The 144,179-nt window shown below is 31.0% G+C and overlaps 1 protein-coding gene across 1 annotated transcript; it reads right to left on the bottom strand.

The window, feature by feature from the left end:
• Positions 1-38,678: 38,678 nt before the first annotated feature.
• Phm (Peptidylglycine-alpha-hydroxylating monooxygenase) lies at positions 38,679-143,298 on the bottom strand. The gene is made up of 10 exons (XM_075359488.1): positions 143,076-143,298; positions 89,133-89,190; positions 76,104-76,191; positions 66,421-66,490; positions 64,849-64,981; positions 59,434-59,482; positions 56,801-56,946; positions 53,940-54,082; positions 45,814-45,863; positions 38,679-42,505 (listed from the first exon to the last, which is right to left on the bottom strand). Exons 1-10 carry the CDS (start codon positions 143,190-143,192, stop codon positions 42,340-42,342), a joined length of 1,020 nt encoding a protein of 339 aa, XP_075215603.1. The 5' UTR covers positions 143,193-143,298; the 3' UTR covers positions 38,679-42,339.
• Positions 143,299-144,179: the final 881 nt, after the last annotated feature.

Here is a 144,179-nt window from a genome sequence, read left to right as displayed (position 1 = left end):
GTAGCTTTATTAAAGAAACTGGAGTCTTAAATTCTTTGGCTTTTTCATTTTATTACTTTTTTTTTAAATTTAGGTAAATAACCTAGAATGTTATCTAATAAAATTGAAAAAAAAACAACATGTAGCAACATGTTTCACACGTGTTCTTTTTTTTATTATATACAGTAAGATGTAAACAGTGTTAAAAATACATAAACAATAAAATGCTGTTATCTCAAATTATATTGTGTGAAAAAGATCTGAATTTGTAAATCATCTGTAGAAGTTGTTTTTAGTTAAATATCTGAATAAAATCTTTAAATAGAACAATATTGTATTATGATCTAAAGAGTGAAATACACAAATTAATTTATATTTAAGAATTATAATTATTCATCGATAAAAAGAAAAAGTTTTCTTTAGCATACTTTTTAAAGAAAGAATAGTTATTAAAATAAAAACATAATAATAGTATTTATTATTATTTTTCTAAAGTTAATGTTTTTGGGTTTCGATCTTTATATTTATATATGTATATAAATTCATCACAACTTTTAGAACATGAATAAAGAAAGCGTGGTATTCTGATCCCAGCTTGGTGATAACCTTCCAGTCTATTTGCATTATTTTTGCACATTATCGTCTATAAGTTGTCATTATTTCTTGTCTGAACCTGAATTGCAATTGAAATTTTTTTCTCATCAGCTTAGAAATTGCTTTTAAATAATATTATTGTTGATACAATTCTTTTTCTTCTCATATAAAACAATATTAAAAAGAACTAATGTGAATTATCCACGATGGAACTGTTGTGATTTTATTGTGTATTGAAGCTTCATGCAAATTAATTCTTTAAAAAATAATTAGTACTTCCAATCTCCATTGTGGAGTGGTAGTGTCTCTTGCCTTTCATCTTGAGGTTCCAGATTCAAGTCCTAGTCAGGTGTGGTGATTTTATCGTGACATTATCATCCATTGGCAGCTGCTGTAGGGTGTCAGCTGTTGTTTTTGTTATAAAAATAAATCATTAAAAATTGTTGGATTTTTAAAAATTATTTTTAGTTAATGATGGATTGCAGATAATAGAAAATGAGATATCAGTACTCTGCTGTATTTATTATTTGTAAATTAATAACATTGCTGTAAGTTAGTTTGTTTTTCTTGTAAATAAATTTTTAATTTAATTTGGTATTAGTCTTTTGTCTTTTTATTGTGCGATTCATGTGTAAGACTATAAAAATATATTGTGTTTAAACACATCTAAGTGTTATAAGAATATTCTGTTCTGAAATCGATTGATTGATTTGATTTAATTTTTTATATAATACTTTTATTTTGTGATGACTTAAGTATTTGTGAAATTATTATAAAGAATTAAAATGAAAAAAAAAAAATTTTTCAGATTAACAAAAATATTATTAAAAATGCAGTATTTTTATATACTAAAATATGCCTAAATGTAGTATATTTATGTAGACTTAAATATGAATTACACAGTATTAACACTCAATTTAATCAGAAACTTACTGCAAAAAATTTTACAACTTTAGTTTGAATCAGAATTTATTCATCATGGATATGTGAACTTTATTTTCTCATTGTTATATTACTTCCTAGCATCACAAATTCTTGTCCATCAAAGCCCATTGAATTTTGAAAATATTTAAGCAGCTTTATCTTCATAACCAAAACACTCGAACAATAAAATCTATAATTCACATTAACATAATCAAAAACCATGTTCACTGTGAAAAGAAATTATATAATGAAAAAAAAATGGTAACTAGAGATGCTGCAGCCATCAAAGGAGTAACAGAATTTTGAAAATGATGATTGTTGAACTCTACACTTGGAGCCAGTTTGCATATTTTTGTACAAATAGTGTACTGAATCAGTATGACATTAAACAAGCAAGTAGTCATAAATGTTAAATGAGGATTACGTGCAGTCAAATTTTATTTCTACGTACTGTGTACTTAATGAAGAAACCATTTCAGTCGTTTTTAACATTTTTTAGCGTGTTTATTAACTATACTTAGATCCAATACTGTTAATAATTAATTAATTTTTGGTTGCATCAGATGACTTCAAAACTTTATCTACATTATTTTTATGTTATGGTTATATTGTATGTTGCTTTTTTAATGATGTATGTTCCTTTAGGGTAGTGGTAGTTGTTTAAATATGTTATTAGATTTTTACCTAGAATTATAGGTAGTAGCATGTTAACCAGAATTTTTATAAGTTAAATGTTTTCGCTTCTGAAGATAAACATCAGATTAGTTTCCACTTGTAGATTTTTAAATCGTATTTTTAAAAAATGACTGTATATTACAGTTGTTGAAGAATTTATTAAACCATCTATAAAATATTAAAACTCAACCTTCTTATTTAACATTTGAATTGTTGAGAATCATGTGCAAGATGGAAATGTCTTTAACTAAAATTATATCACAGATTAGAAAAGCTTATAATAGAAGATTCTGAAAAATTATTTTCAAGCCCGGACTGATAAATTTTTAATTCAGAGTAATGAAATTTGGCTGCTTTGCTTTGAAAATTTTTTTATTATCAGTGCAGATAACATTGGATAATTCTACTCTAATTCTGTACTTATTTTTTTAGGAAAATTAACAGAATGAATTCATTAATATGAAAATTGATTATTGAATTCTAATGAAAGTTTGTTTAGGATATATTTTTTATAAAAAGTAGCTTTTATGATACGTCACATTTTCAATGCTAATGAGCTGGATTCAAGCCATGAAGAACTACCTTACAGGTGGATGATTTATTTCCAGGTTGTGCTAAGGAATCTTGTAATGTATACGACTTGGATTTAGGTCACTGGTTAGTGTGTAGTTTAATGTTGTTAGTATGAGCTCAGCTTTGCCATGAGCAGATTCTCGTGTTGGTTGGTAGTTTTAGTATAAAACAACGTACGGTGTAGCATATAATGTTTCAAAAACGTTTTTGATAGCAGCCGTGTTTTTTTGTTAATTTTCTTTATATTATCATTAGTTTAGTGTTTTTATTATTTTAGGTTTTATTTTTAATATTTTTATATATGTATTCAAAGTAGCTGGCTTAAATAAAACTTTTGCTCATCAAAGTGACAATGAACTTAACAAAATTGATTTTTTTTATAATGTCAGTTCAGACAGTGGTAGTGATAGTGACTTAGCTCATAGTGAGGACGATGAATCTGATATGAAACTAAATCCACTACAGTGTAATGAGACTAGTGCTTTGAAAAATATCCCATCTACAAGGGAAAATAAAATTTTTCCATTTTTTACAGATACAGAACTGATTGACTACTTTAATACTTTATGTGATTATATATCTCTTGAAAATATTTTTTATAAAATTAAGAGGTACAGTTCACAGATAGCCCCCAAAGCCCCAAAATCATACGTTTAACACCGTATGGTTACTCAGTTACACCATATAATTACACGGTTAAAGAATCAATTGTAAATGAGCTTAAAACATTTATTGTATACTGGAATAATAAGGATGAACTATATTCAGGACTATTGGAAGTCCTATTGCTTATTTAATTGGCAATGTTTTCATTAGTACATGAGTCGTGATCGATTCCTTTCAATTATGAGATGTTTATATTTTGTAAAAAAACAGACTATGTCACACACCGCCTTCTTTAAAGTGAGGTGATTGATAGTTCACTTTAACTCTAAACTGCTCGAGATTTATTCTCCTATTGGAGAATTTGCTATTGATGAGGCAATGGTTTTATGGAGAGAGTGATTGGTGATATAACAATGTTTAAAAAACCAAAAAAATTAAGTACAAGGTTTAAATACATTCCATAGCAGAACTTCATTGCCTAAATTTAAGATACTATTTATTGTGAAAAAAATGATCCTTTGTTAGGAAAGGATCATATAAAAAAGACATGTATTTGATTTAAATGCTATTTTCTGTCCTTCCTAGCATTGTCACTCTTAACATGCTAGGAAGGGCAGAAAAATAACGCTCATCCGTTAAGATAATACTAGTGGAAATATAAAATATTGTGAAAATTTTTGTTTTGTATTTTTTATAAAATTACATCAATCATGGTCACTGTCTCTATACACAATTTCTATAACTATATAATTTCTATAGCTGCTGTCTTATGTCTACATTACTGTTAAAAGAAACTTATTGTACTGTTTCATTGAATGTTGATTGAAAAATAATCTGCCAGCTGTGACTTATACCACCTTAAGAACGCTCAAACTATGGCACAGTATTTTAATGTTCAATAGCCAATTACTTCAAAATATGGATGCAAATAAATGATAAAAATAAATGTGACCAAAAATGTCACCATGATTTTCAGCTGCTTGAAACACTTCTTCTGCTGATAGAAATAGAAAGTATCAACCCAACATACCATATCGCATTGTAGAGAACTGCACTACAAAAACCGAAGATTGTGATTCAAAAAATAATAAGAAAATAAAGTAATGTAGGGAATGTTAGACAACAAAAGGCAGTACACAATTTTTGTATATATCACTTGTAAAGAAAAAACGTGGTTGTGTCCTGGGAAATATTTCAACAGAGTCAAAAATATATTATTAAGGTATTGTAAGAGGTGGTTGGTAGGGTTGTACTAGATGAATTTGAATAAATTTTTTTTTTAATTCCTATTAGTTTTTTAATTTTTTTCTATTGAATTATTAATATAGTGCATAGATTACTAATACAAGATACAGTAACCGTTCAAACAACATGAATCGAATCATGGAATAATACATCAAAATGTCAGCTAAAACTTTCTGAAACATAATTTTTCATGTACAAATTAATGCATTTCATGCATAAAGGTTGAAAAAAAAATGTTTTCCATGCGTGCTTTTATTGTTATATCATTATTGCATGATAAAAAAAAATGTCTAAATAAATATTATACATTAATGATATGCCAAAATAGTCATGACTTGTAAAAAGGAAAAATGTAAATAGCTGGCTTGCAATATTCATGTTGGATATGAAGCCAACATTCTGATTTGTAATGACATCATAGACCCTGAAAGTTAATAATTATAAATAATGCAATTTTATTTTTGTGTGTAATTTAATAAAGAAGTGATATTTAGGATCAAGGGAAGAGAGTGAAAAAAATAGTGTTGTATATCTGCTGGTAAGATAATTATGCCCTTCTTGTTCTGTGGGTTTGGTTTTGTTAGTTATGTTCAACTGATAGAGCAGTTCTGTTACATTTATCAGCGTTTAAAAAATCCCAACAGTTCTATAAAGTAACATTTTTCTAAGAAAAAGTGTTACACTTTATTATAAAACTTTCTGATAAAGTAATCTCTTTTACCTGTAATAAAACAAAAGTGTTTCATGCCATGATTATAAAAAATATAGTACTTCTCTTATAAATAATTATCTACCAAAATGGACTGTTTATTTAGTAAGTAATTATTACACTACTCAAGAAAAGAGAAGGGACAGCTCAAGTTTACCACAGTGCAAAGATTTAATGAAATTTTTTTAAATTTTGATTATAAACACGAATTGAACTGAAAAAATGTACCAGTTACACATTTGTTTTTCCTATTAGCATTGAAAAAGCTGACAACTCGGTTGTAGGTCTTTCCTGTCATGCAGCCATATTCTGGGAAAGTCCTACAACTGTGGATTGTTTTTGATGCATGGCTTACATATGATACTTAATTAAAAATATTTATCATTTTATTTAAATATAATATTTTTTTGTTTACTCAATGATTCTAACTAAAGCACACATGCATATCCGTATTTAATTTGTGCAGGTGTGGCAATGGTCAGCACTAACTTGATTTCACAATTAACATAGAACAAATTTTGCTTGTACGATTAGCAGACTGGTGTAGCCGCAAAGCTTAGGCACCAGGTGATCGAGTTTGAGACTCGGCCAGGTCGAGTTACTTTTTTATACTTTAAATATATATTATTCATTTATTTAATTCTACTACTCACCTGTGATGTCATGTAGCACTACAACAGCATTTTTTTGGGGATAAGGGTCTGATTTTGAAAAAGATGTTTTTGCATATATTGTTTATTTTATTATTTTTGAATCGTTAACAAATATGCTTAAAAAAAATATGACCTTAATTAGGTAAAATCGCGAGATATTGAGAGTGTCCTTGTTCTACAGCCTTGACCTTTAAGTTGAAAATTTAATGGCATCAGTGTTCCATGTGTAGAAGTAATCTGACCAAGTTTGATTAAAATTGGTCCAGTAGTTCTGGAGATATAAGGTGATATAGAGGTTAACACTGAACACATGCATGTACATATGAACATTAACATCCGAAAAATTTTCATCCATTTTTTGGGTTCCTTAAGTGTCATAATATCAAAGATCCGGTGAAATCCACATATGCCTAAATTGGAACATTTACAATGCTTTCCCTTCTAGAGCTATAGCTCTGTCTAGATGGAAAAGTAGCAGTTCAGATAGTTATGTTAATAAAACAATAATCTTAATTACTGTTAATTGATTAATAATATTTGTGTCATTTTACGTTTTTTAAATTCAGCAAGTATTGTTTAATCTGTAAATAAATCTCTTATTCTGATCAATATGTAATACATCGTATCGATCACACTAATATAAGATTAATTTTAAATGTAAAATCATAAATTATAAGAGAAAAACAGATGTGTTTAGTCTATATTAATTATTTAAATGTGAACACGTGAAATAATTTTGAAGCCAGTAAATTAAATATAAAACAAAATATTACAAAATTAAGAAACTGTGATTAAAAATTATTTTAAGCACAGATTTATGTACATATTTAATGGCATGAGAAAGAGCTTTTATTTGAATTAGTATTACACAAAATTCCATTGACATAGTAATATTGTTTACATAAAAGAAAATCTTATTGTATTTTAATTAAATTTTTGGTAAGATTTTTCAAATAGTTCGGTAATTTATTAAAAAGACACCAGAAGTATAAATAATCATGTTTGTGGTATTTATAACTATGATATTATTCATACTGTTATGTAATTTTTTCCAGATTTAAAATCAAAATTTTGTAATAACCTAATAATTCTATGTTATTTTGCTTTATGAAACTTAAGGGTTAATTTTGATAGATTGCTAAGTTTTGTTGATCGCTCCTAAACAAAAAATCCTTAATTTGATTCAGAACAAGGAATTTTATGGGGGATCAAAGTTGCTTTTGATTACTAAGTTTTATTCTTTAAGGAAAGTTTTCAGGTTAAAAGTATAAAATTTCCTCTTAACATTCTTTTACTCAACATTTCTTATAATTTCAATTTGCTTATATAGTCCTACAATATCGTTCTAATAGTCAATAAATTTTTTGTTTGTGAATTCTTACCTGATACTTAATTTCAGAGGCATGGTTATTTTCGTTAAGTACCACAATATTCCAGGTTTTAATAAAAATAATTTATCTGAATTTTAGAACTTCAGTTTGTAGAATGGCAAAAAGGTAGAGTGCCTACAATGAAAATAAAGCTTGTGTTGGAGAAGGTCGGGACTGCATTACGTCTGAACCTGAAAACATTATACCGATCTAATAGGACAACAATAATAATCGTTCTTTTATTTATTTGTGTTTAGTTTATTAGTTTTCATGTTGTATCTGTTATAATTCATTATTACATAATTAGTATTAATAATGCAATAAATAGGTTGCAAAAAGAATAATTCTAATTTAGATGTATTTTTAAAATAAAAAAAATCTTTTTCTGCTTGAATGTATATTGTATCCATAATAACAATAAATTAGATGTACAGTTATTATTGTACAATACTTAGAATTTTTTATTATTTAGAATTTTCAAATTCTATTTTTTGTATAATTGTTAATTCATTGTTAATTGTACTATTATTATTATTTTCTTGAAATTTGCATTGTATGTACAGTTACCGTGCAAGTTCACTGTCTTCATTGGAACAGTCAGTTTTACTACCACTGTCTAGATGTATGATAAATTTATCTATCATTTTGTCAATTAGTGGTTCCGTCATCTTATACTCAATTTCAGCTTTTTTTTACATGTTTACAATATGGTTTCCAATCATGCTTATTCATTTCATTCATTTTTTCGTCAGCTAATTTTTTAATATCTGACATTAAAAGTGTTGTGTTTACTACCAACATATATTCAGAGCTGTCCATACCATCTCGATCTGATTTAAATCAGGGTTATAAGGTGGTAGTTCCAGAACCTGACACCCAAGTTTTTCTAATAGTTTTACACCACTTAAACCCTAACTTTTTCAGGATAGCTGATAGTGTAGTTCTAGAACTTTTAAATTGAATACTCTTTAAGTTCTTCAAGTAATTTATTTCATGTAGGCAGGTCATTATGTTTTGCGTGAAACTTGTTAATTATTCATCTTGCAACACCTTTATCAAAACTGTCTAATCCACTAACTGGTTTTGAATGTTGTTTATGCTTTTTTAATACGCTGAATAAGCATGACTGCAGTTTAAATTTAAGAAGATTCTGTTTATTTTTTTTTTGGAGTTTTTGAGCTTGTGATCTTGAAATTACACAAGCTGCAGCTACAGTAGTTTTTTCTTCACATTTTTGAATGTTTATTAAATGTTTGTCATCTAATTTTATAACTTTTTTCTTCATAAAATCATAATTATTTCTTGAGTTTGACTATGGAGTTTTTTATTCTCTTCATAAACGATGCATAATAAATATTATCTAAAATTTTTTCAGGGCTTCTACCCATACTTTGCTCACTAACCACCCACCCAAATCAAAAAAATTGTAAAACAAGTTACTTCAACATGTAATAACTATAGATAATAAAATACTGAAATATCATTTTCTGATGTTTATCTAATATCATATCATATTCCAATATCTACACGCGGTGAATGTCTATTCGCGATGGAAACTTATTTAAAGATGAAATCTCATGTTATTTATTAGTAAAAGTTCAGGGCGATATTTGAAAAGAAGCGCCAGTGAAAAGTTTATTCAGAAGTTAACTAAAGATTTTGTGAAACAGCCCAGTGTTAGACCAGAAACATGTCTGAAACATGTCAGTTTCCTGCATTTTAGATTTAAATTTTGCCATTGCAAAAAACATTCACTAACAAAAAACATATATTTAATATTGAACTAAATCGTTCATTGAAAATCAAAAGTAATGACAAAACTATTATTAATTTGTAGGGTGTAGGCTTATATACCATAAAATACCTAAATCTCATAAAATGATATTTAGGTTGATTTAAATTCTGCCATTGCAAAAAAATTCACTCACTAAAAACATGAATTCATTAATACACACAAAACATTAACTAACACGCCACACATTACAGAAGGAAACAACTATTCTGTTCGTACTGAGACACCATGAGCTGAACTAAATCAGTTTATTGAATGAAAAGTAAACATTGGTATTGAATATTAGTCAGCAATGCGATACAAAAATTATTTAGTTATTCTATGAGTTCGTATAAAATGACAAGCTATTATTAATAAATTATTATAATTTGTATTGTATAGGCCTATTATTTAATGATGACATTTATTAATATAAACATCATCAATACTAATTACAACATTATTGCATTACAAGAAGTGTATTTAAATATAATTTACAGAAGAATCAAATACTGACCCTCAACATTACTCAAGCAGAACTGAGGCGACCTAATTTGTGAGTTTTGAACCCAGGAATTTGCACGTTTCAACAAATACTATGTCAAAAAATGGGATTTATTCTCGGGTCACCAAAGTGGCTTTACAAAATGTTACACTTGCCAAAAAATGTTTTTACCACCTCTGCTCATAAAACTAGGCCTGATGAAGAATTTTGCTGAAACATCATGTGCTTTATGATTATTTAATATTACTTATTAATATTTTTTAAATATGAAATATTTAACAAGTTAACAGGTCACTTATTTAGCATCTCAATTTAGTAATTTTTCAGTACCATTTACTAGGTAGAACTTTCGAATAAACAAAATGTTGATTCAGCAGCCTTTTTTCTACAAGGTAGTGCTAATTGGTCTTTGAGTTTGATATATTTAACATGAAAGTTTTTTAAAAGATACATTTATTACTGATTTTTTATGAAAGTCTTAACATATAGATCAGAAAGAGCAATGTGACAAATTTCATCCAGTTTATCTGGAATAGTTTGAGAAAAAGATACCTTAAATTTACGGTAATGCAAATTTACAGTAATTTAAAAAAGCTATTACTGATTTGAGTGAAGCATGATATCATTTTTTTAATTTACAATTCAAATGAAGACCATCACCATACTCAGGTCTACTAACACTTCATTATCCGAGAATAAATCACTTCATTAAAAAGGCCTCTTTTTACATTTAATTTCCTTTTTATAGTTTCTTTCACTAGAGAGTAGTCTACTGCACACCGCATACACCGAAGTGCAATTCTCAGTTGATCTATTTTTTCAGTCCCAAGATTTTTTTTTGTTTTCAGTCATTTGACTGGTTTGATGCAGCTCTCCAAGATTCCCTATCTAGTGGTAGTCGTTTCATTTCAGTACACCCCTTACATCCTACATCCCTAACAATTTTTTTACATATTTTATTTTATTTTATTTGTTTTACATATTCCAAACGTGGCCTGCCTACACAATTTTTTCCTTCTACATGTCCTTCCAATATTAAAGCGACTATTCCAGGATGCCTTAGTATGTGGCATATAAGTCTATCTCTTCTTTTAACTATATTTTTCCAAATGCTTCTTTCTTCATCTATTTGCCGCAATACCTCTTCATTTGTCACTTTATCCACCCATCTGATTTTTAACATTCTCCTATAGCACCACATTTCAAAAGCTTCTAATCTTTTCTTCTCAGATGCTCTGATTGTCCAAGCTTCACTTCCATATAAATCGACATTCCAAACATATAATTTCAAAATTTTTTTCCTGACATTTAAATTAATTTTTGATGTAAACAACTTATATTTCTGACTGAAGGCTCGTTTCGCTTGTGCTATTCAGCATTTTATATCGCTCCTGCTTCGTCCATCTTTAGTAATTCTACTTCCCAAATAACAAAATTCTTCTACCTCCATAATCTTTTCTCCTCCTATTTTCACATTCAGTGGTCCATCTTTGTTATTTCTAATACATTTCATTACTTTTGCTTTGTTCTTGTTTATTTTCATGCGATAGTTCTTGCGTAGGACTTCATCTACGCCATTCATTGTTTCTTCTAAATCCTTTTTACTCTCGGCTAGAATTGCTATATCATCAGCAAATCATAGCATCTTTATTTTTTCACCTTGTACTGTTACTTCGAATCTAAATTGTTCTTTAACATCATTAACTGCTAGTTCCATGTAAAGATTAAAAAGTAACGTGGATAGGGAACATCCTTGTCTGACTCCCTTTCTTATTACGGCTTCTTTCTTATGTTCTTCAATTATTACTGTTGCTGTTTGGTTCCTGTACATGTTAGCAATTTTTTTAAAATGCTGAACATTTTATTCCATTCTACGTTATCGAATGCCTTTTCTAGGTCTATAAATGCCAAGTATGTTGGTTTGTTTTTCTTTAATCTTCCTTCTACTATTAATCTGAGGCCTAAAATTGCTTCCCTTGTCCCTATACTTTTCCTGAAACCAAATTGGTCTTCTACTAACACTTCTTCCACTTTCTTCTCACTTCTTCTGTATAGAATTCTAGTTAAAATTTTTGATGCATGATTAGTTAAACTAATTGTTTTGTATTCTTTACATTTATCTGCCCCTGCTTTCTTTGGTATCATGACTATAAAACTTTTTTTGAAGTCTGACGGAACTTCCCCTTTTTCATAAATATTACACACCAGTTTGTATAATTTATCAATCGCTTCCTCACCTGCACGGCGCAGTAATTCTACAGGTATTCCATCTATTCCAGGAGCCTTTCTGCCATTTAAATCTTTTAATGCTCTCTTAAATTCAGATCTCAATATTGTTTCTCCCATTTCATCCTCCTCAACTTCCTCTTCTTCCTCTATAACACCATTTTCTAATTCATTTCCTCCGTATAACTCTTCAATATATTCCACCCATCTATCGACTTTTCCTTTCGTATTATATATTGGTGTACCATCTTTGTTTAACACATTATTAGATTTTAATTTATGTATCCCAAAATTTTCCTTAACTTTCCTGTATGCTCCGTCTATTTTACCAATGTTCATTTCTCTTTCCACTTCTGAACACTTTTCTTTAATCCACTCTTCTTTCGCTAATTTGCACTTCCTGTTTATAGTATTTGTTAATTGTCGATAGTTCCTTTTACTTTCTTCATCACTAGCATTCTTATATTTTGTACGTTCATCCGTCAGCTGCAATATATCGTCTGAAATCCAAGGTTTTCTACCAGTTCTCTTTGTTCCGCCTAAGTTCGCTTCGGCTGATTTAAGAATTTCCTTTTTAAAATTCTCCCATTCTTCTTCTACATTTTCTACCTTATCTTTTTTACTCAGACCTCTTGCGATGTCCCTCAAATATCTTCTTTACCTCCTCTTCCTCAAGCTTCTCTAAATTCCACCGATTCATCTGACACCTTTTCTTCAGGTTTTTGAACCCTAATCTACATTTCATTATCACCAAATTATGGTCGCTATCAATGTCTGCTCCGGGGTAAGTTTTGCAGTCAACGAGTTGATTTCTAAATATTTGCTTAACCATGATATAATCTATCTGATACCTTGCAGTATCACCTGGCTTTTTCCAAGTGTATATTCTTCTATTATGATTTTTAAATTGGGTGTTGGCAATTACTAAATTATACTTCGTGCAAAACTCTATAAGTCTGTCCCCTCTTTCATTCCTTATGCCCAGCCCGTATTCACCCACTATATTTCCTTCCTTGCCATTTCCAATGCTTGCATTCCAATCTCCAACTATTATTAAATTTTCATCTCCTTTTATGTGTTTAATTGCTTCATCAATCTCTTCGTATACACACACTACCTCATCATCGTCATGGGCGCTTGTAGGCATATAGATGTTAACAATCGTTGTTGGTTTAGGTTTTGATTTTATCGTTATTACAATGATTCTATCGCTATGCGTTTTGAAATACTCTACTCTCTTCCCTGTCTTCTTGTTCATTATGAAACCTTCTCCTGCCTTCCCATTATTTGAAGCTCAGTTAATTATTCTAAAATCACCTGACCAAAAGTCGCCTTCCTCTTCCCACCGAACCTCACGAATTCCTACTACATCCACATTTATCCTATTCATTTCCCTTTTCAAATTTTCTAGCCTACCAACCTTTTTTAAACTTCTAACATTCCACGCTCCGACTCGTAGAATGTTATTTTTTAATTTTCTGGTGACCTCTTCCTTAGTAGTCCCAAGATATACAGGTTATATATAGACAGACTCCCAACACCATTTTCAATATATCACTACAAAAACTGAGTATGACCTCCCGTCTGCCATCAAATGTAGTAGAAATTTCATTGTATCCACTTTCTTCAATGGCTTCAGCAGCAGCCTGCTTCATTCAAATTTGAGCAACACTTTCTATGGCTGGACCCTTAATTTCAGGAGGTGCTAAACCAATCATACAACATTCTACTTGCAGAGCTACTACTCTGCTAATAATATGTAGGACATATGCTAATTGTAACACTAGTTTTATAATATTTTCGTCAATTCAATTAAAATATATAAAATGTGCCAAAGATTTCTATACAATTAGCTATTATATATGTGCTTGTAAGGAGACATTTATGAAACTCATAGAACCATATTTAAATTTTGGTCACACATTAGCAGCAGACAACCAGTATAATAGCATAGGTCAGGGCAGAAAAATTAAGGAATGTACACACTGTAGGAATCTGAGAAGTAATAGGGTAATGTTGTACAGATATTACTGAAGTATTTGCACTGTAAAAATGTACACATGTGGTTGCCTTGAAATAGAAGGCTGCAACAAAGGTCCTACAACAAATCTTCCAGTACCATCTACAAAGCATGGAGAAGAAATATTTGATGTAATTAAGTGTGGTGGTAGTATGAAAAAACCTGAATTTGTTGTATATTTGTTATTTTCAAATATTAATATCCTCAAAAGTTTGAGGTATAAGAAAATTATGGGTCCAGCGATAGAAGTTGTTGCTCAAATTTTAATGAAGCAAAAATTTTAATTCAGAATTTTGAAAATTTTCAAAACAGAAATTTCAAATTTCATTAATTTTCAAATGGCAGAATTTTCTCATTATCTGTGCTCCTCAGTTAAATTGTACAGAAAGGTAGCCTTCGATATGATAATTGGAATATGTGTTGTAAATATACTCATTGTTTGAGGTCACCCACAGAAAAAGCCAGAATCTGTCAATTTTGAACGTCTGATAAAATCATATTGTATAAAAATATTGTAAAAACAGCGAATATTTATTTTCATGTCAGTGTGGTTAAACTAAATTGTCTGTGGAAATAGACAGAAAAAAGTTTTCACTTGCAGACACACGCTTACCAGAATTTAAAAATATTTAGTGTAAATTTATCACATATGGTCTGTAAAAGAAAAAATATTCTTTTACCTCGTTATTTACTAATCATCAATGATTTCAGCAGCAGCCTGCTTCATTAAAATTTGAGCAACACTTTCTATGGCTGGACCCATAATTTCAGGAGATGCCAAATCAATCGTACAACATTCTACATACATCCATTCCTCAATTCCTCAACCAGTCCTGTGCAGGGCATATACTAATTCTAACAATACTTGAACCACATTCAAATAATACTAATCACATAATTTTATTTAACATTTTTCAAACGTTTTCTTTTTAGAGGTACAGTAGCCTGTAACAAAACAATTTTTAAATTTAAATTAATTTTAAAGTATTGGCTTGGCCCCTAACTTTCTTTTTTTTGTGGTAATTATAAACACAAGGGTCTCATGGATGTAAAATAATGTACAGGCTTTATGCTATACTGGTGAATGAAAGGGTTCTACTGAATTATTTTGTAGCAAACTAGTTCCAAAACCACCAGCTAGATTGTCAAGATACATTGATGTGATGCTAATGTTTTAATTATGTTTCATTGAACACAATGAAATCAACAGTTGAAGTAATTATTGGTAATGGTGGTATTCATGATATTTGTGTAGCAGTAGACGGCTCATGACAGAAGAGCAGTCCCACTCATTTCTATAACGGTGTCATTAATGTCAATAGCATAGAAACTGGTAAGGTAATTGATTAGGAGTGAGAATATTTTTAATCGATCTTGCATTTCTTACAATTTATTTTAAATACAATTTAAAAAAATTGTTTTGAAGAACCGATGTTGCTCTGTTGATGCATTTTAAATAATACAAATAAAAAACACCTTTAATTTTCTGCATCTTGCACATTGTGTACGTAAGTGTCCTCAATTACTTTTTATTAATGCCTTCTGAGTTGAAGCTCATGACTTGGCTGCACCATACATCAATCAATGGACATGTTTCAAAGCATTAGCTTACCGAGTGGTTCGTCAACTCCAGCAATTCATATACTGTATTTTAATTAAATTCCTTACCTTTCTTAATTCCAATTGAAAGAAACTATCACCTTCTGCTTAATTTTTCTTTATAACAAATAAGAGGCAAAAGAGATCACATTGGCGGCTGCTGCAACTGCACCAATTGTATAATTTTCATTGCAAAGACTACTGCATTTGAAAAAGGAACTTTGCATTGCCTCCAACATTGAATACATGGTGAGACAGAGTGTACAATGGCAAACATTGGAGTCAATGTCTGAAGCAAATTTGAGACAAATGTTGGACACATTGTTTGACCGTGCCTTGATCATGACATGGATTTCAATTCCCAGGACTATATACAATCACATTTTGTACAAGGGAGCATTATAAAAGTATACTAATGAATCTTCCCTTATAAATAAGGACCACATCCTTTTGTTGAAGCCTGGACACCTGTAAATTAATAATAATATGAATTTCAATATAAATCCAAAACCTCTTCCATTATTAACATGATTTAGAACAGTGTTAGTTGTACAACTATGATAAGGAGGATTCCTTTAATGAGTGAAAAAGAGAATTAATTACATTTTCCCCTTAATTATATCTTTTTCTTTCTTTTTTCTGTTTAGCATCAGGGAATTACCATTCAGATATTACTTATGAGGATGATATTGTATGAGTGTAAATGAAGTGTAGTCTTGTACTGTTCGACCATTCCTGAGATGTATGGTTAATTGAAACCCAACCACTAAAGAACACCAGTATCCACAATCTAGTATTTAAATTCGTATAAAAAAAACTGCCTTTACTAGGACTTTTTTTTTACTAGGATTGCTGGAACTCTCGACTACCAGAGTAGCTGATTTGGGAAGACACATTCACCATTAGACCAACCCGATGGGTTCCCTTATTCATATCTAGATCACTTTAAATGCACCAATTGAATATACCATCTGGATCATCTCGAAGCATAATAATTCAGTTAAAAATGTGTCATTCACAAATATTAAACAACATGAATTCTTGATAACCGATTTCAAATCATTTGCAAATAATAAAAACAATTGAGTGCTTACTAATTTACTGTGATATCTTGTTTTGAGTCAGGTAACTATGACACAAAAATTTATCTTCAATTAATCATACGGTAGCTGTACTTGATGGAATCCTTTTCTAAACTGACTTATTTTGTCTGTATCATATTAACAAAATTATGAGGTGGCGGTGTACATATAAGTCCAGATCCTAAAGTTTCTTGAATCAACCCCACCTTATGCTTCTTTTTATATTAAGTTTCCTACCTCAGCAAATCATCAGAAATATGCAAAATTGCAGTACTCAGTGCTGTCTGACCTGTATTTACTCAATACCTCTCTATCAACTTTCCTGGGTGAATGACTTGACATTTATATGTCTGTTTAGCAAGGTTTATTATTTTCTTTGGCAAGTTATCCTTCATGGTTTTCCAGATATTAGAATTTTCTTAAATTAAATATTTAACCAAGATTTTCCTTCCATCTTCACGTTTATTAAACCTGAGTTAAATCTCGCTTAAGGCAACTCTGTCTTTCTCACCTTCATCTAACTTTTATCCTTTATCCACTTCTGTTAACCTGTAGTGTCACTTTTCCATCGGTCAACAATCAATATTATCTTTTCTTTAAATTCATTATTATCTTAACCGCCATGGGTTTCTGCGGAAGCCTTTTGTCTGCAGTTTCCAGACACAAGTATGATCAGGCATGCCAGTTTTCACATTCTACAAAATTCATTAATATAAATATATCAAGGTTTGGTCTTTAGCCAATGAATAAATAAAGTATTAATAACTGTATTTATTAATACTAATAATAAAAGGAAATAAACTACATTGCTGTGCTGTGCTGTGTTTGGCACATCAGTGCTCTATGGCAGTTAGAACCAGTCTAGTGTCAAGACATCACTTGACTCTACACTCTAATACATACATTAACCAATAGATGTTACCAGTTGGCCTATTATAGGAATAGTAAAAGTTTCATGTACTAAATAAAATATATGATCTTCCCTATTGCCAGACTTAGAAGGTCATTGAATTTTTATGATTTTTTTTTTTTTTTTTTAGTAACTGTAAAGAAATATTTTTACATCTTCTTAAATTTTGAATTTTTCAATTACTCTATGTGAATGATCTAAATAATGCAAAATAGACAATAATGTAAACAATCTCTAAAAAAAATGTTGGTCGATTCTTATGCTATCGTCTGCAAATTTTCTCTGTTGGTTAAAACTTAAAAAATTCACTTAGCAGGCAAATGAACACTATCGAACAGAATGAAACCTACAGTTAATACAAAAAATCAAACAAAAACAAATCCATACTTAATACAAACTTATTTTCTCTTCTAACATGATCAAAATGTTTACCTGGTGAAAGGTATATTCCAGAGAAAGTTATATTTTCAACTAAAATCATCAGATTTTTTTTTAAACAACAGTTCATAGATTTCTGCGTTCCAGAAGTAATCTGTATTACTATTGGAAGTATTGGAATTAATATAGAAAATTTAAAGTATAACCATACAATTTCCACCCAATAATATTTTGCTATAGAGATGAATGTTTTCCCATTGATGATGCATCTTTTTTTATCAGTTTTTTTACATCATTTAAATAAGTTGCATTAATTAATATTACTTAATCTAATTATTATTTTATAAAAAGGTAAATATTTGATTTCTTTATTTATTTGTTAATTAAAAAGTCAGGATTATTAAGCTTTACCTGTAAGTTAATATATGTTTTGCAAATCATTTATTAATGAAGAATATTTGTAGAAATCACGTCAATATTTTGAAGTCAGTCTGAACCTTACAAGTAACATAATAACAAGTGTTATTATGCACTGATCATAAATTTGGGATGATAACCATGATTACAGTCACAAACTGATAAATGAAAATGACATCTGACGTATTCAAAATTTCAGGACTTTCACACAATAACATTTGAAATAGAATGAAAAATTCATGTCTTGAAGATAAATCATTTGGTGTAAGTATTGTACTATCTATATTTTTTATTGTTAATACTCTAGTGAACTTTGCAACCTAATGTAAAGTTGCACTTAGTTCCCTTATAAGTACAGTGAATTTGCATGATGCCTTGCTGAGCATTTTGGATTTCAAATAATTTACTCTATCATTTAATGATTTCTGGAGGCCTTGTAGTTTTTCTTATATATGTATATATATATATATATATATATATATATATATATATTTATTTATTTATACCTAAAACAATTCTAGTTGGCTTGAATTTGTTAAGGGAGTTTAAGATTATAGCATGAAGGAATTCATAATTCCAGTTTGTTGAACAGATTTCAAATTAAACATATGGGTATTAAACTTTCATCAAATGGAAATTATCATTTTTCTGCATTTTTGAGACAGCCCATAATACCAATCATTTGTTGGTTCAAGTTATATTTATTCATGGCTAATTGGGATTTAAATGATAACAGAACAAAATGGTTTTCTCCCCCTCAATTCTTTATGTATTAGCAGTGATTTCACATCAATCAAAACTTATTGCTGTACTTATAATTATATTTTCAGGTTCTTCAGTGAGAAATCTCTTCTAATTAAAAAATCTTCCTCCCAATTTATTTAAAATGTTATTAATAGATTTTTTTTACGTTAACAATCTTATTCTGTCAATGAATTTATTGAAACATTAAATAAAAATACTAATTAATTAAAATATAAAAAAAAGAAGATTTATCTGCATCCTGTACATTGTTTACATAGATGTGTATTGAAAATAATTTTCAGTAGCTATAATAATTTTTAGTATCTTTAAAGCTATAAATTTTTAGAGAGTGTTTTAAGATATAAAGTTTTTCCTTCATTTAATTCTCTTTGGAATGAAATACAGTCATCCGGTAACATGGAATGAAATAAAATATTTACTTTTAAAAAAAAATTGTTCTTTTTTTTAGGAAAAACTATTATTTATTTTATTAGGAAAACATTTAATCAAATAATCTTCATGGCGGAGTAGTAGTGTCTCGGCCTTTCATCTGGAGGTCCTGGGTTCAAATTCTGTTTAGAGATGACATTTTTTATACGAATGTTCATTTCATATTCCCAGTCACAAGCTTGGAGTTTATATGTTAAATCAAAATTCTTGAAACATATTTATAATCAGTGAATTGATAAAATTCAAATTAAGAGATTTTAAGGTGATTTCAAAAAATGTGATGTGGACACTGTGTGACTTCCTTGTACGCCTGTTAAATTACATATATTTTTTATATATTTTACATATATTTTTTATTAGATATTCTTTTTTTTCATATTTTTTTTTTGTTATTGAATTATTTATTGTAAATTTTTTTTACAATCAGAGGTTAATAATTATTAATAAATCAATGTATTTAAATTAAAAAAAAAAGAAAGTAAATGAAGTCATTGCTTCCGATGTTCCTTCCCCTTTACCTTTTCCCAAATATTTCATTAATTAAAATTTTATTGGGATATAACTCTGGAACTAATGAAAATAAGTACCACATCGTTGAAAATCCTTCAATCATGACTAATTACTGCAATTGAGAAAAAGTTCAAAATTCAACTTTTTTGGAATTTGTGCTTATTTTGGACACTTTTAGTCCAGTTGATTGCAATCAAAAGGGGGGGGAGGTGCACAACTAGATGTACAACAGTCCTAAATCCAAAATTTCAACATTCTCGTGTAACTAAAAAACGATTAGCGAGATACGTACATACAGGTGTCATGCCGAAACTAGTCAAAATGGATTCAGGGATGGTAAAATGGATACTTCTTTTGAAATCTGAAAACTGAAATTTTTTGCCAGTACAATACTTCCTTGTACTTCATACAAGGACGTAAAAACAAAATAAATAAGATAAGGCATTTATATTTCTGTAAGTAGTGAGTCACAATTCCTGTTTAAACCGATTTCTAACATCACTCAGGAATTACTGTATGTCTTATATTTTCTTTTATCTTAGAGTAAAATTATTACAGAATACTCTTTTGTTCTAAATAGAAGTTAAAAACTAAGAAGAAAATTTGACTCATAGTAATGTTAAAACAATGGTAGAAATATTAGCAAAATAAAAGGTTTTCATTGAATACCTCCTCATCTCTTTATTATAAAGATTGATTAAAAGGATCCTCAAATTGAAGAGTAAATATCAAATACAGATTTAAAATGGAGTGAAGAAAGTAAGCAGATCAGTAGAAAAAATTGTAACTGCAAGCTTATGCAAAAATGTATGAGACTAGAATAAAAATTCATTGCAATTAAGTAGGAATAATGGTTACAAAAAATGGCTCTTGCATCGCAAAAAATGGATGAATTGTAGTGAAAGTTCATGTGGACAAAATTATTTATGATGGTTTAAAAATAAACATGTTTATTATAATAATAAAGAATTTGATATTTCATGCAATCATATGCAAACTACTGTGTTTTCATTGCTACAATATAAGAAACTCTGTTATTTGTAAAGTAGAAAAGGGAGAAATAGGAAACTAAAGAATTATTGAAATTGGAGCACCATAAAAATTTGGGGTTTACTTAGGAAAATTAAAATAAACGTTGGGTTTAATGAATGATGGGATTATACCGTTTAGGTAGAAAATTTATGTTGATTTGCAGGTAGTGTACTGTTTAGTATAATACTAGGGCTGGAACAATCCCATGAACCAGTATGTGAATGAAGATACTTGATATGTAAGGTAACTGATATTTAATGACACTGTTCACTAAACTATAAGACATAATAAATAGAAATTTATTTTTATGATACGCTGGCGGAGTGGAGCCATGTTATTTACAACAAATACTAATCACGACAACTTGCGGAGCCGAGGATGTTGTCCTGACAAATGCTAAACACGACTGGATAAATGACTCTAGGATAAGTTTCATTTTTACAAGCAGACACTCAACCTTTTGTAAAGGAAACAATAGCCTTTAAGCATCTCAGTCAGCTTAAGAACAATTTAGGAAAGATGGAATGGTAAATTAAGTTCAGATACTTTATTACAAGTTAACTAGGGCTAAAACATAGACTTCTTGTGATTTTCAGCATATTTATGTTACAAATGTAAACTTAATGTTATTAAATAAATATTTTGCTGTACTTATAAATACATATACAGGAATGGGTAGACAACGTACTAACATATATATATAGTTTGGTCTGCAACAGCATCAGTTGAGAACCAAGTGACTGATTGCTTTCAAATTTATATGGTACATACGTGTTATCCTTGGGAAGGTTTTTAGCCATAGATCAAGGCCCTAGCTCATTTGGGAGTGAAATTTTGATTTGAAGATATTCATTAAAGAAACAAAAATTAATCCTTTTACTTAAAATAACTCATTCTTTTTTTTTAATGAATATCTGTAAAATATTTGTTTTTCTTGCATCCATTTGGATAGTGAACACATAGTGAGTGCAGGGGGGGAGCCTTCTGGCTAGAAGGTCAAATGAACACAGACATCTCTGACCAGCTGGAGTATATATAAATTTGTATATATTTAAATAATAAACATGTTTATAAAAATAGTAAATTAACATAGCTAAATGTTATAATAAATGAATATAAAACTGATAACTAAGTTATTTTACAGGTTTGTAGTAATAGAATGCATTAATTAAGATACCATCATAAAAAACAATAGGTAAGAGAATATCAAACAGATACATATATAATCCATACTAAATAATTTGATGGAAGTATCAATGGTTTTTTCCGTGATAAATTCAATAATAGAATTAAAACTGACAACGCAGGCTATCAGTTTGTAAATAATGAAAGGATATTCCAAGAAAATTATCCAAACTGTGATTGTAAATAGAAAAAAGATAATGAATTGGTGTGAATAAATAATGTAAGTATAATATTTTTATTTAATCTGTCATCTTTATTAGGTTTTGGTAAGTTCCAGAATAATATTGTTTTTAATACATTTTTAACACTAACTTGATTTGTTTCCCTCGTAGATTTTAAAAATTGCATAAAAATGGCGGCAGATTAAGATTGTTTTTTGTAAACAACGTGGAAACGCGTAAAATTCATTACGTAACATGGACGTGCACGGTTAGCGTCCTTTGTAACGTACTCTTAACGGTTAATATTTAATTTAACGATGTAGATTGATTTGTTAGTTGTAATAATCTTATTTGAATGCGTACTGTTTCTGCGAATAATGGAATACTATTTTGCTCGAAGGTTTTCTACTAAAAGTATGTAATGAACGACATATAGTTAATTTTCTTAATTGTACACAATATGATTGTGAGTTTTGAAACCCGTTTTACATTAATTATTTTCAGTTGTACTAAATACTAATTGTGTTATCTAAATAATATAAAACTGTATGTAACTTTTAAGACGTCATGTTTATAGTCAATTTAGATCCGTGTTAATAATTATTTTTAATATTAAGGCGTACTGGTTATTGTTGCTGAAATTATTTATCCTTCCCAGCTATCTATTTTAATGGTTTGTTTAAAGGGTTTAATATTTGTACTTTAAGAAATGCTTGAACATTTACTTCCTCTCACAAATGATTTAAATGTAACCCTCAAAAACTTTATTTATAAACTCAAATTTATAATAATGTTTTGTAAAATGCATAGTGCATTTATTCATCGAAGGGCATGACAAAAATAACATAAAACTAAAGTTATTAATAATTGAGTTTAAGATTAATGTAATTTTTCTTCCAAGTCATTTGTAACTAATTATTGGCTCCTTCCAATAATAAATAGGAATGAGACAGTAATAGCTGCTTAAGTCATTTTGAAATTTTTTACCTACCGCCCATATTGAGAATCATAAAGATTCTAGCGCTCTAAAAATATTTAAACTTAATCATCTGTTAAAAATAATAATTGCATTTGCAGTTTTTAAGATGCTCTCTTAAATACAGCAATTGCAATTATTGTTTTTAAACGTGGCATATCCTATTTCTTAATTGAAACTTACATTTTAAATGAGAGCAATTAAAACTCATTAAATCATATTTAAAGTATTTTTATTAAATTTTCTTATCTATATAGTTATATAACAACAATATTGCTACCATATTCTTTATAACAATACAATAATTAAAATAAAGCTTTCAATTGAACAATTTTTTGTCTAGTGTAGTAGGTATTTAATTTTAGTTTGAAATATCAGGAAAACATATTTTTGCCTTTTTTTTAATCAGCCATCACCTTCCTAGCCTGCCTGAACGTTCCCAATTTTCTGTGGGCGTTTCACTGTCACCCTGAATGTCTGCAGTGCTCACAAGGGGGCATTTTAGCCCATTTTGAGAACGAATATTTAAACAATTTTTTTTTTTTAGTTGGGTATAAAATCTACTATATTAATTTGTAACATTGTAATACAATTTCTAAAATTTCTGTTGTTAAAATTTTTGGATTTCTTATTTTGTTTTAATGTCAAAAAGTGTAATGTGTTGTATATACATATTTGTATATTTACAACTTTTATAAGGTTTTTCCAAAGAAATTTTGTAGTTCTTTGGAACAGTATAAGACTTAAGACAAAACTACTCTTTTTTAAAGTCAAATTCACTTTTTTGAGTGAATATAATATTTATTGAACACTTCCTTGATGTTTTTATAATAAACTTTCCTAGATTTATATAATCTAACAGAAGTAAATGAAACATAAATGGGTGTGTACATAGGTTGTTCTGTTACTTAAGTGGCTTAAATTAATGTTTAGCATTAAGTGTCTTCAAAATAATTGTTTTAAAATATAAGGCAATCAGTATTTCAAAAAAATACTTTTCTATGTTAATACACTGTAATGAAATGTTTTTAAATGAAATTCTTTTCATGAAGACACTTGGACATAAAACAGTAAGGTATAACTCTGAATAAGTTCTTAAATGTACTATATTGTTTGTTTTGAAGAAGCCACTATAGTTATAGTTTGAGTTAAGTTTTAAAAAAAAGTTACAGTTTTAAAAATATATAAATCTTAGGAATTCTTGAGAAAATTTGCGAACAGTCTTTGTAAGGATCTCCCATGCATAGTGTCCCGAGTTCTTTCTTTTCCAAATTACTTCATTTTCCCCTAAACTTTTCTTTTCTTTCTTTGATCCATTCACTGTGTTTCCTTTTCTGTTCCTCTGGAAATGTAGATTCATCCACTAGTTTTCTGAAAGATTTCATCAAAAATTATTTCTTTGGAGATATTTAATAATTAGAAATCAATTATATATCTATGGGATAAAAAATTATTGCGCTATTTTGTATAGATTAGGGGATCTCTAAAAAAGATTTGTTGTGATGAATTGGGTGTAGGAAAGCAGTTTCGCACTGGCAAAAAAGAAAAAAGATATTGAAAGATTTCTGTTCGAAAATGGTGGCTAAAGATAGTTTCGGCAACAGGATGAATATCAGAATGGCAAAAAAATAGTCAGCTAGATGAAGTTTATTTATGTGGTTTACAGATTGGGAGTATGGGCTTCCTATATCAGCTACCTTTTACAATCAAAGGCTTTAATTTTAAATGACAAATTAGGTGGTGATCTGTCATTCAAAGCAAGTTCATAATTGTTGATAAGCGGTTTATATATTTGTTATAAATTCAGTAACGTTTCATTACTAAATTTATTTTAAATTCTGCTGTTATAATAAATTATTATTTTGTATTGTGTTGGAGAGTATGAATGCACAAACTGGTATCTCATTTTTGGAAGAAGATCCATTGTCCTTGCCGATTAAATAAGAAAACGTGCCAGAGCAAAGAGAATATTTGTTTGTACATCATGCCAAGACAGCTGATGAATCGACAATATTTAAACAAGTAACCTATTTTCTATTTTATCATGGTTTAAGTTAAAAATTTAAAACCTAGTTATTATAAGGATTTTCAATTTTTCTATTCCTCATGATATTTGTATTTACTGTTTATGACCCACATACTATTCAGCATTCATGTTTGACATGATATTTTGATTTATAGTGTAAAAACCAGGTATTAATGGAATATAAGGAGGTAAATAGCTTTGATGAACAGATAGCGTCTAGCATTTTACAGTAGATAAACATTTCTTATAACAATATGTAACAAAGAGAATACAGTGAGCTGATGTCTCATGCTATAAACAAAGCTGCCCAAGCATTATTCATTTTATACCCAGATTCAACACTGTTTAAAAAGATAGTAATAAAACAGCACAAAGCTTTCCTTGCTTTTATGAAGCATGTTCAGTTTCAAGGAAGCTTTGTTATAGTTTTTGATAATCATCATTCTAGGTCACTACATTTTTGTTTTCAAACAGGATTGATGATTTTTTTATGTTTACACCAAATACCTTTATCTTTTGCCAAAGATTGTGCTTAGGTGCAAACATTTTTCTATTGATAGAATAATTAATGCTAATGCCTACAATATATTTGTGTTCTGGCACTATCAAGTCTGATAATATACTGAAAGATGCCAGTTCATACTATTATTGAAACATTCACACAGATGAGTTATTTCTCTGAAAATCAGTTATTTTATGACCGTAACAAAATAGATGTTTTGGAGATCTTGAATTCTGTGTAGAATTGCAATAAATGAATGGAGGCTCTCTTATACTTAAGAGGCTTTCACAACAGTACAGACTTTCTTCTCTTGAATACTTGTATAAAAGTTAATAGGTCTATTTGTACAAAAATATAAGAGTAGCAGAAAATTCAGCAGAAGGAAATTCTAATGTATGATTAAGTGTTAAGTGCAGACAGATCAGGTAGTGAACTCAATTCAGTGGTATTCGTTTTTTAATTGACTTCTACATTGTTGAACTTTTTTTGCTTGTAGTAAAGGATGTGTTATACCCAATATTTCTATAATTTATTTGAAGTTTCAAATTAATTGTTTTTAATTAACTTATCTTTATAAAAGAATACAGTTGCATTAGAATATTGTTCAAATAGAATGTATAGAAAATTACAAGCAAAATGTTGTCTTATAATTTTTAAAGTATCTCTACCCAGTATAATAAAATAATTAACACATTAGCTGCCACAAGGGACACATTGGTTCCTCACACAACTGTTCAGTGCAGGCCTCAAGGATCCATGGAGTTTGCCAACTCACATTGTAACATTGTTTTTACGTACATTATGGACTGCGATGTATGTTTACAAATACCCAATTACACAATAGAAATACTAATACACTTCCTTTCACGTGTTCTCATCTGTTGACACTCTCAGTAACCTACATGTAAAATCTATTGTCAGATTTTGTTTATTAGAGATTAAGATTTTGTATACGGTTTTTACAGAGTGTAAAAAAGTATGTTAGAAATGTAATGTAATTTCATTTTGTCATTTAGAACGTCATTTATTTATTTCACATCTGGTTCAACATGAAATGACATTCGTCTTAGGTATCAAATATAGGTCCAACAACTTATTTCTTTATTGTTCCGTGAATGATGAAAAAATTTAAGTGGTTGTAATTTAAAAACATTATACCCACCCCAAAACACAAAGTATTTAGTGCATATACATGATTCATTAAAAATTGTGGGTAGTAAAATAAGGCTTGGTTAAAACTCATCCAGACCTTTAGTATATTAATTTCTGTATTTATTATTTTATGCTTTCGCTCCATAAGCATGAAGCTTATATGTGGGATATGAAAATGGTATGTAACAGCAAATAATATAAAGATAATAAAAATTGACATGCCTAACTGGAATTCAAACCTTGGACCTACAACGGCAGAAATACCAACCACAAAGAATAAACTGCTAGTCAAAAAGAATATCTGAGAAATAATATCAAGAACAAAATGAAAAACCAACAATCAAATATAGAATCAATAAGGTCAGACCTTTCACAGAAACTATTATGGCCTATATACGAAAAGAAGTCCTCAATAAAGAAAAATTACACTACAACATAGTACCATGACCAGAAGTCGTATGACAGACTCCTACCTACATTAAGACAAGGGGGAGGAGGTATGGTCACTGGAATTGTAACAAGATGGGCGTCTTCCCCTACAGGGGTTGGGATGTAAATCTGTTTCATGATTTCTAGTTATTATCTCACTGCCAGAGTTAATTTTCTAATCATTCAGGAAACAATTTCACCAACTGTCTCCAAATAATGCAGTGCTGCAGGTAACCTTATTCCTATTCTCCTCTTATCCAGAAAAAAAATTAAACGCTACAAATGAAGAAAAGAAATGATCAACCCACAAAGGTATTTCCTTACAAGGTCTGGATATTTTATCGTCTTATCCAGGACTGTTTGTTATCTTCCCTTACAGGAATCCTAACAGTAAAAATGTTTTAACTTATTCCCACTATTCCTTCGTTGCACAACTTAAACAGAATCAAAATGGATTAAGTTAAATTTACTCTTTTCCACATATCGTTTTCAAGATCAATCACATTTCTTCAGTCGATCAAAACCATTTTAGTATAGTTTAGAAAAAGTTAACCTATATTTCACTATTTCTACATGGGGTGTCTGATGTAGAGTTGACACTGCTAACAGAACGTTCGAGGGGATAGAGTACTGTGACTGGACGCCATAGGTAGCAAGAAGTTTGAAACCATCCATCTAGATGGTTTGTCTTTGAGGAGCATACTCACAATGAACCATGCCTTGATAATAAAAAAGGATTGTCAGCATGTTCACATTGCTTTGTGATGGCCTGGCTTTCTTTAATCAAATTTGCTAGATTTTTAAAAAATTTTTGCTGATAGGTCTGTCAGAGTTTCATCACTTTTGACAGATGTTTGGCCATCTTGGGAACAGCAATGCCACTCTTTTAATTTGTGTAACACCAAAAGTTGTTTGATTCTTCCTTATTGTCTCTACTTGCGTATCACCAAATTTCTGACAAAATTTAATGCAGATTCTCTGCTCAACCATGAAAACATGACAAGCACTACTCACATGTTTTACTCTCACAGCTACTAAACAACACCTGGCATTAAAACAGTGGAAGCATATGCAATCTGTCCAAGTCAAGGTCACATTCCACAATGATACTCCATCTGCCCTACAACTGATTACTACAATAGGTTGAATACTTTCTGATCACACTTTTCTTTTATATTATGATTCTATTGTAAGAGATTTATGGCATTTAATAACATTTTACATGGGCAATTGACAGTGAAGGATATGTTGGTATAATTTATGACATTGTGTCAGGCATTTGATACTGTTAAACATTTACTCTTGGTGAATAAGCTCTGTAAATTTGATTTTATCAGTAGGGTGGTAATTTTTTCTAATGTATTATTTGGCATTTGAAATTTTATTCATATGGCCATGGAGATAGCTCTCCATGCCATTTCCAAATGCTGTTATTCTGTAAATTAGTAACTCGCCTCCAAACATTCTGAATTCAAATTTATTAATATTATATTATCATACAAAATATGAATTTGCATGATTTTTTTTTCTTCAGGGCATCAATGAGTTGTTTGCGTGATTTTTTAGTAACAATATAATTGTAAATAGATTTTGTTCTATGATTCATTCACTCGCTAATTTAATTTTTATCTACTTACAATTTTAATGAGACTAATCATTAAAAATTGATCAGCCATGATCAAGGTTGACTGTCCTGAATCATGGAATTGTTTTTTGGTAACTTTGTTCACATCCATCTGATCATGTTTTTTGTTTAGGCCTTCCAACAGCTTGGGTTCTTGGTAAAAACTTGCTCTTTAATGCTAAAGCTATGCTTTTTTGTTCTCTTTTTCTTACTATTTTGGAATATGGATCTTAAGCTATTTTAATCCATATTTAATAATGAAATATATTTTTTTATAGTGATATATTTGTTCAGAAGGTTCTGAAGAACCTTCTTTTAATTTACTGGAAAAATAATTGAGAACTTTTTAGATGAGAAGAACTCTTTATTAGTCTGCATAAAAAAGTGATTCTGGCTGTACTGAGTTTACCTATTATCAAGGTAATATAACTATTCTTATTATAAAGGACTTTGTAAACTTTATACTTAGTAACTGGATATGTTTCATTTGTCTATCAATAAAATTAAAATGAGGAACTGCTTATCAATTATTAATTATTTGTTGAATGCTTAAGTGTGCATGCATATGAGCTTAGTTAGCTATTGTACTTCAAATGCGTTTGTTGCAGTAATTTATACTATTCTATCATATTTACTCTTAATTTTGTAATTTTTATAAAGCAAGCTGATCTCTTTTGTTAATGTTCAGGCATTCTGATAACTGAGAGTCATCATGCAAAAATTACAGATATATGTTCAAGAAAAACCATCAAATAATGTCAAGCACTTAAAGAAAATGAGCTAAAGGGATTTTTTCCTCTTTTCACTTAACTGAATGTATTATTACTTATCAATAAATCAAACTTACCTGTGGCTGACAACATAATTAATGGCATCTTCACTACAGCATTAGAACATTTATTAGTTTCGATATGATAGGACTCCGTTTTGTGCCTTTTATTACCTCATATATTTTAACTATTAAGAAATTTGAATAGATAATATAAGGTCATTTGTATCTATTCTGGCATGGAACAGTGCGTTGTATTCATGGCCTTTACCATAAATTCATATTATCCATTCTGTCATAGAATAGTGAATTGTTGTATTCATGGCCTCTACTCAGGTGTGGCCAAAAAATAGATGGTTGGGTTATTTGTCCAGAAAAAGTTGTGACATAATTATTTCTAATCAAGGCAACATTTTCTAATTATCATTTGACAAACTGTCTTTGTGGGCGATAAATAATAATTGATGGGTGGTAGTTTACACAAATTCATTTTGATATTGCATACTTTTTTGCAGCTGATGATTGCCTTTTTATTTATCATATATATTTCAGATGAGTAAAGAAGGCACCTAGACTACTGTCTAGACCTAGCATATCAATCTTCTGCAATTGAGACACTAGTTTATAGTATTTTGGTATAGTCAAAACCAGCACTTTTCTGCTTACTTACCATTATATTAAAATTTATTAAATAATGTAATTATTTTTGTTTTACCAAACTATAAATCTTGTTATTCCCACCACACAATTAACCTCTTGTCTTTTCTAAATTATATAAAAACTATAAATTTTCATTTCTCTTGTAACTTTAGAAAAATCCTTTAAGGATTGAATATTACTAATCTAAACTGTTTTTTTCTATAACAGGAAGATCAATCTATCTGATACGTTCAACATTATTTGTTTGAATGTCCAAAAATATCAGATTTAACAAACAAAAATTTGGGAAGAAATGCTCACTTAGTCTTTTTTGTGTGTATGAATAATTGTAATGGTCCTCCTCTGAGCCAGAAGCATTATTTTGTTCATTAACAAGTTATATATTTTATAATTTATATATTATATATTTTTTATTCATTAAGTAATTAAATGGGTTGCAGGAATACTTAACTGATTGTGACGTCATGGATTAATCTTCTCATATTTAGTAAAAAGTACTTATATTTGGAAATTGTAAAATTCATTTTTTGAAATTTTGAATAATATTATGAGCATACATGTTACTGAGTGCTCATAATATTATTAAACATTTCAAAATATAAAACATTTCAAATAAAATGACAAACAGTTTAAAAGAATATGTTTTAATGTATATGTATATATATATAATATATATATATATATATATATATAGAATTTAACACCAACTGAAGATTTGGGATATCGTGAAAACTAGTTATGGAAATTAATATGGAAGTTTAACTTACCTAATTACTGTGCTTTGATGGTTTATAAAACCATATGAAATAAAAATCTGTATTGCAGCCTGACAAATTTTAAAAGAAATCTAGACATTTATATTTACAGCTAGAAATATAGCTAATTTAAAAATAGATATGGCTAACAAGAAAGTATCAGTTTCATAGTAGGTAATAATTCTAAGGAACAACATTTCTAATGCAGTTCTTGGGCATAATTATTAATTAAAATCTTAAACATTTCTGGGACTGATTCTGTAGATATGTAAAAAAATGAGCTCAAATTTTTTTTCTCTACAGTAATAATAATATTTAGGTTAAATGATAGTAATCAAGGAGTGCAGTTTGTTACGGATTGAGAATCTCAATTATACAATACATTATAGTATTTTCAGGGATCATAATCTTAAACAAAAAGTTTTTAGCCTACAGAAAAGCCATAATTATGATTTTATGGTGGGGTTAAGGAAATGTAAAACCGGTTGGTAAAATTCTTCAAATTTACACTTGATCATGGTTCCTTTGTTATTTCTTTTCGAAGCAATAATAAATTGTAGGAAGACAGATTTTAAAAGAAATGTAGATCTCATACCTCAAGTGGAACATTCATGTATATGTGGAGTCCATAGAACAAAATTATTTGAATGCAGGGGCAGAGTTTGTGTAAAAATTATAATGCCAATTGTATCTGTAGTAAACAAAAAATTTTATGAAAATGCATAAGTGTTTTTTAAATGAAAAATAGTTTCACTTCCTTGAAGAATTCATTCTGTTACCTTTAGTAAATGGTCTACATTTTCATTTAATTTAACTTTTGATTTGTCCTATACTTGTTACTAGGGTATGATAAAAACAAAAGATAAAAATTTGTTACAACTAGTTCCAAGAATGATGTTTAAAACATAAATTATATTCACTCTAACAAGATCTCTAAACATGATAATCAATTTCAGCTGGGATTTTATAACAGCTATTCAAAAAAGAAAAGCTCATAAATTTTTAAAAAACTTATTTGCTTTTTTTAAATAAGATTTGTCGTTTCAGTAGATAAGAAACCCCCCAAAAGAAAGAAAAAACAATTAGTTGACAGTAACAGCATTTTATACAAAGATTTTTTTCAATAAGCATAGACATATTTTAGATATGGGAAATATTGTGAAGAATGTTTTTTTCCTTTATTTTTTAATTTAAAATTTCATTTAATTGTTGCATGGAGTCAACAATTTTTGGAAGTCATTAGCAATTTGAATAGTTTGATGCTTTCTCAAAATTCCTTTCTATTGTATGATTATCAAATATTCTATAATAAATATTAGTGTCTATAATACAATAAGTGATAATAAATATTCTATATTATCACTTTTTATTGTAGAATAATCATACAATACCTTCATTGATGAATGTACTAGAAATAACAAAGATGGACCACTGAATGTGAAAATAGGAGGAGAAAAGATTATGGAGGTAGAAGAATTTTGTTATTTGGGAAGTAGAATTACTAAAGATGGACGAAGCAGGAGCGATATAAAATGCTGAATAGCACAGGCGAAATGAGCCTTCAATCAGAAATATAATTTGTTTACATCAAAAATTAATTTAAATGTCAGGAAAAGATTTTTAAAAATATATGTTTGGAGTGTCGCTTTATATGGAAGTGAAACTTGGATGATCAAAGTATCCGAGAAGAAAAGATTAGAAGCTTTTGAAATGCGGTGCTATAGGAGAATGTTAAAAATCAGATGGGTGGATAAAGTGACAAATGATTTGCGGCAAATAGATGAAGAAAGAAGCATTTGGAAAAATATAGTTAAAAGAAGAGACAGACTTATAGGCCACATACTAAGGCATCCTGAAATAGTCGCTTTAATATTGGAAGGACAGGTAGAAGGAAAAAATTGTGTAGGCAGGCCACGTTTGGAATATGTAAAACAAATTGTTAGGGATGTAGGGGGTATACCGAAATGAAACGACTAGCACTAGATGGGGAATCTTGGAGAGCTGCATCAAACCAGTCAAATGACTGAAGACAAAAAAAAATCTTCATTTATCTGTTTATTTTTCTAGTCTTTATATTCTTGCATCCTCTTTTATTGCATCAAATTTACAAAAATTTTTTATTATAATATTTGACTTACTAATCTAGCTTGTCTCTACAAGATTGTGCCACAACAAAATTCTCTTTTAGTCATTTATTGACCTCTTTAATTCAAACTTATCAGTCCACCTAATAATATTCAGCATCATTACTGTGATGCCAAATTAAAAAAATTCCCATTCTTTTTAAAACTGTTATAGATATTTTACAACTGTTTTGGGACTGTTGGCATTGGACCTTGTTATTGGTCCAAAAATGTTCAGCCAATTTCAAATATTAAGTCACTTACCCCAAGTAGATGCAGTAAAAATGTTTAAGAAATCATTCAATTAAAGACAATCTTTATTTCAGAACTTTAAAATACAATAATAGTTTTAACTTATTTTTAACAGAAGACATTTTAACTAGAATACTATAATCAAGTCAGTAATTGGTAGTCACAGGAAACACATTTTTGGTAATAATTTTTATTTTAATGTTTAATGTGACAATATATCTGATATGACAGTGGATTTTATGTTATTTCATGCTTTTTTTGTCTGTAATAAAGTGTTCTTCAAGCTGACTTCAAATTTATGTAATGTTTATCCCAACAGGCTTCTTGTACAAGATAATAGCTATACTAAAAACCAAACTTGGCTGATATAATAACCTACAATTCCAACTGTGTACTAGAAGGTTGGATTGTAATTCTAAACAATGTTTTTCTTTATTTCTTTTCTTAGATTTTATTTGTTCAGACCATTAAACTTTAACAAGCCTTAAAAAGACTTATTAATGTATTCTACTTCTGCTATATATATATTTCTAAATAATACTAAATCTTATTTACAATAACCCTGTATTAAGAAATGATGATTAATAATGTACTGCTAAAATTCTCTGAATTTTGTTGTTGGTCCCAATTCTGTCTGATTATGTAATGGCTAGTTAAAATATTGTAATTAGTTTTATTTATGAAACTTTTTTTGCTTTTAATAATTTAATTTTGCTAAAATCATTGTTTAAATCAATTAATTTTCTAATTTAGTAATAGCTACAACAAAAACCACTGTAAAATTTGTACGATGAATATTTATTTATATGTAAGTGTGTGTGAGTGTGTGTGTGTGTGTGTGTGTGTGAATGAATAGTTTCATCATAATATTTTTGGGAATCATAGTATTATTATTTACACATACATATAGGTATCACAATATGCTGATATATTAATGTATATATACAATACATAATTAAAAAATAATATATAATTTAAATAAAAAATAAATTTAATTTACTTAATTTTTGGTGATATATCATACATGCAAATCTTACATTTAATTCTTATACATTTATAACTTAATAAGTAAATTTATCATTGGTGGCTCAAGGAACTTATGAATGAAGAGGTTTTGAGACAAGGAAGATGTATTCTTTAGTTGATATATAAAATCACATGATTGAATTAAAATTAAAATGTTTGATTATAAGTTAAATTTTAGTAAAAGCTAGTTGCGTTTGTACAGATTTAAATACTAGACAGTGGTTATTGATGCACTTCAATAGTTAGGGTTCAATTAACCACACATCTCAGGAGTGGTCAACCTGAGTCTATACAAGACTTATACCTCATATATATAAAATCCTCATCTCATTGGGTCACAGGGGGGTTTTGCTTATTATTCACTAGTTGAACAGATTGCGAAGTACACATTAGGAAATAAAATAAAATATAGAAAATAAAAAATTATTACACATGTAAATTCATGTTTTTTTTTTTTTTGCTTTAAAATCTTTCTTTTAACCTCTTTTATTCTAAATGTTCTATAAATCTATTGCTTAGAATTTACTAAAATATTTTACTAATTTTGTACCTTTAATAAATAAAGAGAAATTAAAAAAAAATTTTTTTTAATTTTAATTTTCAAGGTAGTTTTTCTAAGTCCAATAATCTTGAACAGGGTCAAATTATATTTGACCCTGTTCAAGATTATTGGAAATAAAAATATTTTAGAATAATTTTTTAAAAACAAATTATGGAACATATAGAAAATTCATGTATAGGCCACCTCAGATGTATGTAAGAGTATAATTAAGTAAAGACAATTAGAAACCAACCATAACAAGTAAAAATATTTAAATATATTTTAATTAACTATTTTATGCAATAATTTATTTTTTTCAAATAACAACTAATATAATTATAAAAATAAATAAAATTTGCTATAATACATAGGCTGTCTATTTAAAAAAATAAAGTATAAATACAAATTCATTAAACATCAGTCTTTAATAAATAAAATTAAATAAATAAAATATAAAAATAAAAAAACTCTATGATATGCATAAAAAAATTAAAAAAACTTAACGATTAAACATTTTTATTTATTACTAATTTTATAACTTCATCTACTGTGTTAATGAACAACTATTAATGTAAAAATAATTAATTCATTCTTTGTGCATTAATATATTTAATTAATTATAAAATAATTACAGTGGGATGCCAATTAAGCAAATGCTGATTTTCTTAATGTTCAACCATCTGGATTGATTACATCAGTACGAGGCAATTAAAAAAATTAATACAACATTTAAAAAATCTAAAATACTATTCAAATAAAGCTTTTCTTCAACAGGAAATGTATTTTTATCAATCTTTATTTTTACTGGATTTGTTAGTTGACTTTTTTTGCAATTTGTGTAGCACTAATCATAAGTTAATTATAAAATTAACTTCTGAAAAGATTGATGGAAATACATTAATTGGACAAGCGTGAACTATGATGTAATGACTTGCATACAGAACTATCACATATAAAAGATCATGAATGTCTCTTGCTATGGACTGGTTGGAGTGACAAAAAGTATGCAATTTTACAAAGATTCTTTGTTAAAAAAAATTATGTGAGCAGCTGATAAATGATCTATATTAAAGCAAGAACAGATACATTTTTTTTTTTAAGAAGAAATAGTGTTTTTATAGGCGCATATCTGTGTTGCATATTAAGTCTGTTACTAACTTTTATTCTGTTAAACATACTGTATATTTTTTATTTTCTGTCATTTTTAAGAAAGGATACATTTTTATTACTCAACAGAAACTTAATTTCTCTTCAATAAATTTTTTTCTTAAATGTTTTTTAGATGAGATTTTTTTGTAAAATAGTAGGGTAATAAATTCTTTAAAATAATTTTTGTAAATTATATTTTATAAATTATGATTCTTTTATTAGCAAATTTCTACTACTTGAAGATTTTTTTTGGGGGCTTATTACTTTATCTGTTTTTTATTACATTGTAGATATGTTCTGATTATGATTATCTTTTTAATTTTACTGAAATAAATTAATTTTTATTATTTTCATCTTTTTATTACGTGTTACTAATTAAAATTAGAATGAAATGCCCAGTACGTGCAATAAACCTTTCTTTAAAGCTTCCAGTTATCTGGATTTGCCCTTGCAAAGGTCAATCTGAATAATTGGTGTTCCACTGTAACTGATCTCAATCTGAATTGAAACTTTTGAAACTTATTTTATTCTCTATTGTTAAAAAAAAAGAAACATAAAAAATAAGTAGATGATTTGTTCATATAATACTTATAAATAAAGCAATTTTGTCCTACCATTTAATATACAAGTATGTACATACTTTTTCTTTTTTAGTCGATATGTTTTTAGATAATTTTTAGTTTTGAAATATACTTATGTATTAGTAATTTGAAACAGTTGTGTGTAATTAATTATTAAAAGTAAAATTTACTACAATTTCTTGGACAATGAAGTGATTTAAGTATGTTATCTATGATTAGTCATTGAAATTACAATTAATGTTATATAATTATCATAATTTAATTAATTACATCCATAAGATATTTTATTAATTAAATTATTTTACGTTTAGACAATATAATACTGATATTTGATCTTTAAATTAATTAAATATTAATAAAAATTGTAATAAAGCTGTTATCATGCCTTCTAGATAAAATAATGAATAATAGTGCTTAGTTATCTTTTGTTTATTTTATTCTTACAGTTTATTGATGAATAATAAAAACTAAGTTACTAGAGAGTGATTGTTTTATTAAACTGAAAATATTGATCGTGAGATCAAATTATTAGTAAGTGATAGTTACATTCATATTATAATACATTATAGTGGGAAAAGCTAAAGAAATCTTATCTTAGCTGAAATATTTCAGGTACAAAAACTTTTTGATATTTCTGTATCAGTTGAATCTAAACAGTTATTAATTTACTAAACAGTAGCTAAACAACAACAACATCTTTTAACAAAGTTAATAAAGAATTCATTAAATATCATGTCAAATTATAATAACATTTTAAAAATATCTAAAGCTTCTTTTGAAGTTAATTAACAACACTTTCTTCTGTGGGATTACCAGTAATAAGTTTATTCAATGTGTCCATCTTAAAAAGGTTAGAAAATTCAATAAGTATGTAAGCAATTAATATATACAGCATATATTGTTGAGTTTGCTGATTTATTTTGTGGTTTTTATCAGATTTTGACTTTGACTTTTTAACATAGTTGCCATTTATAACAGCACTGCTGATAACTACTGAAGAAGGTGCTGGTAATTAACACGTGCTTTACGGTTCTTGGCCCCGAGGTCAAGAATATTTCATTTACTAGTGACTGGCGTAATTCTTGGTATAACTTAATCAAAATCGGGGTTGTTTTACTTGTTTTTTCTTACTCGTTATATGTATTCCAAAAGAATAATAGGTATATAGTGTTAATTTTTTCTTAATTTTATTGATTATTGTGTTCTTGACCCTGGGGTCAGTAGCCGTTTCTTTGCATAACATATTCTTGTGTGTAGCGCCAAGACCCGATTTTATGTTGTGAAGTTATATATTTATAGCGGCTCTTGCTCTCAGAGTCAATAATGAAAACACGCAGACATGATCATTCATGCACGTTAGAAGACTATATTTTATGGCTCTTATGTTTTGCGTCATATAGGGTCATTAAATACAGACATGTTGATTCTTGTCAGATCTTTTGAACAATAATTTTGGTGTTGCAATGCTGCTCCTCAGTTTGTGTATAACCATTGATCTAGTTAGTTAGTGTCGTTTTGATCTTTAGATAAAATAAGATTATGTCTTCACGAGGAAAGAAGTTACTTGCATTAGCTTTGATGCAACCTGACTCTGAAAGTGAAAGTGAAAGTGAACTATTCAGTTGTGATGATAGCGTTTATGACCAGAATTATGAACCTGAAAGTGAATTTAGCAGTGACAGTAGTGATGCAAGTGACAAAATAATGATTATTATTGAAATTTTTGTAATTTGATTTTTAAATGTATTTATCTGTTTATTCTTAATAAAAATGTGTTGTCAAAAAAAAAAACACTAATGAAAACTAATGACGATTTTTTGTTTATTGATAAACGTACTGTGTAATAACAAAAGGTTTTTACAAGAATATGTCATAATTTTTTTTGGGAAAAAATAATAAGAAAATATTTCAACGTTTTATTGCCTCTTACCACGGTTCTTGTTGCCGGTCAAGATAAATAAATACTTAATGTAGTGTACAGTGTAGTGTAGTAAACGGCATAGCTACAAAAGAGATGTAGATGCCAATAGAGCACTCTGTAAAAGTGTGTGTTCTTGACGACGGGGACAAGAGCTGTCGTTTTGTAACTGTCTATCTCTTTACTCCGGGGATAAGAACCGTTTACAACTAATTTTGTTAATATCAAACAACCGTACGGAACGTGTTAACTGTGAAAAATTCTTTGAAAGAAGAACCGGAATTTTAAAAGTGAGTCATTTACTATTAAATCATTTTAAAATAAAGAATGTTAATAAAGATAGTTTTGTTTAATGTGAGGTTTAAAAAAATTATCTAAATAACCACAAGTAACAAAATATTTATTTTTATTACTTTTTCATCACAAACATCTTGTAAAGAAGAGGATTTATAATATTTTTTTTGTAAAGTTAAGATTTACAGAAAGGTAACAACTGCCAAGAAAAAAACAGTTTTTGATCATTCCATTATCAGTCGTGATTTTGTTTATTTGGTTATTATTTAGTTCATTTAAATCTTTATTTTTATAAATCCAATATCTTGGTTCTTATTAAAATTTGCCTAGTTGAAATTTCAATAATCTTCAGTAAAATTTACATGTTTGGCAGCAAATCAATAATCTTCTATAACATCAATAACAATATTCTATTATAATGTCTTAAAAGTCTTAAAAATAACTCACAATTCCTGGTTTGATAGTTAAAACTAACATAATTCATCCAGATAATTTTATATCTATAAAGAGATTTATTTATGAAAAACAGATTTTAATATTATTTCCTCATATTTATCATTTTGAGATTTATTTCCATTCAGAATTTATAGTTAACTAAGTAACAATACAAAGGCAAAAATTAATTTAAAAAATTGTAAGTATTTATTTTAATTGTTTTAGTTTTTAAAAAAATCTACTGTAATGTAAAGTGAAGATTGAACAAATTTGAAGAAATTGAACAAATTTATGAAATTCTTTTATTAAAATTTTGCAATGATAGTAATTGTTTATCAAAGAACCTTATCACCTTTCTTTGTTTATTGGCTTATTACAGACTGCATTGTTCATAAGTGAGCTAAACATTTTAATTTCATTAATAGATTGTGTGTTTATTAGATTATAAAATATAAAAAACTTGACTGATGGAAAAAGAAACAAAATTATTGTACCTAAATAATGTTCATAAATATACTTAATTAATATAGACAAAAAAATATTAATTTAAAATAAATTTCTCCATAAACTTTGAAAGACCATGATTATATTTTGCAAAAATACATAGTCCCTCATTCTTTCTTGAGTACATTGTGTCCATTACTTAAAATTCTTTAACAATTTTCATTTTATCTTCAAAAAATATTCTAACAGTGATGAAATGTAAAATAAAACATTTTTAAATGCAGAAAAAATAGTTGTTACCAAATTTTGATATTATTTCACCAACTTTACCCCTATGAATGGACCAGATGTTAACTAATTGATTTTCTGTATTAGTAATTTATTAACAATTTTCTGTTAGGCAACATTTCAGTACATAACACCATGTTGGGCCATCTGGTTAGTGATGGATCAGTCAATTCCTTTGAAGAATGACCATTCGCCTATAAAAATTTCTTTCTTTAAGGTATCTTCTTATTTGCCGTTAAAACTTTAAGGGTTCAGTTTCTTAATTGGATTGTATAAATCCAATATTTGGTTCAGATTAGGAATTGCATAAATGCCTGACTGGACATTTAGTATCTACTACTAAACTGGGTGTTCTATTCTATGGCCGCATTTCACTGATTTTCTTGCTATCTCAACCATATACAGTATTAATCAATTCTATTTTATTTTTAATTCTCAGAATGAGAAAACAATTCTGGTTGTACAATTGCTGGAAATTAGAGAAAATTCTGAATATTGTCTTGTTCAGTCAGATGTTCCCATATGGTGCTAGTGCAGTAGAGTTGAGCGAGTTTTTCTATCTATAACTTTTTGTTTCTGGAGGAAGACACATATATTGAAGCATATAATTTACTTGTCAAAATAAAATAATTTTTTCCAATAATAAAATGTTCCCATCCGATGAACAATAAACATTTTAATCCTGCTCTGCAAGTGGATTTGACTTCCACTACCAGAAAGAATAATAATAATAAAGTAATATATTTTTGAGCAGAGGACTTTTCCTTATAACTTGATCATTTAGTGCGTGAATCATGTTTTCTCACTAATAACCCATTCCTCTTTCCTTATCCTCAATCACTTCTTCCGTTTTAAGGGAATATCTTCACCTTTGTGGACATATCCAAGGACAGTTTTCTATTAAGGGATTCTAGAAAAGCTTTTCAAAGTTTGATTACCTTGTAGGTCTTTGATCTTGTTTTTAATGAATTTTATTTCATAACTTTCCTACTTACTTCTATTGTAACATAGAGCCTCGTGATTGTTCTAGAGGTCTTTCTTTTTTTAAATTATGTAACAGTCCACATTTTTATTATTTTACTTCTATTCAATAAACCTTAAGAAGATATTTATTTTATACGCATATTTCAAGTACCCTAGGTATTATAACATCTAATGGTACCTATTTTTTTGTAATTGTTTATAACATATCCTCCTGATTTTAAAGACACTTTATTTCTTGTATTTTGATTTTCCAAAATACTTTCAGTCTTTCTTACCTACAATATTGTTACAGCTCAATATACAATATTATTACATTCAAACTTAAATATAACCATATTGATTTTAAAATCAATATTGTTTTCAGCTTCATCAATTTGTTTTTGATAAATATCAATCATTTATATAATGTTTATCTTGTCTTTTAGCAGATATATATTTTTTCTGTTTTCTTTACCTCCACTTTTTGGCTTTATGTTAACTTCTTAATTAAACATCCATTTTATCTTTCTTCTTAAAAACATGTGTTTCTAGTAGAAAGAAAAATAAATAAATTATAATGGGCAGCAATTATGTCTAAAAATTTTTTTTCTAATAAGATGTACGGTTGTTGATTCAATTTTTTTTTATAGATAACATTAATTATTTTCTTTTTTCATTATTTTTTGATTTGATAAAAAAATAGTAAAATAATTGATTTATATAACTTATTTTAGCATACCTAAAAATGCTTTTAATACAAATAACCATGCACATTTAAGTTAAGATTTTGGATTAGCTCATTTGTAAAAGAGATTGTTCATAAAAAATGTTGTATTAGTGATGAAGATTGATAGTTATATTAATTCAATGATAGTACATAATATTAAATGCTTTTATAACATTCAATGTACTATTTTTTGTCATATTATTCTGAATTTATTCATTTTTTAATAAATCATGGCATTTCAACTTTTACGTATAATAATGGTAATTTTATCTGATGTATTTGCATTTTGAAGGATATTATTAAAGAAAATTATATTTACAGGAAGACAGAAGAAATAGGAATTAATTTAACTAATTAAGAGATGAATAAATAATAATTTAATTTAATTTAAAGTGTTGATGCTTCTCTGTTTGGTATATTATTCAGTTCTTGATCTCGACTCCAGTAATATAGTGGTGGACCTCGAGAAAAACAATATTTCTGTTCCAGTGGTGATTTTCCTTCAACCCAGTACATTAAGTAGAAGTTGCACATCTCATCCTTATTTGTTGCCCTGAAAATAGTTATTTAATCAGCATTTGTATTAAACAAAATTAATAACTGCTTTAAGTGAGGTTTGAATTTGTATACCTTTATGTTTAGTGAAAGATAAAAATATACAAAATGTATTAAAAAAACAACAAGAATTTTAATTTTTATCAAAAAAAAATTACATATTCTTCCACACTGATATTGTCTCCTTAAAATATTCTCACATAGATGCAACACACTTATACCATTAAATTATACCATTCTAAATGCAAAATTTTATGTTAATCCTTTGTTCTATCATTTTCAGACAAAATAGTCACTCATAATAAAATACATCCTCATTACTCAGCTACCAATTTTGAACTATGTATCTTATATGATTGAAAATATTGATGTACATTACAGACAGCTGCTATTGTATGGGAAAATAATAATAAAGTCAAAAAACACAGCATGCAGAATTAAAAAATTGTTTTTTTTTGTTTTTTTTATCACATCTCATACTTACTTCAGGTACTTTAAAGAAAGAGGCTAACTATTCAGTCAATTTATTTTTTATCACAAACAATTTAATTATCACTGAATTGATTAAAAAAATATTATTTTATTGGTAATGGAGGATTCTTCAGAGGTTATTTTGAGTATAGCTACACGTGTTGAGTTTACATTATTTGCTACATGTCTAGTCAGTTATCCTAAATTGCTTTCATTCTGAGAGTAAGGTTCTGATAACATTACAACCTGAAATGATTGTAGCCTTTTTTGTAATTATACACGAGTTGCATACCAAATAGTCAGCATAATTAATATTCATTTATTGACACCAAAATTCACCTAATATTTACATAATCATTAAACAATACATAATGTTTGTTTCTTTACATTACGGGGAACTGTAAATATCTTTTCAAGATCAGGATTTTGAGGAATCATATACAATCAAGGAAGGTAGCTTCTTTACCTAAGATTCCATCACTGGGATCACTCTTTATATTGGGCACTAACCAATTCAGAGTTGAGAGGTGAAGAAAAAGAAGTTGTCTCTGTCATTAGCAGTGCAATATCAATATTTTATATAAACTCTAACAGAGTAATGTCTTTGTTACTAACCAAATAGATTATTCAATTTATTAAGGAAAAGTAGAAAAAAATGTAAAAAAAAAATTAATGTAAAATTTCTAATTAAATTCTAACATTGTTTTTTCGACAAAATAAAGAAAATAGGAAAAGATATTGTGGATATAAAAAAAGACTATTTTTTAAACAAAACAAAAAATTATGTATTTTTTTGGACACTTTTTCTTTTTAATATTTTTTCTATATAATAATATTCTTTCTGCTGTTTATTGTTTTTTGTTCGATTTTAGTAGATATTGATGCATTTCTATGAAAAAATTTTAACTTTTAAGAATTAGAAATAAGCTGTATTTAATTAAAACTTCTGATATTTGGATAGATATTTTTTTCTTAAATGAAGAATTCAAGCATGATGTATAAGTATTTAATTGTAAACTAAGTTTATTAATGCATTTTAAAATACAATTTTTCTGAAACTTGTTAAAGATCTGTTATTGTTTGTTCTGTTTATCCCCTTTTTTATTTTACTTTTGTCAGCAAACAGAGAGTTTAGAAGTAAGAATACAAAATATACAGAAACATAAATATACATTTTTCTGTTATATATTATTTAAAGGATATATAAGTTTTTTTCAGAAATTCTATTTTTATTTTTCAATGTAGTCATCTTGCAGTTTGATATGTTTAGTAAAACACTTTCCAAGTTTTTAATATCCTCAGTATAATGTGATTTGTCTAACTCTGCAAAATGAGTAGTTGTCTTAGCTTTGAACTCGTCATTTGAATTGAATCTTTGTTCAAAAACCATTTCTTCAGGTTTGAGAAGAGAAAGTTGTTGCTGGGAGCCAAATCCGGTGAATATGGTGCATGTGGAAGGACTTTGAACTGAAGGTCCATGGAGTTTTGCAGCAACAACTTGAGACATGTGTGCAGGCGAATTATCGTGATGATTATCATCAGTGTTTTTTTTTGCCCAGATGTGTATGTTTAGTCTGAATAGCAGCGTAGTGAAGCGTAATACTCTCTGTTGATGGTCTTGCCATTTTCCAGGTAGTCTAAGGGCACACCATGAGAATCTCTAAAAACCATAGTCATGACATTTCCTGCAAGTGGAAATAACATGCAATTTAAAATTGCATGTTATTGTGTTTAATATTTTAGTTTAAGTTTTAATTTTGTTTTAAATTTCTAATTTTTTTTTTTTTTTTTGGTCGCATCTACAATTAATCATTAGCAACTTATCAGTGTAATGTAACTGTACCAGTAAATTTGTAGTCTTGAAATTTTTTACTTTGAAATCAGCTGATTTACGATGTCAATTTTACCACTAGACCAACCCAGTGGGTTGTTATTGTTTTATTACATTTTATATTTTACATTTACATTTTTTTTTCCGGGTGATGATAACATAAAAATGTTTTTCGCCTCCCAAAAAAAAAGTGGAACTATTTTCACTTTTTTTTGTGTACTTTCATCTGCTCCCACCTATTGTTTAGATTGTTCTTTGGTTTATGGCATGTAATGGTGAATCCATGTTTCATCTACAAGTGAAATTGCATTTAAATAAGTATAAACACCCTCGAGAATTGTTCAGTCTAATGAATTTTTGGTTGACTGTTAACAATCAATCACAGCACCCATTGAGTGGAAAGGTTTTTCATGTCCAAAAAGTTGTGTAAAACGTAGTGATTAGGGTCTATCGAAATGTTTGCAATGTCAGCATACCTTCAGTTGACGATCAACTAATATGGCATTGTAAATTTTTATGATGATTTCTTTGATCCAGCAGTTTTTGAGCACCATGAATGTTACCTTGAGTGATGTATGACTATGTTTAAATTCTGTAGCCCACATTTTACAGTCAAAAAGGGGAAGATTTCTTTAAATCTTTTTGTATGCCCATTGATATTAAACCTTTTGAAATATTTTAAAACAGTTTGAACTCAGTTTTATCTATTTTCCAGGAAATGTTAAAACTTGTTTGCTATACTTGATCCATACTAACAAATAACTAAATTCATGCATCTGTAACTTGGGTGAATACCATCTAAGGATCACACTTGACAAATATCAGTCATTTGATTACATTTGTGCCATCTCCATGTTAGAACTTAAGGAATGCCCCTATGTATTGTTGTACATTTTTCTAATTGTAATAAATAGTGTTATTTATTGTATTAACTTATATCATGTTAGTTTTCAGCTGTATTAAAAGTAAGTTTACATTATGAAATAAAGATACATTTTACTTACCCAATATAGGTTATTGAATTTCTTCTGCTTTCCATTGTACACCTAGCAGCCTGAAAAATTATAAGAAAAGTATAAATTAATTTGTATACAAAGTTACATTCAAGGGAGTCACAACTATGTATGTGATAACTACTCCACTGAGCATGAAAATATCTTGTATTAACTAAATTATTTAGAGAAGTACTTCTTATTGCAATATAAAAATATTTCTTAAAACTACTTTCCTCATAAATCCATGCTGATCAATTTGTGAAATATTTCTTTACTGCCCGTTTAATAATATTTTATTAATTAAAATAATTTTTTTGCTGAATTCAGAAGTTTTGTTATATACATGTTTATTAGCGTAATTAATGGTGTTTATTTTTTATTTTTGTTTATGGATAAGTGTAATAAACAATTGGGCATATTAGCCTTTTTTTAAAAGCTTTTATTTAACTCGCTTTAGGAATATCAAATCTTGCAACTGCTATATCTTTTGATCTATCATATGAAAATCAATGAAATTTGCTACACGTATATGACTTGGATGACAATACAGCATATGATGTCGGAATTTGATATGACCCACACCCACGCGCTACCCCTACAATAAATTCATGCAATTAGTTGAAAATTTTCGTTTCTCATGGACTATCGTATGAAAATGATTGAAATTTGGTACACGTATGTAACTTCGATGTGTAAAAATAAATATTTTTACTATTTGTTTAGTTTTAAAAAAAATACAAAATACAAAAAAAATTACAAAAATATAATTGATTACATATAAAAAATTATTTTTTAAAAAAGCTTTTATTTAACTAATATTAATATTATCATTAATAAAAAAAAGGAAACAAATTAGAAAAACCCTCTAAAATGTAAAAAATAAGAATTAAATCAAATTGAGAATTTAAAAAAAAGTATAATATATTAACAAATATAAAAATGCACTGAAAAGTAAAAAAAAATTATATAAATATCTAATAAATAAATGTAATAATTATTAAATTTTAAAATTAAAAGTAATGAAAATATAGTTAAATAAAAGCGTGGCGCAGTTTTTATAACAATATTTTTGAATAAGTATTTATAGACATTTGCTGTATTTTAAAATACATTTTTTGTTTAATGAGGTTGTTTAGTATACGTATATACTTTATTTATCTGTAATAAATTAACTCAAATTTTAATTCTTTGATGGTTCAAATTTACACCGTGATGACCTTTAAGGGTTAATAAGATTAAAAATAAAAATTAAATTTAGAAATCTTGCACAAAGTTATTACATTTTGACGGTTATCTGAAAAATTATTAATTATTATCATTATTATAATTGTAATCGTAATTATGAATTCATTAAATAAAAATTCATAATTAATTAAAATGAAACGTTTAGCAGGAAGAGTGCGTTCAGTTTGGCTTAGATTACAAGCAGAATTCGAAGCTGAACTTCAACAATGTGAGAACACGTACAAAAAAAGCGAGTGGGTGCATTTCCCAGATTGTTACTTGCAGCTAGTCAGTCTCAACTGGAGAGGTTCCAGCAGAACTTTCCGCCTCCTCGCGTCGTTATGGAAAAAGAAAATGAAGATTAATTGCTGTAAAAATAAATGTTGTGTTGTTTTAAATAAATTATAAAAACTGCGCCACGCTTTAACTAAATATTTTCATTACTTTTAATTTTAAAATTTAATAATTATTACATTTATTTATTGGTTATTTATTAGATATTTATATAATTTATTTTTTACTTTTCAGTACATTTTTTTCTTGTTAATATATTATATTTTTTTGTTTAAAATTCTCAATTTGATTTAATTCTTATTTTTTACTTTTTAGAGGGTTTTTCTAATTTGTTTCCTTTTTTTATTAATGTTAATATTAATATTAGTTAAATAAAAGCTTTTTTAAAAAATAATTTTTTATATGTAATCAAATATATTTTTGTAATTTTTTTGTTTTTTTGTATTTTTTTATTATTCATATATCACTACCTGATAATTACACTTGATGTGAAAATTTGGTATGATTCATTTATTTTAAGAGAACAAGTTAGAGAGTAATGACTAGATTCTCAGAATTGGTAAACTGTTCCTTTACAACTTGATGGCAATATCTGAAATGTCTTAGGGACTTGGAAAGCTAAAAAGTCTTAGACTTGGTATCTTGAAAACTAAAAAGATGTGAAACAAGGATAAAATCCCAGTAATTATGTTATAAATAAATTATATCTTATAGAACATTTTATAGTTGATAACTGAATTTTTCTGATTATTGTTAACAAAAGAAATACCAATGAAATGTGCTGCTTTAAGGAAATTAATTTGTGTTTGTTATAAGCACATAACTGAGCAATTGTATATAAAATTAAAATTAAAAAAAACATTGCTGTGTTTTAATCTCTTAAATTTAAAATATATGTATTTAAAATGTGAACTTGCATAATATGTTTTCACTTGTGTAATACTGTTTATGTAACAATTTTTTTAAAGCAGTATTTTTTACTTTCTTGAATAAGGTTTCTTTTCTGATAGAATAATCAGACGCTATGATAAAATAAAAAAACAATTTATTGAATAGTATGACAAGATTAATTTGGATGACCAATTAAAAATGATTAAATATCAAAATGACTCATTTTCAAAATAACAAAATTCTCTTTTCCATACAATCTTTTGTAGCTAATTTCCACACTAATTTAATGAAATAAGACAATTGCTCAATATAATTATAAATTGCTAATCAGTGTAATCACTATTAACAATATAGCTAAGTTAAAACCCGTGGGAATTCTAATGAAACTTATTATGTCTGAAAGGAATTTTGAAGGAAAGAATTTCATTACATTGGAACTGAGTTTTTTCCTACTTAATTTTAAGAAAAACTTGCGACAAGATATACACAATTGAATTGAGAAAAGTAAATTATTTGTAGAGGTAAAATCTAACATATGTAATAATTGGCTGTTTGTCAATCATTAGGATTATTGTCATAATACAAGAAATATTGAATTTTCCGAATATTCTTAATGTGACCCTAATCAGATAATAGCTTCATAAATCAAGTATTACGATTAAATTATTTTCTTATTTTTGACTTATTTGTAAAACCTTAAAATAATTAAAATATTAGTATTCTTAAATAGCTTACCAAATTATAAACCAGAATTGAACAACTCTTAATAAAAGTATTGGCTAGAAGTTCTACCTAATCAGAGAAATTGTAAATAATCTAGTAATTAAATTTATATTATTCATGCCTAGATTAGTTTTCTTATACAGGCTGATGGCATCCTTAGACTAATAATAAAAAATAGGGAAAGATGTCATCAAGAAGAAAAGGGAAAGCTGGTAAAGCATACAGAAGCAATGAGTGATGAATAGTGTGAGTAAGAAAATACAGCTATAATGGACATGCACAATTATGTTACTTGGATATAAGATTATTAAACCCTAAATTTCAAAGAAAAATTAAAATTTGTATTTTTTTATAGATGTAAAGATCATTAACTTCAATTTGGAAAATTGTCTAGCATGACAAGTATAAAACAAATAAATTATTAATTTTTTTTTTCAAAAAATAATTTTATGATTCTTTTTGAAATCAAGGTTTATTTTTTACAGAATTAATTAATAGTATTTGCTACTAGCCAGGTGTTCTCACAGCTTTGATGTAAATGAAGAAATAATAATAGTAATAATGTTATCTCATAGAAACTCTTCTTTTATCACACCATCCCTAACAATTTGTTTTACATATTCCAAATATTGCTTGCCTGCACAATTTTTCCCTTCTACCTGCCCCTCCAACATTAAAGCGACTATTCCAGGATGCTGTAATATGTGGTCTATAAGTCTGTCTCTTCTTTTTACTATAATTTTTCCAAATGCTTTTCTCTTTATCAATTTGCTGCAACACCTCTTCATTTGTCACTTTATCCTTAAAGTATACCATACATATAAGTATGTAGGCCTGTATTTGGTCTTATAACTATGGACCCCATTGACTGATTTTCTTTAAACTTGGCAGGCAGATACTACCTTTGGGGGGGAAAGAATGTATCAAATTTTGTGGAGTAGAAAAAGGAGTGGGGGTGTTTTGACCAAAATAAAGTTTTAAATCTTTACTGGGGCACTTAAGCAAAAACGTTTTTCTTACAAAAATTGAAATTTTTATGTCAAGATCATAAATTACCAAAAACTTCTATTTAATAGGTATTTAATGGTCTGTGGTAACAAAAAATATTTTTTTAATTTAAATAAAAAAATGTTTTAAATTAATTTTTAATTCATCTTGCAAGTTACCCATTGCATTTAAAATAAAAATCTTAATTTGTTGATAGCCTTTACTCTTAAGTATTTCTTGAAAAAAAAAAAATTAGCCAAAGATTTTCATCCCCTTATATATTGACTAGTGTAGCTGGGAAAGTTATACAATTCACGCCTGATTTTTTTTATTAGAATCACAATTTTACAGCAGTATTCACACCCATAATTACTGAAGAACTTTCCTAACACAACTACTGTATAGTTTTATTTTATACTGTTGCTTATTAGTAAAAATTAAATGATAAATTAAAGACAAAAACAATGTAGAAACTTTGAATAGAAAGAAAATACGCTATAGAACAAAATAAAAACTAGCATTTAGTGGACTGGAAATATAGCAGTACAGCAATTAAACGGTATTAGTTGATAAAGTGTAGCATGACTTAACTTCATTAATTTATTTTTTATGAAAGTAAACATTAGAATTATAATCTAAAACATTTAACTAAGTGTGCCAAAAGTGCTGTTCATTTATCAGTATGATAAAGTATTTAAACGTTAAAAAACCACCGACAAATTAAAACAATTGACATTTTTAATTCTTGGAAGATCTCCCATGACCTTTATGTTATTATTGTCCAGGACCTTTGGTCTCAATACAGTAACTTCAAAAAAAGTTTATTTTCGTATTTAGAAAGTGTTTTCTAAATGTTTTTTTTTTTGAAGTTCATTTATATATTGTTCTTATTATAATTTCTAAACATTTCAGACTGAAATCGGAAATGCTATTGCCCAAAGCTCAACTTAATTAAAATAAATGCTTCCAATTGAGCATTGACATTTATTATTGGAATAAAATTTTGATATACAAGTATATACAATATACTTTTGTATGTTAATTTAAAAATATATTTATTTATTAAAATATTTATTTTTTGCTACGATTGTTCGTGATGGTTGGTGGTGATAATATTAACTGAAAAATAAACTTGGGCTATGGCAAACTGAACCAGATTTTATTGAAGTTTTATTATAGATTTTTTTAAAGAACTTATTTCAAAATATTTTCAAATGCCTTTGTGATCATCGAGTCACAATGCAGATGGTTGCAAATATGATTGAAAATGTTTTAAAGTAAGTTTTTAAATATGTTTTATTATAAAATTTGGTTTATCATTGCAAAAGTTTATATTTTAAAATTAAAATTCTTTTAATATTATCTTTTGTGACCGCATAGGATCACTTTAATTAGTCCATTATCCAAGTCTCTTTGATGTGACTGTTTGGGCCTTGCATTCCTCCCAGTACTTTTTCATACACTCTGATCTTGTGCCTTTTCTAGTGTTCAAAATGTTCATATTGTGAGTTTTTTCTTGTGAAGCGAGTGTTTTTGTTTGTGATTTTCTTGTTTAATTTAATCTTTTGTGTGGTGTCTTCTTGTGTAAAGCCAATTTCCTTCAGATCCTCTCTTATTTCTCTGATTCATCTGCTCCTGTCCTGGTGTTTTTCAAGTCGAGATTGTAGTGAACTAACTGTTTCAGAAGTTTTTAATCTTACATCCTCATGATATCTCAAAAGAAACCTAGTCTCCTCTTACGCATAGTATCAGTGATGGGTTCTAACTCTTTGTATGTGACTTCATCAGACACAATGCACCACTGTTTGTCTTTCTGGTATTTTTTTTTCAGTGCAGCTTCTTCCAATAATTTTTTGATTTTATGAAGTCTGTCTGTCTTTGATTGTTCATTAAAGTGGAAGAGTGTTTCTGCTGCATAAGTGACTTTTGGTTTTTGGTGTTCTATTTATTTGTTTTTGGTGTATTTTTGCATTTATAGATAGGCATTTTGAATTGTTAGTGTACTAGGTTAATTTTTGAGCTTTAGCTACTTTGTTTTCTAATTTGGACTGAGGTTTTTTGTTTAGGTTGTTTGTTATTATTTCTCCAATATTTAAATTGAGTTACTATTATGTTTATGTTTACTTCTTTTAATTGTGTTGTTTTTTGGGGGATAATTTCTGTCTTTTTGAATGACATTTTGAGGCTAATATTAATTGCAATGTTTTTGAAGTTCTCATATCTATGATTTAGCTTCATCAGTGTTGTTTGCTAGCAGTGCTAAGGTTCGGGCGAAACCAATACGGTTTGTTTTGATTTTCGGCCTATTTTTACGAGGGTTGTTTGAAAAGTTTTCAACCTCAACATGAAGGTGGCAGCCCTCACCAACAAAAGTTAGGAAATGTATTTGTATATGTGTTGAAAGGTACTCACTAAATTTTCAGCCATTTTGGTTGCTTAGTTGTTTGATAATCGTTTGAGTAAGTCATTGTGAGTGATTTTATGAAAATGGAAAAAATCAAATATCATGCTGTGATTAAATACTTGCATTTGAAAGGAAATACGTCTATGTAAATTAAAACCGGGTTGGGTGCTGTTTACGGGGACCCTGCCCCATCACTTGCCACTGTGAAAAGATGGGCAGTTGAATTTAAACGGTTGTACCAGCTTGGTTGATGATGAGCGTTTGGGATGGCCAAAAATTGCAACCATTACTGAAAAAAAGTTCACCAAATGGTACTGGGTTACTGCTGAATTAAGGTTAGAGAGATAGCAGAGGCTATGGGCACATCAAAAGAACGTGTTTGTCATTTATTAACTGAAGAATTGGATATGCATAAGCTATGTGCGCGCGTTGATTGCCACGTTTGCTCACTTTGGACCAAAAATCCATTCGAATGAGCATTTCCAAGGCCCTGCTTGAGCAGTTTAAGCAAAACAAGTCAGATTTTTTGCATCGATTTATAACTTCAGATGGAACTTGGATCCACTACTACATGCCTTAGACGAAATAACAGACAAAATGGTGGACTGCAAAGGGTGAAGCTGCTCTGAAAAAGGCAAAGACGGTTCCATTGGCTGGGAAGGTGATGGTGACTGTTTTTTGGGATAGTAACGGAATTTTTTTTATCGATTGTCTTCAAAAAGGTAAAACAATAACAGGATAGTATTACACATCATTACTTGACAAGCTGATGACAGAAATTGCAAAAAAAACAGCCACATTTGAAGAAGAAGTGATTTTTCATCAGAACAGTGCACCTGCTCACACTTTGATGGTCGCCATGGCTAAAATTCACGAATTGCACTTTGAATTGGTTGACCACTCACTGTATTCATAAGATCTAGCCCCAAATGACTTTTTCTTGTTTCCTAACCTTAAAGTTTTGCTTGGAGGACAGAGATTTTCATCAGACGAGGAGATTATCGCATATGTAAATGCCTATTTTGCGGAGAAAGACCCCCAGCTACTATTTGGATGGGTTAAAGAGGTTAGAGCATCACTGGAAAAATTGTATCGACTTCAAAGGAGACTTTGTTGAAAAATAAAACTATACTTGATAGAAAAAATACATCTTTCTATGTTAAACAAAACTTTTCATACAACTTCGTACTTTTAGGGAGATTTTTTTGAGCCATTCCCTAATTACCATTTCTAGAGTACAGTTGAATAATAATGGTGAGAACCCATAACCTTGAGTTTTAATCTAATATAGAATTCTATTATTGAAGAAATATTAAAGTTTTACTTAATCATATTTTTAGTGAATGTCTTTTCTGTAAGTTATCAATAATTTTTTCTTTACTATTAAGTTAACTAAAAATAATGGTAAATAAAATATTGAGATTGTGGTTTTAACCAGTTTTCATTTAATTTTTCTGATGATATAAAAAAAATCCTATATGTTCTGAATGATATCCTGTATAAATCCTATAGATTATCCGAGCTATGTAATAACAGTCATGTATCTGAAAAATGTGAGAACATTTTAAAAGTAATTTCAATTTAAAATTATATAAAAAGAAAGAAATCATACCACTATATCTGATTTATGGATTTTAATATCATTTTGAATTGGATAAAACATTTGAGGTTTTAGAGGGTCATGTTTTCCCAGTAATGTCCATTCATCAATGCCTCGTTCATTTGCTCTTACTCTATAGCCAGATACTACCTTACCTGAAATGTAAAAAAATATTCATACATTAATTAAATAACTGTAAAGAAAATTATTAGTTAATAAACTACTTTTTTATTTATTTTCATGTAAAAGGACATTTAGACAATTCTGCAAGAAAGAAGTATTTGTATTCATCAAAAATGGTTTTACATTATTTAAGGAATATTATTACATCCTCAAATACTATAGTTATTTAGGATATATAAAAAATTTTAACTTGATCTACAGGCAATAATTTGTTTGCTTGAATGTCTTTACACCAAGAGTAATGTTAAATTAGTAACTATGATTTTTTAAGATTTTTAAAATATTTCATTATTTACATAATCATATTAGGTTACTGACATTTACTTCTTGCAAACCTGTGGGAATATATTTTATTTTTTGTTGCAGCAGTTTGATCAGTGTAACATATCAACTGATACAGTATAATATACAGTAATATACCAGTTACTGGTACAGTATATATTTATATCAATACAAATAGAATATATTGATAATGATTGTTGCAACATACAGTAAAAACATTTTGTGAACTATTTACTTGTATGAGTGGATAAGAATGATACTCTTTTTTTTCATTCTAGCAACTACAAGTTCACACCTAATTATACTTATCACACAGTATTTTTTCTAATGAGAAATAAGTTTTGTTTTATGCAAAAAATGGTAAATTGGGCAGAAATTTCCAGATGAGACACAGATTCTATCACTTTGCTATGGAAATGAGTAGAGAAGGAATTGACCTCCATGTTGAAGGAAAATGATGGATTAGTACAAGTAGAAGAATTATTTTGTAGCATAACCTTTTTAAGTATTAAACATTTTTTTTTATATTTTGATAGCAAGAATGGCTGGTGAGATTATGCTGATTTTTAAAAATTTTTATTTCAGGTGGAATCAGGACACGTAGCTTTCACCTAATACAAACCTCAGTTAAATTAATTGTGCTACTGGTAGATTAATAAAAATATAGATAAAATAGTTAAGTTTACAATTGTGAAAATTATACGTGTCATTTAAACCAATAAACTAATATCAACAAAACATTTAAATAAGTGATAATAAAATGACATTAAGAGATTAATAAAGAGACAGTAAGAGTAAAATACATCTATGGAATTAATTGTAAACAAATATATATATTTGAAAAACTAGTAGGCAAACAAAGATATAACAGCATATAAATAAAAACATTTTAAAACGTACCTGGGTGAAAAACATGTGAATTGTGAGACAAAATTACAGTCCAAGGAGTGGGGGCACACAAGTTCCCCTAAAAAACCAAGGAAATGTCTGCAAACTTTGTCGGCAAGGACGATCATGGCAACAGTGTTCTGGGACAGGCAAGGTGTTCTTCTTATTGATTTTCTCGAGCGTGGTGCAACAATAAACTCTGAGCGGTACTGCCAAACATTGCAAAACCTTAGGAGAGCTGTCCAAAACAAGCGCCGAGGAAAATTGTCATCCAAAATTTTGCTTTTGCATGACAATGTCCGACCTGACATGGCAAACCGTATGCAAGAACTCTTGAACTCGTTCAACTGGGAAGTTTTTCCTCATCCCCCTACAGTGCAGATCTTGCTGCAAGTGATTTTCACTTGTTCCCGAAAATGAAGACTTGGCTAGCAACACAGCGTTTTGACGACGATGAGGAGCTCCAAGTACGCATCACTGAGTGGTTGAGATCACAGGCGGCAGATTTCTGATACAGGAATTTCAAAGCTTGTCCACCGCTATGATAAGTGCCTGAATTTGTATGGTGATTATGTTGAAAAGTAGTATTTTAGTCCCTCTTTCACATGTATATAATAAAAAGTTTTTCTTGTACTTGGATTTTTTAAAATTCCAAAACGTTCCTTTCTGAATAGCCCTCGATAGTTTCTGAATAGCCCTATATGGTCAAAAGTAAAGAATAAACTGAAAATTAATAATAAACTTGGATGTTAAGAAAAATATTAATTTAGAGACATAAACATAAACAAACACGTATGAATGAACAGGTAAATTTTGAAAATGATGAATTATTTAAATTGGTAATCCTGTTTTGATTGCTAGGGAACAGAACTTTACATACATATTATAAGATCTAAACTGAAGATACAAAAACAATGCTTTGCAGAAAATCATAGAAAAAGGGAAAATAAAAAGACAGAATAGAAAAGACAAAAGAGCGATGACTAAATTTGTCACAGGAAATCCTCTATCCTACACCAATGGGATCGATCAACACTACTCCCCTAGATACACCAAGATGTAATCTTCATCTTCTAGCTAAAATTTGTATGACTACTTTGTATTACATAGGTGTTTATAGTAGCCAGACTCCAAGGCTCAAAGATCCTTGACACTTCTCTTATGTCGGACCTTGCTAAGACAAGGTTACAGATGTTACTTGCACATTAGCTGCATGAAAACGACCATGTAACCAGTCAAGAAACTCTTGCCTGTTTTAATTGCTACCTTAACTGAAGTAAATATTCATTCAGTTGATCCTGATAACTGTCAGTTTTTGGTAATATGTTAATTAATATAATTGATACTAGACATATCGTTTTTTATTGATGAGTCCACAGATCCAAAAAGCTTGTTATATAAATTGGTCATTTAATATTAGGGTTACTACTATTTTTTTATGTTCATAGGTGGTTTTTAATAAAAATTAATTACAGAACACAAGACAACAATGCATTTCAAGTATATTTATTTCAACTCACCTAAACTATGAGTATGTGTTCTGAAGGCAAATGGATGTATAGTTTTATTTTCTTTTATTTCACAAGATGTCTCCATATATTCAACAGTTTTTGGTGGTATAAGTCCAGCAGTTCCAAGAAGTAAAACTCCAGCCAGCCTTTGCATTCTGTTTGAAAAGAAGCATACATGTTATTAACGGAAAACTAGTAAACATTGGTTTTAGGTAGAAAAAGAATAATATATTTTAATTGTATGAGTGATTAGTTGCTACAAATATTGAGGATCTTTGGCAAGTATCTTCTAGTTAAGTAAATGGATGAGGCAAAGGATATTATTTCATAGGCTATTTATAAATTAATCTTCTGACGGGTATTATAAACAGTTTCTGTAGTAACATAGTGCATATGTAATAGACATCAGGGAAGCTAAAATATCATCATACATACAGTCAGTCGTTATTTTGTTCTGTACTGTTAGTAGTACATGGTGAAATATGGAGGTGATGTGATGAAATATATACTCTGCTTCACAATTACTGAACTTTGTGAAAACCTTTTCTAAAATTTCCAGGTCCACTCTTTATGGAATTGTTACTAACTTACTTACAATAGTGGTAGGTACTGCGCTCAAAAATGAAAGAAGGTTGAATGGACTTTTCTTCAACAATACCAGAATTAAAGAAGTGAATTTCTTGATAGTATTATTATTGGAAGTGAGATGGATTCAGTTCATTAATATTGAGACAAAAAAGGAAATCAGAACAGCTGATACATAGACTTGCCAAACAATCCCAAAAAATTTAAACAAACCAATTTTAACAAAATGTGATGATGGTTGCTGTGTTTTGGGACCATAAAAGAGTTTTGTTGGGAGAATTTGTGAAGATAGATCCTGAAATAACTGCTGATGTTTATTGTGAAATACTCACAAAACTTAGGAGAGCGATGTAGAATAAACAGCAAGGAATGCTAATGAAGGGGGTTTGTTATTTTCTTGAAATGCACAGCCTCACACCACCATTAGCATTAAAGGTATACTAAACAAGTTTAAAGAGAAGATATTTTATTATCCCCCTTACAGTCCTGATATGGCACCATCTAATTTTCATTTGTTCACAAAACTGAAGAATTTGCTGGCAACACTTCAAAACTAATGGTGAACTCATAGATGGAGTCAGCGAATAGATAGATACCTTGGCAGCACTGTTTTTTGAAAAGGGATTGGACAAGCTGGTATCAAGACACGACAAGTCTTGAATTTGGGTGGGGACATTGTTGAGAAGTAATATAAGTTTGTATGTTACTTGTGTAATAGTAAATTTTTTCAATTTATTTTGTTCATTTTTATCACTCGACCGTAGTTTAATTTATAATTAGTCCTCGTATTTTGTTTGAAGAATGTTAATGAACTGGTTATCATAAATATAATGCAGACAGCAGTTTGAATGGATTATTGTTTGCTAATGGTATTTATTGGTTGATGTGGAGAGCATATGAATACCTTCTTATTTTTCTACCTCAAGCTGATAATTAGTAAATTTAATGTTTTTTATCCTTTACAATTTTAGTCAGCCTTGAATGGTGAGATGGATAAAATAATAAATAAAAATAAAAATGCCTTATCCTTTAAGAGATATGTAAATGTAGAAGGGCCTATGGTATCCATTATATCAACAAACCAACTAATGCCTCTTTTGTAACTCATTCTATAGAATGCCAAAAAATCAGTTTTTGACTTTAAATAGAAAATAAAATAAAATTTGAGGGTGGTCATTTACTTTTTTAATCCTCAAATTAAGAAAGTAAAAATGGTAAGGTGCAAAGTGAGTGGTTTTATGACATTTATTCTTATAATTTGAATCCTGTAACTTTTATCTTCTGTGATTCCACCTCAGAAAATTGGTAATATACGTAGGAGTCTTATTTAAGAAACCACAATATTCATTAGATAACAAAAACAATATGATTCTGAAGACAGTTTGCTTGGATGTGAAAATGTGTTAGTTAATCATATTGTAACTGTCACTTAGAAGATTAACAAAGAAAAAAATGATAGCAAAATTATTATTTATTAAATCTATAGTTACAAAAAAATAATACAAACAAATAAATAAATAATTGGTTATGTAGCAGTTTTTTCTTTGGAGAGTTATAGTTTTAATAATTATGTTATTAATATTTTTAATTCTATTTATATTTAATTAAAAAAAACTACTATAAATTTTCTTCTTTTACTTATCATTTTACTAGTCTAGAAATAAAGCTAGATTTCTGAATACAATCGTTTTAAAACAAGTAAAATATTCATTAATTTTTTATATTCTCTTCTAGTTTTTCCCACTGGTTGATTTTGTTTCAGGTGAAATAATTTTTTATATTATCATTTTACACATCAAAACAAAAGATTTCATTTCTTACCAAAACTGTACTACCATGACATTTTATCTTAGAGGTTTTAATATTTTTTAAATTTCAGATGTATATAACATTTAAGATCACAGTAAAATTCTCATCAAAAATAAAATATTCAGAAGATAAGAGTCTGAAAATCTTTAAAAACTATTTTATAAAAATGATACTCTGTATGTGTATGTGGGTGTGTATGTGTGTGAGAGAGAGAGAGAGAGAAAATTAACTGTTGAAAAGATACATACGGTCTTTCAGTGTAATGTAGAAAAACTCCTGAATTATCTCTGCTTCCATCTGAAAAAAGAAATGTTTACATTGCAATTCATTGTATTCTAACTATAAAATAAAATATATACATTATAGAATAGTGCCACATAAAGTATTATATTGTCAAAAGTTTTTTGTTCGCAGTACATTTAACTTTGTAATTAATTTATAACTTATACACTATATAGATAATTATGTGTTATACACAGTGCTCATTCAAAGTTTGCCATTGTTAGGATATGTCAAACTATAACACCTACAAAAATTTTTAAATGGGTACATCACTTATTTTTTTCTAACCATTAAAAATAGTGTTAGCATTTTTCAAATCACTTCATTTTTCCAACTTTATTTTTAAAAATAAAAATCTCTAATCTTTTTGGAAGTTTTCAATAGAAATAATCATGGTAAGGCATTTTTATTCAAGGGTATTTTCCTGTAAATGTAAATCCACTTTTCATTAAGTAGCTCTTACATTTACATTCGGCTTTAATAGATGAAAAGCAGTATTGTAGCTGACTTAATTTTTTTCCAATGTAGCTCAAGGTTTTAATGTAAATTTTATAAGAAATATACTTTTAAAACATATTTATTCTTGGGTATTTTACTTTAAATGTAAGTATTTACTGGCTACACCAGTTGGACCTGTGTATGTACTTTAAACCCAAGTCTACAGCATTGTTAAGTTAGCCTTTTGTTGTCATTTTGGAATGAACTGAATCTCAGTTGAAATTCATGTATGCTGGATTTGTTTTTGGCTTGATGTTTTACAAGTAGTTAATAAAATGACAATGACTTGAAACAAAGATGCAGAGGACTTAATTGGTATATAAGAGGAAATACTATATGACAACGTAGAGTATGAACATCGACTATGATGACATGATGACTATGTCCTTCAATCAGAAGCACAGTTATCACATGAATACTCATGTATTTCCAGCAAATTCGTTTTGATTACCATGTAACTCAGAATCTCAATAAAAATTGGTGGATTGGCAGACTAGGACTCTGAGAATGGCCAGCCACAATCCTTTAGATTTCTTTGTATGGGATCAAATAAAGAAATCAGAGCATGAAAAAACTTATAAATAATGTTCATAGATTGTTATGTTAAACGTGTAGTGATAATCGAGGTCATCATTTTGAGCAAATAATGAAATAATGTCACCATAAGTTAATTAAATGATATATTAAATAATTTTTGTTATAAAATTATTTTAAGATAAGTAGACCTACCTTTAACTTTAATGATTTGTATATAAAAATTTTCAGATTTTTTTTGTTTTGTTTGGTTTTCAATAAAATAGATTTAAAAAACTTGATTTAAGATTTGTTGACTTCAATTACATTATTTTTCTCAGAATTTAATTTTTCCTTTATAAGTTTTCTTTGGTTACTGGCAATATAAAGTAAATTTACATCAATTCTGAAAAAGCTTCTTTGGTATCAGTTTCAACTTTTACAACAATTTTTTCAGAAATTACTGACGATTCAGTTCTAGGACCAACTTTTCACATAAGATTGCATGTAAAACCATTATTAATTTCTCTCCATAGAATTTAAGTATAACATTGTTTGGCCTTAACAACAGAAAAGTTTGGGCAAAATCTTTTGGTAGCTTTAACTCAAAGACAAAGTATTTTCAAACCTATATTTATATGAACTTTTTCATCATTTTGATGATAAGAATACACCACTTCTTGAAACATTCTGCATATATACACTTACTTTAAAAAGTTGTTTAGTAAAATATACTAAAAAAAATTTTTTTAATTATTCATTTTTAATAAATGTTTCGAAGAGGAATTTTGGTCTATACCAAACCATAACTGGTGATATGATTTGTATAAAGTGCTGTACAGTTAGTTTAGCAAGTAATACAACATTCAGCAGTTCAAGCCAGATATATCAGGCTGATGAAACTACATAAATTGTATTGGCTTGTAATTTCTCAATGAAACATAAATATCCTAAACCAATTTCAGACACAAAAAAATGTTTAATCTATTTTCAAGCATTAACTAGTAACTTCATTGTGTCATTACATTACTTGGAAAACTTTATGTACAATATTCAGATAAACAGAAAATACCTATGTTTAATCTCCTAGATTTAGGATATACACATTCTAAGAAATGTTTAGAAAGAAACCATTTAACATATTTTTCCATGATAAACTAAAGTTATAGATTCATTACTAATGTATAGAAATACTTATCAAAGATGCACTGAAAATGAAATTTCAGTTTAAGTTAACTTTGACAATCAATTTGGATAATTTCAATGATAGTAGTGATTTTATTGTATTATTCATTATTCGTGTTGAATTAAAAATTTTTATTTTTAAAAGTATCATGTAATTTAAAGCGAAATTAAATATAGTGTGATTTTATGCTCTGCATTAAAATTAGTTAGGGGAATAGAGGCATGTATGTGCTGAAAATGGTTCTGATATCAAAGGTAGTTTCTCTAAACTGAAAATACACAGGATGGTGTTACATCCAAATGTGACTTACAAATGTTAGTTAAGTGTGGGCATTTTTTAAAAGACAGGAAAATAAACTAGTAATACGAGGGTCAATAATTAAACAGGCAAATAGCTGCACAGCAGAAATGGTTTATTTATTAAATAAACACAATTGTTTTGTCTACTTTTCCACATAATCCCCACTAACTTCTCTGCACTTGTCCCATCTTTTTACAAGTTTTCTTATCCCCTCAGTGAAGAATTCTTTACCTTGATCTTGAAGCCAGTTTTGTACTTTTTTCTTTACCTCTTCATTGACATTGAACTTGATAGAACACGAAGCATCTTTCATCAGACCAAACAGATAAAAATTCGAAGGGGCAAGGTCACGGCTGTAAGGGGCATGAGGCAGAAGCTCCCAACCCACTTTGCAATAGTTTCCAGCGTCATTTGTTCTGTATGAGGTCGAGGGTTGTCTTGAAGAAGAAGCATGCCATTCTGGACATTTCCTCTTAAACGCGGGCATGACTTAGTTTTCAATCATGGCTGAGTAGTATAGGCTGTTGATAATGCGTTACTCCTCCAAATAAACACAGAAAATCGGACCATGGGCACTCCAAAAGACGGTTAACATGACCTTACCAACCGATAGTTGCGTTTTGAATTTCTTACATACAGGCGATTCATGATTTTTCCACTGCACGCTTTTACGCTTGGACTCCAGCTCAAAATGATGTATCCAAGTTCCATCACAAGTTAAAATAAAAACCTGTCCTAAAATGAAAATGCATCTGTCACCTTCGTTACTGAAACGATTTTTGAATTCGGTGCAAATGCGATGTCCCTCGGCTTCATGATGAACGGTAAGCTCTCTGGGAACACACCTTACACAAGTCTTACGGTAGTTCAGTTTGTTTTGCATTATAGAATGAATTGTACCAATATTTACTCGATTTTTTTTTCAGCAACTTGTTCAACTGCTATAAGTTGTCGGTCTTCTTGGAAAAGTGAAGCAATACGAGAATCAAACGCCGAGGTCAACACTGTTATCGGGCGGGCACCTGGAGCGATGCTCGTCGGTCACGCTTTTGCGGCCACTTTTAAACTTTTCCAAAAACTCGCAAGCATGGAACTACTGCCTTATTATTTGTTCTCTCATCCGAGAGAAATTTTCTGACGGTTGTACACTTTCCGAAAGTATAAATTGGATCGCAGAACGCTTTTCTTCAAAAGTATTTTTTTTAGCGGTCATGCCATCGTAACTAATAGTTTAGAAGTTATGTTTATGTAAATATTAATCGAACAGGTGACTAACACTTAGGTTGCCAACTTACACTTACAAAAGTTCAATTACTTGCATTTGATTTGTTTGCTTGTTTAATTATTGAATAACTCTCGTATTTGAGAATGGAGTTTTCAGTTGGACCTGTAAAGAATTGAACATCAGGGGAATGAAGGTATAGAGGAAAGATGAGGAGGTGATGGAATTGTGAGGATGGTGCAGCTGAATAAGGCAAGATTGGCAGGTCATGTGGTCAAGAGTGGAGGAGGACAGAATAATTTCAGGGTTGATGAGGCATAGAGTAGAGGAAGACATAGAAGAGAATGACCTCGACGGAGGTGGTAGCAGGAAGGATTTTGGTGAGGACTGGATGGAGCCGGCAAAGAAAAGGGAGAGGTGAAGGAGACTTTTGTAACAGGTCATGGATCTGTGGGATCCATCAAGACCAGGATAATTTAATGTAATGTAATGTAATTAGCATTAGTTAAAATTTAAAAAATGTCTGCAGTTACTGGTACTAAAAACAATTTGTACTTCACTTTTTAACCAAATTGAAAAAAAAGAAGTTTTCATTTTTACTGATACAAGTACCTATTTTTCTTTACTTTTGACCAAATTAACAAAATTTATTTGATCTTGATCTGATGGATCCTGACGTAGCCTTCAAAACTTTGTTGCAATTGCATTTTAGAAATCGACATGATCTTTTTAGTCTTATAACAAGTGACAGGGCTACTACATTTTTGGTAGGAAAGACTTTGAAAGGAAGTGAAAATTCAGATCCTTGCTATGAATTGAAACTGAGACCTAATAGTTTAATTAAACACATGAATTGAAGATATTTTTATGTAATTATCACAACTCCTTAGATTGGACTGTTGTAGTATAATTATGTAAAACTTAATGTCATTCTGAAATTCAAATTGTTTTTATGCAAAACATCCAGAAAACTGGCAAGAAAATTTTCTAAGTATAAAATTAGATTAAAATCAAGTAATAAATTTACTATTTGCTAATTTGATAAATTTTACTATTTATTTTATAAACTAAAGGTACAAATGTAACAAATATTCTTCCATTTCAGATAGGCTTAGCTCATGCTTAGTAATTGTCTCCTGCTTAGTAATTGTTTCTCTCCTTGTTTTAATCAAGATACAAGTTTTCTTTACTTTTAAGTGGAGATTTAGATTTCTTGTAAGTGGTTTATTTTAATATGGGCAGAATGTTCTGAAAGTCCACTGTATTAAAAAAAAAAGTTACTTTAAAAATTCCCTTTAAGGTAAAGGATAATAATAATAATTTAAAATTTTTTAATTTTTGAACATTGTACCAATCAAAGGGTGAGGTTAAGTTCTTGTATTTATTTATTTTTTTTTTGTAATTTGATAAAGACTTTAAAAAGCCAAAAAATAGAAAGGTGAATTGAAAAAACTATTATTTATTCTGTAATAGTTTCTGAAATTTATTTATTTATTAATTAAAATTTTTTAATAATATAAAAATTTGAAGTATTTCTGAATTTTTTTTGTTGAGAAGTTGAATTATATTTCTCATGAGACTAAATTATTCCTCTTTCTCTTCATATAACTTAGAAATTATAATAGCCAAAATAGTAAAGTTTTTTTATGAAATTTAAATTACCTTTAAATTTATCAATATGCGCATAGTGAACTTGTAATACCAGATACTGAATTGGAGAATTACCGCCGACTTCAAATCCAACATCTTTTGGTAATCTTAACATAGGTGCATCTCTTGCCCAAGCATAAATCACCTGGAATGAAAATAAAGTTGTGGATGAAGTAACAGATAGATTCATTACTATAATATCTTTCAAATATAGAAGAAAAAAAAGAAAAAAATAAAGATGTTAAGATGTTTTGACATTGTTTTTTTTTGCAGAGCAAAGATGAATCAGAAGAAATTCTGAAGTGTTTGAGTTTACTGCTGGCAAAGAACTTAAGGCTGAGAATAAATAATAATAAAATAAAGGTAATGAAATGTGATAAACAGATAATGAGAAAGTAAAGATTAAGATAGAGGATAATATACCAAAAATGAGAGTTTATTATTATTATTTAAAAATTCAAATTATAAAGGGTGGATGAAGTATTGCAGATATCAAATATAGATTAGCACAAGCAAGGAGAGTCTTCATTTAGAAAACAAATCTGCTAGTATTAAATGTCGATCTGAGAATTAGAAACCTACATTCTTAAAAATATTTATTAGAGTGTAATGAAGTATTTACAGTAATGAATAATAGAAAACAAAACAAGGAAAATAGATTATAACCAGAGGACTTAGAAATGTGGTGTTACAGGAGGTTGCCAAAAATTACATGAGTTAATAAAATTTCAAAATGGAAAGATTTAAAAATTCAAAGTGAATCAGAATGAAGAAAAATTTATGGGAGAATCTCTTAAAGAAAAGGAACGATATCAATGGATCATATATTAAAATACACAAATTTATCAATTTAGAGATCAATGATATGTACAGAAAGTAAATAGTATAAAGAAAGGCAGAGACTGGAATATATGAAATAGATAACCAAGTAAGCAGCATGTAGCCAGTTGTGTTGAGCTTAAAAGATTGACACATAACAAAAAGGAATGGAAAATAGTTTCAAAGCACAATTCTGCTGTATTCAGTAGTACATTTTTTTTTCTAACACTTTGTTTTTAAATTTTTATAATTCATTTAAATTTTTGTTTTGGTTTGATGATATCACTACATTAGTTTGAAGTTTGTGCGTGGGATATGGAAATAGAATTTTTTGTAGTGTATGATAAATGCCATAACTGACCAGGATTCAAACCCAGGACCTCCAGATGAAAGGCAGAGACGCTACCACTCTGCCACGAAAATCATTTCTATTTTCTTGTTACTGAATATTTAACAATAATGTAGATTAAATTACGCTTTATAAAAGAAACAGGTAAGGTAATATTATTAAAAAAATTGGAAAAATTTGAATAAATAATTCAAACTGTAAGTGGTCTATATTTGTTCTATTTTATGAAGCGTTAAATTGTAATTACACAATTTTGTATCAATTTTTTAACTGTAACAAATTTAATAGTTTTATATTTAAAACAATCAGTTCAAATTAAAACAAATTAATAAGTAAACAAGAGTTGTGATATAATTCTTATTCTAAATTATTATCATTCATATAAGAATAATTGTGTATAAAATAAAAAATCATACTTGAGATCCTAGATTGCATGGACTTGCTGATTCTTCTGTACTCTCCTCACTTGCCATTTCTCCACAGTCCCTGAAAAAAAATTTGATAGTAAACTATAAAAACTCAATAAATAATTATAATAAAGTACAGAAATTTTTTTTATTTTTTTATTTCTTCGTTCAAGAGAAATTGTATTCAGTGTGTTCTTTAATTTTGGTTATGTATTGAAACCATACATGACTTTAGCCATTGTCATTTCATCCTTACTTTATATCTATTTACCAGAATATTTTTTTATGAGATATTTAAAAAGTTGCAGAATAACTGAAGAGAAGCAGCTTACTTTTTTATCCACTAGCTTATTAATACACATATATTGTCATAACAAATAAGCATTAAAAGCATGATATGAATCAACTGTAAAAATTTACAGGAAACAGTTGCTGGACCATTGGGTGATGAGAAAACAGATATAAAAAAGTATTTTATTTTCAAACTTTTTGTGATATTTTAATTTAATTTAATTTTTTTTTTGTACATGTAATTGTAGAAATGAATATGCATTATGGAAAATGATAATAGCTAAACAATGCATTCAACCATTAACTAGTAGGAACATCTAGTTTCTGTGCATGTTACTTTCAACATGCTGCTACCATCATGTTATCATAATGATGCAGCTACTTTCATTGTATATTCAAATCTATATCACATTATTGTAAAAATTAAATCAACTATTTTTTTTTCTTTTTAGTTCTTGTGGTGGGAGCAGGGTGTCATCACATATTTATCTTTGTTGCTGTCATAAGGAGAAAAGCAGTAACTCTCCAATTTTAAGTAAAAATGAGTTAAATGTAAATTCTTCATGTAAAGGATGCGCTGATCCTGAATATGCTATCTAAAAACTGTATTTCCATTCCCTATGGAAATAAAAAACTGTATCTCCAATCGCAGTTGAAAATTGTCTTTATACAGTAAGGAAAAAGACAGTAAAAACCAGACAATAATACAAAAAACCAGTAAATCCACCAAGAAGTTAGGGAGATTCTGTTAAGTTAATTATGATTTGGACATATGGATTTTTTCTTCCAATCTATTGTCATTGTTGTACTTACTGCTTTCCCCATTAATATTGTATGAAATTACTGTTTTTGTTCTATTGTTCATGTCGCATATAACATTGCAATCAGCTTTTCAAAAGCGGTGTTTGGCAATTTGCTTTTGTAATGATTATTAACCTACCTTTTTATTGATATTCTGTTATAATTTTGTGAAGTCTTTCGGCTACATACGTTTTCTGTAACTCATTTTGTGGTTTAAAAAGTCCTGTTTTAAATAAGTAATTTGTATGTGCTGGTTTTTACATTTGATTGGCATTTTTTTACAAGTTTATCATATGTAGTATCTAAAATGGACTGTGTTAATGGTAGTGTTAAACGAAAGGCTATATGAAAATTAAGTTTTTCTTCACGTTCCAAACAGATTTTCAAATAAATTACTTGAAGAAAGATTTAAAGAAAGCAGTTTCTTTAAATGATAGAATTTTATTTTTACTTCCTTGTATGAAGTAAAGGAAGTATTGAAATTGTGAAAAATTTTGGTTTCCAGATTTCAATGGAAATATCCATTTTGACCATCCCTGAATCCAATTTGACTAGTTTCGGCGTGACATCTGTATGCACATATGTACATACGTACATATGTATCTCGCATTAACTCAAAAACAATTAGCTGCAGAATGTTGAAATTTTGGGTTTAGGATTGCTGTAACATCTAGTTGTGCATCTCCCCTATTGATTGCAATCGACTGGACCAAAATGTCCAAAAAAGTCTTCCCTCAATGAGAGCTTTTCAATGATATATCATAAGTCTACTTATTTTCATTGATCCAAGAGTTATAGCCAGATAAAATTTTAATTAATGAAATATTTGGATTGTACAAGGGGAAGGCACATAGGTTAGAATCTTTTTTTAACTAATTTTTTTTTTTTACCTTTTTTAATTTAATTATATTGATTTATTAATAATTATTAACCTCCGATTTAAAAAAAATGTGTATATGTAATTCAGTAGGTGTACAAGGAAGTCATTTGGGGTCCACATCAAAATTTATATTGAGTATTTTTAATTAATTAAAGAATATTTTAGTTGTGGTTGATTAATACATATTCCAGCAGTAATAATAAGAAAAAAAGCAGTAACTCCACACAATTTGTATTTTTTACATTTTTTGAAAATAACCAGGAATAAAATTGACTTACAATTATTAAATACAAAGTTTTATTAATGTTTAACTATTATTTGATGGGTATTGTTTTAGTTTTTGAAAATTAAATCCATTTTTGTAACATGATTTTCTATGATTTTAAATGTACATATCTCAAATACACCTGACTGGAGGTACTGCTTTTTTTCTTATGAGGGTAGTGTATGCTGTTGATATCCAAGAGAAATTTAAAAAGCTGAATTTAGTTATGGAACATAACACTTTTATTGATATTATTTACTCAAAATAATTAACTTTGAATCTCAAAGTTGATCGGAACTGTTGAACAGGTCAAATCAAATAATTTATTATAAAAATCAACAAATATTATTACAGTACTTAAATTTGAAAATTATTTAAATTTTATGATGTACATTATTGTCTATAAAATACATTTTATTGTCTTTATAAAATATTTTTAATTATAAAAATCCTTATTTTATTCATTAGTTTTGTTTGTTACTGTAGTAAAAGACAAGTGTATTCTTGAAGTACATGCAATGCTAGTTAGAGAGAGTTTCCCTTTTTTGTTGAAGTATTTTAGAGTGCCTGCCACACTGATATATGCACCTACTGTTTATTACTTAGTGAGCAAAGAAAAAGCAAATGTTATATATGTTTTTCTTTGTTTTTTTACATGAAACTCACTCTCTCTCTCTCTCTCTCTCTCTCTCTCTCTCTCTATATATATATATATATATATATATATAGATAGTAATATAAATATTTCTTTTTTAAATTCATCAACAAATACATTTTTTTGTTAAAGAAAATTTGCAAATAAAAATTTTAATTGAATTTTAATCACTCTAATAAACTAAGGTATTACAGTGAAGGTAAGATTTAATTTTAAAATTATATATTTACTTTATTACAGTATTTTACTGACAACAAAACAAAAAATAAATATCTGTCTGTTTTATATTTTGTTATATTTCAGTTTGTTACCCGTTATGATATTATAAGGCTAATGGAACCATAAGATTGCTAGGAGTCAGCTTGCTTACTAGCATGTTACAATAATAAGTCTTTCCTCTGCTGTTGCTTTACAATTTCAACAACTTAAAAATATTTCTGGATAAAAATACAGGTCATAGAAATTCAAAAATTAATAAATCACAAGTAGTGGTTTTCAATGTTTAAATGTGATAAAAAAACTTGATTCTGTGACTGAAAAACCTTTGTTTGAATAAAAAACAAATTTTGATAAAAAGGTATCTTTACTATACCTGATCTTTAGCAAGCATGTAATAATGGTGTATTGATTTGATTACTTTACAATTCATGGCATATTGTTTGAAGTATCAATATTGAAATTTTGAGAGTTAATTATCCTGAAAAATTAATTTTTGGAATTGTTGAGTATTATATAAACAATTTTTATTGCTTTCTATCTTAAAATATACAGCTGTGTTTTCATACAGAGCATATAATTAAATTCTTATCAAAACTGTTAAAAGATATGATAAAAAATAATGATTAAACAAAAATGATTATTAATTTTTCAAGACTGTATACTCGAGTGTGAATATATATATACATATATACATAGATGGTTTAAGAGAGACTAAAATTTATTATAAAACACTCCAACTTGTCCATTGGGGAGGAGGCATAAGAACTTTACTTTTCTTTCTAAATTATGTCATCAACTCTACTTTTTAAACTTTTTAATTAGGATTATACTGAATGAATTTGTGCAGTTTAGGAGAAAAATAATGAAACAGCTGCTAAATCATTTTTTATTTATTTAGTAACTCTATTTACATTTAGCAACTTTATTTACATATTTAGCAACTTAATTAGCAACTAAGAGTTATGCAAATCTGGCTACCAAAAACTTGGGCGTCAGTAGATTACTATTTAGGAGAAAAATTATTAATAAATTTTTAGTTTTAACTTCATCAACCAGCATATACCAACATAAATAATAATATTCTTTACTTGTAGCTAAGACTACTTATCCTAGAGATTATCTTTAATTATTCATTAACTCGCAGTTTTATTTCAATTTCACAGTATTGTGACATATACTAGCAATAATACTTCAATTCTATGTGCAAACCATTATACTTTTTTCAGTAAGGGCCAGCCAAATTTATTAATTTTTGAAGGAAATTAACAATAGTTCTGTCCCTTTTATAAATCGTTGCTACCAACATTGTGAATCTTATTGTAACATTTTTTACCCTCTGAAACTCACCATTATAGAACCAAGAAAGCTGAAAATTTTCATACTTGTCTAAAATGACAATTAGATGTGGAGAAATCAGATTTAAAAAAATGAATATTTATGTCCTACAGGAAACACGACTTATTACAATATATATATATATATATACATGAATTATTGTAATTATATATATATTCTTTTTCTGTTTAGTCTCCGGAACCACTGTAAGGTATTACTTCAGAGGATGAATGAGGATGATATGTATGAATGTAAATTGAAATGTAGTCTTGTACAGTTTCAGGTAAACCATTCCTGAGATGTGTGGTTAATTGAAAAAAACTCAACTACCAAAGAACACCAGTATCCATGATGTAGTATTCAAATCCTTATAAAAGGAACTGCCTTTAGTATGATTTGAACCTTAGAACTCTTGGCTTCAAAATCATCTGATTAGCGATGACAAGTTCGCCATAAGAGCAACCTGTTGGGTTATTATTACTATTTATTTCCTACAAATATTGATAGGACTAGTATATAATGGTAATATTTGCTCTTCTGATAAAAATTAATAAAGGCTATTAATAGGTATTAAATTATGTAAAAAAATTATTCTATTCTCGTAAAATTTTGAGATGATCGACCTTCACAACTTCTTGACTAATTATTACCAAAATTAAATGGAATCATTGACCTGTATTCAGAAACCATGATACATAATTTTATAAAAATTGATTGATCCAGTTTGAAAAATAACAAAATAAAAAAAGCAAAAGAACTAGGCTTATTATTTCTGTTTTGAGATTAACTGGCCAAATATATAAACAAAGTGGCATACTAATGTAATGGAATCAATTTATCAGTACACGAATATGATTTAGTGTCCTGAACAACAAAAACAGTAAAAGGTACTTTTTTTACTACTTTTTCCATATCTCCTTGCTCCTTTAACCAATTGTGACAAAACTAAATGGCATAATATCTTATATATAGTTAATCATTGTCCCAAATCCAATCTGGAGATATTAAGCGAAAACAGGAAAACATATATATGCACACTTGCATCATGTGTTTTTTGTTAGAGAGGATCATGAAACATCAAGATCTGAAAAAAACCTGACAAAATATTTCACTCGATTAGCATGCTTTCCCTTATCTAGTTTCTTACTGTATAGCTACGTAATATAACTGTGTAGCCTGTAATAAAAAAACTGATATTACTAAATTTTGCTTAAGTGAGGGTTTTTTATGTAGTTTAAAATAATTGAAAAATTGATAGGTCTGAGTTCACTCTGTTACTTGTTTATTGAACTTAAGTTTTATATTTTTATTATGATGTACATAGATATGAAGGGTAGCAATAATTAAAATAAAATAGTAATAAAACCAATAAAAAAATCATCAAAATGTAAAAATTGGAATTTTACAATTATTTAGATTTAGCCTTTTGCAGTCTGAGATGAATTAAAACAAACAAGTCATCAACTTAATTTTTTCTTTTCAGAAAAAAGTTTAATATAAAAGATTGTTTTTATAATGAAAACCTATTTGATGTTTTTTATTTTTCTATTATTATTTTTTGTTTCTGAATAGTTCACTTTGGTACATGTTAGATCATTTATTTATTTGCAGTTGCATCTTTTTTTCTGTTTTTCTATCTGCCCAGTACCTCTTTATTTCTTTTTGATATTTCTTTTCTTCATTTTTCAGAAAGTTTAGCTCTGTTCTTGTGTTTGGCGTTTCTTAGAAACTTTTTTCATTTTTTAATATTATCTTTAAAATTTCTCTTTCTCCTATAATTTCTTTAATTATCTTTAGTTCTTTTAGGTCTTCTTGGACTTGTGTGAACCATTTGTCTTTAGTTTTTTTACTTTGTAAGAAATCAAAAATTTGTTTAGTCGATCTACTGTTATTCAATCTAAATAAATGGGACTAAAATGCAGTTCGTCTTTTCCTTATCGTGTCTGACAGTTTTCCAATTTCGGTTTAAAGTTTGTTATTTGGAATTAATTTTACCTGATTTTTTTTAAACTTAGAAGCTAAAATTTTTTTTATAATATTCCTTTCTTTTTTTTTCTAGAGTTTCTAGTGCACAGTCTTAGGGTTTCTGTTGCATAAGGTACTTTTGGCTTTATCACATTTTTTTAGTGTTGAAATTTTGAGTTCCATGATAAAGACGGTTTGTTATGTATGTTTTTCATTAGCTGGAAAGCTAATTTCATTTTATTAGCTATAACTGTTAATGCTTTTTTATCTAAAGAATTCCAACTCATTCATTCTCTGAAATATTTGAAATTATTCAATTCTCTATTTTTTCATTATTTATACTAAGGAGATTCGGGTAGTTTTTATCATTAGTCAAAATGTTTGTTTTCTTAAACATGATTTTTAGTCCCATTTTAGCAGCTTCTTTTTCTAATTCTTCAATTTTTTGTTTAGCTTCATTCCAGTTTTTAGATGAAATTGAAATTTTTGTGTTGGGACACTTAATGGCATGTAATTTACTTTTAATTTTCAACAATAAAACTTGTAAATTCATTTCTTTTTTTACTTTTGTGAGCATTACTTCAAAATTTTCCATTTGCTTGTGGCAACTGTATAATTAACTTTAAAAAAAGTAAATTTCCCGTTCTAGGTAAGTCAAATAATTTTTATTACAAAAAGTTTGGTATTTTACTCAAGATTCAGATTTGTCTCATTTCAAAATAATGTTTTGTAGAAAATACAAACAAAAAGAAAATTTTACAAACTTCAATTTTTTTCTTTTAAAATTTTTCTTCAGAATCAGTAGGTTTTTCTTCTTCTGAATTAGACCGTTTTAAATCTCATTGCATTTCCTTTCATCTTTTCGTCTTCTTTCCGTTGTTTCCATTTCCAGTACTTTTTCATTCTTTCCAAGAGTGTTCATTTTTGCTCTTCTGTAAATTTTCTGGAGCTGTTCTTTGATTTTTCCTTTTCATCCAGTTTGAAATCCTCAGTTGTTTTTTGAAACTTTTCTATCTATTGTTTTTTCCAATTTTTATTTAGTCTTTCTAGGTCTTCTTGGTTTACTCACCAGTGTCACCCTACTTTTGATTTTCTCTTTTCCTGAAAGTTAAATAATTTTTTTGTAAGTCTATTGTCACTCATTTAAAAAAAAATTGCCAAAAAACCGCATTCCTTTTTTGTTTATATTTCAGTTTGTAAATCTTTTTATTTCTTGTTTGATTTTAGCCTAACCTTCCTCTGTTCTTTTGGGTTCAAAAATCTTTCTTAAGATTCTTCTTTTAAAAGATTTTTTACATTAACTTTCCTAAACACTCCCTTGCATGTAAGGCTTCTGGACAAATTACTGTTTTATATTGTTGTAGTTTAGCTTTACAGCTTAAAAATTTCTTATTGTAAACATTCGCTGTCGATCTATAAGCTATTTTCGATCTTATGAATCCTACTTTTAATTCCTTCTTTTTCAAGTACAGTTAGTATTATTATCTCCCTAAGATACTTAAAGTTGCTGGTCTCCATGATGCGAGTAGCAGTGTCTTGGTCTTTCACCCAGAGGTCCTGTATCTGAATCCCGATCAGGCTTGGCATTTTTATAAGCTATAAAATTGCCATTTCATCTCAGCCTCTGACTGCTTAACGGTGGTCTTGGAGGTGGGAAAAAAAATTTGCCTATTTTGTGCATTTTTTGCCCTACAGGTTTTTTTTTAATAAATATTAAAAGAAAATAGAAAACTGCATTTTAAATGAAAATTTCCATAAAAAACTGCCTCCTTTTAAGGGCTAATAAAACATATTTTTAACGTATTAAAAGATTATTATTACTTGGATCATTCAGCTGAGATATTTTATTATCAAGAAACAGATAATTTTTTTTTAAATTTAAAATAAAAATGACTAATCATTATTCTATTAGCGTAAACCACTTACTATCTGTGTTTTACGCTATTCTTAAAATTACTGTTTTATGATTCGTAAATTCTTATTCTGATGAATGAATACATCTAATTTTACAGAAAAAAATTAATAGTCTAAAAGATATACTAAGTTAACATGTATTATATTAAAGATTTACTATTTATCATAAACTGCATAATTTTTTTTATTGTTGTTGAATAATTTTTTTTTTAGAATCCGACATAAAGCATCTTTCAATATGTATGTACACATACCAACAGATTTGTTAACCAAACAGCTGAAAAACGGTCATTTATATATATTTTTTTATAAAACAAATTTTTAAAAAGTCATATTTATTTTAGAGGGTTTTTCTAATTTGTTTCCTTTTTTATTAATGTTAATATTAGTTAAATAAAAGCTTTTTTAAAAAAATAATTTTTTATATGTAATCAAATATATTTTTGTAATTTTTTTTGTATTTTTTTTTTAGAGTTCAGCTAGTTCAATTAGACCAAGCCGACCTCCTTGGCGCGAGTGGTAGCGTCTCCGCCTTTTATCAGGAGGTCCAGGGTTCGAATTTCGATTAGGCATAGAATTTTCACATGCCAAAAAATTGCCATTTCATTTCATCCTATGAAGCAATACCTAACGGTGGTCCCGGAGGCTAAAAAAAGTTCGTCTAGAACAAAAACACGTATGTATGTATATATGTACTACATTGGGTGTCGCACTGCTTTTAGGCTATGTCAGGATTGACTGAACCGATTTTCTTCAAATTTGACTAAAATATTTCTTTATAAAGTATATAATAGGCCGAGACGCTACCATTCGCGTCACGGAGGACAACATGACTAATTATCATCTTAATCATTTAAGATATTTTTAATCATTTTCACCAGATATTTTGGAATGAATAAAAAATGTGATTTTCCTGAATTTTCTGTTTTTATTTGAAAGCCGCCATTTTGTTTCTATAAATCCTAGAAGGTTGAAATTTTCATAGAAAATTTTTAGAATCTTTATCAAACATTCTGTAATGTTTCAATGGAATCGGTGGGGGAATGGGCGAGTGATAGTAAATCAAAAGTGTGTACCTCTTCGTGGGACACTATATATGTATGTACATATATGTCGCAGGGAAATGATGAAAACGGAAATTTGATTAACTCCCTAAGGTAGATGATCAATTCACGGAAGGTGTTATATATATATAAGCTATTATTTCATGCAGATAATAGCTGTGTATATTTTATTTTGAGGTATGGTTAACAAATTTATATGATAAATTTATAATGTTACGAATATTTAATAGTAAAAGAAATATAGTATATGTCGTTACATAAATTGCTTATTTAACAATAACAATAATATTTTACTTATCTTACCACACTGGTTTTGAACTTCCTGGCGTTTTACAACCATATAAAAGCATATGATGCGCTGTATTCATTGACGCATTTGGTTCGAAACCGACTATAAAAATATAAAAAGGTAAAATATTAGTATTTTACTGATGTGTTTTTTAAAATATAAATTAGTAGAAAATTATTTTCTCTCACTCTCTCTCTCTCTCTCTGTTCCTTCCATTCTGTAATTATTGTCTTTCACAATTATAAGTTATATAAATAAATAAAAATGTGTATACTTCTTAGAATGTTCTAAAACAGCGTATTATAAATTATATAAAATCATTCATGAATTTTTTTGGATATAATTTATAAGTATTGATACAAATTAATAATAATATAATAATTATTATTGTTTATGTAATAAATCCAGCATTCTAAATTAAACTGTACACCAATTTTTACAAAAATTTAATTTATTGTATTCAAATAACAATGGTAGAAAACAGGAATAAAAGTGACTTCAATGATTTCTTGTTTATAGAAGATGCTTAATGTAACAACCATTTGCCTCCGGGTATGTTTGAACACGCTTCAACGGATTTGAAAATACACGCTGAAACACCAAATGAGTGATTGCATTTAAAAATTCAGTTATGTTATTTTTCATTTCATCCAGGATATGAGGACTGTTTATATAAACAGATCCTTTTATCGCTCTCAATAAATTAAAATTTGTAAGTGTAAGATATGGGAATCTCGATGACCAGATTTGCTTTAAAATGAGCTTATCACCGAAAACTTCACGCATCCTGATCCCCTAGCGGAAGACACCCTCCAACCTCCCCTCTGTATCTTTCTTTCTTTTTCCTGTTTTAGCCTCCGGTAACTACCGTTCAGATAATATTTCAGATGATGATATGTATGAGTGTTAATTGAAGTGTATTCTTGTGCACTCTCAGTTTGACCATTCCTGAGATGTGTGGTTAATTGAAACCCAACTACCAAAGAACACCGGTATCCACGATCTAGTATTCAAATCCGTGTAAAAATAACTGGCTTTACTAGGACTTGAACGCTGGAACTATCGACTCCCAAATCACCTGATTTGGGAAGACGTGTTCACCACTAGACCAACCCGGTGGGTTCCTCTCTGTACCTAGCCTTGATGGGCTTTAGGAGGTCATCTTTTAAACCTCGGCATATGACATCTGTCAGTCGCCTCGGCTCAGGATGGCACCGATGCGAATGCCACAAGCGACATTCCCATCGGTGTACTATTAGTAAAAATAACAAAACACATCTCTAGTCTCAAGCAAGACTGAAAAATATAGTCGTCAAAGGAACTGAATCACCTTCCTACCCGAAAGGTAAAGTAAGTTCACGTGCGACACAAACGCGGAAAACACTAAAACAAAAACACGATAATAAAAATAATAACAAATCAATCAAAACCTATATAACACTAACAAAACAAAAACAACAGTAACAAGAAATCGTAACAAAACAAAGTACGCAGGAACAAGACCAAGCAGCATCCTAGATTCCCTCCGCAATCCGTTCCCTAGGCAAATAGCGTAGAAATTTTGCAACCACTGATCATTCAGCCCGGTCCTTCCAGTTTTTACTAATGTCAAGCGTTGCTCCGACGGTATCCAGTCGATAAATTACTGCGGTGCGCTCCAGATCGTATTTGGCGCACTCATACTCATGAAAGGTTTCGTCCTGCATCCCACACTGCGGGCAGAGCCGAATCCACCAGACCGGCATCCCAACGCCGTAGAGGGAAGACACCCACATTGTGACGTTACCTGTTGCCACACCACTCCCTCCATTCCGAGCCCTGAGGGAGTTTACCGGAGCTGGTCTTTAGTCCCTCTGATTACATCTTACTGTCATCAGCCAGGCTTCGGTCGGGATGCCACCGATGTAAATGCCTCGGCAGACGTTTGCATCAGTAAAATACATATCAAATTTCGCCTTCACGTAGTCCTCAAACGGACATCTTCCCATCGAAACTAACATGATTCCGTCAAATTAACTGGCCGAAACCACAGAAGCGCGAACCCCGCGCCTAGTCTAAATTTGACAACACCGTTCGTGACTGGGAATGCCTCAAAGAACGAACGAGTTTAAAATTAAATCAGTGCTACACTCATACCAATCAAATTTATGTCTTACGCAACATAGAAATTCAGACCTATACAAAATAAATCAGCCAATTTAGGTCACCTAACAAGAGGAACGCAACCTCATTCCGATCCGCGCAGGAACCTGGGACAAACCCTGCATTACCACCCGGTCGGTCCCATCATCCACCAGACCGGCATCCCAACCCAGCAGCAGGAAGACACCCGCCTTTTGACGCTTCCGGTCGCCAAACCATCCCACCCGTTCCTAGCCCTGACCACCAGACCGGCAGCAAATTTAGCGAAATATTGTTGGTGTCCACCGTTGCTCCATCTTATTAGAAGTACGCTCCAGTAATTTCTTTCTTACTTAGTCGACTGATGAAACAAAAAATGATTTCATTCAGATAAGATTCTGAGTTTACTTTGGGAAAACCAAATAATTATTCGCTTAACGATACAGTACAGCAAACTCCAATTTTTTCGTCATTTAATCGTAGTAGGAAGATCTCACGAACACTACTCATAGAATACATCTGTTGACGTAACCCGATAAATGAAACCACATTTTATCTGAAAAAAAAAAATGTTATACGTCCTTTCTTTTTTCAATTTTAAGTCCATAAATCACTGGTAATATTTAACAACTTTAGAAAAATTCATATCGTGTAACCGATGCACTGGAGTTATTGTATACGGATGTAGTTTTAAATGTTAAGTCAGTATTTTGTTTCTCCGCGCGTACTACTCCTCAAGATTTTTGCTTGTGTCAATTTTTTGATAGATTTTTTTTGGAATTTCGGCTGCGATCAGAAATATCACCTATCTTTTCTTTATCAGAATAAATGATGTTCTGCACTCTGGTGCGCATTTAATGACATTTTCCAGATATTGATGTTTTTCACATTTTTATAATATTAATCTGGAACATTTTAATAAAAAATCTCTTTCACGAATTTTTTGAAATCGCCACCTCTATTTAAAACAATTTCAACCAAAAACATGCGAGCTTCAAGTGTTAAAATAATTGTCATTTAATCGAAACAAAAAATACAAGAAAGCTCATCGGTTAAGAAAATAAAAACTATTCTCAACAATGAAACATGGGAATTAACTGTGATCAAATTAATTGTTAGTTTCACGGCTGACAATATCAAAAAGCAATCATTAAATAATTCATTAACTACATGCTTCCAGTTCATAACACTGTCTTCTGCCTTACAAATGACATCTTTTTTTTCTGTTTAGTCTGTGGAATTAACGTTAGGTATTACTTCAGAGGATGAATGAGGATATGTATGAATGTAAATAAGTGTAGTCTTGTACAGTCTCAAGTCGACCATTCCTGAGACGTGCGGTTAATTGAACCCAACCACCAAAGAACCAGCCGGGCTTCGTGGCGCGAGTGGTAGCGTCTCGGCCTTTCATCCGGAGGTCCCGGGTTCGAATCCCGGTCAGGCATGGCATTTTCACACACGCTACAAATCATTCAGCTTCATCCTTTGAAGAATGTCTAACGGTGGATCCAGAGATTAAATTTAAAAAAATTAAAAAAAAAACCATCAAAGGCGTTCTTTGGTGGTTTTTTTAATTAGATCGTGGTAACCACGATCTAATATTCAAATCCGTATAAAAGTACTGCTTTACTTGGAAATCTCGACTTCAAAAACAGCTGATTTGCAATGTTGAGTTTACCAACGAGTTTACCACTAGACCACCCCGGTTGGTAAAAATGACATAGAGTAGTATATTGTATTGTAATAATAGTGGGCACTATAATAATAATAATGGATTTATAAAGTCACGCGATCCAAAACGGACGCCGAATCTACATATTTAAGTTTTTTACTAGAGGTTTCTGTAGGGCAGACATTTTGATTGAAGATTGTTTTAGATAAGATTAAAACGCATAGATCACGTGACTCATTGTCCCATTGTTAACAGTAATTTTTCAGTAGTAAAAGGATATTTTTTTTCTCAAGTTCTCCGTATATTTCACATTATTTAAACACCTGGTCTTTCTGAATGCCAGAATATTTTTACGGCTAATTTTCCCGATTGTGCAGTACCCAATAAATAAATTATTTCACGTTTAGCGTTTAGATTTTATGAAACAGGAAATGTAGCCTGTCATCTGGAAGTAGCGATCATCCGTTTGTGTTAACAACAGTTTCTACAACATTTATCAGTTTAGTTTAACCGTTCTTCAGGAAATTTTCTAAAATGATAACATTTTAAATTAAGTTGTGTGCAAACCGTGCATCAGAAAAAATCCGCTGACGGGAAAATCCTACAACTATGTTGTCAGCTTTTTTTAATGTTTCACTGTTGATCTATTATTTACGAGATACTGTAAACCATTTTTGAAACTAAGTATAAAAATATCAAATGGACACAATTTTGGTTAGGATAGTTTCTGGTTTGCTCAAATTTTATTTTTTAGTTCGAAATCTTTGCTAAATTTAATTTTTCTATATTTAACAGTTGAAAGGTTATTTAAGGGTTCCCATATTTTGTTAACCTTCTATGTATATCTATATATAAATATTTGAAGCAACTAGATATATTATATTTATGAATTTAAAAGTTTTTATTTTATATAAATTTCACGCATACTAAGTTAAAAAAAAAATTATGGAAGTAATGCATACTATTCATACATTATAAAGAGGTAACATAACACACTCGGTAAAATAATTTCAATCGTATAACAAATTTTCAATATTTATTTATTCTCAAAGCCGAAATGCAGTAAGTAACTTATCATAGATGAATTTTGTATCGTATGAAAAAAATGCCGAGCGTGACCGGGATTTGAAAAGAGAACTTTCTGTATGAAATGTATAAATTCTGCAACTCCTCCATGGATGTCAGCAACAACTCTAATTTAAGCTATACCACACTACTGATACATTTAAAAAAAAAATCAAATATCCCATTATTTTTAATATATTTTAATTCTGAACTTCTTTTACAATTTCTGAGTTTAAACCTAACTTAATAAGATAATCATGTAATGAAGATATGTCAAAAAAGAAACATGAACAAATCATCTTTTGGTTGCTGACTTTTGTGACAGTTAAGCTACACTCGCAAGAACTATCACGTGAAAATAAACAAGAATAAACGAAAGTAATGAAATGTAGTAGAAATAACAAAGATGGACCACTAGATATAAAAATTGGAAAAGACTACGAAGGTAGAAGAATGTTTTTATTTGGGAAGTAGAATTATTAAAGATGGACGAAACAGGAGCGATATAAAAATGCCAAATACCGCAGGCGAAACGAGCTTTCAGTAAGAAATATAATTTGGTTACATCAAAAATTAATTTAAACCTCAGGAGAACATTTTTAAAAGTATATGTTTGTAGTGTAGCTTTATATGGAGTGAAACTTGGACGATCGGAATACCCCAGAAGAAAATATTAGAAGCTTTTGAAATGTGGTGCTGTAGGAGAATGTTAAAGATGGGTGGATAAAGTGACAAATAAAGAGATGTTGCGTCAAATCGATGAAAAAATAAGCATTTGGAAATAGTTAAGAGAAGATATAGAATTATAGGCCACATATTAAGGCACCCTGGAGTAGTCGCTTTGATATTGGAGGGACAGGTAGATGGTAAAAATTGTGCAGGCAGGCAAAGTTTGGAATATGTAAAACAAATTTTTAGGGATGTAGGATGTAGGGGGTATACCGAAATGAAACGAATGGCACTAGGTAGGGAATCTTGGAAAGCTGCATCAAAGCAGTCAATGATTGAAGACAAAAAAAAATACAATTTAAAAAAATATATTTTTTTTTTTTAGGTATTATGCAAATTGAGGAAGGGGATTTAAAATAACTCAGTTATTTAGCAGAACCTTATTGATCAAAGCAATGCAGGAAGGAATTTGGTGGAAGGAGCTTTAAATTTATTATCAAGTAAGGAACTGTGATGTTTGCCTGATTGCAGCGAGTTTACTTTATTGATAGATAAACTAAAAGTAGATTAGGTATTATATATACTAACCAACTATTATGTATCAGAAATAAGATTTTTCTTTCGACTTCATCAATATTTGGCTTTTGTTACCATTTTAATGTAATACCAAAATAAAAATTCTCGTAAAATTTTCTGAAAATGATAATATTTTAATTAAAAAAAGTATTATATGTCTTTCTAGTTCAACGAAGTTTCCATTTACTTGTTATATATGTTACCGTGAAAGACCGAGATTAGAGATTAGAGAATATTCTCCGGTGAATATCGACACATACTAAAAACGTCGTTGAAAGACTGAAATATTTGCTGTTTGTTGAAATATATGTTTGTTTTACAAATGTAAAAAAAACGTGTTTTAGACAACAAATTTTTCCGTTTTACGTTGAATATTATGAAAAATACTGGAGATATGGTTCTGAAACCTGTTTTATTGAATTTCAGTTCAAAAATCATAAGAAACCGTCAAGGTTACCCCTTAATTTGGGTTCCTAGAATTTCATTCAGTATGATTTTCTTTCATTTTTTGCCCAGAAATAAGGGCGAAATCTTTCACTAGCCGTTCTCGCTAACGGAGCGTTTCTGAACCCATGTTTATAAGAACTTTGTTCATTATTTTTGCTAACAGGGTGTTCAAAAAGTGACGCAACCTTATGGGAAAATGAATTAGTTACTATAGCTGTTGAAAGTAGCCTCTATTATGCGATTCATATAACTGTGACATTTTGCGAAACACACGTGGTAAAGTTTGTTGAGGAATTGCAGCGACACATAGTTTAATTTCGCTCTGCAATTCGGGAACGGGGTGGAGGATGAGTTTTGTAAGCAGTATCCTTACGATATCCTCACAATAAAACGTCAGGAAGGGATAAATCAGGAGGCCGAGGTGGTCACAACTCCTTTGAAGTCAGTTGTCTATGAAAACACTGATCTAAGAAAGTCATAGAGATGTTGGCTGTATAAGCCGTAGCGTTGTCCTATAAAATTACGTGTACTCTAGCCTGTCTGTAGGTATAATGGCTACAAATCGTTGCACCATCTGTATGTAGCGCTCGCTGTTCACTGTGTCATGAAAGAATATCGTGAAGATTCGCCTACGTGACATTGCACACCAAATACCCACTTTATATCCGTGCAGTTGATGTAGATTTTCCATACACCAATTGCGTGAGTTCTGTGCATTCATGTATTCATCAAGGTAGAACCATACCTCGTCAGACTAAAACTAGTTATCGAGTTCTTCCCCATCTAGCGTTACAGATGACATGAACCGCTGATAGAAAGCTTCACATTTTCCAGTGTCTGCAGGTAACAGCTCGAAAACAACAGGAATTCTGTACGGATGCATCTTTAAACGCTTGCTGAGTGACGTGTGGGCACTACCAACAAAGAGACCAGACTGACTAGATAGGCGTCGCCAATACACTTCTTGGGACTAACAGAATATGCACCTTGCATGTCGATCATCCTTTCTGGTGTTAGCGCTTTCGGTCGACCGCTTTTGGCTGCATCTGCCACATTTTTTGTCTCTTGGAACTTGTCGTACAGCCTCTTGGAGGATGTTTTTGATGCATTTACACCACACTTTTCTGTGAAGGCATTCTGGATCTGGGTAAAAATGGCACATCTAATGTATTGGGAGACAATGAATATTCTCTGCTGCTGTGTAACAGATATTTCCTCAATTTTTCTCAATTAAACATGCAACAAAGGAAGAAAAAATATTCTTTCATAAGTTTGCGTTACTTTATGAGCACTCTGTAGAATGAGCTCAGAAAGTGCAACTAATACTACTTGAATCACCGGTATAGAAAGTTATAGAAAAAAAATTATAGAAAGTTATTCCCGAAGAATTTACGCTGAACCATTTCGGAAATATTAATAGAATTAGAAGTCAAATAAATCCGGTAATCTTTGTAACTTTTTGATGTGTTTTATGGATTTCACATGTCAATCTTTGACGTCGATTTTGACGTCAATCTTTTTTCACGTCGATCTTCATACGTCAAAATTTGCGAAAATCCGGTATCAAAAATTTCTATCGAGCACTATGCATTTCTTTTAAAGCAATATTGCTGCGGTACCAATGGAGATATTTACGGGAAAGTAAAAATTAATCTGCTGAAATTTATTTGAGTATCAAATGAAATCAATAAAAATTTATACAATTTTTAAAAAAATTACTTTTTAATAAACATTTATTTATCTCAACATATAACCGTATAAAAAGTAAAGCTGTATCCCGGATATTAAAAATTAATTCCTGCTAAGCACGTAAAATAATTTGTTAGCTTTCGTTTAAAGATTTTTGATTTATCGATACTCTGATCCAGTGGCGGTTCGTTAAAATTAGGGGGGTGCTGCTCCAGAAATTTTTTTCTGGGCTTTGTCAAGGCCATGGTTAAAGTTTTCTGTAAAATAAAAAAAAACCGAAAGAAATGAATCAAATAGAATTGTAATTAGATTAATAGAATAGTAATCAAATTCTACACTTTATCACTTGCGCTTAAAAACCGTATTCAGTTTAACCGAATAAATAATAAAATGTCAATACAGATAATATTTTTTAGCATTATTAGATAACGAGTTAATAAAATATCCGCTTAAAATCATTATAGTCCAACGGTGATTAATTTAAATTTCTATGTACACAGAAACAAATACATAATTAGTTTTTACTAATTACCTTCTCTTTCGTCCTTCTAGCGTGTTGTTGGACAGATTTGGCAATAAAAGAGCCCTGGTTTTTCTTTTGATCACTATTGAAAAAAATAACTAAACTACTTTCATGTTCCTTCCACCGACTAAACTAGAAAAGGGAACGAACAAGGAAAGTTCCGTACACACGCGGAATAAAAAAACTACCTTTCACCAGCATGCCTGGGTCGGCACTGCTGGAGCGGCAGTTTTCTCTCTCCCTCATAGTCTCGCGTGAAGCTTCCTGTGTGCTCAAGCGCACAACAGCCAAATACCACGCCGCTGGAACTGTGAAGCGCCCAGTTCCATACAAAGATTTTTTTATCTTTTTCATAAACGGGGGATGGGATGGCTACTGATATTAAGGTTAAGGATTATATAGTGTACAAGTATAAAGAAATTAAAGAAAAAAAGGACTCATTATATTAAATGTTATCGATAATATCAAATGGCTATTCGCGAGCCGCCACTGCTCTAATCGTAAGATTTTGTAATTTTTTCTTAGTTTAAAGGTAGAAAAAACTAAAATAAATTTTTTTATAGTTGTTTTATGTATGATAGACACGCTATTAAGTAGAATGAATAAATTGCTACATAAACGTAATGAGTAGTTAACAAATAAAACAGGCAATATAAAGGTAAAAACCGGTTAAATTCTTAACAAAGCAAATAATTCAAGTTATAATTAATTGTTATCTGTTTTTACACTTACGATCTACGCTATTTACAACTGAGGTTGATGCTTATAAGAATTACATTATTTTAAAATTTCAATTAGTTTTATTTGCATCGAGTTAAAAAAATATTATTTTTATTTTATTGCGTAATATTGCCACAGGATAATAACCTTGAACATTTTGTAATGATAATTAAAAATAAAGAACTGCAATATCAAATTAGTTGTTTGAAATCACGGTTAAAACTGTATAAAATCAAATAATTTCTTTAACATTCTCTTTTCTACAGAGTGATTTTTTTAGTCCTGTTACCCAATTTTAAATGTAATTTAAGAAAGGGAAATTTAGGTGGAATAAAAAAAAATGTATTTGTTACTTCCAAAAGAGATTTAATAAAAAGCTATTACTTACATAATTGTTAAAGAATATGCTCAAAATGCCCACCCCTTGTGGTTATACACGCACGGACTCTTTTCAGCATATTAGCAGAAACCTTTTTAAGAGATGTATTGGAAATAGTCGTGATTAAGTCAGTAATATTGGTTTTAAGTTCATCAATAGTGTAAGGATTGTTTTTGAAGGCCTCGGACATAATACAGCCCCACAAAAAGTAGTCAGGAGATGTGAGGTCTGGGGACTTTGGAGGCCATAAGCCCTTGCTTATTATTCGATCATCAAAGAACTTTTGCAGAAAATCCACGGTTTCTCGAGACGTGTGGCATGTAGCGCCGTCTTTCTGAAACAATACCGTTCTTGAGGTTCCAGGAGGGACACAAATTGGCGCACAATATTCCTTTATACTTCACCATTTACTGTCTGTTCGAAGAATATGGGTCCGACTATACGATGACGAGATATCGCACACCATACACCAATTTTTTCAGGATGCAAAGATTTGTCTTGTAAAGCGTTAGGATTTTCGACCGCCCAAATTCGACAGTTTTGACTGTTCACATAACCATAGAGATGGATCCAAGCTTCATCGCTAAAGAACACTGTGTTTAAAAATTCGATTCCGTTACCGTTTACGAGAGACCTAAACCGACGGCAATATTTCAATCGCTTGTTTAAATCTGGAGGCTGAAGCTCTTGGACTAATCCTACGCGATACGGATACAATTTCAATTTTTTAGCGGCTTTCTGAACACTCGAATATGACAAACCGACTTGCGTGGAAAGTTTTCGTAAACTTTTCCGTGGAGAATTGAGCAATCTTGTTATCACATTCTCTAAAACGTCATCTGTCAAACGAGTCGGTCGACCGCTACGTTTTCTGTCGCAAACACTACCTGACTCTCGAAATCGGTTTGCTAGGCTAGAAATTGACATTTTTTCTGGCGGAGAAACACCAACAAATTTAATTTGAAATGATTCTTTTACACTCGCGTACGATTTCGTAGCAAAATATTGTTCAAGAATGAAAACTCGTTGTGCTGTGGTAAAAGACATTCTGTTCGTAACACGACCGGAAACGGCACAAAAGTTTACACAGCTCAAGGAGAATCAACTCACACTGCCGTATCTATATCGGTTGAGTAGCACTACCAACTTCGTGTCACAAAACAAAATTTCCCTTTCTTAGAAAAAAATTACCAGACAAACAATTGGGTAACAGGACTAAAAAATCACTCTGTATAATAGGTATATTAATTTTCTTCTTTTTTTTTGATTTGTGAAAAGGCTAATAATGCAGAATGTACTTATACCTAAGAAAAAACAGTTTTTTTGATACTAAAAACGAATCTGAAGTAAACATTTTTCCATCACCCTACATTTTTGAAAAAATTCAATATTTAAATTTTGAATTGTTGATATCATGTAATGTGTGGATTAATTATATACATACGTTTTTACTTTCCCGTCTAGATAGCGTTATAGCTGTAGAAGGGAAGTTATTGTAATTGGTCCAATTTGAGCAGGTATGATTTTCACCGGATCTTGATGTTTTGATATCTAAGGAACCAAAAAAACCGGATGGGAATTTTCCGGATGTTATTGTTCCCATGTACGTGTATGTGTTCGGTTTTGGCCTCTAAATCACCTTATATATTCAGAACTACTGAACCGATTTTAACTAAACTTGGTCAGATTACTTCTATATATGGGACATTAATGCCATTAAATTTTCAACTTTAAAGATCACGTAGATGAAGCTGTAAAGTAAGGTCACCCTCAGTACTTCGACATTTCGCTTAATTAAGGTCATATTTTTCTTAGGCGCATTTGTTAACGATTAAAATATAACGATATTTGAATAAAAGTTTTGAAAAATCACATCCCCACCCCAAAAATTGCTGTTGTAGTCGTCTGCTATGTTCTGACGTCACAGGAGAGGTAGAATTAAATAAATGAGTAATATTTCAAATGTAGAAAAAAGTAACTCCGTCTGACCGGGTCTCGAACTCTCGATCGCCCGGTAGATTTTGTACTTGGTGTGTTAAGCCTAGCGGCTACACTAATGTGCCGACCGTAGAAGCGAAATTAGTTCTATGTAAATTGTAAAATTACATTAGTTTAGTTAGTGCCTACCGTCGCCGCTAGTACCGCCACACCAGCGCGAATTAAATACGGTATGCACGCGCGCTTTAACTAGAATCATTGAATTAAATAAACGAAAAAATGCTACTCTTAAATAAAATGAAAAGTATTTTAAATATAATATATATTAAATATAATATTTTAAAGTTTCGTGTGTATGTGTGAGTAAGCCGTGCGTCAGAAACAACTGTTATCACCTTTTTTATAGACTTTTAATGTGTCCTTTCTATTAAATTGAGGGTGATAGAAAGATTTTATTTATAAATCTGTAATTTATGCAAAAAAGCAATGCAGAGAAAGGTATCAAATTTAGAGAAAAATTAAAAATGTTTTATTTTGTATATGAGAGTATTTAGTACTTTTAGTACTTTTACTAACTAGATGATTCTATTACATTAATATGTTATTTTAGTTACATATTTGGGCAGTATCATTCAGGGATAATAAACTTAATTTTTTTCCTCTGTTATCTTTTTGCTTGGACAGGATAAATCGATTTATATATAATTCTTTATTAACTTGGGAATATGGGTCATTAAATGATATTTAATGTTGGTTATGGAGTTGGGGAAATACGGCTACCATGGATTAACTTCACCGGGAAAGTTATGCAACGTTTTTCCAGATTTTATATATAGACTACCGGGTTGGTCTAGTGGCGAACGCGTCTTCCCAAATCAGCTGATTTGGAAGTCGAGAGTTCCAGCGTTCAAGTCCTAGTAAAGGCAGTTATTTTTACATGGATTTGAAAGCTAGATCGTGGATACCGGTGTTCTTTGGTGGTTGGGTTTTTCAATTAACCACACATCTCAGGAATGGTCGAACTAAGAATGTACAAGACTTACTACACTTCATTTACACTCATACATATCATCCTCATTCATCCTCTGAAGAATTATCTAAACGGTAGTTACCGGAGGCTAAACAGGAAAAAGAAAGATTTTATATATATTTTTTTATTATTTGTGTTTAGTTAATTCATATTCTTTTTTATGTTTCTTTTTATAATGTAAATTCAATAAGGTGTGTAGTTTTTGAACACTTACCTATATAATAATTTCTTGTAAAATTGACCTTGATGGGTGTACATAAATACAGTTCTGGCTGAAAAAGAAAAGAAAAATAATTATTATTTTTTTTAAACATGTACATATTTAAATATAATAAATTTAAGATAATCTATCTTAGATTTATAGAAAAAGTTTTTCTTTTTTATTAATAACGAGTGTAAATATCAAAAAGTTAAAAATTTCTTTATCAGTTTGAGGTTAGCATTATTAAATTTATAATATAAACAAACAAGAGATAAATATTAAAAATTAAAAAAAAACACGACTGCCAAAAAATACATTGCTCTCTTTTTTTCTGGTTTGGTTCCATCGTGAATTTGTATTATACTAGCAAATGCCCCGTTTGAATTTTAAAAATCGGAAGATTGGTTACGAAGATATAACGTTTCCGAATAACCATGATCTGTTAGACCAAGAGTGTATCTGACGCACGCAAAAGTTAGCCTTCAATCTACTAAAAAATACCCCCTTTGAATTTTGAAAATCGGGCGATTGACTGCAGAGATAGGTTAAGAGTACCTTACTGCACCTCCCAAAACAGCGCCCCAGGGGCACCCTGTTTTTTTTTTTACCAGTTACTGGTGTTGATCCGTCTAGCCTCGCATGAGTGATCGCATAACATCATCACTCTAGCGACATACGCAGTTCCCACGAGAAGTCCATTATTATTAAACACAAATTTTTATTTTTGTTAAACAGAAATATTTTAAATTTATCTAATATTATTTTACTTTATTTGACGTAACTTTAATTTATTATTTTCGTAATACTATTTATTCGTTTGAATCAAATCATTCAGTTCAAACCCACCTTACACACTGATAGAGGCTCATAGTTCACAGTTCATTTATTCAATTCAATAAAATTTGTGCTTCAACTGGTAAATCTCCTCTACTACATATATATATATATATATTTACATATTTATATAGCCTATGACATTCCCGGCAACGTAAAGATTCCAACGCGGGGTCATATATCTTTTCTTTTTCTGTTTAGCCTCCGGAACCACCGTGAAGTATTACTTCAGAGGATATATATGAATGTGAATGAAGTATAGATTTGTAAAGTATCAGGTCGACCACTTCTGAAATGTGTGGTCAATTGAAACCAAACCACCAAAGAATTTATCCGCCTTATCGCGGATATAAAGCCGTGGGCTAGTAGGAGGTTTGGTGAGCTGAACTACTGGCTCACGCAATTCCTGACCGGCCACGGGATCTTCCGCGCCTACCTGTGTGGTAGGAGGAGGGCGGATGACCCCTACTGCCCTTACTGCGGCGACCCGGATACCCCAGAACACGTGGTGTTCTGGTGACCGCAGTGGGTTGATTACCGCCTAGCTTGCTCGGCGATTACCGGACCGCTCAGCGTGGAGAACATCATCGCCACCATGTTGCGGAGCCCCAAGAGCTTTGATGTCGCATGGTTCGTGGCGAGGGTTCTTTAGGAGAAGGATCGAGGGTGCTCGGGGACGAGGGACAGCCCACTGCGGAGCTGCCGTTCTCACGTACTTGCATGAGTAGGCGGTAGCGATGAGGCAAGGGGACTCTCGCATCTCCGAGAGAAAAAGACCGAGTTCCGACGGGGATGCCCCACTCGGGGTGTCCCCGTTAGAGGTATTGGCATAAAGACCGAGTCCCGGCTCCCGAAGTGGGGACCCAGGGACGGCATAGCCGGGCCTGGTGGATCATACTCTGGGAGTTTGAGGCGGGCACAAAGTGAGATCCGACCAGCGGGCCAAGACGTAGAGGCCCGTTAGAGTAAAGGCCACTCCCCTGGGCTGTGTAATACTTAATTGCAGGATCCGGTCCGAGGTAGAAGAAGAAAAAAACCACCAAAGAACACTGGTATCCAGAATCTAATATTCAAAATGAAAGTAATTGCCTTTACTAATCATATATCTAAATCGATTCAGCCGTTGAACTGCTACGATGGAACAAACATATATACATACATACATACATACACCCTAAATACATTACACTCCTTTTTGGGCAGTCGTGTAACAATAAAACAGTAAAAATGAAAAAAGCAAAGTTATTAAATAATATAAGATTTAATATTCAGTATAAAACGAAACACCAAAGATATACTGGAAGTTTACTGAAAAGCTTACTGATCATAAATTTTATTAGTTCTTTACAACAGGATACCCCCTCCCACAAATAAATAATTTCCAATTAATTAAGATGTTCATTTTTATATGAATTTATAAATCAACTCCAAACATATTCATGAGTTGATTTCGCTTGAGTGCATTGAATGAGATAAGATTACGTCATAGAATGAGACAAAATCTAAAACAGAACATCGGGGGACCTAAACGTTTTAACCCAGTGTTCACCCCATCCCCAGAAAAAAATTTATTTTTGAGTTCATTTCGACAAAAATTTCGAAATATAAATTAGAATAAAATTTTAATACAGAAATTTAATTCATGAAATGTTTGCACATTTACCAAAATAACCTTATTTTTTTTCTCTTTCAGACTCATTAATTCATTGATATTAGACTATACTGTTTAATAATGCAATCAAATATCAAAATTCAAATTTCATTGTATGGATTAGTGCAAAAAAAAAATATGTATATCTTTTTTCGATAATCGTAGAATTCAGATTAAATTGCTTTTATGTAATATGCATACAAAAGTTGTAAAGGCAAAATCTAAATTTATGACCAATAATAGCTGTCTTTATAGAGGTCTAATGAACTGGGGAGATCACTTAAAAAATCTATAAATTTGAGTACTGAAGAATAAGGCTTTTTGTAAATTAAATCTGAAATTAAAAAAATCTGATGTGAAACACAACATGATTTTCCTTGTATACCTTTTTTTCCCCTTCTCTCCCCAACCGGATATCCAATTAAGTATACTCAGTTGGGGAGAGTGTCCATATACTCTAAGGAGGCGTCCCTCGCCCACCGGTTGTGCGCCCGGCGCGGCAGGTTAGCCTCCCCGGTCTCGGATCTTTTTTTTTCTTTTTTCTTTTTAGTGCCTGCCTCTAATTCCCCGTTTCGAAGGCGAGGTCCGGCTATGCCATCCCCCACCCTCTCCACGGGGAACCGGGACTCGGTCATGATGCCTGCCTCTAACCGACGATGCCGGCCCCAGAATCTCCGAAGAGCCCCGGTACCAACACCGCCGGCCGGGACTCGGTCTTTTCTTTTCTTTTCCCTTCCCCACTCACAGTATCCCCAGGAGTTCCATCCCCATCATTGGAACCCTCACACCTCAGCATACGGGCCCTCCGAGGATGGACTGTCCTCCCTACTCTACACAGTGCCTAAAGTCCTTGACGCCTCGCGTCTTCCTCTTTCGTTCGGAGAACCACTGCAGCGAAGTTTGCGAACCAATCCCAGTTATTATTGTTACTAGTTAACCAACTCACTAGATTTTCCACATTTAAGTTGGTTATTATTATTTCTTGTCTTAAGTTCTCCCATCTCCGGCACGTGAAAACCGTGTGTTCTACGGTATCTACCTCTTGGCAATTGATACATTGAGGGCTTGTACGCTTACCAAATCTGTATAGATACTGGCCGAAGGACCCGTGACCGGTCATTATCTGCGTCATGTAAAAATTCATGTTTCCTTTTTCCTTGTTTAGCCAGTTATCTAAATTAGGTATCAATTGTCTAGTCCATGTCCCAGTCTGCAATCCAACCCATTCATTCTGTCATTCACTCCCAATGATGTTTTCCACCTCACTATTTAGCATTCCTGCTGTTCTCAATCTTCGCTTTTTTATTAATAATTCTATGGGTGGTACCTCCGCCAGAACACATAACGCACCATATGAAATTGTTCGATATCCTGCTACTGTTCTTATTAGTGCTAGACAGTGTATGCTCCTCAGTTTTCGCATGTTTCTCTGTACATTTATTGCCTCTCCCCAAATTGGGGCAGCGTACAGCATCGATGACATTACCGCAGAGGTTATCAACCTCCTAACCGACGTTTTGGGTGCGTTATTGTTATTGAACAATCCCCTCAGTGCTCTGGTGGTGGGAGCAATCCTTTTGCATATCATTTCTACATGTGCACTAAACCTGAGGCTCTTGTCCAACACAACCCCCAAGTATTTCGTGTTATTAACTTCTTGTATGCTCTCCCCTTTTATTTCCACATTTACATTCCTAATTCTTCTCCGGCCCGAGAACAGAATGCATTGGGATTTTGTCATAGATATCTGCAGCTGATTGTCCTTTAGCCATTCATCAATCTGGATCAAGGCTCTATTGGCTTTATTCTCTAAATTGTTTATATCCCCGTCTTCTACCAGGATTGCTAAGTCGTCTGCATACCTGACGATAGTCACACCCTCCGGATAGTGTAACTTGAATATTTGGTCGTAAAAAATGTTCCAAAGCAGGGGACCGAGCACGGACCCCTGCGGAACACCCCCGAACACCCGATAGGAAACCAAGCCTTCTACTGTATTAACTTCCATATACCTCTCGTGTAGGTATTGTGTAATTTGATTAATTATATAGCTGGAAATGTCCATTCTCATCAATGCTTCAACTATAGCAGACCATGGCACTGTCCCAAAAGCATTTTGGATGTCTAACTGTATCATTAGGGGTAATCGTCTTGTTCGCCACGTGCCTCTTCTGACTGATTTTGCCCAGTTAGTTACTCTGCTTAGTGCGTAAATTGTAATGTGTCTGAATAGAATAGAATTGAATTATATCTGAATCCATATTGGTCTGGATGTAAGCAGTTTTTTGTATCAAGTTCTTCCTGGAGTCTGGTGGCTATCATACGTTCGACTGCTTTGCGCATATTATTGATTAAACTGATGGGCCGGAAACTTTCCTGTCCTTGTATACCTATTAAATTACATATACACACTTTTGCTTCACTTCATTTAAACTTACTTCATTTGAAAGTGAAATACGATCCTCCAATTGTATAATAAAAGTGGACAGTTACACAATTGCTAAAATATTAGTTTTTTATTAACATCAAGTATTTATACAATTATTAATTCAACTTACCTGAAATATTAGGTTAGAGTGAAAGTCCCTTTATTACTCTTTAAAGAAATGTAAGTATTATATCAATATAATACTATGTTTTTTAAATTATTATGATGCAACCAGTAACAAAATTAAAAACCGAAATAGAAGAAGGTTACTAAATTTTATAGCGAAATTTTATTTATCAAGTAGACTGAAACAAATGCATAAATAAAATAATCAACAAATCTGATATGGACAGCACATGACTTCCTTATACGCCTATTCAATTACATATACACATTTTTAAAGGACATAAAATTTTATTTCAGTAATAACTTCTGATTTTTTTTTCATAGTTTTTTTTTTTATTGCTATTATTGAATAATTATTTATTGTAATTTTTTTTTACAATCACAGGTTAATAGTTGCTAATAAATCAATATATATATATATAAATTTAAAAAAAAGTCGAAAAGGAAGTCGGATTCGAATCGATGTACCTTCCCCTTGTAAGATCCAAATATTTCATTAATTAAAATCTTATTTAGCTACAACTCTGGAACAATGAAAATCAGTGGCACTTATGATATATCGTTGAAAAGTTCTAAATGAGGGTTTATTACTGCAGTTAAGAAAAAGTCCAAAATCAAAAATTTTTTTGGACACTTTCAGTCGAATGCTATCAAAAGGAGAGGTGGCCAACTAGATGTTACAACAGTCCTAAATCCAAAATTTCAACATCCTAAGGCTAATCGTTTTTGAGTTACGCCGAAACTAATCAAAATGGATTCAGGGATGGTCAAAATGGATATTTCCGTTGAAATTTGAAAACAGAGGATTTTTCGCGATCATTATACTTCCTTTACTTTGTAAAAGAAAGTAAAAAATAAATAAATATTGGGAAATATTTTTATCGAGGTTTTACTTATTTGTACAAAATAAAGGATGCATTGTGATCGAGAAAATTCTCCGTTTTCAGATTTCAACGAAAATATCCATTTTAACCATCCCTTAATCCATTTTGACTAGTTTCGGAGTGACGTCTGTATGAATGTATCTCGCATAACTCAAAAAAGATTAGCCGTAGGATGTTGAAATTTTGGATTTAGGATTGTTGTAACATCTAGTTGCACCTCCCCTTTTGACTGCAATCGACTGGACTAAAAGTGTCGAAAAAATCCAAAATCCAAAAAAGTTTGAATTTTGGAATTTTTCTTTACTGCATTAATAAGCCCTTACTGAGAGCTTTTCAAAGATATATCGTAAGTGATACTTATTTTCAATGGTTCCCAGAGTTATACCCAAATAAAATTTTAATTAATGAAATATTTGGATCTTACAAGGGGAAGGCACATCGGTTCGAATCCGACTTTATTTCCTTTTTTTAAAGTTTTTTTTTTAATCTAAATATATTGATTTATTAATATCTGATTGTAGAAAAAAAACATTTTACAGTAAATAACAATTTAACCCACCGGGTTGGTCTAGTGGTGAACGCGTCTTCCCAAATCAGCTGATTTGGAAGTCGAGAATTCCAGCGTTAAGTCCTAGTAAAGTCAGTTATTTTTACACGAATTTGATTACTAGATCGTAGATACCGATGTTCTTTGGTGGTTGGGTTTCAGTTAAACCACACATCTCAGGAATTGTCGAACTGAGACTGTACAAGACTTCATTTACACTCATGCATATCATCCTCATTCATCCTCTGAAGTATTATCTGAACGGTAATTACCGGAGGCTAAACAGGAAAAAGAAAGTAAATAATAATTTAATAATAACTATATATATATAATGCACTTTTCATTTAAAAAAAAAAGTATATATGTAATTTAATAGGCGTTCAAGGAAGTCATGTGGTGTCTGCATCAGATTTCTTTTTAATCAAAATATAATAATTATTTTGATGATGTCATTATCTAGCATAACATTATCATCGCTCGTCCAACGATGTAGTAACCTACATATCACTCCGATAGATTAGCGTGAATGATGCTATTATAGATTATGGCATTAGAAATGTAATAATTATTATACTATTTTTATCCGTTTCAAAATTTTAGAATGAATCGTATTCGTAAAGAAATACAAGATTATAGTTAAAATGTCAGAGTTCACGTGAAACTAAAAATGTAATATTTTTCCCCTTTTTATTCATTTAGGTCTGCTTTTGTATTCCAGCTAAATTTAAGTGATGTAGAGAGATATAAGTTTTCATTGTTTGTATTTTATGCCTCCGGCAGTAACAGTATTATAACAAAGGTCTGTCTATTCTGTGATGTACCTGAACGTAATAAAACAAACAACTTTATACATTGTATTTCCATATACAACACACGATCTATTTATTTATTTTTTGTTGATTTTTGATAAAAATTGATTTAATTATCGTACAAATAACAAAGAAGAATAAGGGGGTATAGTACATTACACACGAATAGCAATTCATTGCGCCATGTTAGAAGAAAAATTAATACATAGTAATTCTTGAAATTGTTCTACTTTCAAACTTCTATTTTTAAAATACATAATTTCACATGATGTATGTACATATATTAATAATAGAAAGAGTTATAAAAATTAAAAAAACACGACTACCAAAAAATAAAATAATAAAATGAACTTAATAAACGACAATAAATCGAACTAAAAAAGAGAAGAAAACAAGGCATGAAATAAAGGACTAAACATCGTTATGCAGTACTTAATAAAATAAAATAATTCGTGACCGATCAAATTTCAGATAGTCTTAATTTGTTTAAATATATATTTCATATTATAGAATTAACATGCATTTAAGGTTGTTTAATGATTAAGTTCTCACCAGGTCTTATATCGATAAGAAAATTTTGTTTTCAACGAAAATACGAGGGTAAGTCAATTATTACCAGCAATTTAGTTATATAATTTTTGTTGGTAGTACTGTCGTGTTGCGTAGATGATAGTTTCAAGGACTGAGATAAAATATCTTGGAATATAGGTGGACACCAGGATGCATTTTGGCACCCAAGTCTTGGAGGCCTGCTCGAAGGCTGAAAAGATCATACGTCTGGTTGTCAGATTACTGCCGAACTGTGGGGGACCGAGGCTGAGGAGGAGGCTGATGTTTTGAGTGATATACTCCATGTTACTTTACGGTGCTGAGTTATGGGGAGGGGTTAGGTTGTATATGCTGCATCATTAGATGCAGCATATACAGGGATGCTCTCGAATCAATACACAGGAGGAGCTGCCTCCGTGTTACAGCTGCATATCGCACGGTTTCTCGAGAGGCAGTCGAAGTATTGGCGGAAATATTACCTGTCGATCTGGAGATCACCCGCAGAAAGAAGATTAAAAAGCAATTGGCGTCAATACCTGCGGAAAAAAGGAGAGTGGCTAGCTCCATCGTGGAAGAAATGATGAGAGAATGGCAGATGCGCCACACCGCATAATTGGAAACCGGAGAAGCTGGTGCGAGAGGGCCTATTGCTCGCTAGATTACTGTCACACAGTTTCTAGCGAGCCATGGGGGTTCAGAGAATACCGTTTTTACGTGTAAGCTAAATCACTCCGCTTGTTGTCCGGTGTATGTAGTCGAGGAACAGACAGCATATCACGTCTTCTTTCGCTGCCCCCGATTTGAGGATACGAGGAGGGAAATAGTGGACACCATAGATAAAAGGGAAATGTTCCTCTAGAGGAAGTGCAGCAGATCAATTGGAAGATGTTGGAAAGCGCGGAAAACTGGACTGCTGTAGTAAGGTTTGCTAGGTAGATCATGGAGGAGCTGTATGTCTGGGAGGAGTCTCGCAGAGGTAGAAGAAGGGGTTGTCGGAGGGTACGGGGGAGGACAGGCACGCGGCTGAAAGCCTAGGGGGTTCCCCGTACATATGGAGATCGCCTGGGTGCGATGAAGTCGTGGACACTCCGCTTCGCGTCCGATGCTAATACTATACTGTTCGATTGTCTATGAGGTGTTTGTTTATGTGATTGGATGTGGCTGGCTTTGATGTGATGTGTGAAGTGTGCGGCGTGAGGTATGTTTTCTGAGTGATGATTGGATGTTGTGGAGTGTGTGGTGAGATTTAGTCTGAAGTTTGGTATCTTGTGGGTGTATCCGTGTCTGTTGACTGTGGTGTCTGAATGTGTGAGAGGGCTTATTCCTTATTACCCCTTCCTGAAGTAATGCACACCAGCTGTACCAGGAAGGGTGGGTAACCAGGGATGGAGATTTAGTCGGTAGTGCGCAGGAACACATACGCATTTAATAACATCTTGCGGAACCTGTTAGCGAGCCCGACACTAACCATGCGCCCATAAATGGGTTCCTTCACCTCAAAAAAAAAAGAAAAGATTTTCTAGTAGTCATTTGTTGCAGCATTAGGGATTCTGCCGCGTAAAGTGCTTCTACTTTACAGCTTTATCACAGTTTCATAGTGTCGGAAATTTTGAGTTCCATGATAAAAACTTTGTTATATGTGTTTTTCGAAAGTTGGAAAGCTAATTCCATTTTATTAGCTCTAACTGTTAACGCTTTTTTATATGAAGAATTCCAACTGATCCGTTCTCCGAGATATTTGAAATTATCCCTTTTATATATTTTTGTTATTATTTATACTAAGGAAATTCGGACAGTTTTTATCATTAATCAAAATTCTTCTTTTCTCAATCGCGATTTTTAGTCCCATCGAGCAGCCTTTTTTTTAATTCTTTAATTTATTGATCAGCATTCCAGTTTTTAACTAATATGCCATATTATCGGTGAAAGCTAAAACAGTTAATCTTTAGTCCTTTACTTCCCAATCTTAATCCACAAAATTTTTGTTTCATTCTTTAACTACCTTTTCAAGAGCACATTTAAAAAGTAATGGAGAAAGTTCATCTTCTTCTTATGCCGGTTTCGATGAGAAAAGGATCTGATAATTGTCCTAGAAATTTTATTTTTGGGTATGTGCTAGTTAATATTGCTTTGATTAAGTTTACCGTTTTTTTTTTATCTAAACCTAATTCTTTTAACGTTGATAAAAGTTTGTTCTATCTACCGATTTATGCTTTTTGGAAATCAATAAAAGTTATAACATATGTTCTATCTAGACATTTACAAAATTCCATAATATTTTTGGGATTAAAGATTTGCTCTGCGCAGGATCCATTTTTCCTAAATCCACCCTGATATTCACCCAGTTTGATTCAGTTAAGGTTTGACACGATTAAGAAGAGCTTTAGGTAGAATCTTGTAAGTAACTTCCAAAAGTGAAATTCCCCTGTAGTTATTTGGGTATGTTTTGGATCCTTTTTAATTCCTTATACGAAGTAAAGGAAGTATTGTGATCGCGAAAAAGTTTTTTTCAGATTTCAACGGAAATATCCATTTTGATCATCCCTGAATCCATTTTGACTAGTTTCGGCGTGACATCTGTACGTATGCATCTCGCTTAAGTCAACAATGATTAGCCGTAGTATGTTGAAATTTTGGATTTAGGACTGTTGTAACATCTAGTTGTGCACCTCCCCTTTTGATTGTAGTCGACTAGATCAAAAGTGTCCAAAAAGCCCAAAATCCAAAAATAATTGGATATTGGACTTTTTCTTGACTTCAGTAATAAGCCCTTATTGAGAGCTTTTTAACGATATATCGTAAGTGGTACTTATTTTTATTGGTTCCAGAGATATTGCCAAATAAAATTATAACTAATGAAATATTTAGATCTTACAAGGGGTAAGCACATCGGTTCGAATCAGACTTCATCTCCTTTTTTTTTAATTTAAATATATTGATTTATTAATTAGTAATTATTAACCTATGATTGTAAAAAAAATATGACAATAATTCAATAATAATAACAATATATATATATGAAAAAATATCAGAAGTTATTATGAAATAAAAGTTTATGTACTTTCATTTAAAAAAAGTGTGCATATGTAACTTTAATAGGCGTACAAGGAAGTCATGTGGTGTCCACATCAGATTTTTTTATAAATTGGTTGGTTTTTATACACTGGAATAGAATGTTCAGCATTTTAAAAAAATTAGGGTTCAAATACAGAGATAGAAGAACAATTGCTAACATGTACAGGAACCAAACAGCAACAGTAATAATTGAAGAACATAAGAAAGAAGCCGTAATAAGAAAGGGAGTCCGACAAGGATGTTCCCTATCTCTGTTACTTTTTAATCTTTACATGGAACTAGCAGTTAATGATGTTATAGAACAATTTAGAAAAGATACAGATGCTACGATTTGCTGATGATATAGTAATTCTAGCCGAGAGTAGAAAGGAGTTAGAAGAAACAATGAACGGCATAGATGAAGTCCTACGTAAGAACTATCGCATGAAAATAAACAAGAACAAAACAAAAGCAATGAAATGTAGTAGAAATAACAAAGATGGACCACTGAATGTGAAAATAGGAGGAGAAAAGATTATGGAGGTAGAAGAATTTTATTTGGGAAGTAGAATTACTAAAGAAGGACGAAGCAGGAGCGATATAAAATGCCGAATAGCACAAGCGAAACGAGCCTTCAGTAAGAAATATAATTTGTTTACATGAAAAATGAATTTAAATGTCAGGAAAAGATTTTTGAAAGTATATGTTTGGAGTGTCGCTTTATATGGAAGTGAAACTTGGACGATCGGAGTATCTGAGAAGAAAAGATTAGAAGCTATTGAAATGTGGTGCTATATGAGAATGTTAAAAATCAGATGGGTGGATAAAGTGACAAATGAAGAGGTATTGCGGCAAATAGATGAAGAAAGAAGCATTTGGAAAAATATAGTTAAAAGAAGAGACAGACTTATAGGCCACATACTAAGGCATCCTGGAATAGTCGCTTTAATATTGGAAGGACAGGTAGAAGGAAAAAATTGTGTAGGCAGGCCACGTTTGGAATATGTAAAACAAATTGTTAGGGATGTAGGATGTAGAGGGTATACTGAAATGAAACGACTAGCACTAGATAGGGAATCTTGGAGAGCTGCATCAAACCAGTCAAATGACTGAAACAAAAAAATAAAAAAATAAATTGGTTGGATGAGCGCAGTCTTCCAATCCGGGAATTTTTTCGTTATTCCATATTTAGCTAAAGATTTTGACTAAGGATTCTTTTGCATTTATGTCGGCCTTCTTCCACATTTCTGCTATAATTGAACTTTCCCCTGAAGCTTTATTATTGTTAAATTCTTTAATTAATTTTTTAATTTCATCCAAGTCCAAAGGTGTGGAGTTTTCTGTATTATGGTTGTTAATTTTAAAATTAAAAAGATTTTTATAAAAATAAAATATATATTTATTAGTATATTTAAAAACATAATAATAATAATATATTTATTTATTGTTTTCTAAGGTTTCGACAAAACAACAAGTGAACTCATTGTCTGAGTTCCTTTTATAACCATTCACTCAGTAATGAATCAGGTCAATTAGAAGGTTTCTGTATATTCAAATCGTTCATTCGTTAACTGTGACGTCAGGATGACGTTTTAAAAAGTCGGATAGAAAAGGGTCGGAAAGAGAGAGAAGGCTTTTTCTACTTATATCCATAAGATATGACGTCAATATGACGCAAGGCGTACTGGTAGGAGACCAAAATCTTTTAATATATATGAATGGATTGTTGTAGTTCATTGATTGAGAAAGAGTGTACGTCACTATGTTACCATGGTTACAGTCTGGGTACTTATGCGTGTTTCATAAAAGGTCCTTTTTAAATTTTTATTTTAATATAAACACAAATTATCTTTAAAATCACCATTTTTTTAAAATTATAAATAATATATGAGTAATATTTATATGAAGAACAGTATTAAATTGTTTTATATTTTATATTAACATGAAAAAAAATCATTGTTTTTTTTTAAAAAAAGAAATCTGCTTGTAGTTTATATTATTTTTGAATCGTATAAAATATTGATAACACTAAATTAAACCTTTTAATCTATTATAAATATATGTCATAATGGTGTCTAACGGAAATAATGAAAGCATTTTGAGAACGGAAGTTATTGTATTCACGAATAAATGTAAATTAACGTTCATTTGCGTGGAATACGACAGTTAACTTCGTCCAAATTCTCTTTAATTAAGAACACTTCTTTGTTAAAAATAAAATTCGACAAAATGAGAGTGTTGTACCAATATTAGTAATCTTAAAATTTGATCAGATACCTGTACTTCTGTTTTACGTGTATTACAAACAATTAAATATCCTTCGCTATGTTTGATAAACAATAAAATTTATATTTTATAATTATTTTGTATAATGACTACCCATGGTTAGTTTGTCATTCTTATTGCGGTGCTCTAGTAGCAAAATAAAATAATATTTCAAAGCTACACTGAAATCTATTTAAGTATTATTTACTTTTATAAGCAAACGAGCTTTTGAATCTTGAAAGTAGATAAATGCAATAAAAAAAATTCCAATTTTTTTTTTGAATCATTAATCTGTTAACTGGTTTAATGTTATTCATTCTTTTCTATTCTGTGTTAATATTTTAATCTCATCAACATGTTACGACTTATAACATCTTCAGTTATCTGTTTTATACAGTGATTTATGAAACATGTAACAAATTTTCAGGACATGTTCTACTGGTGAAAATGAAGAAGTTCATATAAACATAGGTTCGAAAACGCTTACTTAGCAAGTTTCAGCTGAGGAAATTCCTGATTTCTGCGCCTTTGGTAGAATTAGGCGATACTGTTATTCTAGGGACCCAAATTATGAGGTTCCAAACTGTGTTCATACTTATGGACTTATTCATATCATTTTACTCAGAATCAAACTCTTTAGAAGTCTTGTTTTAAACTTTTATATAATTATTGCCTGTTTAACAAAGTTATTTTACGCCAAACATAAACTAATATGTATTTCGACCCCAATATTTTGTATTTTACCTCTGATAGCTCAAAAACCACTAAAAATTCAGTTTCGGACCTATTTTTATTTCAATTTGTTGGTCAGATTTTATATAAAATCAGTAAATTTATCCCTTAATTTATTACCTTGGGAATTTATTCCCAAGAATAACAATCTGGCTTAATTTTACCGGAGGCGAAATCTTTCGCTGGACTGCACTCGCTACCAAAGCGTTTCCGTACCTGTGTTTACATGAACTTCCTTATTTATTTTCCAAAGAAAAACGTGTCCTGAATATTTGTTATTACATTCTTCCGAAATCACTCTGTATATTTCAATGTTTCTAATCTACAATTTTTATCATCTACTTCCTGACTCCCGTAGGAGAAAAGAACCGCCTTGTGACAATCCCGGTCCCTACACCACCCTAATTTATATCTAAAATTATAAGCAATAATGGAAATATATTATATATTCCATTTTCCAATTAGCGGGACACAATGCAATAAGCCTGATTTTTCAATTCGCTTACGACATCTATATAAATAAAAATGTAAATATTCGTTTGTTCAAAATCTTAAATCTCCGAAAGTTCTTCACCGATCGCTTTGAAATTCTGACACAACGTTGCATTCAAATACTCGCGTGTTTTTATATACCTAAGATGTCACACCTGTGACAGGTAAAAACGTGTTTTTTTGTTTTTTTTTAAAACAGCGCTATCTGTTGGACGTTAAAGCAACACACGCTTTACTAAATATTTTACGATTCCATGACAGTGTTTCCGATATGTTTATCCGCTATAGACTAAAAAACTACTGAACCGATTTATGCGCGGGGAAAAAGGGGAAAGGGGAAAATTGAATTGGTAAAAAGGGAAGAAGGGGAAAATGGAAAAAATAAAAAAGGAAATCCGAGAAAAGGAAATGGAAAGTAGAGGGAAAGAATAAAAGGCGAAAGGAGGAAAGAGGAAAGGGAAATAAAAGTGAAATAAAAGGAAGGGAATGGGGGAAGGAAATGAAAAGGAGGAGGCAAATGAGGAAAGGGGAAACTGGGATAGGGAATATGTTAAAAATGAAAATGAGGAAACTGGTAAAAAGAGGAAAAGGTATTGGGGAAGGGAAAAGGGTAAACGGGAAAGGTTAAATTTTGTGAAGGTCTATAATATTCATTTTGTTAATGCTTTATTAAACTTTTGTTCATTTAATCTATATATATATATATATATATATATATATATATATATATATATATATATACATCGTCATTCACGGGAACCGGATGTTTTTGAAGTGGGTTGTACTCGGGCGTTCGTGGTGGGAGGGGCACGTGGCTGGTGTCTGACGTTTCCTTTGTTCATAGCATTTACATTTTAGTCCTTGAGATGGAGCCGTGGACGCTAGACCAACGCCTGTACGCGTATGACAGTTTTGTGCGAATCGACGAATCCGTAACTGCTGTTCAGCGAGATTTCCGCCGTCAGTTTAATATCCATCGTAATGCAAGTGTCGCTTCTCGTAACACAATATTGCGATGGGTAAACAACCTTCGAACAAGCGGTTCAATATTGAAGAAAAAACCACCGGGTCCTAGACGAACTGCTAGCACTCCAGAGAACATCGAACGAGTAAGCCATTGTCAGAAGCCCACGCCGCTCTATTCCGAGGTATTCAGCAGCGCTTCAAATGAGCATAAGTACGGTAAGACGAATTCTGCATACAGACCTGCATTTCCATCCTTACAAGATAGCCGTCGTGCGGCAGTTAAACGAGCAAGATTTCACGCAGCGATTACAATTTTGTCGACAAATGCTTACCGTTTTTGAAGAAAATGAAAATTTGTTATTGTTAATGAGTGACGAAGCCCATTTTCATCTGAATGGCTTCGTCAACAAACAGAATTGCCGGTATTGGGCAGAAAGAAACCCACATCAGCTTCACGAGAGGCCACTTCATAGCACAAAGGTGACTGTCTGGTGTGCGATAGGAAAGGTCGGTGTTATTGGACCATATTTTTTTGAAGAAAATGACGCTGCCGTAACTGTAACAGCTGATCTTTACATTGCGATGTTGAATACGTATTTCATCCCTGAGTTACGAAACCGGGGAATCGATTTTCAAAATGTGTTATTCCAGCAGGATGGAGCTACAGCGCACATAGCAAGGGCAACGATGGCTGTTCTCCAACTTGTTTCCGGGACGGATTGTTTCCAGATTCGGCGACATTCCTTGGCCCCCTCGGTCCCCCGACATGAGTAGTTGTGATTTTTTTCTGTAGGGGTTTCTGAAATCGCGTCTGTACGGCAATAAACCGCGTACATTGGAGGACCTAAAGATCGCAATTCGTCACCACGTCACCCAGATTGATGTAGACATGCTGCAAAGAATTGAGGCCAGTTACCGTGAAAGGCTACAACAATGTATTGCCCAAAATGGACATCACTTGCGGGACATAATTTTTCGTTCACGAGTAAGTAACACATGCTTTGATTTAACAAGTGTTTCAGTACCAATAAAACTTTTTTAAAGTAAATATTCAATTTTTTATGATTATTTTAAAATCATCCGGTTCCCGTGAATGACTCTGTATATATATATATATATATATATATATATATATATATATATATATATATATATATATATATATAAATATTAAGTTTGTTTGTGTAAGGCTTCAAAAACTCAAAATTTTCTGCACCGATTGAGCTTAAATTTTAGCACGATATATAACCCGCATCAAAGATTGTTTACATCTATTTTTAATAAATCTATCTATTTATTTTTAATTTGTAGATTTTTAATTTGGAAATGTAACAAAGGAAAACCAATCAGATCAATGCAAGATGGCCGCTGTCAAACACAACGACCAAATTTCTTTGAATTATATTTAACAGCTAAAACATCAGTATTTTATTAAAAAAAAAACACGATAAAAAAAAATTTTAGCACGATATATAACCCGCATCATAGATTGTTTTTAATAAATCTATCTATCTATTTTTAATTTGTACAGTTTTTTTTATAAATAAGAGGCTAATAAATCAGATGGAAATGTAAACGAAGGAAAACCAATCAGATCAATGCAAGATGGCCGCTGTCAAACACAACGACCAATCACAAAGAGCCCGTATGGCCGTTGCCGATGTAAACAAAATCACAACTGATTAAGTAACAAATTTCTTTGAATTATATTTAACAGCTAAAACATCTGTATTTTATTAAAAAAAAAAAAAAAAAAAAACAAAAAAACCAAAAACAAAAAGAAAAGCCACCAAGAAGGATGACTTAAGTAAATAAATTAAAACACCCAACTTTCTTATAGCCCAGATAGACTTAAGACACTATGCAAACAAAAAAAAGGCGAAATAATCAAATACACAGAAATTAATATCCTTACATAATGACCAAAAAATCCTTTGTTAGGTTAAATATTCACTTTTGTCTGAATTTACAGAAGGCATTTACAACGAAGCATTAATAAATATTGAAGACAAGTGCTTAGCTACTGCAAATAAAGTTCTTAGCCGATTGGGAATGCCAGCACCCACCCGAGCTGCGATTGCTTCATTTGATGTGGATTTATGCCGTGAACAGAGTTACAACATTGGTTATCGTCAGTCATATGTCCAATCAAATATTCCCAAATTAACGCGTGAACAGAAAGGCATTTATGATCGTATAATGCAAATGATAAATGACGGAGTTGGGGGACCTTCTTCTTGGATGCGCCAGGAGAAACTGGGAAAACATTCCTCATTAGTTTGATTCTAGCAACGGATCGATCAAAAAATGACAATTATCCTGTTGCGGAATATTAATCAGCCAAAACTCTGCAACGGCACGCGACTTGCAGTTAAGAAATTGATGAATAATGTAGTGGAAGCAACGATTTTAACGGGGCCTTTCAAAGGTGAAGATGTCCTCATTCCTCGAATACCCATGATCCCGACCGATACACCATTTTAATTTAAAATATTGCAATTCCCAATTCGATTGGCATTTGCAATCACAATCAATAAAGCTCAAGGCCAATCTTTAGAATTGTGTGGTTTAGATTTAGATGCGGATTACTTCTCACATGGGCAACTGTATGTTGCGTGTTCCCGAGTCGGCAAACCAGATAGCCTTTATATCTACGCAGATAGTGGAAAAACAAAAAATATTGTATACACAAGTATTACAAAATTAAACTTCTATGAAACGTATGCTTTGTTTTGTTTCTCATTTCTCATCCATGCAACCACAATGTGCCACAGCGAAGCGTGCCGGGTAGAGCTACTATATATATATATAATTATATAGTAGTGGAGATTTGCCGGTGGCAGCACATGCTTTTATGAATTGAATTAATGAACTGTGAACTGTGAGCCTCTATCACTGTGTGAGCTGGGTTTGAACTGATCGATTCTAAATAATCGTATGAATAATATTACCTAAATAATAGATAGAATTAAATTTACATTAAATAAAATAATATTAAATAAATTTAAAAAAATTATGTTAATAATAATAATAATGGGGTACTGCGTGTGAGACTAGAGTGGTGAGGTGATGCGAGCACCTCGTCCGAGGCTAGACCAATCATCACCATCAACTGGTAACATACAGGGTACCCCTTGGGCGCTGTTTTGGAAGGTGCAATGGTGTGCTCTTATAATATCTCTGCAGACATTCGTCCTATTTTCAAACATCAAACGGGGTATTTGTTAGTAGGTTAAAGGCTAATTTTTGCTTTCATCAGGTACACTCTCGATCTAACAGATCACGGTTATTCGGAAATGTTGTTATATCTTCGCAACCGATCTTCCGATTTTCAAACTTCAAACGGGGTATTTGCTAATAAATACAAAATATCAATGGAACCAAAGCAGAACAAAAACAGCAATGTATTTTTTTAGCTGTCACGTTTTTAACTCTTAATATTTATCTCGTTTTATGAATACGATGAAAAATATTTCTAAAAAATAAAAAAATAACTTATTAAAGAAATCAGTATCATAAAAATGTATTGTAACTAAAAATAGTTTATTTAGTGTAACATTATTTCTTAAAAAAAAAAAAACGTTAAGGAAAAAATACAGAATAAAAAAGTATCTAACAAAAAATAAGACTTTAGATATTTAAAACACATAATTCTTAAAAGTGAGTGATACGGAAATGAGAAGATAAGGTTTTCATTGTTTTTTAGCCACTAACACGACATTTAACCACACATTACATCCGTTACGTAAAGATTATCGATAAATTCTGGATTCATTGCAGTTTTTTATCAGAATTTATTATTTACACGTACGAAAAATAAATTAACATATAATTAATTCTTCTTTAGATCTTACAATAACTTCTAACTTACAAAAATTCAAATTATCATCTAAAATAAACAGTTCAATAAGTGTAATGAAAAACACCAGAATAATAACTAGTTTTTATTTGTTGTTTTACATTATGGTAATTCAGTAAAAATATCTTTAACTTGCGCATTTTAGTGACACTGATAAAGTCATTTTTTAAAACTACTAACAGAAAATAAAAAAGTAAAATAGAAATAGATATTAAAAATTAAAAACCAGGACTGCCAAAAAAACTATTGCAGTTTAATTAAGGATAATTACTAATATAATTAAGGAAAGAGCGGGTGACAGTTTTGTATATAGTATAAGTTTTTTCAAATTTTTTAATTTATTTAAACATACATATACAGAATATATAGCCTCTGACATAGACCGCTTCTTCAAAATTTAAGGAGTTCCCAGCGCAGAACCTTAATTGTATGCACTGGTGTTTTTAAAACAACCTCCTACGAGGCTACCACCTTATTGGAAAAGGATTTCCCAATCTATTTGGTGGTGAAAGTTCGGGCAGCCATGTGAAGATTGTGTAGAGGCCGGGAGGCCGAGGTATTTGGGATGTGGTTTCGAGCCGGACCAGTACCGTAGCGGAACGGTGATCACAGTGTACCGGATCTAAATTTTGTTCAGTTGCCCATCCCCCGCCTGCGGAAGAGGCTGCAGATGCTCGCAATAGAAGCATGACAGCTGGAATGGGATACCACGACTAGGAAAGATCCTTGTACAAGTTTATACAGGATTTAGGAGATGGTATGCCTCGAGCTCGTTTTTAAGGGCAACGGGTGCCCGGGTGCTCACCAATCACGATAATTTGAACCAATATCTGTTTCGATTCCGCCTGGGAGCTGATGAGCTGCGTGTTTGCTGAGAGGTCCAGTCGAACAAACACATCATGTTCGACTGCCCAGCTCATGGGGAATCCAGAACTCAGGCCACCCTGGAACTTAGAGGTCAACGGGAAAATTGGCCGCTCATAAGCGGCGAGTCAATGTGGCGAAAGCATTGGCGGACCGTGTGGGTGTTCCTTGATGCCATTGCGTTCTTCAACCGGCATCAGTAATTTATTCAGGGAAAAGACTCCTACCGTGCTGCTGTGGGAAGTTACCCCAGAGTAATGGCTGGCCACCAGCCAATTAAAACTCCAAGCGCTTTAATATTGGTGGACAGGTACTTGCTGGCGTTCAGCGACCTAGGTGTGGCAGCGAATTGCTGTCTTGACGAAATAAATTTAATTTATTGAGTGTCATACATATTTTTTATTAGTTGACGGAGTGCGCCTACCCATTTTTAGTAATATATGACAAATGAGCGGTGGAACACGAAGCGAATGATGTGTGGGACGAACGTTTAGTTCGTTCACGCAATTAGGTTAGCTCTAGGAGCAAGATAGGACTGGTCACTTAACTGATTCGAGACTCAGTAGCCGTTTCTGGCACAGACATTCGGTCTTATGCTTTAGGGCGACCAGTGGTGGCAGGAGAAATGCCATGCAAACCAATAGTCTCTGACATTCCCGGTAACATAAGGATTCCAACGCGGTGTCATACATCTAAATCAATTCAGCCATTAAACTGCTACGATGAAGCAAAAAAACGTACATACATACACCCTAAATACATTATACATCTTTTTGGGCAATCATGCAATCTCTCTTTTTCTGTTTAGCCTCCGGAACCAACGTAAGGTATTATTTCAAAGGATGAATGAGGATGATGTTATGAATGTAGTCTTGTACAGTTTCAGGTCGACCTTTCTGGGATGTGTGGTTAATTAAATCCCAACCACCAAAGAATACCGTTATCCACGATTTAGTATTCAAATCCGTATTAAAGTAACTGCCTTTACTAGGATTTGAACCTTAGAATTCTTGACTTCGAAATCAGCTGATTTGTCATGAAAAGTTAACCGCTAGACCAGCCCGGTGAGGAGTCGTTTAATAAAAATGAAAAAATTTTAATTCCAAAAAAAATAAACTAAACGATTTTATGGAATACAATTTTTTAGTTTTACTTGTGTAAGGACGAAAAGATAGAATTATTGCTGTCATTGTATCGTTTTACAAAATTTTATCCAGTAGTCTGATTTCAATAGAACTGCGCAGTTGTTTTCGATATAATACTGACTTAAAGAACCTTCATTTCCTCTACTGAGGTGAATAATTGTGTATCTTGCATTTTTCTTGTAGTTGTGATGCTTTTAAATTACCTGAGGTACTAGTCAGTTGCTTTCTCTGAGAATAATGATGTTCATTATACTTGCAATCCCGTATTGAATAGAGTGAAAGTCTCACTTTTAGGGCTAAATATCATCTGTTTCAATGTTTAACTTGCTAATATAGAAATAGCTTAGCAAAGAAGGCAACGGGAAATTATTTTACTTCTTAAATTTTCATATAAATCTGATATGAGATTATTATAATTCTTGAAGATATCTGTTGTCATTTTCGATAGCAGATTGTGTATCGTTTCAGGTCGTTTACAAATTTTACAGGTATGATAGTTAACATTTTTGATATTTATTCTACATTTATGTAACCTTTCTTTTAAATATTAAAACAGAGTACGATAAAATATTTATTTTTTATTTTCATGTTTTTATATGCTTTTATTTAACTTGTTTTAGTTATAATCAAATCTTACAACTGCTATATCTTTTGATATATCGTATGAAAATAAATGAAATTTGATACACGTATGTAACTTCGATGTGTAAAAATAAATATTTTTACTTTTTTTTTAGTCATAATAAACAAACAAAGCTTTTATTTAACTTTCTTTAGTTATAATCAAATCTAAATCTTTTGATCTATCGTATGAAAATCAATGAAATTTGGTACACATATGTAACTTCGATGACAATACAGCACTACGGTGTCGGAATTTGATATGACCCACCCCCATGCCACCACGCGTTACCCCTACGCTAAATTCATGCATTTTGTTGAAAATTTTCATTTCACATGAACTATCGTATGAAAATGATTGAAATTTGGTACACGTATGTAAATCGATGTGTAAAAATAAGTATTTTTACTTTTTAGTCTTAATAAATAAACAAACTTGAACAAACGATAATATTCAAATATAAATATTATAAGAATATTTTTTTTTTTGGATGTAAAAAGTTTATTGATGAATAAAAAGTAAAAAATAAAAAAAATTACAAAAATATTTTCATTACTTTTAATTTTAAAATTAAATACTTAATTAAATTTTTACATTTTATATATGTAATATATAATAATAAAAAATAAATAATAATAAATAAAATAATATATATAAATGTTCGTATGTGTGTCCGATATAGACTAAAAAACTACTGGACCGATTTACGAGCGGGTTTTTGCAAAATGGTCCGTAATATTCGGAGAAAGTTTAAAGGTATTAAAATCCTCGATCTGATCAGTATAAAGAAAGTTTGGGGTTTTTGAACCGAATACTGTATTTAAAGAGTAGTTTGAATTAAATCCGATAGGTAGTGCTGTTTGGACAATTGGATTTATTTACATTGTGACTTTTACAAAGTGAAAGGTTAGATTTTGTGAAATTCCGTAATGCTTTGTAAGTTTCTTAATGTTCAGTATTAATTGTGATGTTTTTGCAGCCATATCTCTTTTCGTTAAAAAGTTATTTTCCACCGACTAGTGTGTTTAGAGAGTGGTTTGTATTAAATCCGATAGGTAGTGCTGTTGTTTTGCCAACTGGATTTGTTTACATTGTGACTTTTATGAAGTGAAAGGTTAAATTTTGTGAAGTTCCGTAATGTTCAGTTTTTTAATGTTTTATCAAACTTTCAATTGTGTTCATTTAATATATATATATATATATATATATATATATATATATATATATATATATATATATATATATATATATATATATATTATTAATTATTTGCTATACTTACATACATTTTTCTTTGAAATATAGATCTCGTGTTGGGTGGGTACTTTAAAAAGAGACTGAATTTTTAGGAGACGAAAACTGTCTACTACATCATTGCTTAGTTTAGTAAATTAACATGTTAACTTATCTATGTAATTATATTTATAAATGTGAAATCTTTGCTAAAATGAATAATAATTTATTCTTAAAAAATAACAATATTTATTTCCACCAAACCAGACAAAACTGGTTCTGTGTATTTTTTTATTTTCGCAACAGTATATTTAAACTTTAAGTAAGATCGTAATTATGCTTGCGTTCCAATTTTTGATAAATTATCGAACCTATTAAAAAATCTTAAATGCAATATAAATATTTCTTTTAGAGAAACAAAATGTCGATTAGTTTTTAAAAAGTACTAAATAAAAAAATTTTTTCTTTAAATAAATTAATAAATCTGAATTTCTTCAACTTTATTAAAACGTTTATGAAAATATGTACTCAAATAATTTTAATTTATTTTGTAATTTTTTTGTATGTATAACGTCTTCACAAATTTAATTGAGTTTTACTTCATGAATTAATATTTTTAATTATTTATAACAATACCTAATCACTTCCGAGTATTTTTAATTAATTTTGTATTTTTTTAATGATAATCTGATCAATGATTTATTACTGTTTCCCTTGATCCATCCAAGCAAATACTGGAACAACTCCTTTTTTTATCTATGGAATGGAACACTTATGTATTCTTAAAATAATATACAGCCGGCTTCCGTAGCGCGAGTGGTAGACCGTTCATCCGGAGGTTCCCGGTGCGAATCCTGATCAGGCATGGCATTTTCACACGCTATTTCTCATTCATCTCATCCTCTGAAACAATACCTAACGGTGGATTCGGAAGTTAAAAAAAATATATATATACAGAGTGTTCCACGAAGAAAGACATGTTTCTACTGGTGAAAATAATGAAAAACGTTCATATAAAACGTAGGTCAGGAAATTCTTTGTTTTTGAGTTACGGCTAACAAAACATTTCGCCCGGATTTCAACGCTTCTAATAAAAAAAACCCCTATTGTAATCTTTGGGATCCAAATGAAGGAGTAAAGTTGGTGGTTTCTTATGTAACTTGAGCTGTGAAATAGGATAAAACAGGTCCCAGAACTGTAACTCCAGTAGTTTTAAAAAATTACGACCTAAAACAGAAAATTCGGTGTCGAAAAACAATTTTTTTTTTAGGTTTGTAGTACAATAGTTTTGTTAAATGCGGAAGATCTAGTAAAAAAAATCCTTGTAGAAAATTTAATCCTGAGAAAAATAATGCAAATACGCCAATAAAAAATATTTTTTATTGAAGCAAAACATGAAAAATAGACAGAAAATGATATGATTCTTTCTGTACCTAATAAACATTATTCTTAATATAAGAGTCTTTCTTAATATATAACATTCAAACGAAGTACACAATTTTCATTGTTGACCAGCTGTTAGTATTGCCAACCTATACAATAAAATTTTTTTAAACACTTCTAAAGTAGCATACATTTCAATTTAGTTTTTTTACGTAATTTCGTTTTACCTGTGTAAATACACAACTACAATACTGTTCTATAAATTTTGTATTTATTTTAAAAATTTTTTCAGTAACTAGACTTTTTGTTTTTTAAAAAAAAAAATGTTTATTAGGTACAGAAAGAATAATATTTTCACGAGTGGAACAAGACATTAAAGTCTCACCGTTTCTTCGTGGGACACTCTGTATGTAATGTATTAATATTACTTATTATGTATTAAAAATAATGAAATATCAATTTATTTGTTATATTTGGCGATTATTGAAACATCAATCTTTTTCTATAGCTACTCTTATATGTGAATATACATCAGTGTTAACAAACAATAGCAACACTTAAATAATAATTTTTAACAATAGTTAAAGATGGAAAAAAGAAACTTAGTACATGCTTTATCTCGGAGTAAATTTTTATTTAGGTATGAGATCGCTACAGTTCGAAGCATCCAGAGGGGTCTCAGGGGAGACACTCAAAAATTTTAAGCGAAATAGATAAATTATAACAAACAATTTTAAGGAAAATTAAAAAAAAAAAATTAACGTAAAAACATAAGGCTATACTACTACAATCAACATGACGGCCGTTAAATAGTTTTTATAATTAGTTTTAAAAATGGCTTCAGTATATCTTAAGTAATGGTCTAGTACTGAAAAATAGATAATTTTGATATAGGATATTTTGTTTAATTTCATTTTTCTATATTTGGTGTTTTTTTTTTTTATTGTTTAAGGATTGATAAATTATTTAAGAATTACCATACTTAATGAAGACTTTATATATATGTAGAAGACTTGTATTTTTAAAACTTTTGTCTTTTTTGTTACCACATATATGTCTAATTTAATATCGGCGGACAACAACGATAGCAGCTCAGATATCAGCTGCAGCACAATATACGTACACGCTGGTAAAACCGTCACTTCCGCCGCGAAGATGATCGCGCAGTTCTCCCACCATAGCGGCGTTGCGGCCCCACCACTCTCAGGATCCAATAAAAAGCGTTCACCACGAGGGTGAACGCGAACGAGCCCAGCAGCCACCTGCCCAGCGGCCACTGACTGAACAGAAGAACGAAGAAAGAAGAAACCTGCACTTTTCCCCGTTCAGTCCTTCGGGGCCACGGGAATTTCAAGGTTAATGGCATGTAACTTCGGTTACTGCCAATTCTCGGAAAGTGCAGGCCAAAGAAGAACGAAGAGGTCATCGGAAGGAGAAGAAGAAGATAGAAGACCGTCTACGCGACCCAACGTCCCGGACGGGAGTCCGAGAAAGAGCCCAGCGGAGATGCGTCCTGAAGGGCAGCCAACAAAGAAGTGGTGAAGAGCTTCTACTCAAAATTTCCCTTAAAACTTACAATTAAATTAGTTTAAATCAGCAATTGCGACTGCTCCGGAGAAGGGGGCGCATTGCTCCCTCCATATAGTTAGTGCCCCGTTGTGGCGTATTCCTGCTAGCCTATGTAGCGTTAGCACCGAAAGGACTTCAGTGGACGGTCTGAAGGGGAATTACGTCGGGAGGACAGGTTTTCAAAAGCCTAGCTTTCCGCGGTCGGCCCATGAAATGGGTTCGATAACGCTGGTTTAACAACGGTTGGAATGCAATTAAATCCGTCCTTAAAATCAAAATATAAAATAAAGACAAAAATTGAAAAATTAAACCCGTCATATAAAGTAAACCTTTAAAAACACGACCGATAGAATCACCCAGCAGCAAGGGACACTGTCCAGGCTCTGCAATCGGAAGGGAGAATTTGCAAACTCCCGCCAACTTTGCATTCCATTCCATTCCAGGTGAACGCAATTCATCATCGACCACCACCTGGAGAAGACCAAGAAGAAGAAGATGGAAGAATACAGAAGTTCCCTGGCCGCCTCAACGTGGGACCTCCCGACGGATGCCAACATCCCCGCTGAAGCAGCAGGCCTGGCCGGCCCGCCGAGGGAGCCGCTGGACGCGGACGCTACCTTCCCGCTCCAGCTCGCCGGACTTCAATCGCCCTGGCCGGCGGACTCAGCAGCTGGAGCCCGCCCAGCCTAGGATCGCTCGGGGAGAACCGCCTCGGCCGCGCCCACGAAAGACGACCAACGCCGACCCGACACTGCCGGGATCTGGGAGCTACCTCTGCCACGCTGTAGTGGGGACCCAACTGCCACTGAAGGGAAGCCCGGTCTGATTTCAATGGACGAGCAGCAACTCTCCGACTTCGCCGGAGACCACCTTCCAGACCCAACAGCTCTTCTCAGAACTAACGCAAAAACGGCCCTATACTATAACCTATAACCCTATAACCTTGTAGTATAACGGCCCTTTTCAGGGCCGTTATACTACAAGGTTATAAATTACGAGCCGTCGAAGTCATTCGATGTCAACAGCCCTTCTCAGAGCTATCATAAGGTTATTAACTACAATGAGCGGCGAAGCCAATTCGGATAGACGAATCACATTAATATTTCGTAAGCGTCTTGATAATAAAGTTTCTAGATTAGCAAAAAATTACAACTTAAATACCTCCGAAAATTACAAAATGGCCATGTTTATCTTTCAATCCGTTATATCTCCATAAATATTAGTTTTATCAAAATTTATGTCATTTGCTAAAATACTAAGCCTTTTATTTTGAACAAAACGACGTTTTAATTTTGTAAATCGGTTAACATATACCCGAGTTATGGTAGAAAATTGATATAATTATGTGTATGTTTTCATATCCTCCACTTTACGTTCAATTCGATTAAATATTAATTCTTTTTATTTATTGTTAATTCTAACATTGTAAACTAGTATCAAATTAAGTAATAATTTTCTATCAATAATAGACCTAATAATTATGACACAAAATTACAACTTCAATTTTCTCCCATAACTCGACTATTTGTTAACCGATTTAAAAAATAAAATGGCATTATGTTCAAAATAAAAGGCTTAATATTTTAGTAAAACATATATTTTGATAAAACTTATAAGGCCGTTTCATAATGTTCTTAGGAGTTATAAAAATCTAGTAGAAAAAAAATATTTCACTTACCTCAATGAAAGTTGTACGAGGTGATGCAGGGACTCAAACAGTTTTTGTTAAATCTATAAATGTTCAATATATGCTCCTCTGGTGACACGTCACACATCAACACGAAAGTCTAGCTCTTGCCAAACTCGTTCTAACATGTCATCTTCGATAGAGTTGATCGCATCGATTATGCGATACTTTAGCTCAACGATATCGTGGGGCATTGGTGGGATAAACACCTTATTTTTCACGTAACCCCAGAGAAAGAAATCACATGGCGTGAAGTCTGGTGATGTTGGTGGCCACAGCATAATGTGTTGGTCTCTTCAGACGCACGTCCTTTCCAGCGCCGAGGTAATGTTGTGTTAAGGTACTGTCGAACCTCGTTATGAAAACGGGCAGGACAACCGTCTTGCTGGAAAATGAAGTCGTTGAGTAGCTGAGGCATATGTCATAATTGTAAAATATCCAGGTATATCGTGCCGGTTACTGTCGTTTCCATAAAAAAAAAAACGGCCCGTACACTGCCTCACGAGAGATCGCACAAAAAAAGGTTACTTTTGGAGAATCCCGAATATGTTCCACATAAGCGTGTGGGTTTTCAGTTCCCCAAACTCGCACGTTATGACGGTTTACTTTGCCGCTAATATGGAAAGTAGCTTCATCGCTGAAAATTATCTTGTTTAGAAGACCTTCATCTAACAATATCTTTTCCTGTAACTGTAAACAAAAATCGAGACTACGTGTTTTATCTCCATCAGAAAGACGCTAGATTAATTGAAGACGGCACGGTTTGCATAATAAACGTTTATGTGTGGAGAACTCTCCACACTGTTGTTTTCGGAATTCCTAATTCTCTGCCTGCAGCCGCAGTCGATTTTGACGGGCTGCGAATGAAACTTGCACGCACACGTTCGACATTGACTTCTGAGGTTGATGGACGACCGGTTGATTTTTGCTTGCACAAGCAACCGGTTTTACCGAATTGTTTATAACGTGCACGAATTGAATTGTCAATTGATGGCTCCTTATGAAATTTCAACCGAAACGCACGTTGCACAGAAATTACTGACTTTGACAAGTGAAATTCTAACAAACAAAACAACTTCTCGCTTCCCGTGGCAGTCATTTTCTCTAGTGTCGAAGCCTAGCGAGCTAATGGTTTACTAACTGCCTAGTATACGTGAAAAAAACTATTTGAAGTACTCTTTCGTACAGTACTTCTTTTATTTTTATGAGTGAAATAGTTTTTTGTTAATGAATTTTCGAAAGAACATTATGAAACGCCAAATGGAGATATAACGGATTGAAAAATAAACATGGCCGCTATTTTGTTATTTGCGAATGTATTGAACTCCTGAGGTTTTGATAATTTTAAAACCTTATTACCAACACGCTTACCAAATATTAACGTGATTCTTCATTTCGAACTTGAGATATAAATTTTTATATAAAAATAAAAAAATGGCGGACAGGGGAAGAACGAAGGAGAAATTGGTATCTTTCCTCAGGATATTTTTTGTTTAGTTTTACATGTAGAATTCGAAAAAGTATACGTAGCCCACCATTTTAGAAACACTCTGTGTGTGTGTGTGTGTGTATATATATATATATATATATATATATATATATATAAAGTATAATTGCTACTTTGAGGCGTTAAATATATAAATATATGTTACCGTAAAAGACCGAAATTAGATAATGTCATTATTCGCCGGTGAATGTCGATACATACCAGATACGTCGGTGAAAGACCGAAATATTTGCTTATTCGGACTTTTTCGGTGTACATCGACAAACACAGATAAGCTGTAGTGGGGGTCGAAACGATAACTAGAAATTAAACAAAAAATCACCCAATACCAATTTCTAAGGTAAATAGATTACGAGAAACCCTCGTAAAAAAAGGAAGTTAAAATTTAAGCCAAACATAACCTACGCTCGCTAACCTCGTCTAACTAACGTTAAATATACAAATTATATATGTTATTTTCCAACAATGGAGGCGATTAATCAAATTCACCCGTATTATAAAAATAATTTAATGAAATTTTCAGCATTTTATAAATTGAGAGGGCAAATCAGGATATACAGAATATTTTCACTGCATGTATGAACGATAACGTTACAAATAAATGATCAGGTGGTTTGCCGTTTGTTCAATGTTTTATACAAATATTTTTATTCAGTTTTCACCATTAGTCCATGCTGAATGCAGTGAATTTGATTAAACGTCTCCAATCTTGGAAAATAACATACACGTGTATTATTTTTATATGTAACGTTAATTAGACAAGGTTAGTGATTTTAATATAAATATGTATATACGTGTGTATATATATATATATATATATACACGTTACCCTGAAAGATCGTTATCTGGCGGATGTCAATATTCTCCGGTGAATGTCGACTCATTCCAAATACGTCGGTGAAAGACCGAAATATGTGCTTTTATATTATATATATATATTAATTTTATATATATAAATATATATATATATTTATATATATAAAATTAATATATATATATATATATATATATATATATATATATATATATAAAGTTATAGGAAGTAGATCTAACTAAGTCTTTGGTAGCGTTTATAAAATGTCTATTTCATTTTATTCGTCAATAAAACCCTTGGTTGACATTTGCATTTTTATTTAAATGAGGTGAAAATGTAATAAATTATTCATTAGATTTAACTGGTATTTTAGTTATAAATATTTAACAGAAATTGTAAAAATTATGCTTGTAAGAATACTTTGTTTACCCAAAAATAGTCTTAAATATTTCAATTTTATTTAATTTCAAAATTATTTATTGTACTTACTTTTTAAATTAGGTTGTACTTACCGAACAGAGTAATTAATTCAAAATATAGAATTATTAAGAATTAAATTTAAGAGATATTTAATGAACGGACAAGTATTTTACTAATTAGTTATTAAAATCTGGTTATATTTTTACAATCAAATCAATCTTGTTTGTGAATTTTATATAGAAATTTCATTTATGAATTGAGATTTTTGTTTACCACTTGATTTTATTATTGATTTAGATATCAAAATAATATTTATAAAACCTGGCAAAGTATTGCACTGCTTACCTCCACCGCTTTAGCAGAAGGCCCGAACCGGTTTGCCAATACTGTGAAGAAATAGATACCGTGGAACACACGATATACTTGTGTCACCGGTGGGACGAACTGAGGCACACATGGGCCATTCCGGATGGGAATCGTGAGTGGAACGCCGTAGCAACCTTAGTCACGAGTATTATAAACGGGGCAACCTGGAAATAGGGTCTTACAGAGGCAGCTCTGCTCATGAGGGTGGTTCGCTGAGGTGGACCACTCTTGATGACTGACCGGGGACCCCCTGAGTTCGTGGGTAATAAAAAAAAGACCGAGACTCGGCTGGACCCCTTCCTACGGAGAGGTTACGGTTAGAGGCAGGCATATAAAAGACGCAGTCACGGCCTACTGGGTGGACGACCCCCGCGGGGAACAGCATAGCCGGGTCCCGCGGGGTCCCGGTAGGCTAGAGGTAAAGACAACCTCTGAGGGTGTGCAATGCATTAGCTGGTCCACCCTCCTAGGTATGGGAAAAAAAAAGAAAGTATTATATGATTTTCCCAGCTATTAATAATACAAATTAAAAGAGTTACAGACAAAAGAAAAAGAGAATTATTAATTATTAATAAAAATTAATAACAAAGAAATAAAATTAATAAGAAATTTAAATATTTGGGCGCAATTACAGATAGATTAAAATAAAATCCAACCTGGAACAATAGAGCGGCAAAAATGAGAAACGCTCAAATGTTAACAAAATCAACATACGCGTAGAATGAAAAAATTTTCGGCAACAAATATGAAAATGCGACTCTACAGAACAATAATTTTACCAGAAGAACTTTACGCTTGGAAAACATTATTCAAAATTAAGAACGAAAATAACTAAAAAAAAAATATAAAAACTTCATCCAGCCGAGTCCAGCTGCCTTCACTTCGCAATCAACCAAAGTATTAAAATTGACGTATGTTCAGTACGTGTACAAACACTGAATACGTAATTTGAAATTAAAAATGATGCGCACGCGTGCGCATCATTTTTATCTCGCTGTATTTTATTTTAACTCTGAAATTTTTATAGTCGAATTGATGTATTACTCAAATAAGATATATTTCATGTAATTATAACTTTAGTGTTAGTAAAAAAACAAGGATGATTTAGTTCAACTTTGAAACGTAGACTCGATACTTGTTATATGAGCGCAATGAGTGCAAGAAAGACGGAAACGGTTTCTACCGAATTATACAGAGTAAACAACATAAAGCCGAACCCATAATGAAACAGCTACCCAAAACTATTTATGAAAGACTCTCGCACAACTAGCGCGACTTGTGGATGTATATGTTACTACTGACTGTTGCTACCGTTTGTCAGGTGGTTACGTGTCAGTGCATTATTGTGAGTACAGTTGTGTTTGTTTAAAATACCTTATTCAATCCAGAAGAGGATAGCTATAGTTGAAGCCTATATTCGTTCTGGATCGTTTGAAGAATCACGTCGAGTATTCCTAGAAAAATCTCCGAATGTATCCCAGCGAAAAGTAACATACACTATTTAGTTAAAAAATGGCGTAAACAGGTTCGATTTCAAATGCAAAACGAAATATGCAACCTTCCATTACGACTCCACAGGCCATTGCCGTTACTGAAAGAATTACTGCTGGTCCAAAAAAATCAATATCCCAACAATCTGGTGTTAAATATACATCTTGTAAAATTCTTCATGTATTGAATGAAATTAAAACCGTACCGCGATACAACTGTGCAACAATTGAAGGAGACAGGCAAACCGAAACGACTTGATTATTGCAACTTCTAGAAAACATTGTTGGTGGACAAATAGACCCGATGTCGTATTTCATGTCAGACGAGGCATGGTTTCATTTGCCCGGCCATGTTAATTCGCAGAATATCAAGGATTCGATGGCGAGGAATCCTCACGAGATATTCGAACGTCCACTTCATGATTAGAAAATTGGTGTTTGTTGTGCCGTTTCCGGTAATCGTATAGTGGGACCAATATATTTTGACCAGACTGTCAATACACAAGTTTATCTCACAATTTTCAAAGAATTTTATGCGCAATTAACTGATAATGAAAAAGAATACAGCTTCTTCCAGGACGGAGTAACGTGTCATACATCAAACGTTTCACTGAATCGCGTTCGTGCAGCATTCAAAAATTAACGAGCTGTCAGCAGAGGACGGTGGTCTCCACGTTCCCCAGAGTTGTCTACTTGAGATTTTTTCCTTTGGGGTTACTTAATGGAAAGAGTATCTATGAGACTCATAATATTGATGAACTGAAGGTGAACATTTAACGAGAAATCAATTCAATTGACAATAACGTTTTGCGTCAGACTACTCTGACTATGATCAGTCGAGCCAAAAGTGCATCGATGCCCTGGGTTGTCATTTTGAACATCTTTAACAATAAGGTAAATAAATGCAATATTTAAATTATGTTTTATGTTTTTTTCTTATTTAATTTATCCGTATCATTCATAAAATTTCATTCCAACATAATCCACTGATTCTGCAGCGTTTACGTTATGAGTTCGGTTTTATGTTCCTCACTCTGTATATTATAATTAATTCAAACGAAAAATTACACTTAATTTTGAAAAAATTGAACAATGAAGACAGTTGTTGAATGAATTTCAGATCTATATCGATCGTACACATTTTGAAATATGAAATTTACAGTTTTTTACGAAAACTGCTACGTTAGATGGTGGATTTATAGAACATTATGCGTTATTACATGAAATCACGTTGATATTTGTTATTCATTGTAACATAATAAAATTTACAAAGAAGTATATGTATGTATGTAGATTTAAAAAATAATAATTTGATGTTAATTGTCATTGTTGGTGCTTAAAATTCATCTTTACTTACGGGACTTTAATTATATTTTTATAAAATATCTATAATATTTATCATAAATCAAAAAATCAATATCAAGTTCGTAATAAGGACACAAAAAATCTATAGGTACCTAGTTTCTAACTGTTCGAATAATTTTTTAATGGAATTTACAAAAACTTTTCTGCTGATTTCGCGAATTAACAATTCAACAGAAAAATTAAATTCAAATTCGTAATCAGCAACCCCAAAAATCTACATGTGTCGAGTTTCAAGTAGATTTGATTACCCTTTTGTACTGCGGCCGGGATTTTCTTGGGAAGGTTTTTGTGAAACTGTAATTTGAACCTATTCCATAAATTTCATACTCTTTAGATTTTTCTCAAAACGATTTTCATTTCTTTCCACAATTAAACAGGGATATTAAAAGTATTCTGTCATCAAGGATGATGAAATGATGGATTCAGTGAGGCTGTGGATCAAAAAAAAAAAACCGACACATTATACATTGGTGGAATAAGAAAACTGGTTCACCGTTGGAAGAAATGTATAGCTATAAATACTGACTACGTGGAAAATAAATGTAAGGTTTTCAAGCAAATAAAATATACCTTTATGCCGTATTTATTTCATTTGGCCATTTCTTTTTTATTTGCGACTTATAAGCGATTGTCTATTATATTTCAGTCATCTTTCGTATTTAAAATGTTGAGTGAAGTTTTTTCAAATTTCATCAAGCAATTTTTTCTTGTTTTATTTCTATCGTATGGTAAAAGAGCGAACTCAAAAAATAGCGTTAGCGTTAAATCTTTTTTTTTTCTTTTTTTTCATTATCCCTTACTCCCCTGGGCCGGATATACAATCAAGTAAAGCTCAGCCCAGGAGAGCGTCCTTCAACTCTAAGAGGGCCTCTCCACCTATCGTGGTGGCAGTTCAGCTCCCTCCCTTCCGGTGGATCTTTTTTATCGCCTGCCTCTAATCTCGAAGAAGAGGTGTACCGGACCCGACTATGTCGTTCCCAGGCTCCTCCTCGGAGACCGGGTCTCGGTCTATACTTTTTAATGCCTCACGCCTCTAACCACTGAGCAGGGAGAACCGAGCTTGACCAAGTCGCCCCCGGCCACCCAACCCGCAGCCGGGTCTGGGTCTTTTATTTTGCCTCATCTCAGCTTAAGGACCCCGATCGATCATCGTAACCGACACACCTCGGCATGCCGGCCCTCACGACCGTGGCTCTGCGCCCTTCCCTAATTCTAAAATCCACGCCGGCGCCCCTCCTCGATTTTGTTGCGTAGCACCTTAGTGGGAAACGAATTAAAAGCCTTCCAATTTTCATCTGATGTCAAAATAAAACGTATTAAATTCTCTGGCTGGAGCCCATCCAGGCCAGCCTGCCTACGTAAAACGCCCTATTCCTCACACTCGAAGATTGTATGTTGCGCAGCATCCACCCTACTACACAATACATGAAGCAGGGGTAAATACGTCTGCCGAGCCTATGCAAACAATACTCTAAAGTCCCATAACCTGTTAATATTTGTGTCATGAATAAATTCGCCATGACCCCTATTTAGCCAAAGATCTATGTCTGTAATTAGCCGCGTTATCCAATTAGAACCTCCACCTGTCATCCATTTCATTTTCCAGAAATTTCTCGCAGCCTCTATCGCATTATGTTTCCCCATACCTTCATATCGCTTCATTCGTTCTTTCACTTGCAGTTCAATTGGCGGGGTGAAGTTATCAAACAGGCTGCGTCATATGAAACGGTCCGATATCCACATATCACGGCCAACAACGTACGGCGATGTAAACTTTGAAGGCGAGTTAAATTTCTTTTAACATCTATGGCGGGCGCCCCAAATCGGTGCAGCATACAGAACAGAAGACATAACTGTATACACTATTAATCTTCTCTTGGAAGCTCTCGAAGCAGATTGAGTGGAAAGCAGCATGTTCAACGACTTAAACGTCTTCTCAGATCTCGCGCAAGAGTCAAGAAGGTGTTGCGTAAACTTACAGGATTTATCAATCTTGACACCCAAATATTTAATGTTTTTCACGGAATTGCAACGATTGGTTACCCAGTCTCTGGTGATTTCCGCCAATACGTCTTCTCTCCGTTAGAGTGGTGGACATACATTTCTGTGGAGCAAGCTCCAGCCCTTGATTAACCATCCAGTTACTAATACTAGTTAACGCCAAATTGCCGCGTTCCTGTATATCTGCTTTTGTCCTGCCACTCACCAAGGCTATGAGATCGTCGGTATACGCCACTAATTGAGTATCTATCGGCATGGGAAGGTTAAGAACCCCATCGTACACCAGTAACCATAATAAGGGGCCAGAACTAGCGTTCAACCTAACACGAAATTTATATAATAAAAAATCGCTTAAGAATAACGCTAAACTCCGACATTACAAAAGAGTAATTCTTCAGGAAGCGTTGTTTGGCGCTAAATGCTGCAAAATTTCTCGGATAAAGACCTTTTTAAAATAGAAAAATAAATTTTTAGAAACATATATGGACCCGATTACCAGGACGAAATATATAAACTAAAAAGTGAAACAGAAATTTATAAAAATACAGAAAAAATAAAATACACCATCCGAAGAAAAAGATTACAATTTTAATGGCATTTATTAAAAAATGAGCGAAAACAGATTAACAAAATAAATATTTAACTTTTATAACAGTAGAACTAGTAAAACTATCAGGTTTAAAGAAGTAAAAAACGATCTTAAAACTTTAAAAATCTCCAAAGAAACCTGTCTGAGCAGACACCAATTTAGAAAATTAATCAACGAATCTAAGTTTCCAGAGAAGAAGGATAAGAGGAGTTAGGGAGAAAGTGAACCGAGGAAGAATGGAAAAAACATTTTCACCAGAGTGAAAAAATGAAAAAAAATATTGGGAAAACAAAAGAAGTTCCAAATTATTATGCAAACCTGATTTTTAGTAGTCGAGACGAACAAAAAAAATCTGATGTGGACACCACATGACTTCCACGACTATTAAATATTTTTTTTAAATGAAAAGTACGTAAAATTTTATTTCATTACTAACTTCTGATATATTTTCATATTTTTATTATTGAATTATTTATTGTAAAAGTTTTTTTTTCAATTAGAGGTTAATAATTATTAATAAATCAATATATTTAAATTTAAAAAAAAAAGTTAAAAAAAGAAATGAACTCGGCCGAACCGATGTACCTTCCCAAAAGATGCAAATATTTCATTAATTAAAATTTTATTTGTTAATAATTCTGGAACCAGTGAAAGTAAAAATCCAAATTTTGGGCTTTTTTGGACACTTTTGGTTCAGTCGATTGCAATCAAAAGGGGAGGTGCACAATTAGATGTTGACAACAGTCCTAAATACAAAATTTCAACATTCTATTGCTAATCGTTTTTGAGTTATGCGAGATACGTACGTACAAACGTCACGCCGAAAGTAGTCAAAATGGATTCAGGGAAGGTCAAAATGGATATTTCCGTTCAAATATGGAAACCAAAATTTTTCGCGATTACAATACTGCTAGTACTTTGTATACGGAAGTAAAAAAAAAAGGAATCTGACTTAAAATCATGGAATATAAATATAAAGCTTTTTCTTTAATTATGAGTACATAAACATCAATATCTACTGAATTTCAGTTTGGTTCTATTTGTGCAATTACGACGATGTTAATGTAAAAATATTGTCTAATGTTATATCATGAATTACGTCTGTTTTTTGTTAATTAAAATCGAGAATTTTTATTTATATAATAAAATAACTGTTATATAACATTCATTAACAAAACAGATTTTTATCTACAATAATACATAACAAAAAGTCGAGAGACTGACCTTAATATAAAAAAAAAGGTCTCATATAAGATTGTATTAATACAGCAATAATATCTTTTTGTTGTTTATTATTATTAATTATTAATCTTTAAACTATAATTAATTTCATTAATTATTCGTGACATATTAGTTAAGAAGTATTTGAAATGTCTTAAAATTTTGAAACACTAATTTTGTTTAATTTTTTTTCGAATAAAATCTTGTTTACAAATGTACTAAGAAATTTTAATATTTGTACATAAAATTCACAGTAGTAGTATTTGTAGTAAATGACGTCATTAAACGACCTTCGTTTCAGCAATCATAAAACGGGATTCCCTATTACAATTCTTCATCTTAGTTTTACAACATTATCTTTTATGAAACAAAAAACAAACTATGAATGTAATCTTTAGGCTATAATTAATGTAAATTACTTAAATTATTCTATCATAAGTGTTTTATTATTTATATAAATAACTGTATAAACTTTCTCTATAATTCTTGCAAAATTTGAACAAAAAACCCGAACACGAAATTATGTGTGACCAAAACCGGAAGGAAATGCGCCCGGAAAAAATGTCGAGTTTAAAAAATTATGAATAACACTCTTACGTGGATGGGATATCTAGAAAAATAAGCTATTATATTTAGTAATATATGACAAGTGAGCGGTGGGACACAAAGCGAGTGGTGTGTGGCACCACGCAATTAGGTTAGCTCCAGGAGCTAGTTAGGACTAGTCGTTTAACTGTTTTGAGGCTTAGTAGCCGTTTGTGGCACAGACATTCGGTCTTATGCTTTAGGGCGGGCGAATGGGGTGGTGGCAGGAGAAATGCCACCCAAACCAATTACCTCTGAGCGCATAAACGAAAAAGAGGACCAAGGTTTCCATTTTGGCAAATCTGCTGGATTGAATCGCCCGATTGTCGTTACACGTATGATATTTCTCCTGTTGTAAGAAGTGTACAGATACCAAGGTAGATTTCCCCCAATCGGCATGTTACACCGTTACTTTCTGAACATGGTGGTTATCGAGATAGGTTGGCCAAATTTGGTTTGATTAATTCAGGCTTATGTTTGGAATGTAGGGAGAGCCATTGATGATTTGCGCCATGCCTTATATGTCCGCCTCAGGTACGAAGCTGAACGTATCAAAGTAGTTAGAGAGCTTACGAGAATCAATTGCGGTTTTCATCTGAAAGTTACTTGGAAAAACGAAAGGGAATGGAACATAAATGCGGGCTTCCTTAGGTGGCCATAAATTTATATATTTTTATTTCCATTACACACACGCGCGCGCGCGCGGAGAGAGAGAGTGAGTGAGAGAGACGTGCGCGCGTGCACGCACACACACACACACATTAGCATCCCCGTCGCGGCTTCGCCCGCTCTATATGGTTATCGGCGTTTCCCGTCGCGGTCAATCTTTTTTCATTTTTTATTGTTTAATCAAGTAACCGGAAGTAGATGCAGCCAGTCGCATCGCATATACAGTAACACTGGCATTGGCTGTGTTGGTTAAGCCGCTGCTCTATACACTGTCGCACCCCTTAAAACTTCGAAATTAAAAAAAAAACGAGACAATTGTTTTTAGATATTTAACAGTATCTGCGAGTCAAACCTACCGAATATCTCGTTTAGTACAGTGGAAAATGAGGAAATCATTGTTCAGGAACGTTTTACCTTTTTTCACCCCTTTCAAGTCGAATTTTAAAAAAAACAAGAAATTTGTTTTTAAATATTTACATGAAGATTAAACACACCAAAAATCAAGTTGATATCTTCATTTATTTTACCTAGAAATTAAGAAAAATAGCCGGGTTTAAAAAAAATTCAAAAATCTATTTTAACCCTTTAAAATCGGAATTAAAAAAAAATCTAGAAAATTGTTTTTAATCATTCACAAAAATACTACACAACCAAAAATCAAGTTGGTATCTTGATTTGTTTCCGAGAAATTAAATAAAATAGTAAATTTTAATGTTACTCATTTCAACTCCGTAAATTCGAAATTAAAAAAAAAATATATATATATTTCTTAGTGTGTTCACTTTGTGAGAATTTTTATACAAATTTTCATAAAATTATTATCAGTAGTTTTTGGTAGGTGTTGAATATGAATGAATCACTATCTGTTATTTTAGAAATGTATATGTTACTATGGAAGATCGAAATAAGAGAATGTCAATATTCTTCGGTAAATGTCGACACATACCAAATACGTCGGTGAAAGAGTGAAATATTTGCTTATTCGGACCTTCACCGATATATGTCAACAAAAACAGATAAGTTCGGATGGGGATCGAAACGATAACTAGAATTTAAAAATTCATCCGATACCATTCTCTAAGGTAAAGTAGATTATGAGAAACCCTCGTAAAAAAAAGGAAGTTTAAATTTAAGCCAAACATAACCTACGCTCGCTAACCTCGTCTAATTAACTTTATAACAGGTGTGTGAGAAAAGTAATGTGACTTTTTACTTACCAAAGTTTTTATTTTTTTCAAACAACAATATTATTCCCTTCAAAGTAGTTCCCTTGGGCAGCTATACACCGGCGGAGTCATTGTACCCACTCCTGGTAACAGCGCTGGAAAGCTTCAACTGGTAGGGCTTTTAACTGGTCGGTCGCAGTCTTTTGAATGTTCTCCAGAGTTCCAAAATGACGTCCTTTTAAGACATGTTTCAATTTCGGGAAAAGGAAAAAGTCACAAGGACTTAAATTAGGTGAATGGTGGAGGGGGGTTGAGGAACCGTAGGAATGCATTTTGAGGTAAAATATTCCGTGATGGAAATGGCCGTGTGACAAGGGGCATTGTCATGATGAAGCATCCACTTATCTGCGATGTCTGGTCTCACGGGAATCACTATTTTCCTGAGCCTCTCAAGGACACCTTTGTAAAACACTTGGTTGACAGTTCGTCGTCCTGGAGGAACAAATTCTTTATGCACGATATCCCTACTGTCAAAAAAGCAAATCAGCACGGTTTTGATCTTTGATTTGCTCATTCGACATTTTTTCGGTCGAGGAAATGACGGAGTGTACCACTCTTCGCTTTGCCGCTTTGTTTCAGGATCGTACTCAAATATCCAGAATTCATCACCTGTTGATCACACGATTGAAGAATTCTTGGTCATTATCAATCCTCTCAAGAAGATCAACGTACACGATTGGCCTTCTGTTCCGTTGTGTGGTTTTTCGGCACCGATTTCGCACAAATCTTTCGCATGTCCAAATCGTCTGTCAAAATTTGATGTACGGTGAAAGTGTTTAAATTTAACTGTTCACTCCTCATCCTATTGTTAAACGACGGTCTGATCTCTCAAAAACCCCCACACGCCCAACGTTTTCGTCAGATTTTGAAGTTGAAGGTCTTCCTGAGCGAGGTTGATCTTCAACGTGTTCTCGGCCTTCCAAAAGTGATTTGTGCCAGCGGAAAACTTGTGCTTTTGATAAGCAATGTTCCCCATAGGCTTGTTTCAACTTTTCAAAGGTCATACTCGCGGATTTCCCAAGTTTAACACAAAACTTGATTGCATAACGTTGCTCGAAATTACGATGCTCCATTTTCATAACACACAACAAAAACACAACTTCACTGACAGCGCTGTAAAAAAATAATGTTTTGGCTGAACGGAGTTGAAACTCGTACTGAATATGTGGAAGGGTTGAACAAACCGGTCTAGCACAGACCGGTTGACACAGCGTTGCCAGATCGCTCGCAGTGTTACCAATCTCGTTACTTTTCTCACACACCTCGTATATACAAATTATATATGCTATTGTCCTACATTGGAGGTGATTAATCAAATTCACCGCATTTATAAAAAAATTTCTGTTTAAAAATCAAATTTTCAACATTTTATAAATTGAAAGGGCCAATCAGGATATACAGAATACGTTAACTGCATGGATAAACGATAAAGATACAAATAGATGGTCAGATGGTTTGCCCTTTATTTAATTTTTTTATAAAAATATTTTTATTTAACTTTCATTATCAGTTCATGCTGAATACAGTGAATTTGTTCGACATTTGTCAGATACCGGTCTTTCACTGTAACATATACAAATGTATATAAAATATATTTTATGTATAAGTATTTATATACGTATGTGTACGTGCATTGACCTGTTTGAAGCTTGATAACTTTTGATAAACCGATTTTGATGAAATATAGTTCAGAAATTCGTGTATACAGGGCAATTTGTTGGTAATACTTTGGGGAAAATATCTCCCCAAAGAAGGTTGGGTAAATAGTTTTTTGAAAGTCAATTCTCTCAAAATTTTTCAAACATAATGTCATTTTTATTGTAAGCTCAGTACATGCCTGCTTGTTTATTTTACCGTTTTTTAAAAATTCTGCCCCAAAATTCATCCCTTTCCCCAAAATCAAAAAATATATATATATTTTTATTTATTGTATACTTTTTAACCGAATTTTTTTTAATCTTCCTAGGCATAGTAATGTAAGCGACCCGAAAAAGTATTTTGGAGGCAATATTGGAGGTGGGGGAGCCGATCAAAGTTTAAAAATATCGGTTTTTTAATTTTTCATAACTTCTCTGCGTTTATTTAAATCTACAAAAGAATAAAAAAAATGTTATTATAAATACTTGCGGATGTACATTTAATACAACCAACCTACCTCTTTTTTACTTCCTTGTAAGAAGTGAAGAAAGTAATTTCAACGTTTTGATCATCCCTGAATCCATTTTGACTATTTTCGTCGTGGCGTCTGTATCTTGCATAACTCAAAAACGATTAGCCGTAGGATGTTGAAATTTTGGATTTACAACTGTTATAACATTATAACATCTAGCTGTGGATCTCCCCACTGGATTGCAATCAACTGGATTAAAATTGTCCACAAAAGCCCAAAACCCAAACAATATGAATTTTGTACTTTTTTTTAACTGCAGTAGTAAGCCCTCATTGAGAAATTTTCAACGATATATCATAAGTGGTACTTATTTTCATTGGTTCCACAGTTATAGCCAAATAGAATTTTAATTAATGAAATATTTGGATCTTACAAGGCGAAGGCACATCGGTTCGAAACAGACTTATTCAGATCTCTTTTTCTTTTTTTTTTTACTTTTTTTTGTATATAAATATAATGATTTATTAATTATTATTAACCTCTGATTGTAAAAATAAATAATTCAATAATAAAAAAACTCTTTATTAAAGAATTGGAGGATCGTATCTCACTTTCAAATGAAATAAGTTTAAATGAAATGCAAACGAAAACTATGCATATGCAATTTAATAGGCGTACAAGGAAGTCTTGTGATGTCTACATCAAATTTTTTTATTACAGAAACCATAAAAACTGATTTTTGTTTCGTGAAAAAAAATATTTTTAATAGCGTAAATTATTGGAATTTAATCACTTTTAAAAAATATAGAACAGTTACAGTTCATCTATGTTTATTATAGTTATGTTCAATTAACGGTCGTTAAAATTAATTTTATGTTAAATTTATATCTATCTTAACTGTTAATAAATTAACACGTCATTATTTCATTTTTGAAACATAATATTTTAATTTGTTAAATTTAAATAGCATGTTTTTTTATATGTTTAATTACTTTACTTTTAATTTTTAAAGATAAACTGAACATTTTTTTTAACCTTTTAATTGTTAATTAGGTTTATCTTTTCTAAAATTACATACTTAGTAATTTGTTGTTTGTAGATTATACATTATTATTATAAAATTGATTTTAATGTTGAAAATAATTACCGTAATTTAAATATTTAATAATATTGTATAGAAAAAAAATATATACTTGTCACTCGATTTGAACATTTATTAATAATATATAATAATTTTAATTCATATTTTACAGAGAAATGTTAATATTTATTTGAAATTAAAAATAAAATATGTTATTGTGTGTGTATTTTAATAATCAAATTTAAGAAAAGTTAGTGGAAAATTCCATCGAATTTAGAATTCTCATTTAATACTCCTTAAAATGATTCATAAAAGAAACAGGACGAGGAGATCCAAGTTTTTTTTCTTAATGGAATCTATTATTATGATGCAGGAAAACCACTACGGAGTAAACTTGATTGGTAACAGCGATGAAAAAAATAAGGAAAATAATTTTTCACGTAAATATTTTGCATATTTATTCCTTTTGAGAATTATGAACTATGGAATAAATATGTGTTATTAATTTAAAAAAATTAGAATTCAAAAAATTACAATTAAATCTAAACTCAAACTATTAATCAAAATAAAAACCCCAAAAACAAATAAGAAAAACAAACTACTGCAAGTGAGTGGTTACTGTGTTTTTTACCTCGATTACAAATTGTATTGATTACTTACATCGATTATATTACTACCTACATCGATTATAAACTGTTGAGGAATATGGGGAACGGAACGCAAGAATGGCGGGAGTTTCAATATTTCTCCCTACAGATCGCAGAGCCTGGACAATGTCCCTTGCTGCTGTATCCTTCTATTACCGGGCGGATTTCATCGGTTATTTAGTGGCGGTTATAAATTTTAAGTTTTATTTATGGACGGATTTGGTAATTTGCGATCCTATCCGTATGGACCACGGTATAATTTATTTACCGGTTCTGACCGTGATAGACTAAGCTTTTGAGGCTAGTAATCCTGGCGTGATTTCCCTTCAGTCCATCCGCTGAAGTACTTTCGGTACCAGCACCTATGGGCTAACAGGAGTGCGCCTATCGGAGCTCTAGTTATTTAGAGGGAGAAATGCGTCCTGTTCTCGGCAGGGAGTCGCATATGCTGACTAAATGAAATTGTGGTTTCTTCGTGGGACGGTGTGGGGTGTTGTCTAGCTTTTTATAGTTTTAACAAAATCTAATTGCGAAAACGGTCATTGTCGCGGCCTGAATTTTCGTGCGGTTTCCATTTATAGGTTGCGCTATATAGAGGCTCCTAAGCCTGGTTTGTCATTTTTTGACTCCCGTACCGCCTCTTCACGGTGGTTCGTCTAATACAGCATGAGGCCGTTTTCTTATACCCGGTGGAGTACGGTCCTCTCGGCAGATGTCCCGGAGATGGTCGTCTTCGGATACGGCCGCTCTCCCGAACAGTCTGCGATGAGGAATGTAATGAAAAAATCTGATATTGGTAACACATGACTTCCTTATTCGCCTATTAAATTATACGTGCACATTTTTTCCTGCACTTCATTTAAACTTATTTCATATGAAAGTAAGATACGATCTTCCAATTTTTTAATAAAGTGGACAGTTACACAATTGCTGAAATATTGGTTTTTATTAACATCAAATATTTATAAAATTATTAATTCAACAATCTTACATGAAATATTAGGATAGAGGAAAAGTGCCTTTATTACTCGTATTACTAGATCAGAAAATGTTGCAAACAAAGAAAGAATAAAAACATTACGAGAAGATGTTAAATATAAAGAGGAAGAAATCGTTAAGACCAAGGAAAGAATAAAAAGATTAAGAGAGGATGATGAATATAAAGAGAGAGTAAATTTGAAAACTAGAGAACGTGAACACAAATTAAGATCAGAATAATTATATCAAACCAAACAGCGATTAAATGATTGACAACAAAAAACAAATAAGCGAAATGATGATCGACTCCGACTTAGGGAGAATATTGTCCGACAATATCAGAGGAGTAATGAATTAAAAGATAAGAATTTTTGGCAATTTACTAAAGATTGGGCATGTATACCTCAGTGTATTTGTTGTTCTTGTGACGGTCTACTTTTCAGTCACTCCGTATTTAACTTTAATGTAGATAAAATTAAACAGAAATGCCAGAATAATTAAATAAAATTAAACTAAAAAATCCAAAAATAATACGATTCCAAATTATAATTTTCAATTAATATTAAATAATCAGATGTTTCACCAAATCTATTACATATACACATTTGTAATAATGCCTATTAAATTACATATACACATTTTTAAAAGTATAAACAAATTTGTTTCACTAACTTCTGATTTTTTTATTGTTATGATTAAATTATTATTTATTTTAAAACTTTTTTACAATCAAATTATTAAATCAATATATTTAAATTAAAAAAAAGTTAAAATAAAAACAAGATGAAGTCTGATTCGAACCGATGTGCCTTTCCTTGTAAGATCCAAATATTTCATTAATTAAAATTTTATTTGGCTGTAACTCTGGAATCAATGAAAATAAGTACCACTTATGATACATCGTTGAAGGGCTTATTACTGCAGTTAAGAGAAAGTTCAAAATCCTATTTTTTTTTTTTTTTAGTTTGGGCTTTTTTGGACGCTCTTGGTATAGTCGGTTGCAATCAAAAGGAGAGGTGCCCAACTAGATGTTACAACAGTCCTAAATCCAAAATGTTACATTCTACGGCTAATCGTTTTTGAGTTATGCGAGATACGTACGTACGTACAGACGTCATGCCGAAACAAATGAAAATGGATCAGGGATGGTCAAAATGGATATTTTCGTTAAAATCTGAAAACCAAAATTTTTCACGAATAATTCCTTTACTTCGTACAAGGAAGTAAAAATGGGAATGGCTGGATCATTAGAAAATGTATGACTATTTATATTTAATAATTTCATTAAATATAGTAGGCATTTTAAAATATAAGTTCTCCCGATTCGTCGGCTGAATTTTTCCCTGTCGAAATTGTTTCTTTAAAAGTTTTAAAAAAGCCGTTCGTTGTAACTTCAATCCATTAAGACTTTTCTCGTGTAAAGAACACTACTAACTCGATTAGGACAGTCTAAATAATACAATACGCTCTTCTTTTTCTCTTATTTTTACTTTCCCGTCTAGATAGGACTATAGCTCTAGAAGGGAAAAGTATTGTTATCGGCCTAATTTGGGTAAATGCGGTTTTCTCCAGATCTTGACATTTTGATACTTAAGGAACACAAGAAATCAGATTGAAATTTTTTGGATATTAGTGTTACTATGAACGTGTGTTCGGTGTTGGCCTCTAAATCACGTTATATCTCCAGAACTATTGGACCGATTTTGACCAAACTTGGTCAGATTATTTCTATATATGGTGCAATGATAACATTAAATTCTCATTTTAAAATATCAAGGGTTTGAGGCTGTAGAGCAAGGTCTTCTTACTATATCAAGATTTCACTTAATTAAGGTCATATTTTTCTTAGGGACATTTGTTAACAATTAAAAAATAACAATATTTGCAAAAAACGTTTTTCAAGTCGTACCCCACTCCAAAAAATGCTGTTGTACTCGCTTGCTATGTTGTGACGTCAGAGGTGAGTGGTAGAATTAAATAAATTAATAATATTTAAAGTGTACAAAAATAACTCCGTTTGGCTGCGTCTCGAACTCGATCCCTGATCGACTCGCTGTCTGATGCGTTAAGCCTCGCGACTTCACCAGTTTGCCAACTGCACATGCGAAATTTGTTCTATGTAAGTTGTGAAATTATATCAGTTTCGTTAGTGCCGACCATCACCGCTAGTACCGCCACACTCGTGCGAATTAAATATGTTGTGCGCGCGAAATTCAGTTAGAATCATTGAATTAAATAAACAAAAAAATATTATATTGAAATAAAATGATAAATATTTCAAATTAAGATGTCTGTGTAAGCCGTGTATCAGAAATAACATACAGTTATTCCACAGCTGCGTTCCGAGAAAGTCCTGCAACTGTGTTGTCAGCTTTTTTCTTATATTACTTTCTTGTACGAAGTAAAGGAAGTATTGCGATCGCGAAAAATTTTGGTTTTCAGATTTAAACGGAAATATTCATTTTGACCATCTCTAAATCCATTTTGACTAGTTTCGGCGTGACGTCTGTATCTCGCATAACTCAAAAACGATTAGCCGTAGGATTTTGAAATCTTGGATTTAGGACTGTTGTAATATTTAGTTGTGCACCTCCCCTTTTGATTGCAATCGACTGAACCAAACGTGTCCAAAAAAGCCCAAAATCCAAAAAGTTTAGATTTTGGACTTTTTGTTAACTGCAGTAATAAGCCCTGATTGAGAGTTTTCAACGATATATCATAAGCGGTAGTTATTTTCATTGGTTTCAGAGTTACAGCCAAATAAATTTTAATTATTGAAATATTTGGATCGTACAAGGGGAAGGCACATCGGTTCGAATCAGACTTTTTCTCCTTTTTTTTAATTTAATTATATTGATTTATTAATAATTATTAACTTCTGATGGTAAAAAAAAGTTTTACAATAAATAATAATTCAATAATAACAATAAAAATAAAAAAATACGAAAAGTTATTAATGAAATAAAATTTTATGTACTTTTCATTTTAAAAGAATGTGTATTTGTAATTTAATAGGCGTACTAGGAAGTTATGCGGTGTCCACATCAGTTTATTTTTTTAATTTTACAAAAAGTAAAATTCTGATTTTTCTAACAGCTTTTAAAACCTATTGGATATTTACGATGAGATTTTTATGAAAAAAGGTTTTGATAAAGTTTTTACAATACAATATTGATTTAATACTTAAAAAGTGTCTAAAATATCTTCTTTTTTTTTTAATAAAAAAACCATTGTTTTTCGTTGTTTTTACAAATATGTATAAAAGAAAATGTTTTTGTTAATAGATCACTTGTATTCTACTCCTTCCTCATAAAAAATTGATTTTTTTTTTGTTCAGATGAACATTATATTAGACAAATGAAATAGTTGACAAATTACTGCAATTACATAATTTGAACAAACAAAAGTAAATGTACTTTTTCCTCCTTCCTATGAGTTTGAAATAGATTTGTCTGATTGTCGAAAAACAGTTGTAAAAGTTAAACAAAGTATTTATAAAGCTTTTTATTTGTATATCTATTGTAAAATTTGTTTTTACAGTTTTACTATAAATTATCAGAAGAGCTATAAATCAAGTAAGTTGATTTATGGTAAAAAAAGAGAATAGTTTCAATGAATGGTGTCATCCATTCATCATTTAAAACCATTCAAACTTCCATTGAAGACTGAAGTTCATGCCTGGGAAGAAAATCTACTTTGGGAAAGAAATGCGGATAAACGACATCTAAGCTTTAATATAATACATTTATCAAAAAGAAAACTATGAAAAATAAAGAAAAACGTAAAAGTTAGATAGTACGAATATATAGACCATTATAATACAGGTGTGCAACATAAAACCGAACCCATAACTTCGATAGGTTATGTTGGAATCAAATTTTATGAATGATACGGATAAAATAAATAGAAAAACATAAAAAATTATTTAAATGTTGCATTTATTTATCTTATTGTTAAAAAAGATATTAAAAATGACCACCCTGGATATCGATGCACTTTTTTGCTCGACTGATCAAATTGAGAGTCGTCTGACGCAAAATGTTGTTGTCAAATGTGTTGATTTCTCGTTGAATGTTCACCTTCATTTCATGTTCTCCGAATTAACATGGCCGGATAAATAAAAAACCATGCCTCTTCTGACATGAAATACGACATCGAGTCTATCTGTCCACCAACAATGTTTTTGAGAAGCCAGTCTCAATAATGAAGTCGTTCGGTTTGTCTGTCTCCTTCAGTTGTTGCACAGTTGTAACGCGGTAAGGTTTTAATTTAAATTCATGAAGAATTTTACGATGAGTATTTAATATCAGATTGTTGGGATAACTTGCGTAATGAGTTTTTTGGACCGGCAGTAATTCTTTCAAACCTATCGGGTTGGTCTAGTGGTTAACGCGTCTTCCCAAATCAGCTGATTTGGAAAGTCGAGAGTTACAGCGTTCAAGTCCTAGTAAAGCCAGTTATTTTTACACGGATTTGAATGCTAGATCGTGGATACCGGTGTTCTTTGGTGGTTGGGTTTCAATTAACCACACATCTCAGGAGTGGTCGAACTGAGAATGTACAAGACTACACTTCATTTACACTCATACATATCATCCTCTGAAGAATTATCGAAACGGTAGTTACCGTTTCGATAATGAAAGAATAATGAAGAATTATCGAAACGGTAGTTACCGGAGGCTAAACAGGAAAAGAGAGAGAGAGAGTGAGAGAGAGTAATTCTTTCAGTACCGGCAATCGCCTGTGGAGTTCTAAAGGAAGGTTACCTATTTCGTTTTGCATTTGAAACCGAACCTTTTGTGCGCTATTTTTTAACTAAATAGTATAACCCAACCCCGTAGGGGGAAGATACCCACTTTGTGACGTTACCGGTCGCCACACCATCCCTTCCGTTCCAAGACCTGGGGGGCTTTACCGGAGGTCGTCTTAAGACCCTCTCATCGGATGCCACCGATGTAAATGTCTCGGTAGACATTTTCATCAGTAAATTACAAATCAAATTTCGCCTTCACATAGGCCTCAAACGGCCATCTTCACACCTAATCTAACATAATTCCCTCAAACTAACTGACCGAAATCGCGAAACTCGCGCCTAGTCCAGATTTGACAACACTGTTCGTGACTGTGAATACTTAAAAAAACGAGAGTTTAAAGTTAAATCAGTGCTACACTCATACCAATCAAAATTATTTCTTACGTAACATAGAAATTCAGACCTACACCCACATAAATCGACCAATTTAGGTCATCTAACACGTGGAACGCAATCATTCCGGTCCGCGCAGGAGCCGGGGACGAATCCCGTACCTCCACTCTGTCCCATCATGGTGTCTCGCTTGGGATTACCAAGTCACGATCACGACCGCCACCGGCGGAGGGAACCATACCACCGGACGCACGAGTTAACATGCCCTGGCGGCGCATGTTGCATACAATAGTGTATGCTACTCTTTGCTGGGATACAGGTATTCGGAGATTTTTCTAGGAATACTTGACGTGATTCTTCAAACGATCCAGAACGAATACAAGCCTTAACTATAGCTATCCTCTCCTGGATTGAATAAGGCATTTTATACCAACACAACTGCACTGCAACAAAACGTATATTGCACTGACACATAACCGCCTGATAAACGGCAGCAATAATCAATAGTAACTTATACATCCACTAGTCGCGCTAGTTGTGTGAGACTCTTTCATAAATAGTTTTGGGTAGCGGTTTCATTATGGGTTCGGGTTTATGTTGCTCACCCTGTGTAATCATTGAAATACAAGAATAGAAAACATCTAAAAAATAATTTGAAATAAAAAAAAAACATTTTCCATACTTTTCATTTTTTCTTTATATTCGTAATCATCAAAAAAGCTCACATATATCTGAGCTCTCATGATATATATATTAGTGTAAGTGCCATGGCGGTAATGGTCGTAAGCACGTAAGCGATCTGCCATGAGACACGTCGCTAACGAATAATAAATCAGGCTTATGAGGAAAAGTGACAAATTATGTGGTTTGGACTATTGTTAACGGAAATACTATCGTTATCATTAATGTAAATTTTATTCATGTGATTAGCAATGTTATGTCTTCCTGAGAAGCTCAATGTAACAATTTTATTCAAACTTAAAGTTAGAAGGTTATATAACCCATCCAATAAATCTTTTTTTTTGAACTGCTAACATAGAACATTTTTTTCCTTTTAAATAATTATGTTCGGGCATAGATGTAGTTGCATAATTTACAAAGAGGGTAATAAACAATAAATGGTTCAAGATATTGAGGAAAATCATTAACAAATAGTAATGGACCGAAGACAATTCCTTGTGGCACACTGAAATCTATATACGGGTCAGGATGACTCGTATGAAAAGAGGATATACATTTTACGTGAGTATTCTAATTAGAAGATGAAATTTCAATTGCCTCATTACGATTACTTCAATTATTTTAAATTACATTAAAAAAAGCGTAATTTAAGCAGATTTTAGCAATATATAATTTTGTACTTTATACCGGATGATATTTAAATATGGAAACAGCTTTATACTGCATATCTAAGAGGTATTTGGAGGCAGAAAGAAATGGGATTTTAAAAAAACTGCATTACACTGGGCTTTGAAGTTTTGTCTGCCATATTGATTCAAACTTAATTTTTTTACATAAAAAGTTGAAAATATGACACATGATTTCGATTTAAAATTTTACAAGAAAAACAATAGTGTAACACGTTTTTCTGTTAATGCCTTCGTTATCAAGTTATAATCATCAGTGGCGGCTCGCGTATAGGCACTGTGGAATTACAGCATCCCCTATTCCACTTGATATTATCGATAACATTTAATACAATGAGTCCTTTTTTCTTTATACTTGTACAATGCATAATCCTTAAGCTTAATGTCAGTAGCCATCACCCAGTTTATGAAAAAGATACAAAAATCCTTTTACGGAACTGTGTGCTTCACAGTTCCAGCGACATGGTGTTTGGCTGTTGTCCGCATGCGTACATAGGAAGCTGCACGCGAGGCTCCGAGAGGGAGAGAGCACTGTTGCTCCCGTACTGCCGATCCTGACGTGCTGGTGAAAGGTAGTTTTTTTTACTCTGCGTGTGTATGGAATGTTCCTTGTTCGTTCCCTTTTCTACTTTAGTCAGAGGAAGGAATGTGAAAGTGGTTTAGTTGTTTTTTCAGTAGTGATCAGAAGATGGTGAAAATCAAAGGCTCTTTGATCGCCAAATCTGGTACAAAAACACGCTGAAGGGCGAAAGATAAGGTAATTAGTAAAAAGTAATTATGTATTTGTTTCTATGCACATAGAAATTTAAATTAAGCACCGTTGGACTGTAGTACGTTTAAGCGGATATTTTATTAAATTATTATCTAATAATACTAAAAAATATTATCAGTTTTGCCATTTTATTATTTATTCAGTTAAACCGTATATTATTCAGTGTACCATATTCTTGAATGTGATAAATTGTAGAATTACATTATTATCCTACTTCCAGCTATTCTACTCGATTCATTTTTTTCAGTTCTTTTATTTTACAGAAAACTTTAACCAAGGCCTTGAAAAGGCCCAGAAAAAAGTTTCTGGAGCACGCCCCTCTAATTTTAACTACGAGCCGCCACCAAGCATTCGATGTTTCAATGACGGAAAAATCATCTTAACAATAAAACGAGGTAAAAACACTGCATGAACAATTTTATTGTACTTTACAATCATAATGCAACAATAATGTACTTTGAACAGTACTACAATATTGATTGTAATAAACAATAACTAATAATTAAAACACAACAAAATTAAACGGCTATACCCTGTAAAAATTTCCAAAAACAAATCCTGTTCCTTGTATTTGTTTTTAAAAAAAAAAAAACTTACAAGATGGGTTCAGTATTTCTTAGAGCAGAAACTTTATAAGACATAAAATAAATTGAACTTGATCCGTCGCAAAATGAATGAACTGTAACTAATTACAAGAACTTTACAGGAACAAAATCTGAAACTCCTATTTTTCAAGGGGAAGTCTTGGATAATGTGAAAGGAAGTCTTAAGTAATTAAAAATATTCCAGGGGCATTTTTAAAAATGTTCTGTTGCTTATTTTTAAGTGAAATAAACATAAGCTTGTTTATTTCTGTCAAAATATTGTACTAAGTTAAGTTCCAAACAAAACAGATAAGATCTAAGAAAAATACTTTTTTCAACGTAACACAAACAGTACTTTTCTATTTGTGAAGTTAAACTGGTACCTTTTTTTTTAACTATATTCAAATATTTCTTCTCCATAATTATATACAAACATAATACATCGCGGGTACAGTCGGTTTCTGAATATAATTGCACCCTAAATTTTATCAAATTTACTGTATTTAAAGTTAATGAATATAGATTTATAAATTTAAAAGCTCTATTATTTGCTCCAGTTAACAGATTAAAAATAATAATAATTTGTTGTCTCTTTCCATAATTCTAGTTATTTGAATTTTTAGTCGGTATCGGCTGGAAGAAATAGACTTAACTTATTCGTTTAATAGGATGGAAAATTATTGTAATTTTATTACATATGTTACTTATTTATTTAATTTTAAAAAAGAAACTGAAAATACAATTGTTAAAAATCATACCTTGATTATTTCATTATAACGATATAACATGATCTCAGATGAACTCGTTAATGTTTTATTAAACTACAATTTTGCAAAGAAACTAAAAATTTTTAATAAATTGACGGTATCAATAAAATAATTAAATAAATATTTATATACTTTTCATCTTACATTATCAACTTTTATGAATCGGGGTTTATTTATTATTCAGTAGTTTAATAAACGGTGTCAATAGCATATGCCTGAAGATAGTCATTTTTAAAAAAAAACCTCTAATTAACATGAAATAATTAATTAGATTATGATATATTTTTAATTTAAAAAAAAAAAAATTAAACAGAAATTCTTCGTAAATTATTAAGGAAATTGCAATAAAATATATTCCTCAATGTTGAATATATTTTTATAAATTAAAACATCACAATATTTATAAAGCAAGCATATTTATAATTTAAATACACCTCATGTTAAAAAAAAAATTAAAATTGTTTTTTTAATGTTATTTTAGAAAGGACTGAGAATAAAGGATAGACTAGGCAGGAAAGATTACAGTCATGCAAACCGTTATTTAAACTCACCTTGTTCGGTCGTACATTTGGCATAAGCAAACTGTATCTTTCAACTTTATAACCATTAAGTGAAGCAACAGATAGCAATGCTATCCCAAACCATAACAACATATGGTAGAACGCCATATTCACAAACAAATCGATATCTTTTTAACGACAAGCGCGGTTACAGCGACGTCAACGTACGAAGTACATCTTCCAACTGCGACCGACCGTGTTACTCTGTGCATTCAGCCAGCGGCTTTGGTCGCGCACGCCTCTATTCAGTGTTGGACATTATACCCCCTCCATCACACCTCGTTCATTACTTTCACCCTGAATATTTCTCCCACCAGTTTTACAACCTGGCTCGTAGGCTAGACACGAAGAGGTAGCTGAGAAGGTACGAAGGTGACCTATAAGTCGTTAAAAGAGTTCATTTACTCATTAATTGGCATTATAATAATATAATATAAAATGCATTTCTCAAACTGCTTACTTATGTTTTTGTTTGTGTAAAGCGGATCTAACTATACATATATATTGTGTTTATTTATAAATTGTTTATCTGTTTTGTGATACCGTAATGTTTTATCGTTGTTTTCCTTGAACCATTCAAGTAAATGCTTGGAAAGTTCCTTTTTTACCTTTAGAGTAACATACCTACCCATTTATGACTTTAACTGTGTAATTATCTAGTTACGGATTAGAATTAAAGATTTTATTTACTTCATATAATCGTAACAAGGGATTTATTATCTTTAATTCTTTCACGACTATACTTACAGAAAATGAATGAAAAACAAGATATTGGCAATAAAAATATGATTATTGGTGGAAATTATTTTTCATTTTCCAGTATTTTATGAGGTCAAATATTTTATTCGATTTTCTTTCTTAAACATTATGTTTATTTTCAAATTTTAGATTATAATTTTACATAATTTGGTAGAATCTCTTAGAAAATTGAAGATAACCATGAAGTTCTTAAAAAAAAAAAAACATTTAATATATCATTATTATAAACAATTAAAAATCTGCATAATTATTTCAACATTTTTTTAAAATGTTAATTTATGAAGTTTTGTGTATAAAATATTGCGATCATTTACATTTTAAATAAATATTTTTCAT

The sequence above is a fragment of the Lycorma delicatula genome, chromosome 3, assembly GCF_047948215.1.
Source record: "Lycorma delicatula isolate Av1 chromosome 3, ASM4794821v1, whole genome shotgun sequence".
NCBI classification, from domain to species: Eukaryota; Metazoa; Arthropoda; class Insecta; order Hemiptera; family Fulgoridae; genus Lycorma; species Lycorma delicatula.
The sequence above is the reverse complement of the archived record's forward strand: the minus strand, read 5'-3'. Positions and strand labels throughout refer to the sequence as shown.

Coding starts and splice junctions, on each gene's coding strand:
- Phm (XM_075359488.1), bottom strand. CDS start 143,192: ATGGCGTTCTACCATATGTTGTTATGGTTTGGGATAGCATTGCTATCT. Junction 76,192..89,132: donor TACAAGAAATTATTATATAG/GTAAGTGTTCAA, acceptor ATATTTTTATAG/TCGGTTTCGAACCAAATGCG. Junction 64,982..66,420: donor CATGCAATCTAGGATCTCAA/GTATGATTTTTT, acceptor TTTTCATTCCAG/GTGATTTATGCTTGGGCAAG.